Source organism: Saccostrea cucullata, unplaced genomic scaffold (genome assembly GCF_032062105.1).
Source record: "Saccostrea cucullata isolate Sc308-1 unplaced genomic scaffold, CSIRO_AGI_Scuc_v1 ctg173, whole genome shotgun sequence".
In the NCBI taxonomy this organism is placed as follows: domain Eukaryota; kingdom Metazoa; phylum Mollusca; class Bivalvia; order Ostreida; family Ostreidae; genus Saccostrea; species Saccostrea cuccullata.
In genome coordinates, this window is record NW_026932155.1 from 368794 (window position 1) to 506291 (window position 137498).

General features: G+C 32.6%; 4 protein-coding genes and 1 long non-coding RNA gene across 9 annotated transcripts; 2 read left to right on the forward strand and 3 right to left on the reverse strand.

Annotated features, from left to right (window-relative positions):
* Positions 1–16962: 16962 nt before the first annotated feature.
* LOC134234527 (allantoicase-like) lies at positions 16963–29948 on the reverse strand. Its single transcript, XM_062716607.1, has 16 exons — positions 29859–29948; positions 28598–28674; positions 28131–28206; positions 26566–26628; positions 26028–26142; positions 25144–25242; positions 24712–24803; positions 24306–24426; positions 23932–24002; positions 23530–23664; positions 23075–23129; positions 22483–22532; positions 21324–21381; positions 20567–20787; positions 19094–19163; positions 16963–17617 (listed from the first exon to the last, which is right to left on the reverse strand). Exons 1-16 carry the CDS (start codon positions 29946–29948, stop codon positions 17574–17576), a joined length of 1437 nt encoding a protein of 478 aa, XP_062572591.1. The 3' UTR covers positions 16963–17573.
* Positions 29949–31178: 1230 nt separating this feature from the next.
* LOC134234541 (uncharacterized) lies at positions 31179–33550 on the reverse strand. Its single transcript, XM_062716630.1, has 3 exons — positions 33318–33550; positions 32395–32540; positions 31179–31573 (listed from the first exon to the last, which is right to left on the reverse strand). The coding sequence occupies exons 1-3, from the start codon at positions 33512–33514 to the stop codon at positions 31311–31313; spliced, it is 606 nt and encodes a 201-aa protein (XP_062572614.1). The 5' UTR covers positions 33515–33550; the 3' UTR covers positions 31179–31310.
* Positions 33551–44142: 10592 nt separating this feature from the next.
* On the reverse strand, positions 44143–61199 carry LOC134234535 (uncharacterized). 4 transcript variants are annotated; one of them, XM_062716622.1, is made up of 10 exons: positions 61062–61199; positions 52852–52968; positions 50255–50475; positions 50073–50133; positions 49506–49944; positions 46400–47956; positions 45657–45852; positions 45063–45306; positions 44692–44862; positions 44143–44331 (listed from the first exon to the last, which is right to left on the reverse strand). In XM_062716622.1, the coding sequence occupies exons 2-10, from the start codon at positions 52948–52950 to the stop codon at positions 44203–44205; spliced, it is 3117 nt and encodes a 1038-aa protein (XP_062572606.1). In that variant the 5' UTR covers positions 52951–52968; positions 61062–61199; the 3' UTR covers positions 44143–44202. The 4 variants fall into 4 exon arrangements, with proteins under 4 accessions (XP_062572606.1, XP_062572608.1, XP_062572607.1 ...); XM_062716624.1 differs by lacking the exon at positions 61062–61199 and adding an exon at positions 55594–55896 and having other exon boundaries at positions 49734–49944; XM_062716623.1 differs by lacking the exon at positions 61062–61199 and adding an exon at positions 55594–55896 and having other exon boundaries at positions 44716–44862.
* A 1006-nt stretch (positions 61200–62205) lies between these two features.
* On the forward strand, positions 62206–100176 carry LOC134234536 (pseudouridylate synthase 1 homolog). The gene is made up of 17 exons (XM_062716625.1): positions 62206–62387; positions 63685–63744; positions 63873–63967; positions 64434–64527; positions 64787–64855; positions 65206–65275; positions 73404–73504; positions 74546–74573; positions 76352–76430; positions 76581–76626; positions 81659–81752; positions 82151–82221; positions 90552–90596; positions 92185–92259; positions 98750–98820; positions 99370–99445; positions 99620–100176. The coding sequence occupies exons 1-17, from the start codon at positions 62313–62315 to the stop codon at positions 99995–99997; spliced, it is 1527 nt and encodes a 508-aa protein (XP_062572609.1). The 5' UTR covers positions 62206–62312; the 3' UTR covers positions 99998–100176.
* A 151-nt stretch (positions 100177–100327) lies between these two features.
* On the forward strand, positions 100328–104708 carry LOC134234542 (uncharacterized). Of its 2 annotated transcripts, none has more exons than XR_009985197.1 (3): positions 100328–100722; positions 104232–104423; positions 104557–104706. It is a non-coding gene; the product is annotated as an uncharacterized LOC134234542 (long non-coding RNA). The 2 variants fall into 2 exon arrangements; XR_009985198.1 differs by lacking the exon at positions 100328–100722 and adding an exon at positions 100973–101055 and having other exon boundaries at positions 104557–104708.
* Positions 104709–137498: the final 32790 nt, after the last annotated feature.

Here is a 137498-nt window from a genome sequence, read left to right on the forward strand (position 1 = left end):
CAAACAAACTTCAAATTCAATTGACATAGCTTGAAACATCTTAATTGAAAATGATAATAAAACGTTGACAAATATAACTTGAAGCATTAGTATTATTTGAAAACATGAACATAAAATAGATAGGGAAAATATTTCTTCTTTGTATTTGTTGCCTCTTGCATCTAATGTGATAATATAGATAAGAATGAGAGTTTAAAAACAAATTCAAAGACATTCAGAGAAATGGATTTCATAAGTACATTCATTGACATTAAATATTAATGAAAATAACATCTTCAAGGCGTGTTTACGAGGAAAATATATTGAAGCACTGAAGAAATTTCCGATCAATTTCAATAATTGTTAAAAGGCAGACAATGAAAGGCATTTTTTTCCAAAGTTAAGTAAAATATAAAAAAAAAAATACATCCCATTTGTCCCTGTTTTATTTTGATTTAGCTTTTGTTGAGTATCTGAGGTTTGACTTGTCCTAGAGCAAGAGTCACTGAAAACATATACTGTAAATTTTCGGATGATGGGATAAACAGAATAAGTCGTAGATAATTAAATGTGAAAATAATGGCCTTATAATTTCTATGAAAAGCTTCAGTCTTAAACTTACAGTTAATAATTATTGCATAAAGGTTGTTGTATTGACCATAAAACATGTAAAATGTTTTTCTAATAGTTTTCTGAAAGTCTGACTTTTAAACTACTTTTAAAGAAATATATAAACAGTCTGCAGCTGGTCACATCAGTATTATCAAGTAAGTGACTTACGAAACAAACTGGTACGAGTTAAGTTTGAGGCTAACACATTAGAACTCTATTATACATAGTAATTAAAATAGCTTTTTCAACAAAAAAATAATTCAAACAAATTCTTTTATGAATGTATCATTTAGCATCGTTTATTTGAAAATCGATATCTCATTGCTTTGCAAAGACAATTAACAACACACATTGGCGTTAATTACGTCGAGTAAACTATAGGTCTTTACCATTGTTGATATATATTCATACATATATAACAACTTATACTTTCTCATGTATTTAAAAGTGCATGTTTTCATATCGGATAAATATATGACAGATAAAACCGTTTCTGCACTTTAACGGTAAATATAAATGTTTCAAACCATATATGCCATATCATACCTTTTGATTTACTTCCTTGGAAAACTGCTGTCATGGAACTCGTATCAAAAGTAAAGACTATATTTTTATTCGGATGATTTTAATTATTCAAGTAGGAGATTAAACAGCATTTAGTATCAAAATTTTCATTTGAAGTAAATTATGGACGATTTCATCTGCAAAGAAAAGACATCAACAGTTCATGTATAATTAACACGACTTACTCCAATCTTCAATATAAAGTGGCATCCTCATAGAAGATTGTGAAAATTTAACCAACATAAATGGTTATACATTAATTGAAAACTCATTACGTATACTTCAAGAATTAATACATAATGTATTTATTACTTTGTATCCCTGGTTATCAAATGCATAAAAAGAGGAAATTGATTTCTTTGTGGTAAAACAAAAAATCCAAGCTCTCAAATTGATAGGTATGAAGATGCCATCCCTTATCTTTATTAGTTAACATATATTGATATCTGGTGTTATAAGTCTGTTATTGTGTGAAGTTTTGCCACTTTTTTAACTTTCTTTTTTATTTTATTTTTCTTTATTTGAAGAAGACTGAATTTTATTCAACGTACAATGTATGTACATGTACTGATTTTGAGTTTATTTATCCATTTTGAAAAACAATCTTACTTGTTATGTTTATTTTATTAAGTTTGATATCAATATGAATAAGGCTATGCACAATTTATCCTCAATGTTACTGATTAATGAATCAAAACATCCAGAAAACATCTATTATAACAATGAACAACGTTTTTATATTGATTGTAACTCACAATGATTTTTAAAATTAAATGAAGAGATGAAAATGATATATCCAGTATATGGTCTAACAAGCATCTTTCTTTACCCTTTGCTGAGATATTAATAGTAGTGGAAGAATCTTCAGAATTAGTTTAAAACAATATAATTGAAAAGTTATGTAAATAAGATGTGAATACTCAGCAATTCCAAGGAACCTCCTGAAAAATTTCAAGTCACAAAATTTTACCAAAATCAACAACATATAATCTTTTCAACCGATCATTTTCCACGATAAGTTAAACTTTTTGATATGACTGACAGCTTTTTTTTCAATAAATTGGAACATGTAAATTTATTTACCTTGTCATTGGCCAATTACAAAATTATTTTGTCAAAAACATTCTAACTGTAAACACAAATACTCTGAAGTTGAAATTATGCTTCATTTTCTGATTGATAATATCAATGCAGTTTTTTGAGACCACGTTTTCCAATAACCTGTTGGAAATACCATAGGTACCAATTAAGCCCTGTTATAAGCAGACCTATTTTTATATTCATGTGAAGCAGAATTTATCCAAAATCTTATACGTGAAAAGAAAAAAAAACATTTACTGTGGCTTTCAACGTGACATTCAGAATTATTACAAATGGTTATTTTCATTCTTATGTTGATATGATGTATTCCGGTGAACTTGAAATAAAAGATACCACAGAATCTGAGGTACACTGATACATATGTATCATAGTTAGATGTTTAACTTCAAAAAGACGTTAATGATAATCTAACAATCAAGCTTTATGATAAACGTGTTGATTTAACTTTTCAGGCGTCAACTTCCCCCATAGTTATGTAGCAATATACTTTCATCACCTTTATACAGGGTTTATACTAGTATCTCTCACTTGATTCGAAACGCAAGAAAATGCTGTACGTATATACAATTTCTAAAACGAGGTTGGTTATTGATAGGCAAGTTGATGAAACAAGATTATCAGCAGTCTCATTTGTAGTCACCATTTCCAAAGTTCTATGGTCGATAAAATGACTTTTTCAGCAAATACATTTTATCACTGAGTTAAATGCTGACTGTCGTTTTTCCTACTAATTGTTAGGCCATTATTTACATACTGAATCGTCGACGGATTTTCTGTTATTTCCCGAAAATGACAAGGAGCACGATTACTGATGTGACCGATCGACAGGGGATGTTCAGTCCTCAACGTCAACTGTTCCCACATCTGACTTTTTGGAGGTCTGTGTTTGTCCTGTTCCAAGTTTATATCGTTATATGGACTTTTGAGCTTGAATACTGTTCGTTTTCTCCAAATATATCATCAAATAGATATTGAAATTTCGTTTTTAAAAACTTTAAAATGTACTGATAATTTATAATTTAAAAATATAACATATTTGATGGAGAAAATTTACTTCATGATTAAAAACATTGATCAAAATTAAATTTAGAAATTTAAGAAGACTTCGATCATTTTGAATCATCTTGATTTTCTTTTTGTCAGAAGTTGTCATTGAAATTCATAGTGATACGAACACAACTGGTGAGTGCAGGTTCTCAAAAGGAGGGAACAGAGTGTATGAATATATGTAGGCATGGTAAAGAAACATTGATTATTCCATATCAGAGGAATATTCTATTCTTGTGTTTTCTTGGGTAAAAAGTTAAGTTTTGTGACCTTCCTTTGTGCAACGTAATAACAAAAAAAAATCAAAGAAGTACGGAATATAATTTCTAAAAAGGGAAAAATTGGTTTATATCTATTTAATGGACTGCTCAAGAAATCAATCATTGCGAATAAAATTTCTCTTTCAAACAGGATTCTCAAAGATTTTAAACTATGAAGTGCAATTAGAGTTTTTGTTGTCACCAGCGTGATGGGGCATTCAGATAGGACAACATTACCTGCTTGTAGGACAAAAAACAGTTTAATCTCAGACTCGCCTAAGTGGCTAGACTGCAGCAATCATTTTATACATAAGCGCATAATATTCCTTCATTCATCATATAGCCAATTATATGAATATTACTCGGATAATAAATACGTAACCCTACTGGTAAACTCTACAATATTTTCATAAATCAATTATCTGCTAAATGAATTCTACTGTGGCTAATGATTCAAAAAGCATTTAGTTCTCAAAAAAATAACCTTAAGTAGATACATTTCTTCATGTTTAAACGTCGTAATTGAGGTGGCGTTTATATTCCCTCTACGACGCTTTCGATGCTATCTGAGATGTTTGTACTTCTCCCAAGACATCGAGACTGTAAACTCAGGATTTCAAAGGAACAAAAAGAAAGGGAAAGATCAGAGAAAGAAAAGAATTAAATAAATTCAGAAGAATCAGTTAAATTTGTGAAATAAATAAAGCTTTAATCTTTGATTACACCCAGCTTTCTTTGAAATTTCTGTAATAAAAAAGTAGCAACTTTGGTATGATACCTTGTGTGTCTTTTATATCCATATATTAAAATTCTTAATAAACATGTTATCAAAAATATTTTGACATATGGTAGAGATTTAAAAACATTGTACAAACAAACTTTGTTTCCAAATACAGAAAAATGGATGCTTATTTCTTCATGGCACCTCATCCTCACCTCTGATTTTTCAGAGGTCCTTGTTTGCCCTGTTCCTTTATTTGTTTAGTTTAATGGACGTTTGAGCTTGAATAACATATGTCATCTCAATTTATTTAATGATTTATGTCTAGATTTAATAAATATATGTAAATACATATACAAAGCTAAAAATATAACCATATCGGTCATTCTAAAACTGATTAACTATGCTAATTTTCTTTCCTTTGTTCAAAATATTTTGTCATGATCTGTCAAAACATTTTGATTTAGATAGGGAGTGTTTTCAATTATTGCCATTGTCACAAAATGAATAAAATGTCTTTGGATATGGATAAGATATAAGATATCAAATTCATTAAGGCTTTAAAACGGTGAAAGGAAAAGCAATCTCATTTCTCTCAAATGAGAAATTTGGGGAAAATAATCAAAATTATATACTAGTATTATATATGTATTGAGAAAAAGTATATGATTAAAGTAATTGATAATTTAACTAAATCTCACACGTGTATAGTAAGATGCCATGATATATTAGGACAAATCTTTGTTATTTCAAGATGAATTCGTAAATTATATTTTCATAAAAAATGAATAAAGTAGACCGGGCAGCAGACATGTGCATAGCCTATTTAAGATTTTATTCACATATAAACTTAGCTCAAATTATCCTCGACAGATTGCAAAGTATTTGTATTTTTCCTTCATGCGGAGACAACGAGTTATTTTCAGAAAATAAGAAGGTTAACTATAAAACGTATTTCATTGTCATATTTACTACCAAAAGTTTTCATATCAGACTTTACCAATTATAGCATACAGAGTATACTTGCAAAATGCTTATGTTTCATCATTATTTTATATGGTACTTTTTTGTTTATCTCTTAATGTTGTGCACTTTATTTTCTTCATATATTGTATTTTTATTTTGTAAGTTTGTGTTTAAAGTGGCATACAGGCCAGATGGACCGGGTGCTAACTGTTATTTTAAACAGTTTATATAGGTACATATGTAACTTAAAATAAATAAATTACTTACTTATAAAATGAAAGGAGATCACTATAATTATAATTGTTGTTTATATTACAAGGAAATATTTTTATAAGTTGTAGGAAGTTGTAACCAACCCTTTTGTATGAATTCTGCAATAAATACAATGTATGTCGAAAACAATCAAAACAAAGGGAAAACTTGGATATGTCAAATCTATATAAAAAAAAATCTTGGATATATCAAGAAAATAACAAAAAAAGAAACATTGAAATAAAAAATCCACTCAAAATGAATTCTGTACGTTATTTGCATTTCTAGCGTCATGTTAACAAGTATCAGAATGTTTTTTAAATACATCAAAAGGTAAGGTTCATGATAAAATAATTTTTCTTTTTAAGATAAATTTTCTTTAAGAATCTTTGAAGAAATGTATATTACTAATAAATAAAAATTAACATGGATAATAAAAAGAATGTGAAATTCATGAAAGAATAATGTACAAAATCTAAAAAATAAAATGAGAATTTAATTTTTTATTTTATCTAATAATTTACGCATTTTTTTTATCTCCATGTAAATGCAATGGTAAATCGAGCAATATATAAAATATGAAGCTCTTATAAGTCCACTCAAACAATACAAAACGCGAGCAGAGCAAACACGGACCTCTAAAACATCAGAGGTAAGATCAGGTGCCATGGTAGAATAGAAATTGGAGGAATGCTTTATTAATGAGCTATCTCAATTAGTGATATACAGAAGATGAACGAGCTTATTTATAAGTAATTAGCTCTTTGAAACATTTTAATTGATAACAAATCTTATCTGATATAGGCCTTTTGATGTTTTCGACATCACATTTTTCTTACCGTTTGCCAAGTCAAAGAAGAATATTGTTGCAAGTACTGTGATGGTAATTTTTTCAGACGTGACCTCAAACATTAATGCCATTAAAACCAACAACTATTTCCTATTTAGATCTTTTAAATATTAAAAGAACTTAAAAGGCAATGAACCATTATGTATTCAGGGTATCACAAAGTGTCATTTTCTTTCCACACTGCATTAAGATCTGATCAAAACAAATTTACTAAAAGTTTAAATATTTTTTTCTATTTTACTGAGTTATTTCCTGGATGAGTGCAACTAATTCCATATTAAATATGTAAGAGCTACTACAATTAATAATTGATACATAAGATGGGGAATTCCACTCAAAAGCATTGTATCTCTGAAATTATCTAATTTAGTTTTACTTACTCTTTTTGAAAGCGTATGTCAATATATTTTATTGGATAAATGAAATCAAATAACTTTAAAATCGAAGATTTTAAATCCAGACTTTTTAATGTTAACATTAAAATCACTTTGGGAAATATTTATCGATTTAGTTATTTTATCCAGTTTGGAATTGGATGAATGAAACAATTTTCATGCAGAGAAATTTGAAGATAATTTTACTTTTTACTTCATAATTGTAAGTGACAGGACACCGCTGTATCATAAAAATAATTAATTTATTAATTTTTAACATTCCTGTGGTCAAAAGCACTAATGAAAATTTAGAAAATGATACTAGTATGTAAAATTTCAATGCAAAATTTTGTCTGCATGCCAATAGATTTTACACTTTGATATTAGACTGAAGTTGTAATTTCAAGCAAACTAATTGTTTCATCCTTCTGACTAACTAGAAATATTGAGTCCATAATTCCCCGAGTCTTTTGGTCTGTTCTTCTGTAGCCTATCTTCCTCTATATCCTTAAAGAAATGTGTGGTTCAATGAATTATAAATTAGTTAAATATTTCTACGGTTTAAACAGCTGGTTATGCTATAGTTGGCTATGCCAAAACAAATGATACTAAGGGATCAACGATTTCACAAGGAGGCTTTAAACGAGGTGGTTCTTCCTTTGAACCTTCCAATTTATGGCCGATGTATCAGAGCCTAGCAATCGATGGAGTCCGTATTATCATGACAGCTTACACGATAAATGACTGGGAGATACAGACAACTTACTAACAACCCTAAGATTACCACCCCAATTATCTTCCAAATATTTGATTCATGTAGCAAATTGGTAGCAATTGCCGCCAAATGAACTACACGTATCAAAATCTAGTGATCGAGGAAGGTGATGATTTCAAGCTGTTAGGGGATTTTAATAAAAAGGTAAAAGGATTCTATAACAGTTACTAATTTTGGATTTTAGAAAAAATTGATTTGGTCCCACTTCCATGAAGAACTCCAACCCCAAATAGGAAGTAATGAGCTTCTCTGTATCACTTCTTGTAAGAACGATGTTAAAGATGATTTCCAGATTATATTTGTGTGGGAAAATCTTAGTTTGTGGAGTCTGAAAGCGCAAATATGGTGAAAATGAAATCTTACTGTTTACTTTTTTGTAGATAAATATCAAATTGTTTCATTTTATACATTTGCTTAACATCTATGAGAGATTTTTTATTTAAAATTCAGGTAAATATAAGATTTTATTTATTTTACATTGGACTAAAAATAGATTAGGAAAAAACAAATTCATACAAATATTTTACTTGCATCCGACTTCCACTCAGGTAAACCCATAAGATTCAAGCATGCAGAATCTGGGATGATCGAGGTCTGGGGATGAGGAGGTGCCAGGGAATGCCTTTTTTTCGACACTTATTTTTTCCCTGATTTAGTGCAAAATGTCGATTGATCCGCCCCTCCCCCTTCGTTAATGGACCTTAACACATCCTCATAAATAAATATTTCATTTATTTTGGTTAACAGTGACATATAGATCCGATGGCCCGGGTTTTTGATTGATTGATTGATTGTATATTTTTTCCTTCTCGAGAACACATTTTTTTCTTTAATTTAGTATTATATGTGCGACACGGGGCCTTGTTTTCAACATCCGAAGGACCCGCAACTTTCACTTCAAAGTGCCGAGCGCATGGCGAAGGAACAGTTGCTACCCATTTTTTATCGACTTAGGTCAGTCGCGGCCGAGATTCGAACTCACGACCTCCCTTTCACGAAGCGAGCGCTCTACCGACTGAGCTACCGGGTTTTTGAAAATTAATTACTGTATTAAATTTTTCTCATGGTATTGTATTATAATACATACCACTATAATAAATGATTTACTTACTTTACTTACTTACATAAAATATGGAAAATTTTCCAACGCGAGGAGGACTATTAAAGATTATTCTCCTTTTTTACTTATAATACCTAACATATTCCTACCCATTGCAAATATGAAATGGTATAATAAAATGAGATATAAAAATATAAAAAATAAAATAATATAATTTAACATATAATTTTATATATTATTATAAAACATATTTTTAAAAGATTGTAAAACAAAATATGTATCAACATTCGCTTATGCTTTTTTCCCTCACACCATACATAAAAACAAGGCGTATTTCGTTTTGGTAGATTTGATCACTTTTCAGCCATTCATAAATGTGTACAAGTTATATTTTAGAATTACTTTTATTTGCATACTCGACATTTTGACTGATTTATAACAAATATTTGTGCAGTATACTTTAAATCCACGTAAAGATTTGTTGTTGTAAAACTTCAAAGGTTAACATTCAGTGTGTTTATTGAACACCTCTACCCATCCCTAACAAAAAATTACTATAGTTAAGTATAGTTTACATTAAGTAACTATAGTTAATTCTATTATTCTTTGATTTACTATGAAACTTAACTTGTTGAAGATTTAGAGCCTTTAAAATATTTCTTAAATCAAATTACAGTGATATAATGTTATGAAAAAATATATAGAATTAATGTAGATGAAGTAGTTCTTTTAAACATCAGAAAATTATTTGTGAGAATTTAAAAAAATATTTATCTGAGATCCTTAGTAAAAATACTTTGTTTTACTATAATGAAAGTGTAACTATAGTAAATTGAAAGTATAAAACAATACAAATAGAAGCTGAGCAAACATGGACCTCCAAAATATCAGACATGGAAAATTTTGCTCTCCATCGGCAAGTTGTGGCGTCTCCAAATGATTGAAAAATTCTCGAGAGGGGCGTTAAACAACATACATTTGTACAAACAAACAAAATATAGTGAAAACTTTGATTTACTACAGTTAACTTTTCTGTTAGGACTATGTCGACCTTTTATGATATATAAATCAAGTTTAAAATAATTTCTTAGTCATAAAATTAAGTGACTATATATTAACAAGCTAAAAAATAATGACTATAAATATCCTTTTAAAAATTTTACTATAGATCACTATAGTTTAAATATATTGACTATAGTTAATACTTTGATTCTTCGATATATTATGAAACTTTAAAACTTTTTTCTAAGATTTTGATGAAACAATTTCAATTCAATAACAATGTGTATAAAAAAGTTAGAAATAATATACAAGATACACCCCCATTTAATATTTAAAATGTGCATTCCTATAGACTTTGATTTACTGTAGTAAGAACTTTGATTCTATATTATAAACTTTCGTTTACTATTGTAATTTTTTGTTAGGGAAGATTATATAATAAAATGGAGTAGTTGAATTAATTCAACAAATTACGGATGGAAAAAAATTATCTTGTTTTATTATAGTATGTTGGATCTTGTGTCAACCCATTTTAACATCAAAATAAATTTTTAAAAAGATAAATAATTATATCTACAGTTGTGACTGAATTATTATAAAAATTTCTCTATTATTATTTTCAACCAATGAAGAGAATAATTTTTCAAAACCTCAAGTTGAAGGTGTTGAACGCGTTGTGAATTCTTATGGCATCATGGGAAATTGCGATGATTATGGTCATTTGATGAACATGTTTATAGATAGTAGTAAATACACTATTGTCTTTGGGAAAATTTTAATGTAAAACGTGTATTGTTAATGATTAAAAAAATCATATTTTAATATTCTCTATGAATTTTTTAAAATTGGAACTAGTGACAATACTGAAAGCAAGTAAAAATTGAACATTTGACGAATTTAAAATATTTTTTCATTGAAAATGTAATAATTATCCCATGATTTACAGACTGTGCGTTGCTTACTACTTTTTTTTGAAATATTAAATATATGTGGACTGGTAGGCAGGGGATGCTTACTCCTTCATGGTGCCTGATCCCACCTCTGATATTTTAGAGGTCTATGTTTGTTCTGCTCCTATTTTGTGTTGTTTGATAGACTTTTCAGCTTCGGTATTTCCTGATATTTCAAAGATTATAAAGGTTATCTTCATGATAAATGTTCTGAATTTAAAATCATTATATACTCAAAATAACAAGGCTTACTAATCGAGAATGGCATAAGAACTAATTTTATACTTGATATCATTCATAATGTCTTTACCATTCACAACTTTAAAGTGCATAACAGAGGACTAGAAATTAGATGACAATTTAGATAATGTCAACATGAAGTTGTTACATGTTCTTATTATTTTTATAGAACACGCCTTTCTGACTATCCAAGTATGAAATTGTTCCTTTTTTCTGGGTCAATTCCCGAATAAAGCACATTTAACAAATCTGCAACAAATATTTCCGGACATCTGCATAAACACGTGCGAGAAATTCACGAATCGCAAGTCGAACACGCGCCGTCAATATTATCGTTAGCCGCCGACAAATTGATATGTACGAGAACAAATAGGTCCGATCAATATGCAACGCCTCTGAAGAAAGGCAACACAAATTGATAAAGTATGAAGTCTGCACTTGAAACGAAATATTCAAATTAACGTCAGTAGGAGTCAAACACTCAGAACGTTAATTAGAGTCAATCAACGAAATACACTGTCGTGTCAAAAACTGAAAGGCAGAAATTACAGAATGATGGTGAGCTTGTGGCATCATTTGTATTTTAATTAAATCCTTTTAAAAGTTATGTTATCTTGATTTTTTAGAAGGAATAAATATTGTTAGGAAAAAGAGTGTTATAATGCGGTAAAAATACTTGGATTTAAGAACACTATTAAGAAGAAATAATATTTTTGGGAAATAGAGGGTTACAATGTGGTAAAAAACTTGCTGGATTTAGGAATACTATTTGAATTTTCTTCCCGTCTTGCTTGGTTAGATACAGTATTTTGCTAAAAATAAATACAAATGTATATGAAACAAATAATAGCTCAGTATTATAACTCTTTTAGACAAAATGAAATGTATTATTTTCAATAAAAAAATGTTTCAATTGACTGTTTATACTGAAAATAAATTATCATTGCTTCATTAAACATACTCAGTACTTTCTATGCAAGAAGGATATGGAGATGACGAACAGTATTCAATATCAAAGTCCATAAAACAATACAAAATAGGAACAGAGCAAACACAGACCTCCGAAACATCAGAGGTCGGATCAGATGGCATGGAGGAGTGAGCATCCCCTGCTGACCGGTCACACCCGCCGTGTGCTCCTTGTCATGATCGGGAAATAAAGGAAAAATCCGTCGTCAATTCAAAGTATAATAATGGACTAACAATTAGTATGAAAAACGTCAGTCAGCATTTGACTTAATGATAAATTGTATTTGCTGACAAGGTCATTGTATCAACTATAGAACTTACAAAATGATTACTTTAAACGAGACTGCTGATATTCTTGTTTCTTCAACTTGCTTGTCAATAATTTACCTCGTTTAAGAAATTGTTCATACGTAAAGCATGCTCTTGCGTATCAAATCAATGAGATATATAAACTCCGTATATATGAAGGTATTTACATAAGTAAGGAAAGTTGACGATAGAAAAGTTAAAGTCATCATGTTTATCAAATAGCGTGGTTGTTAGGTTACCATTAACGTCTCTTTCAAGCTTTCAAGTAAAATATCCAAGTATGAAACAGATGTGCCAGACTCTGTGGTATGCAAGTAAAATATAATTTAATATATTTTTAAAACTTTGATAACATTGATGAATATTCATACATGTATGTTATATAAAATGTCAATTTCAACCAGATAAAAGAGATAGTCATGAATACTTTTATCGAAAATCATGGTGTAGCATTTCTTTTCAAATGAATTAAACATTTATTATTTTTGCAAAGACTATTTTTCGGATTTGAAGACAATAAAGAATTTTATCACAAAAAGGCAACGATTGAACAGCCCTGGACACAAAGGAGAAATAATGTTGTTTAGAGCGGGACAATAAACTTGGAATATTTCGTATAAGTAGTAAAAAAAATGTATGAAGTAATATCATGTTAATGCATATAAACTGAAAATATGACGTGAAAATCTAAAGTGCAAAAACAAGTTCCAAAAACGATTAAGGTCAAGATCTAGTAAATGACTTTAGAAAAACGTTTCACTGCTAAATCCATTATGACGTCATAATCAATTTCAACTTTCTTTTTCCCGTACTTTACGGCTCTAATAGAATTATGTAGAAAATAAGGTATTTTCACGAAATTCAATTTGAAATCACATGAAAAGTAGTAGATACCTATCTTAAATTTAACATTATATTAAAGTAGAGACTAAGAACATACAAATAACCGTTTTCTGAGAAACTGTAGGCAATCTGGATACATTTTCTTTGTAGAATATGAAAAAACTCCCAAATTCAGGACTGGTTTCTTAATTTTTCATTGAAAATTACAGTTTAAAATATGGTTTTTCATCTTGTTTTTCTACGAAATATGCCCCGAAACACCTATTTTGACTAAGGTAATGTTATAAAGCATCATTAAAGGAATTAATTTCTTAAATTTGAAAAATCTGTAGGCACCTTCCATTTACTAGATCTTGACCTTAACCCTTCGCAAACATAAAAACATTAGTTACGTCGTAGTCCAGGGGGAAAACTTTGATTTATATACATCAAAGTATTTTTAAAAATAATTTTACATGATAACTATTGGAGAAATATATCTTGTTAGCAAACAAGACGGGATTCTTCAATTTATATGTGATTTTTATGAATTACATATATTCATTTTTACGTATATTAAATTTAAACCATATAAAATGCAACATATTAGTTTGAGAGATTAAATATTATCTAAGTAAATGAGAAATAATATTAAAGCAAAATATTTTACATCGTCAATTAAGACAAACAAGTAAGGATTGATTCACGGACTTTTGAGCTTGAATATTTTTCGTTATCTCCATATACAGGTATTTCATCAGCCATAATCATGATAATGAAATGCCATTACACTATAAAAGGTACCATAGTAACTACACTTCATTGAAAAAAAGTTGTGCAAAGAAAACTTAATAATAAAAAAAAAAGATAGACACAAGCTGTATACTGGCTGTCGCGAATTAATTTTCTTGTGAAGCTGATTACCAAGTTTCTGAAATCTTTAAGATCTACCTTTTTGAATTTTTGTCCAAAAAATGCTCGATTCGATACCATTTTGTTGTCAATAAAATAAATTTGCCTGTATAAAATTTAAATCTGCTTTTTTCTTTCCAGCCTTTTTAACAGGTCAACATTGGAAAAATCCGATATTTACTTAAATCAGAAACCAGTTGTAGAGTATCTTGTTAGAATTAAATAATATATCATTTTGTGAATGATAAAAGTTGTTGAATAAAATTTAAAAAAAAAAAAAAAAAAAAGGAGAAACAAAGCTAATGCAATCAAAATTAATGTACATACATGCAAATGTATCTTACCAAAGATACTAAAACATTATATTTATCAAGTAAATTTGTACAATATCGAATATGATACATTGGTTGTAAACTGTGTAGGATAAAAATCATTTATATAGCAATTTTAGGTTTAACACTGTTTACAATATATTGCTTTCATTGAATGCATTTTTTTAAATTGAAGTCTATAAGCAATATAATTTTTTCTTTGTTTTGATAGAAAACTATGTACATGAAACTTTGCATTGTTTGAAAACTATAAATAGGTTATCAAATATAATAGTGATTGAATACTACTAGTGTGTACAAAATGACTAAATTGAATTAAGTTGTGACAATTGTAAAAGAATGTTTGGAAAAGATTGTTCAACATTTTTCAGGTCCTTCAGTCAAAGAAAAATATTGAAAAGAAGTTGTATATCAGGACATAAATATGTAAGAAAATAAAAATTTAGAAAAAAACAAAACTTGTATCACGTAGGATCCAAAAATGTTGTTAGTATCTTGCAAGATACCTGCTGCATACCAGAAATTTGTATAACAGAGAATCAATTAATACCAATACTTAATTAAATATGTTGGATTTAAAAAAAAAATTGATAGAAAAAAATGTAAAATCCTTGAAAATAAAAGAAAATAGAATGAGAATGAAATACAGCAAAGAATGAAGATTTCAATAAATAAAGTGTCTGCATTATTAGAGAATTTTCACGACATCCAGTAGGAAAAGAAACATGAATGTCATGGTTTTAATCACTTGTTGTCTGTGTTAGGCAGCCAAACAAAGATGTCCAGAAATTCTTCCAATAACAGTCCAGGAGCAATACATCATGTGGCTGTTACATGGCACGTAGCAGAACCAATGAATTGTCGGGCTTGTCCTCAAATGATTAGACAGGAAAGAGACAAAAATGTAGCTGGCGTTACAAATTGGATGCAAAAGACACGCTCGTTTTGGTGCGTATTACATTTTAGCACAGAGACGTGTCATTAGAAGGGGTTCATGTCCTCCGAAGAAACACAATCGTTCTGTCTGCCACAGGGACTGTATTGCACTTAGTGCAGACTCGGGATCCGTTTTTCCCAATGAAAGGCAATATGTAATCTCTTTTCTATTAATTCATTATTTGAAAATTTTATTCTTTTAATGTACGGAGGAATGCATTTGTAAAATCAGAAAATCAAAAATATTTTTTTAAATAACACCTCATACTATATATACTCAAAGAAGATGGAACAGCCACATAAAGTTTCCATCAATGTGTCATCAAACCTACTCCACAGGAGTATTGTTAGAGCAAGTGTCATCGTTCAATATGTACATGTGATAACATTAATTATACAGTAGGCCTATAGTCCTAGTATTTGAACAAAATTTACTTTATCATTTTACAATAAGCGTTTTCTTAAATTATTTTGCTTAAAGACTTTTTTTACTTGAAAGAAGATGATAAATCTTACAGATTTTAGAAAACCTATTTTAACATAACAATTAAAGTTCAAAATTATTTTTATCTTGGCTCTGAATTTATAATTTATGCACGGTTTAAAGCACATTAATTTAAATGAGACAAACGTTTGGTCTTACATTAATTATCAACAATAGAATTCCCTAAAGGAATAAACTCTCTGCATGTAAATATTGAAATATAAGCAATGTTCTTATGGTAATATGGCTAAATGTATCATACTTGATGGGCAAACTTTGTTTAAACAATTAGGGAAATTTTTGCTGTTCGCATGCGTCATTAAGAAACACAAATTCGACGGAAACCGTTTCCCATAATGTTGTTTGTTCGCGCCAAACCCTGGAAACAGCAATCAATCATCAGTTGCTATGGTTATAACTAATCAGTTGTCTTATCTCCGTCATAAAATTCCCTCTTCAATACATATCTATCTGTAGATGTTTTAAAATAAGAACAAAAATTACAAATCAAGTGTCGGATGCCAGTCCCGGGCAGGTGCTTGGAACATCTAAACGACCCTAAGAATGATAAAGCCAGACTTGGCAGAACCTAGGCTCTATTAGACGGGGTCAAAAGCAGTCAGGAAAGAAACACGGGCTGTTTATCGCAAAATGATATCTCAATATAATAAATACCCACGCTGTTTATTACTGCAAAATAAATTGCATGTTGAATGAAGAAATAAACAGATATTAGTTGCATGATTGCGAATGTGATTACAGAAAGCAATGTAATGCCGTGACGGAGACTTTTTTCGCTTGTAGATCGCTTTTCGGTGATTTAGTGTTTTGCTTTAACAAGCAAATGCCAAACACAGGAGTGATCAAAGGGTAAAAGCCGTCGTATTTACCAACATTTACAAAACGTTTTAACAAATGGTAATTCTCAGATCATCTGAGCTACAGAATGCAAAGAAAACCTTATCTATAGGGCAAGAAACTGTTACTGTAAAATCTGTATCGTTAGAATTGTTGTACTTTAACATATTGCAAAGACATAAGTATTAAGGACTTTTTCAACGAATAGCATTTAATTGAGAAAAATTAACCCCATGTATGCAAATGATGAAGACTGCATGTTATACCCTTGTTTATCTACTTTGACAATAGCTTGCTTTGTTTCAGCAATTACATGTTCCTGTGTATCGAATTATATTTAAAACTGTCTATGAAGTAGACTTTTGAAGAAATTTTTTCCAAGGTATTTCCTATGGATTCCTTCGTCAAACTTAAAAACTTTTGTTTTGCCTACCATGCTTTTTGCATTGTACAACTTTAAAGCCGTAGCATGTAAATAGAGATAACTATTTAAATTTTCGTATTTATTTGATTGTTTAAATGACAAATAATAATATGTAAACAGCATTAAGTTTTCGAACTTTTTTCTATTAAAAAAAAACTATCAACAGGTTAATCTGATTAATGAGGTATTTATTTCATATTAAAAATCATATTATTATAATAGTATATATTTTCAAGCTTTAATCATACTATAATATCTTAAAATGTTACAGTTCATCAAAATAAAGCATAAAAACCCAGATTACATCCAACAGGAAGTAGATTACCCGAGATCAATAATACAGGCAGCGCCATCAGAAAACTGATTAATTAATCTAGATACATTAATATAGCACACCATATAAGTAAAATATGTCAAATTATAAAACAACATATACATATACAATGTACGTACGTATGTGGTAAAAAATTCTTATTTTCGTTCAAGAACAAAACATGCCAAAAGAAACCATGGAAAATATAACAGGTTTATGGCAGTGGCAGGGAATGCATTTCAAACATCATTTAATGATGAATGCCGACTTATAAAATAATATAAAAGATATATGATTGTGTCACATAAAAACTGTATAAAAATAATTTCTGTAACAAATTAATACTATGTATACTTCGTTGATTGGAGATCTTTACTATATGGCAGAGCAAAACAATCTCTAATACTGGAAATATTGACCGGAAGTGTAAACCGCCATGCGAGTGTTATCTCGAACACCTCCTACTTGGTCGTTTTTCTTCTCTTCTTTGGAGATTCTTCTTTTTCTGAAGAAAGTATACATCATATACTAGTAATTCTTATTTAACAGAAATTAAAAATATATATATAATTTTTTTTTTCTGACCTTTGTTTTCAATAACAAAAACCATGATATTGGAATTATGACAATTATTTTATGATAAATCTTTTTTCAGTTCTGCAGCTAAGCCTGTGATAGCTATATGCAAAACGTGATAAAAAAGTTCCATGGGTTGTGGTTCTTCACAACACATCTGTTTCTGTATAATATTTAAAAACCTTCTGAAGCTTTTACATTGAAAATGAGTAATAAAAATTTCTATTACTCAAAGAAAAGCTGTTAGATTTTTCATTACAAAAGCTCAAAGATAAAACCATCGATATATATATAGAAACCATTATATACAATACTAGCTTTACTTAATCACTAGGAATTTCTTACCTATGTCCTTTTGAACTCAAAATCTAATAGCTCTTTTTTGAGTACTAGTAATAGAAATTTTTATTATTCATTTTCAATGTAAAAGCTTCAGAGGTTTTTTAAATATTATACAGAAACAAATGTGTTGTGAGATGACATAAACATAACTTCTGGATAAAAATCATAAGGTAGTAACATCTACTCGTAAAGAAAAAGAAAGATGTATCATACTAAATCATTGATCAAACAATTCCAAATTCGAAAAATAAATGAGTATTATTTATACATTAGTCTTTGATAATATAATGCTAAAGATCCCGTAATGCAAATTTGGTGCAATTTATAGCACAAGATTTTCTGCGCATGCTTTAGAAAAAAAAATATTTTTCAGTATTATTTTATAACCCATCTGTATATTTTATCCCCTCTTTACCCTTTAATGTCTTCTCTACAAACCAATAATTGTATGATGGCAGAAATTTTACATCAAGCTCTATGATAAACATGATGACTACATGTAATAACTTTTCTACCGTCAACTTCCCTTATTCATGCAGCAATTATATACCTTCATCACTTCATGACCTGCATAAGGAGTTTATATCTCTCAGTTAATTTGATATGCAGGAGCATTCTCTACGTATGTACAATTTCTAAAACGAGTTAAATTATTGACAAACAAGTTGATGAAACAAGAATAACAGCAGTCTCCTTAAAAGTCATCATTTCAAAAATTCTATTGTCGATACGATGACCGTGTGAGCAAATACAATTTATCATCGAGCATGCTGGAAAGCAGCAAAATACAACCCCAACTTTGCGCAGAAAATATTGCACCATATTTGCATTACAGGATCTGCAGTGTTATGGTGAAAGACTAAGATATACTAAGTACCTGTAAAACCATAAGACTGCATTTCTGCAGCTATCACGTTTTACACTGCTAATATTTGAATCAACTTGATTTTAATTGATACATACTTTGTATAAGGAGGGAAATACTATTTTAGACATTATTTTACAAAGGGCTACTCTGTAAGGTAGCAAGGGAGTAATAAGGTTGCAAGGGAGTAATCCCTACCCGGAGTGTCCTCAGTGGCCTCATTCTCCGTTAGTCCATCACTGATGACCATTGATCCTTCAGGATCATCCTAAAACAGATGGATCCGCCATGAAAGGGAGGGGTCATTGTAGACTAACATATCACACAAAGGGAGATAACCACAAAAACCACACAGGTGTCACAAAAGAGGAGCAACAGTGAGGAGAATGTCAAATGTGTGAAAAATCTTCACTGAAAAGTAACACTTAATTGTCCAGGTCTTATTTACCAGAAACAACAGAGAACACAACGCAAATACAGGGTTATAAAATTTTAATCTCTTCATTTTGGAGACATAAGTAAGAGATTCAAGATTTTTCACACATCTGCATCATGCAATAACAAAACAATAAATGTAATCATACATATTCATATACAAAATATGAAAATATAAAAAATATTATGACAAGCTCTGTGAACTTCGAGGATGACAGAGAAAATTCATATTTTCCACTGGATTTCTGGTCAAGTCAGAAAACCTGACTATACAAGAAAATCTTGCATAAAGCTAAAAGAAAATTCCACCAGGAAGTTTAACATCCTCAACATTCACAGAAACTGATTTTTAAAATTAAAACATCTGAACTACAAAGATCTATCATAAAATCAAAGATTAATTCACTTGTATAATACTGTATCTTATATGCTTACAGAAATAAAATAATGTATAACAAATCAATTTCATACATTGAACATTAAAATAAAATACTGTGTATAAAAACTTCAGAAACTGATATTTTATTACTGAAACTATCCCCTATTTCTTTCTTTTATCAGATCAAATTGTAAACTTATAAAATACATGTACATTACACATAACATACAATGTATTTTAAATTCTTTTTTTTTATTCATACCATAAACAGTTTTCTAAAAATCATATATTTTTTTAAATGATCACTCCTGAAATCATATTCACTACTTGAAAGGTTACTAAGAAAATCAATAATTAATGAAATCATTCAACAAGACTTGGTGATAAGGGAAAGCTGGTGAAGTTATATGTCTCCACAGATTAATATATCACACAGGCACCTCTGATGTTACCTTGTTTTTCCTAGCAAAAATCTGTCAACCCCCCCCCCCCCCCTCTTCCCATCCTGTCATAACTTTACATAAAAAGTGCAATTTAGAAACCAAAAGAGAATATCAAAACAGCCTCCCCCCCCCATAATGCTTTCATAACCATAATAAACTTGGCTTGAAGTTTAATACATACAAAGTTTTAAAATCATAAAACATAAAGTACTTAACATGTACTTTAAAAGAGGTAGATGGTTTAAACTTCTTTTGACAGCATAAATTATATAACCTTAACAGTGAAAAAGTTTCACTTTAGCTCTACTATAATATTCGAATTAATCTAGCCCATTACACCAAATACTTTGGAAACTCCCTGCACCTAAGAGTTTTACATGACCTATAAAAGTAACATCAAAGCTTGGATTTTACCGGATCCTGGATATACCCAAACAGCCTCATCCGACTGATGCCGCCATCCGGAGCCATGGTCAGCCGCACGTGGTTCACCACGCCACAGTTATGAATGCTGTGGCGACCAAACTCGTGTTCCTGATGGGCGTACAATTTTTTGGGGGGTAGAAGGGTTTTCCAGGGCCCCCCATTCCTCTCTCTTATCGCTCCTTCCTCTTCTTCCTCTGTGATGTTACAAGCTTAAGAAAAAAATTTAACAGAATTGTCAGTAATAGGGTGATGTGAATCAAGTCTTTGTTATAACATCCTCCATCCTCTGTCTCTTTACATCTTGCTACAATAAATGTGGATTTTGCAGTTGTTTCTCTTTATCTTGAACTTGGACAAGATGATACTTAGAAACATCCAAGAAATCGAGATAACAATTAAGGTTTATAAACATAAGAAATTATTGGGAGTGCTTCAGTATATTCCAGTATTCAATATTCCATATCTCCCCGCCCCCACCCCATCCCCCGAATTTCATTTTTTTTTTTTTGTTAAGACTATCATTTTCGAAAAGATATACTTTGTTTTAAAAATCCAACTGAGCTTTTAATATTATCCTTTTTATAATTTAGATCATTCTTCCTTTTTAAATCTACACCTTTTACCAAAACATCATAATTTTATGGGATTATTTGTACACATGACTACAAATGTACAATTTCCTTTCAGACACACTGATGGAGGTAACAAAATATTGTAACAAGCCCTTATCAAAAAGATATCTTACCTTCAATCCTGCAAGAGTCAGGATAATTTCCCTTGAAATGGTTTGTGTCTATGATAACCTATAAAGTAAAATGTAAATTAAAATAAATTTTAATATCTACATATGTACATTACATGTATCAAAAGTTATATTATAAACATAGGTCTAACTTGAGGTTTTATTCCTAAAAAAGATATACATGTTTATGACAATAGGATGTTGAAAATACTATATAAACTTCAAATATTATGAGTAAATCAAGTTTTAACTTACTAATAAGGGACATTTAAATCAGTAGCTATAAGCTTGAATTCAAAGTGTTATCATCTATCATTTCACTGTAACAGTTTCTTAAAATAAAACAAAAGCTTGTCACTGCACACTGCTGAACCTAGTTTCCTCTGCATAAATGTGTTGAAGTTCTGAATGCAATCTCTTTATCTACGGATGTGAATTAATTATTAGACCTGTGAATTCAATATCTATTTTCCATACTCTCCCTAATGGGTTTGGATCATCTGATGTAAAGAAACAGCTTTATCAATATTTTTTATGACAGAAAATTGCTTTTTATTTATTACTGAAATATTGATCATTTATCAAGAAAGTAATCTTGGTGAATCATAAGCCAATAATGCAATAACAAACTGATATACATACAGCTTGTGTGACTAAACAGGAAAACTGAATTGTTGAACTATCTTAATTCCAAGTGAAGTGTCATTTGTGTGTTTAAGATTGGGAAAAAATTGTCAATTCGAAAACAAAATATTTTTTTGCTCAAATTTTTTTTAAAAATTGAATCCTTTAGGCTTTTTACACTGATCAGCTTAGAACAGCATATGTGGCCTCCTCTTTGTGTTTTCTTAACTTGTACCATTAATGCATGGAATCAATTTAGGAAGCAATGGGTTTAAAAAATCTCAAATTGATAAATTGAATTATGAACCTTTAAAATACACTGTATGTTCAACTTGTGTATAAAGTACTCATTGAAATTAAACCAAAACTCCAAGGAAGAAGTCCTTTGAAAATTGATCACAAAACAGACAGACAGACAGCTAAATAGTTTTCAACCAGTAGATCTAAACATTAAAGTGTTTCAGAACAATTCAACTATTAGTTTCCAAATTTACAAGTCTTTGTACACCAAATTGTAGAGAAGCTGAAGCCACTTTACCTTAGTGATAATCCCTGGATGTCCCAGCCGGAAAACACACCAGTCATCTCCTACAACCAATAGGTAGGAAACAAAGTTAATCAGAGTTCTAGCCATTAACATCTACAGGGCTGTAGATTAATTTAGTCTCTATGGCTTTAAGTTTTGAAAGAAAACAACAAAATGTAGAGTGTACTGACAGAAAGCAATGTTAGCCTACTTTCTACACTTTCATTGTAGTGTGGATTTGAGACAATTCAAGTAAAATGCTAAATCCCAAGTTTAAACATGGTCATAAAGTAGCCATTTCATGATATCAACTACATTTACACTCTGATATCTCAAACACCAGGGATATGCTGAAATGAATTTTGAAGTCCCCATCATTTATTATATACTTGCATGTATTATATCCTACATAGCTTGAATCATTGGTTATCTAACAGTTTTTCTCAGTCCCATTGACTTCAAGATAAGGTTTGACAATATTTCAAAAGCTTTTAGCTAAAATCTGGTCCACATGAATTCTTAGCCATTAAACCTATATCTTACAAAAAGTATTTCTTTTATCTCTTCTACATGTTTCAGTATTTCTACTTTGTGATCAAAATACCTGGTACTTGTAGAATTCCCTCTTCATCTGCTTCTAGAATGGCTGGTCTGTCAGGCTGCAAACCAAGACAAAGTATCAGTATATTATAACGTATAAGCAGAATTTTTAGCAAAGATCTAATTTTGGCATTATAAGTGAGAGTGTTGAGATCACTAAAATTGAATATCTCTAAAGATTAATTGCTTTTTCTTTGAAATAAGTTCTTAAGTGAACATTTTAAATTGCTAAAATTACATCTTACTAAAAATAAAAATATACCAAATGATTTTTTAAGGACAAACCAGTAAGTTTGCCTCTCAATAAAATCCACAAATATGATATATAACTCAAAAGCAAATTGACAAGGATTTTTATATTTGTGCAAAATGATTTTTAAAAATTCATTTTCAACTAAAAATTAAAGAGAATTCATTGGTATTAAAAATTTGTTAGGAACATTGGTAATGTTAAAGTACCTTGCGAGCAGTCTCCCAACCATCAGCCATTGTTTCTGCCCTACCAGGCTGAATCAAGTTACGGGCGTGACCAAAGTGGACATTGCTGTACCCAATACATGTCCCTCCGTTCTCCATAGCCGCTAGATCTATAATCTGAAACAGTAGAGAGGAGACAACTCTGGAAAAAAATTACAGTCACCGTAAAACCGACATCTAGGTTCACTGGAGAAAGGGAGATAACCTCCACAAAACATCTTGCATTGCTCAAATGTAAGGTCCAGCTTGTAATGTTTGCATTTTCATTTAATTTTTTAGGTAAAATTATAACAGAACTGAAAACTTCAAATGTTAGTCACATCCATAATAAAATAAGTACACAGTTTATTCCTCTGGATGTTATGCTATTTTCAGAAAGCTTACTGCATTCTTAGAGACTTTTGACCAGTCAGGTACTGATCGCCCATACACTCTCAACCTTGCAATGCCACCATCTGAAAAACAAATATACTCAGGGCATGAAAAACAACTATTAGTACATGTATCTCATAAAAGATTTCTGAACAGTTAAGAATGGTAATTTTAAGATAAATATAACTCTAGCGAAGCAGATATTGCAAAATAAAAAGAGATGTACATTTGAAAGGTGTAATTTGCGGCTATTATATCAGCACTCTTAAATCTTCATATATTTCTCTGACCAAACTTGTCACCCAGAAGAGTTGTAATAAATGGGAAAATTACTAAACAACAATATAAAGCTATAAACATTATTCATTCTGCAGTGGTACACATACCTGGATACATATTCAATCTAATATGGGTCCACCTTTCATTACTGTTAACTTCAAAGAAGTTGTGACAGGAAGTTTTATAGCCAGGCTTCAGGGGAGTCCGGGGAACCAGTTCCTGCCATTCCTAAAAATAAAATGAGGAAATAGTGTATCTGTTAATACAAACAATTAAGTGCAAAAAAAATGTTCCTCAGCATAACTTTCATGAGTATGAACCTTAAGGTTAACTCTGGCTATTATCTATATTTTTCGCTCGTATTAGAGATGTGGCTTAATCAGATTGATGCTGGAAATTTGGCTTAATACCTTGATATTTCAAATTTCATCCTGTTGCAAAATGAGTAAGCTTATAAAATGCATTTTTTAACACTAAATTAAGCTTCAATTTTAATGAGACAGTGTCAGTTACCTCCGATTTCAGCTTCTTGATCTGATCTGACATCACCATCGTGGTCGCTGTCCCCATCTTACTCTTCCTCTTGGGAATACTCTCAACAGCAACTATACCAAGGATCAGAAAATATTTACTGCGACTTTATTGAAGATCACAGAATACTTACAGCATGGCTCAGAAAATATTTATAGCAACTATACTGAGGATCACAAAATATTTACAGCAACTATATTAAGGATAGGATAAAAACATGTATTCAGCAACTATGGATAGTTTTCGATTGGCCTGAATTTAGCAAGAGTGATTTCCTGTTGGCTGAGGTTCTGAGTGAATTTTTTCTCACTGAACAACCAATTTCAATCTTGTATAGGTAGAAATATATAACCCTGATTAAAATTATAACACAGATATTAAACTCTGTAATTTGATGTTTAACTGAAGGTTTACCTCCAGAAAGGACAGCTGCCTGGATAGAGACTTGTGGGGAGTAGTTCCCCGTGAAGAAGGAGGTGTCCACATCTACCCCGCTTATAATACCGGGCACACCTGTAAAGACAGTGATGAAAAGTAAACAAACCTGAGGAGAGGTCTTATTTCATTTCAAACTGTGACTTTTTCTTTACAAAAATATATTTCACACATCTGTTAAAAAAAAAAAATTAAAAGAATAGGAATTGACCAAATTTACATGTATTTGTATTTATATGTTTTATACTTGTTTAAAATTTGACCATATTCTGGAGTTCATGACCTAGTTCTAATATCACCAGTCATATATCAGTGACTTAGTTCTATGATACAACAATCATGTGTCATTGGCCTAAAAACAAAAAAAAATTAAATCATGTGCCACTGAATAATCTATGATACCAATGTTGTGTCACTAGCTATTCATATAATAAAATCATGTGTCACTTATATTCAACATGGAATCATGTGTCACTGACCTAGTTCGAGAGTACATCAAAGAAATGTGACACTGACCTAGTTCTATAATACACCAATCATGTGTCACTGACCATAATTTAAACATCAATCAAGTGACACTGACCAAATGCTAGAGCACATTTATCATGAAAAATGACCTAGTTCTGAAAAGGAAAGAAAAAAACCAATCATGTACAATTTCTAAGCACATCAATCAAGTGACACTGACCTAGTTCTAGAGCACATCAATCATGTGACACTGACCTAGTTCTATAATACACCAATCATGTGTCACTGACCTAGTTCTAGAGCACATCAATCAAGTGACACTGACCTAGTTCTAGAGCACATCAATCAAGTGACACTGACCTAGTTCTAGAGCACATCAATCATGTGACACTGACCTAGTTCTATGATACACCAATCATGCCCTGGTATCCTTTTCCTTCTGGTTTCCCATCCATCCATCCACTTCCCATACTTTGTAAAAACTCCAGCTTTAAACACAGGCTCTTCCGCCTTATAAATGAAAAAAAAATAAATTCATGTATACATTAAATAACACGATGTCCACTGTTTAGTATGCCTATTCATTTGAATAAAATTCAATATGATTATATTCAACATGGAATGCTTTGTGCAAGTTTGGTTTCAGTGTTTCTGGTGAAGAAATTAAGAGGTTTTGAAAAGTTTATTTACTAAATTTAGAACAGTCAGTTGAAGGACAGACATATGCTAAACATTTTTTTATCAGAAAAATTTACTAGTTTGAAAATGAAAGAAAAGAGTAATAATACAATTTCTAACTTTCTGATCAATTTACAAATGAAGTACAAGCAATATGTAATTTATTTCTTTGAGGAATGGCCACATTCACTTAATTAACAGCAGTTTTCACTCAAGTTATTGAAGTATTCTGACTTAATAAAGAGTTCTTGTTACCTTCAGCAGGTTTTCAGCCACAGCAAACCAATCATCTGTTGCATAAAGGATTTTCCCTCCAACCTACAAGGAAGATTTAAACATGATATAACAGGATTACATCACAACAAAATAGTGACCATATAACAATATACCTCTTCTGATCTTAAAACCAACATGTATGACCATTGGACAATCATTCTTTAAAAAAAAAATGCTGTCATATCTTTAACAAGGGACTGCTGTTAAAAGTACCTGACATATATTTTGGGTAGACTTTAGTTTACCAGGCCCCAGATCCGCAAGATCCTCGCGCTCATTGGACTATGACGTAACAACTACGTCACTCAACTGAAATGGGTTAAATTTGCACACTATTCGACTGATTAGGGTTAGTCCCCACCTGAGAGATTAAAATATAGTCCTTGCACTAGTAATCAATTTGATTAGGTGTTTGTGTGCATCCATCCGAGAGATTAGGGTTAGTCCTCGCACATTATTCAACTGATTAAGGTTAGTCTAGAGAATCTACATGGGAGTTTTCGTCTAAACGTCTTAGTCCTTGCATACCATCAGATGGATTAGGGTTAGTGACTCGTTCTTTTAGATAAGTTAAGAATTTCAGTTGTTCCTGTACTTTTTCTAAGATCATAAATCAGCTTCAAAGGCATTTTGTTTGTTTGTTTACATGGAAGAATGGCTAAGTCTAGCTGCAGTTCTGTAGCTCTCCAAAAAAAGTTATTGATAGACCGGAGAGCTACAGTGCCACCCATTGAAAAAACTGTATATTTATTGCGCACAAAAAAGTGTGCTCAATTCTTGATTAATTCTTCCAAATTCTTACCTCAATTGCAAAAAATGGAAGATTTCAAAAAATTCCTCTTTCCTCTATCGAGTACTCTCGTAGTTGACATCTGAACGAAGCATATTGGACCGAATTATCTTTGAAACCAAAATGGCAGTATAAATAAGCGAAATGTCCAATGATTGCAATATCAGGGCCAGGAGGACTATTAACAACAATTATGAGGAATGTACTATTAACAACAATTATGAGGAATGTTTTGTTGTGGAAAGAGTCAAAGAATATGTTAGGAACACACGGTTAGTAATATTTTGAGACTACAGCCTTAAAAACATGGAGAAATAAATCGAGAACCGAGCGCATTTTTTTGTGCGCAATAAATATACAATTTTAAATATAAAATTTTTTCGGAGAGCTACAGAACTGCAGCTAGGCTAAGTCCGACAGAAATGGCACTAAGCATGCGCTGCACGCACTTTGATCAGAACTATTCTTTGTCAATTTTTTCCATGAATAAACAATATTTATTAATTTTTTCTGAGAACGGGGTTAAAAACTATGTTTAAAAACCGAAGTTTTAAACTAAAATTTTAACCGTAGAATTCGATTTTGGGGTCAAAAGGCCGAAAAACCTCATATTTTAATTTTTTTCTTTTCGATCGCTCACGCGATCTCGTATATAGTGAAGTTGCCTTCGATGACACTACATTTTAGCGTGTTTTTCTGGGGACCGGTAAAGTAAAGTCGTTCCATTATTTTTAAAAAATGTTCCCAATGTTACCTTTTCATTTACAAGATCATTCAGCTCTGTAAATTTAGGAAATGCTTGTAATGTTGAACTTGGTGGTTCTGCCATTCTGAAAAAAAATATTGAAAGTTATGGGATTTTCTGACACTGGGTGCTTAAGTTTTATAATTCATTTTAGAGTTTAAAGCAAAATCTACCCCCTGTCAACTGGTTTAATAAAACACGTGCAATAAACCCAGTTTCAAATAAACATTTGCATTTGACCGAGATAAAGCAAAACTCTCTACTGCGCCATACTTTTTGTATAATAGATAACAAACATTATTTTTCTTTAAAAGCTCAAATTCTGTTTGCACTGTTTTAGTACCTCCTGCTACATGTAAAAATGTTCGAACAATATTTGGGAAAACGTAAAACAAAATTTATAATATGTCTATATATCTGGAACTTTAAAAATTCAAATGCATTACCTGCACAAATACAACTTTACAGGACCTCACCTTTCGGCAGAATATAGGTCACTAACTTTGTCATATAACACGTCGAGTTGAATCTCGCTAATGTTTTGATTTTGTAACTTTAATTAGCCGACAAAAACTTCCAGCATGAATCAATTACATTAGTTTATTTCTTTTAAATTATTTCACTAAAATCATTTTAGACTTGCGGAGTGAGGTGTTCATATTTTGTGTCCAAAATAAACATAACATTTAATAAATCAATTTTTTGTTTGAGATACAAGCAATATATATATATATATAAATTTTGTTCTTTTTCAATATATCTGATGAATAGCATACACCTTAAAATTAATGTATGTGTTTTGTGCGAAAGCAACATAATTTACTCTAGTGGTTTTTTTTACACCCCCCGAAATACACATAATATATCAAGCTTATTTGCTTTATTGATGACATTACGCAAAGGCAGGAAGCTTTTGAAAAAAAAATGTAATTGCTTCTAATAGACACTTAACCGCAAAAACCCTTACAGAATCGATATCTAGGTACGTACAGCTTGTTTTTTTTTGTTTTTTTCAATCATCTGCAATTCAATTAAACAAACACTTATACTTTTTTAACCATTATCTTTGTGTGAAAAACAGATGCTCTTTTCTCATGTACAAACGTTGTTCGGAGAGAGAGAAAAAAGATTCCGATTTAATCTCTACAAGTGAGTGATGAGGTATATCATTCACGCACTTGTCATTTTGTTTTTGTTGTTGTTTTTGTTTTTTTTGTTTTTTGTTTTGTTTTTGTTTTTGTTTTTTTGTTTTTTGTTTTTTTTTTTTTTTTTTTTTTTTTTTTTTTTTATTCTGGAGTCCAAAACCAGCTATTATTCTTCACACGTTCCAATTAATGCAAATAATTGATAACAAATTTTATTTATTTATATACTGATCTATCTATGTATTTTTTCCTCATTAAAATGATATTTTTAAAGCGTTAAACCTCCAAAATCTTTTTTTTTAAATTGCCATTTAGTACAACTGTAAAATATGTTTCATTCATTGATGATTAAAATTCTGATTACATATAGGGAAAATAATTTATCATAAAAATCATCACAAAAATGGTATTATTTTTTTAAAATCAGAAATTTTTTTTAACATATTCTAAATTGCTCCCTATAAATATTATAAAGGTGAATAAAAAGAATACATCTTAATATCTGCGATAAATCGAAGTAAGAAGATAATATATGAACTTTATTTAAAGTAAAAAAGCCATTAAAATAATAAAAATTAGGAGCAGAGCAAACCTCTAAATCATCAGAGTTTGGATCAGTTACCATGAAGAGGTAAGCATTCTCCGCTAACGGATGACATGCGCCATATGTGCTACTTGTCATGATCAAGCATAAACGGGGAAAATCCAATAACAATCTGTCCAGTATATATATAAATAATGGCCCAACAATTTGTATGAAAAACGTCATTGACAAGGTCATTGTATCGACATATAGAAATTGCGTATAGCCCATTTGGAACTAGATTGTTGGTATTCGTGTTTAATCAACTTGTTTGCCAGAAACTTCCCTTGGAGCAGTACAAAAAGGAATCTCCAAAACATCATAGGTGGGATCAGGTGCCACGGAGGAATGAGCATCCCTTGCCGACCGGTCACACGGCAGTGTACTTCTTGCCATGATCGGGAAATACGGGGAAATCCGTCCACGATGTAGTGTGTAAATAATGCCTTAACAATATAATATGAAAAACTTCAATCAGCATTTGATTAAATGTCAGATTTTATTTGCTGACGAGGTTATTGTATCGACCATAGAAATGATGACTCTAGGCGAGACTGCTTATATTTTTGTTTCATCAACTTGTTTGTCAATAACTTACCTCGTTTTAGAAATTCATCATACGTATATACAGCATACTCTCAAATAAATAAAGATATAAACACCGTATGCAGGTGAGCAGGTGATAAAGGTATATTGTTCCATAAGTAAGTACGGGAAGTTGACGATTGAAAAGTTAAAATCATCACGTTTATTATAATGCTTTGTTGTTGGATTACTATGAACGTCTTTTTCTAGTAAAATATCAAAATATAAAACAGATGTGTCAGACCCGTATTTTATTTTAGGGCCATTTGCGTTAGCGCGACATCGCGTATATATCTCTAGCACACAACGCGCCGTCGCGCTAAAGCTTAACGCAACTTTGCACAACGCACCGTCGCGCAAACACACAACGCGCTGTCGCGCTAACATAACTTTGCACAACGCGCCGTCGCGCTAACACAACTTTGCACAACACGCTGTCGCGCTAACACAACTTTGCACAACGCGCCGTCGCGCTAACACACAACGCACCGTCACGCTTACACAACACCGTCGCGTTAACACAACTTTGCACAACACGCCGTCGCGCTAACACAACTTTGCACAACACCCTTTCGCGCTGACACAACTTTGCACAACACGCCATCGCGATAGCGCAACTTTGAAACTTGCTTGTTGTGTGTTAACAAACGGCGTGTTGTGTGTTAGCGCGAGGTGTTGGATTGTCCGTGTTGTGTGTTAGGCGAATGTACAATGCAGATCACATTACCCAGAATTATAACTTGATATTATTTACAGCACATAGACGTGTGTAAATAAAGTTTAAAATAGAAAACATAAAATATTGAAAATCAGAATCCATTTATTTCGCTCAAACCATACAAAATGGTACACGATGAACATAAAACCAGCTCACATTCACTCCCGACTAAATACTCGGGCTTCAGGACTCGGTATTTTGATTTCAGTGTTACTTATTATTCGGTTGTATCCGTGACAAATGTTATTAGAGGTCCACACCACAGCCTTACACTCGATCCTGACCTGACAGTAGATGATGCAGTTCTCTAAAGATCTGATATGTTGACTGAACATTACATCTGAAAACACATACCCATCCAAAGAGATATTTCGGTGAAAGTACCGCTCATCAAAGCCTCGTCTCTTCGTACTTCCCAACTCTATTAAAAGTAAAAATCTAAAATTGTGGGTTAAATTGGAATTGGTTTTGGTTCAATAAAAATGGAACCTTGTAAATTTACTTACCTTGCCATTAGTCATTTATAGAATTATTTTATTAAAAAGCATTCTGACTGTACACACAAGTAGTACGTACTCGTACTCTGAAGTTGATATTAAAAGACGCCTGAGTTTCTGATTGACAATATCTAAGTGGTTTTTGGAGACAGGGTCTTCCAACAATCTGTTGGAATTCCCATGGGTACCCATGGCAACCCGTTATTAGCAGACATATTTCTGTATTCAAATGAAGCAGAATTTGTCAAAAATCTTATACCCCGGTACATGAAAAAAAGAAAACATAAGCTGTGGTCTTCAACTCGACATTTATAGATGTATCGACGACGTATCGTCAATTTAACAGTGGTTATTACCATTCTTATGTCGATACGATACACGTATATCCCGGTGAGCTTGAGAAAAAAGATACCACATTTTTTGTCGGAGAGATTCAGATCTGCAGCTAACCGTTTAAATGCATATAATTTTGGATAAACAAACAATTCAAAACCATTTATTGGGCTTGGCTTGTCATACATGTATTTAAAGTTGGTCTTAATTCAATAAGTGTTTATTACATCTTTTAATTAAATAAAAATCGTTTTTCATGTAGATGTTTGCATTTAGTCATATTAGTATAATGACCAGGGGCGTTCAAATTCATTTCCCATGGTAAAGTATCAATACTCTGTGTTGAGTTTAGTTGGTCGTATCTAAAATCTCAACATTTATCAAATATTGACATTTAAAGTACCAGACGCACCTTTGAATTGAGTTTTACAAACTACTCCTCTGGCGATCTTTTCGTCACAGTCCCTCTCCTCCCAAAAGTGTGAGCTAGTGTCCATGGCGACACAGTCAGTGGTGTTCTTATTGAGAGCTTCTAACCAGATATAATCTGTAATGTTTCTGTAAAAAAACATTCTACACTTACATTGTGCTATTTAAAACGTTGAGTCAAATAATAAAGAAACACATTTAAAAATGGAAATTTTTAGCCAACAGTAGTATCAAATAATCATTGCTAAACTCCATATGAGAGAAATTTTATAAAGAGGGACGTTAAACAACATACAATCAATCAATCACTTGGTAATTGATTTTCATAGCGTTCATATAGTCAAGAAATTCCAATACTAGTATGTTCCAAAATTATCGGATATATATTAAATGAAAATATGGAGATCTCTAACAGTACCATTAATCTTGTACCATTAATCTATTTGTCAATAGCTTATCTCTTTAAGAACCTGTTCAGTTTGTTATAACATGCGTGAACATGTAAAAATATTAAAATAATAATCTCAAGAATTTTGTTCGATTGCAACATGAGAGTATTTGTCAAGAAACATGTTTTCAGCAAACATATTTTGCAATTGACGAAAAAAATTGTATATTTCCTATTTCCATTTTTGAAAATGCGATTGTCCTTGAACATTTCGATGTCAAAAATAATTGCTTTTATTCACCGCGGGAGAATGATTGAAATTCAAGTGTTGAAAAATGCATGTTTTGATACAATTGCACTTTGTTATAATGTTGCGTTTTCAAATTTCTAAAAGTTTCTTGGATATTTTAACTATATTCACTTATCACATTGAATAAAAATCTATATTTAGCTCTATTTGGCGGGAAATACAACAAAAGTTTAAAATCACATGACCAGTTTGATGAAAAGCTTCTCACCCTCCCTTCCAGTGAGATATGGGGGTAAAGATCAGAAGTTCCATGTCGTAGTCGCTGAACAAGGTTTGGAGAGATCCCCCGTACATAGAACACGTAGATGACGCATCGCCAAAATCCATCATGACGTCACTATTTGCGTAAAAGACGCATCCCCGAAAAATCCCTCCTGTCTGAAGACTGACATTATGACACTGCATACCTATATATCATAAAACTATGTTTATATAATTTTTTATTAATCTTTGAATTATTGATCATAAAGTACACGTAGAAATTTTTAAACCAAGAAACTCTTCAAAATCGTACTATTTATAAACAATAATATATTAAGTGTACTTACCGAAAGAAGTCCATAAAACTGAAACTAGAATGTAAGCTTTATGTTAATCTTAAGTAAATACATGAATTATTTGTATAAAACACTTTCTGGTAAAAGTGACATGGAAATTGTGTGTGTGTTTTTTTTTAATTTGCTGAGAACAGTATTAATATGTAGAATAAAACTTACACGATATTATAACAGAAAACACAATCATTCCAAAATAAATGTTTCAGTGGCCTTATTGCATGGAAATAATTATTTATTTATTCTGCATGGTGAATGGACCTAACTTTATCTCTAAGAATCCAATTAGTTAGTTGAACTATATCGAAGGCAATAATGCTTGAGAATATTTTTAATTATCCACATTTGAGCCTGCTCCATTACCAATAATCACTTGTTCTTGAGAATAAAATACAATTTTATTTGGAGAGAACAATGCTAATTACTTTTCAATTTTCTGTACTCTGAGAAACAAGACCCCCTTTTGTTTAGTGTGACTAAACAGATGTTATATTTCCATTACCCCAAAGGACTTGTTTCTACGTTTTAAAAACCTTTAAATCTAGCTCTTTCTCTCTTTAAAAAAAATGGAGCAACTTTTCGCAATTACCAATCATCCAAGTATACTTTTCATTCATATTGAGATGTCACCTTTTCCTGTCTGCAAAAAAAGCTCATTTACAAGGCGAGGAGAACTCCCACCCCATCCCCACTGTAGAACAATACCGGTATTTTTCTCAGTTTTTAAAGTAATATACGCCGTATGGATGCCGATTTGTATGTGAAACAAAATGATTAAATGATTTGAAACACAGAAAGTGTAATGAAAAAATAATATTTCCACAAACTTTAACTATAAAACTCGTTGTAATAACAGAACAATAAAGCAATATCTGCAATCAAGAATTCAGTCTTTTCATGAATATTGGTAAAGGAAGTGCGTAAACAGTAGGTCTAAATATAGACACGTATGTCCACGGGAAATTATAGACAACTAGGCACGTTGCATTTTGACAACGATTATTAATAAAAGGTTAATATGCGTCATAACAGAGTATAGATTTTTGATAATTACATTTAAAGATAAGTTATATTAATAGTAACACGCCATCCATGTCAAAAGTGAGTTGTATCTCAAAGGGCTTACCTCGTTTTCTTGTGTGCCGTGTTTGTTTATCAATCTAAAAGTAGCGACGGCGTCACGTGGTGGATTTACTTAAAAATAGACATTATTTCCTTGCAGGATAATAAATAATTATAATTTGATAACTTTATAACGAATTTTATTTAAATGGTGTAATTTACAGCATTTTCGTAACTTTTATTGGTAAACAAAATATATAAATTTCCAGCCGTATTTTAAAATGGCGCACGTTATGGCGTATATTACTTTAAAGTTTACAGGAAAGTTATATTATTTCGAAACTTATATTGTCAGAAAAACATACTTTGTGGAAAATTGGTTTATTGAAGCCTTAAAAATTGATTTTTGAAGTGTTCATTTACATTTCAATGACGGAAAAGTGCAGGTAAATCTATTTTACGTTTCAAAAAAAAAAATGGAATCTGAAACCATTTCACACATAAAATTCAAACATTTCGAGAAAAAAGTTCAAATAAAAAAATTTAAAAAGAAGACGTTTCTAGAGTAGTGGTTAACGCGTTCGAACTACTGTCTTATCCATAAGTCACTTAAAACAAGGGCAATGCAATACTATGATGTGCATCCCCTTGCAAAGATCATATCTATAATTTAGGCAGCATTTGACATGATCCCGAGGCAAATTACGCCACTTCCTTTCACACAAAGAACAAATTCACTCAAACACACACACAAAGGACAAACTAATTAATCCAACTACACACACAAAGGACAATCTAATTCACTCAACCACACACACACAAAGAACAGGCTGATTCACTCAACTACACACAAAGGAAAACTAATTCACTCAACCACACACACAAAGAACAAACTAATTAAACCAACCACACACACAAAGGACAAACTAATTCACTCAACCACACACACAAAGGACAAAACTAATTAAACCAACCACACACACAAAGGACTAACTAATTCACTATACCACACACACAAAGGACAAAACTAATTAAACCAACCACACACACAAAGGACTAACTAATTCACTTAACCACACACACAAAGGACAAACTAATTAAACCAACCTTACACACAAGGGACATACTAATTAATCCAACTACACACACAAAGGACAATCTAATTCACTCAACCACACACACAAAGAACAGGCTGATTCACTAAACCACACACAAAGGGCAAACTAATTCACTCAACCACACACACAAAGAACAAACTAATTAAACCAACAACAAACACAAAGGACAAACTAATACACTCAACCACACACACAAAGGACAAACTAATTAAACCAACCACACACACAAAGGACAAACTAATTCACTCAACCATACACACAAAGGACAAACTAATTCACTCAACCACACACACAAAGGACAAACTAATTCACTCAACCACACTCACGAAGGACAAACTAATTAAACCAACCACACACACAAAGGACAAAGTAATTAAACCAACCATACACACAAAAGACAAAATAATTAAACCAACCACACACTCAAAGGACAAACTAATTAATCCAACCACACACACAAAGGACAAAGTAATTAAACCAACCACACACACAAAGGACAAAGTAATTAATCCAACCACACACAAAGGACAAACTAATTAAACCAACAACAAACACAAAGGACAAACTAATTCACTCAACAACAAACACAAAGGACAAAACTAATTAAACCAACCACACACACAAAGGACAAAACTAATTAAACCAACCACACACACAAAGGACAAACTAATTAAGCCAACCACACACAAAGGACAAACTAATTAAACCAACCACACACATGAAGGACAAACTAATTATTTCAACCACACACACAGAGGACAAAGTAAATAAGCCAACCACACACACAAACGACAAACTAATTCAACCAACCATACACAGAAGGGACAAACTAATTTACTCAACCACACACAAAGGACAATCTAATTCACTCAACCACACACACAAAGAACAGGCTGATTCACTCAACCACACACAAAGGGCAAACTAATTTACTCAACCACACACACAAAGAACAAACTAATCAAACCAACAACAAACACAAAGGACAAACTAATTCACTCAACCACACACACAAAGGACAAAACCAATTAAACCAACCACACACACAAAGGACTAACTAATTCACTATACCACACACACAAAGGACAAAACTAATTAAACCAACCACACACACAAAGGACTAACTAATTCACTTAACCACACACACAAAGGACAAACTAATTAAACCAACCACACACACAAACAACAAACTAATTCACTCAATCACACACACAAAGGACAAACTAATTCACTCAACCACACACACAAAGGATAAACTAATTTACTCAACCATACAAACTAATTAAATCAACCACACACACAAAGGACAAACTAATTAATCCAACCACACACACAAAGGACAAACTAATTAAACCAACCACACACACAAAGGACAAAGTAATTAAACCAACCACACACACAAAGGACAAACTAATTAAACCAACCACACACACAAAGGACAATCTAATTCACTCAACAACACACACAAAGAACAGGCTGATTCACTTAACCACACACACAAAGGGCAAACTAATTCATTCAACCACACACACGAAGAACAAACTAATTAAACCAGCAACAAACACAAAGGACAAACTAATGCACTCAACCACACAAACAAAGGACAAAACTAATTAAACCAACCACACACAGAAAGGACAAAACTAATTAAACCAACCACACACACAAAGGACTAATTAATTCACTCAACCACACACACAAAGGACAAAACTAATTAAACCAACCACACACACAAAGGACTAACTAATTCAATCAACACCACAAACAAAGGACAAAACTGATTAAACCAATCACACACACAAAGGACTAACTAATTCAATCAACACCACACACAAAGGGCAAACTAATTAATCCAACCACACACACACAAAGGACTAACTAATTAAACCAATCACACACTCAAAGGACTAACTAATTCACTCAACCACACACACAAAGGACTAACTAATTCAATCAACACCACAAACAAAGGACAAAACTAATTAAACCAACCACACACACAAAGGACAAACTCATTAAACAAACCACACACACAGAGGACAAACTAATTAATCCAACCACATACACAAAGGACTAACTAATACAACCAACCACACACTCAAAGGACTAACTAATTCACTCAACCACACACACAAAGGACAAACTAATTCACTCAACTACATATACAAAGGACAAATTAATTAATCCAACCACACACACAAAGGACAAACTAATCAAACCAACCACATACAAAGGACAAACTAATTAAATCAACCAAACACAAAAGAGAAACTAATTAAACCAACCACATACACACACAAAGAACAAACTAATTAATCCAACCACACACACAAAGGACAAACTAATTAAACCAACCACACAAACAACAGACAAACTAATTAATCCAACTACACACACAAAGGACAAACTCATTAAACCAACCACACACACAAAGGACAAACTAGTTAATCCAACCACACACACAAAAGACAAACTAGTTAATCCAACCACACACACAAATGACAAACTAATTCAACCAACCACACACTCAAAAGACAATCTAATTAAACCAACCACACACACAAAGGACAAAGTAAATATACCAACCACACACAAAAAGGACTAACTAATTAATCCAACCACACACACAAAGGACAAACTAATTAAACCAACCACAAAGGACAAACTAATTAAACCAACCATACACACAAAGGACAAACTAATTAATCCAACCACACACACAAAGGACAAATTAATTAAACCACCCACACACACTAATTAAACCAACCACACACAAAAAGGACAAACTAATTAAACCAACCACACACACAATGGACAATCTAATTAAACCAACCACAAATGACAAACTAATTCAACCAACCACACACACAAAAGACAATCTAATTAAACCAACCACACACACAAAGTAAATATACCAACCACACACAAAAAGGACTAACTAATTAATCCAACTACACACACAAAGGACAAACTAATTAAACTAACCACACACACAAAGGACAAACTAATTAAACCAACCACACACACAAAGGACTAACTAATTCAATCAACACCACACACAAAGGACAAACTAATTAATCCAACCACACACACAAAGGACTAACTAATAAAACCAACCACACACTCAAAGGACTAACTAATTCACTCAACCACACACACAAAGGACAAACTAATTCACTCAACTACATATACAAAGGACAAATTAATTAATCCAACCACACACACAAAGGAAAAACTAATTAAACCCAACACACACACAAAGGACTAACTAATCAAACCAACCACACACTCAAACGACTAACTAATTCACTCAACCGCACACACAAAGAACAAACTAATTCACTCAACTACATATACAAAGGACAAATTAATTAATTCAACTACACACACAAAGGATAAACTAATTAAATCAACCACACACAAAAGAGAAACTAATTAAACCAACCACACACACAAAGGACAGACTAATTAATCCAATCACACACACAAAGGACAAACTAATTAGACCAACCACACACACAAAGGACAAACCACACACACAAAGGACAGACTAATTAATCCAATCACACACACAAAGGACAAACTAATTAGACCAACCACACACACAAAGGACAAACTAATTAAACCAACCACACACACAAAGGACAAACTAATTAGATCAACAACACACACAAATTAAACCAACCACAAAGGACAAACTAATTAAATCAACCACACACACAAAAGACAAACTAATTAAACCAACCACACACACAAAAGACAAATTAATTAATCCAACCACACACACAAAGGACAAACTTATTAAACCAACCACACACACAAAGGATAAACTAATTAATCCAACCACACACACAAAAAACAAACTAATTAATCCAACCATACACACAAAGGACAAACTTATTAAACCAACTACACACACAAAGGACAAACTAATTAATCCAACCACACACACAAAAGACAAACCAATTAATCCAACCACACACACAAAGGACAAACTAATTAAACCAACCACACACACAAAGGACAAAACTAATTAAACCAACCACACACACAAAGGACAAACTAATTAAACCAACCACACACACAAAGAACAAACTAATTAAATCAACCACACACACAAAAGACAAACTAATTAAACCAACCACACACACAAAGGACAAACTAATTAAACCAACCACACACACAAAGGACAAACTAATTAAACCAACCACAAAGGACAAACTAATTAAACCAACCACACACACAAAGGACAAACTAATTAACCCAACAACACACAAAGGACAAACTAATTAAACCAACCACACACACAAAGGACAATCTAATTAAACCAACCACACACACAAAGGACAAACTAATTAAACCAACCACACACACAAAGGACAAACTAATTAAACCAACCACACACACAAAGGACAAACTAATTAAACCAACCACACACACAAAGGACAATCTAATTAAACCAACCACACACACAAAGGACTAACTAATTCACTCAACCACACACACAAAGGACTAACTAATTCACTCAACCACACACACAAAGGACAAACTAATTCACTCAACCACACACACAAAGGACAAACTAATTAAACCAACCACACACACAAACAACAAACTAATTAAACCAACCACACACACAAACAACAAACTAATTAAACCAACCACACACACAGGACAAAGTAAATAAACCAACCACACACACAAAGCACAAACTAATTCACCCAACCATAGACACAGTCGGGTTACTTAATCCCCTGAAACTGCTAGGGGATAAAAAAAGAGAGACTTCAAATTTGAATTTTTGGTCATTTCATTTGTTAAAATTCATTACATTGCTTATTTATTTTTCTAACTTGGTCTCTGAATAAAGACGATGAATAATTCTGTCAATAATTCTATTAATAACAAGAATGTGCATAACTGATCTCAACAGTCAACAAATACAACTGCAAATCTGTTGATCAATAAAAAAAAAAGGCCAGATGATTAAAAACATTTTAATGTTTGTCAATTAATATAAAATAACACTCTTTGAGGTACAGCCTCTAATGTCAGTCATTCATGCACTATTACAGTCTGTTGGGTTGATAAATTTTATCTAGAACATGTTTACAATTGGACTACTCTGGCTGCCTTACTGTACATCAAAAAGATAAACTTAAATAAGTTGTAGTGTGAAGAGTTCCGTTGTTTGATACTAATTTGTACATGTACCAATGTGTAAACTGTATTATTATAGTATATACTTTCAAACAAGCATGAAACCATTATTATTAATTTTAATAAACATAGTTAAATAACTTCAAGAATAAATGAATTGATTAAGTCTAAAATTAAGAATATTTGTGGATTTCAGATTTGCACACAGCGTCAACAAGAAACATTAGTTCATATATTAGTATCTCGATCATGCTTCACTGGCAGCCTCCACAGATATATATGAACAGTAAGAAGTTTCTCAAGACTGAAGTCAATAACATGTTTGTTTACTGTAACTTCGTAACTAATGTATACAGTGTATTCCTTTTTTATTCCAAATAAAAATTGATACATTATAGCTATTTCAAATTTTAGAAATAAGTGCTTTAATCATTGACTAGGGAGTTCTTACTATCACAGGAGAAAGATAACCTGACACGATTTCTTAAGCCTAAAAAACTAAAAAAAAATATTATAGATTATTATTTTAAGCACAAATGATATATAGCAGATCTTGATTTTTTTTTTTTTTTATAGATATTATCATACCTTTGAATTGGTGCTTTCCTGAATATTCTAAATGTAATATAACATTTAACTTTATATTTGATTCACTGGAAGCTCTTTTTTACCAAACAAGATACAATAGTAAACAGAATGCAGCCAAATGTAACATATTTACGGTATTTTGTAAGTATTTAGTGTCATCTCTTCATTACACTAAAGTGTGCACAGAATTCAAAAGACCTTCAAAGTATAATAGTTGCACACTGAAGCTAATATAGTAAACACAATGAATTCTGTTTGGTTTTACATTGCAAGCATTATTATTACCAATGTAGATTCATGTCAATTATTGATTGTGTCTTATGATGAAAGACAATGCAATTTCTATGCATACAAACCCTGTAAAACATTTTCAAAAGAAAATATTTCTTATATATATCTTAATTTGACATACATCCATTATATTAAGCTCTGAATATATGTATGTGCTAAAAGTACACCTGTATCAAATCTTAATTATTAAAAAAAAATGAATGATTTTAGTTTTTCATACATGTATACATTACACTGTCCTGCATTTCGTATCTCTCATTCTAATATCTTACATACAAAATATTAATATGAGACTTTACAATAAAAGGTCTTACTAATTTTGTATTGATAGTAGGCATATTGAAATGGCATGCAATTACATGCTTTATTATCATATTAATAATCAATATTCAAAAATTGCTCTTTTAAACAAGCACACAAAATGATTCATGACTTGAATCCATCAAATTGTTTGTGTATAAAAACCACCTCTATTTAATGCAATGCATTAGTCAGTAAATGACTGAAAACAAATGTCCCTGCTAGATGACCAGCATATAGCATATTAGTATTACAGGATGCCTATGCTTAGTACAGTTAGTGGATTATAACATGGCACAGTAATCTTCAATACATACATCTTTGTGTAAAAAATGAAACAGGTTAGAAGTTATAATACAAAAACAGGTGAAGTGATGTTACTGTGGGAATATGTAGGCATGATCAGGAAACCTTGAACTGTATAACATTAATTGCAATATTGATTGGCCTATTCACTGCATTCTCTGTCCAAGATGTAATGGCAAGCAAAAGAATGCATATTTTTTAAGGTGCAGAATTTTTAGTTTTATCAAATACTAATAGATTAAGATATCAATTTCAACTTTCATTTTTAGACTTTTTGAATGAATATTAATAAATTAGATAGATACCATTCCTAGCTTAGGATCAAATTATCTTGATACATGTTCCTTAAATTTATTTCATCAAAGCCCCAATAGTTTAAACCCTTTTAAGAAGATCTGAGTTGCAACTATAAACAAGATGTAGACTTAAATTTGTTCGTGAAGAAAAATTATCAACAGATAAATGTAGATTATTGTTTCCATTCATTATAATTGTCTCAAGGCAATGCATTCCATACACATAAGGGGCACGAGACCTCAATCCATGCATGTAAAAATGACAGTGTGAAGCATGCTGGTATTTATAAAGGAACAAGTAAAATAATGTACACCCAAACAACAGACATATGAAATCTTTAGGGACATACTCCTTTAGGATACAGACATCTGCATTCAGGTTATAAACTTTCAGCAGTAAAAAAGAGAAACCTGATAGGAAACAAGTATAGATACACATAAAAAATCAGCAGTTGATAGCATTTATTAAAACACAGGATAACTGTGTAATAGTGTTTCTACATTGATTGTTAACAACTCTTATTCAGAAGAAAAAAAAAACTTAAAAACAAATAAATAAAAACAACTGAGACAAAAAAAGCGCAGATCAGATCTCCTTCTTGGTCATATTCAACAACACATAAAATACTGATTTTCAACATATCTAAGCTGTGTATTATGGAGCACTTGATTACAAGAAATGTCATGATTGATCACAAACAAAAAATGAAAAAAATGTAGCTAAGAAATATTATGGCTGCATTACAATATAAATCAATATTAATTTTGTTAGACAAAAGACACATGTATAGCACCAATGGTTAACTTCAATAGAGACTCAATGGTAAATTTGTAGAGCTGCAAAATTATGGCTTAAATTCAACATTGTAGTTCACCTTGTCTTGAATCACGTTGTCTACCAGTAACTGGATTTTATTGTACACAGTATTATATAAATTTATAATATAAACTCACACAGAGGTGTCTCTATAGCATTCTTATGGTAAATCTTGAATCCTTTTTAAAAGACATAAACGTAAGCAAATGTACTTTATTTGCTACTTATAGTATTATCTTCCTTAACAATCAATTTAAAAGATATATACTACTTACTTATGCTATAAATAAGAATAAATGTGCACAAGCCATCTAAATCTCTATGGCCAATTCATCTACTCTATTACCAGTAAGTTTTTCTAATCTAATAACAAAAGTCCAAGCCATTTAAAAGCCATGATACATGCAAATAGTACAATAAAAAAATCTACATCACATGTTTTCCAGCACAGTATAGAATGAGAAAGCACAAAACATTTCATAAAAATTCCAATTCAGTAGCACTAATATTCTTAATTAATACAAACAGCCATATATTACTATGGAGAGCAATAGCAATTAACAGACAAGTATTGTCTTTGTAATTCAAATGTTCAGAAGACCTAATACTTCATTAATAGATCTTTGTAATTTTTAAGCTTCTTTAACTGCTTCTTTAATTCTTTGACAAAATCTTCCGGCTGGACAACGATGGAGATATCCCTTCCAACAGCATTCAACAGATGATCAATCTACAATTAATAGAAAGGATTCAACAGATGATCAATCTACAAGTAACAGAAAGGATTGTCATGTAATGTTAGGATAATTTAAATATTTATTTTTTCATTTGTGAAGTTTGTCTGATGCAAATTCAAACAATCATGCTTATAATGAAATATATCCTGAACTGCAATTTGTAATACAAAGCCAAACATGTACTAGGATATTCTCTTAGTTTCATCTATATTAACTATTATCTATCTTTATGCATTAATTTATTGAATTTAGTCTGATTCACAACATTTTAAAAATAACAGAATTGTTTTAAAGTGCATGCGTGCATTCCTTGCTTCTGATTTCATGCACTCTAAAAATCAAAATCAATTCACCATGCCCTCTCCCGATTGACAGACCTCATTCCCCTTAAAAGACAGGTCGAGGGGGCGGCTGTTGATCTCAGTCAGACACCAGTAGCAGAAATCACTGCCCACGAGCACCGAGCGTGCCCGCTGCTGGAGTCCATGGTGAGCTGCCAGACCATTAGGATCCACGTACACGATCTGATAAAGTCAATCTCGCAGTGAGTCTCAAAAGATTCTACTATGATTAGCTATTTACACAGTTCAAAACAAGAAGTAACAAAATCAAAACATTTATTAAAGGTTATTTGAGTAAATGATTTCAGAAAACTGCTTCTGATGTGTTTTGTATGTAAAGCTTTAATTGATGCCTAGATAGTTTGAACAATCCTATTGGTTACCTTTGATGTTCCGCCCTCCCTCTGGATTCCTATTGGTTGTTTGTTTTCCTGTCGGTGAATGGCTATAACCTGAGCGTACGGCAGTCTGTGTACCGTCATGGTGACAGTCTCCTCACCACTTTTGTACATTCTCTGAGCGTCCGCGCTGTTTTTGACTTTTTTGTCGTTAATTTTCAGTAATTGATCTCCGATGTGTAATTTGTCATTCAGTCGAGGACAAGTCTTCATATCCCATCCTGCCACCCTATTAATGAAAATTAGAAAAAATTATAAATCGGTATCTCCCTCATAAGAAAGCAACATAATGAATTCTGACTCGTTGTTAAATGTTAAATCTTAAATTAACTCAATTTCTGTTTAATCCATGGGTAGAAAATAGAAAAGCATTTTATCAAATTTTTTTGACCGCGTATATAGCGTAAATTAATCGGAAAAAAAATATAGAAAGAGAACAAAAATATCATTTTAATTTCAGAAACTTTGACATTATCAGGCTGTTAGTTTTTGGAATGATATTTTTGAAATTTCATATGATTCTATGAAAAATTGTAATTTCCAAAAAGTTTCATGAAAAAATTTTTTCCTAGTACCAACCACACTTTGTCGAAGCAGTCGACGAGCCCGATCTTGGTGCCCCAGGCCCGGTTGATGGTGATGTTGATGAAGGGGTGCCTCTGTTCCTGCTGTAGGAGCTCCACCTGACTCTGTTTGAGGGGGACCACGTTAATGACCCCCACTGTCTGACTGATCCTCTGTCTCTCCTGGAGGGACTGCTGTCTGACCACCGAACCTAGGGAGGAGGACACTGGTATATTACTTAGAATAAACGACACAAATAAAATTCTTAAACGACACTCATAAAATACCTAAATGACACTCATTAAATACTGATTAATTTCCATGAATAAACTGTGAATATATATTGCTTAATATTTATCCTTAAACCCCCTTTTGCATTGACTGAAGGTAACCAAATAAAACCAAAACCAAAATCAATGCCCTAAAATATTAAGCCTTGTGCATTCTTAAGTCTTTAAAGTTTATGGGATTTTTTGATTTATGTACATGATATATGATTAATTTCTTAGTCATATTTTGTCAATGTACATTTTTATCCTTAAAGTCTGTATAAATTTTGACAATTCAATTTTAAAATGCCAGATTCACAAGTTCAATTGGTATGCATTCCTTCTATAAAGTCTGTCATTTAAAATATTGAAGACTTTCAGAGATTAATCTACTGGTCAAAAAATGTCAGCAGTTTGACAAACAGACAGACAGACATGGATACTCCTCCCTACACTTTTTAATGTGAGTATAATAGAGCAAATACGTACTCTTTGGCCTTACTGGCATGTCATCTCGTACGACATTTGACCTCTCCTCTGACGTGTAACTCCTAGAATTCTTTAGGTTGGACCTCCGGGGTGGGGGTCTTGGGGGCTGACCATTCATCATGGTGGCATCCTCATACTCCTCATTGCTGTCGCTGTGGCTCTCTGAAGCCGGCTCTGAGAGGCCTGGTTTGAATTTAAATGCTTGTTGTGGTGGGGAATTTAGTCCTTTAACCACTGGACTGATGGAAGCTTGTCTGCGGGGAGGGGGCAGCTCGGGGATTGAGCCCCTGTCCTCAGGTTTTGGGGTCACGTATGCATAATCTGTTGGAGGAGGAACATTTCTCCGTTTCGGTGGAACAGGTTGTACAGAGTAAAAATTTCCTTTATCTGGATCATCTGGGCGAGAGAAATCTAACAGACCATGCGCAGGTTCTCCAGATCTGGGCGGGGGGACACTGCTAGGAGTTTTATCTGGCACTGGTATTTCTTGTGGAGGTTTTCTGCTTGGTATAGACTCCAGTGGAGGAGGAACAGGACTGGCCACACGTGCAGGGTCAGATTCCCGTGAGTTTCTGTTGGAGTGGGGGGGAGACACGACACTAGAACCTTTTTTGTGGCGTGGCGGTTTGTCTGGACTAGAACATTTAGGTGATTCAGTGCCACTAGTCCGTGGAGGGGGCACAGCTGGAATGTCTTCCATATTGACTGTGGAACTCTGGGAATCAACTGACACAGGGAATGGAGCATACAAATTGTCCTCTTTGGAAGAGGAATCTCTTGATCCTAAGAACACACTTCCACTCTCTTTACTTGTAGGTGTGCTTGCGTCACTAAGACCACTATGGCGTTTCTTTTCATCACAAGGGGGAAGGAACACTCTTAAATCCTTCATATCAGCAGACATATCTTCATAATCAACTAACTTAGATTCACCATCTTCAGTTCGTATCACTTGGTAACCATCGTCTAGCTGATGCACACCAGATGAAGGTTTGGTAAGAGTCCTGCTTCTATCTGCATCACACATGTCTAAATATGGATCACTAGGGGGTCTCTCGGGAGGTTTAAATTCCTCAGAAAATGGATTTCTTGCTAGTTCATAGTTATCTCCATCAGTGTCTGGTTTGGATGAAGTATCACCACTACAGAGCCTTGGTCGCCGGACAAAGCTGTAGTTGTTAGTATTTCTAATAAGTTGTTGAGTTGGGGGGATTTCCTGTTGAGTTGGGGGGATTTCTTTATTTCTGGCACCTCCGTGAAACTGATCCTGTAGACCAGGATCCAGCACGAAATCCAGATTTTCGTTTTCATAAATATTTTGTGATGGTGGATAGTTAATCATAGACACAGGGCGCACGGGTAATGGTGTGGGCCTTCTCTTTATACCCATTTCATCTCTAAATCGTCTATGCATGGCTGGAGATTTCTGTAGTTTTTTATTGTTAACAAAGAAATCTTCTGCCACAAAGTCTTCGTCTCCAGTCGTGTCCGGCTCACTACCACTGGAATCCGAATCAGTGCGATGTCTTCCTCTACGAATTTCCAAACCAACATTCTCTGTAAATCATAACACAACAGCTTCTCAATATCATTCCACTGACGATTTCAATGTAATATGATCTGAAGAACCATTCTCACCAAAATAATTGCCCATTGTGCATTCCATACATGAAGAAAATGTTTTTATAGCACAGGACTGTTTTTGTATGCTTTTTAAAACAAAGACAGGTATTCATAAGAAGCTTCGATTCAATAATTCAATTCATTTATGCGTAGAATACTGTAAACCAACTTTTAGCGACGAAATTTCGCGATTTACCCTGGTTCGCATTTTATTTTCCCAAGCCTTCCACCTGTTGTTAATAGACACATACACTTGGGTGAATTTAAATATGATGACGATGCTCTCATGCAATTTGCGAAAATTTCTCGCAAGGAATAAAATTTCTTAAACAGAAAGAACTTTGTCGGTAATAACCAATAGCCCCCCCCCCCCAAATCAAACTTTGATGGAAATATATTTAATCAAGTTCTTAAACTTAATATTTTTTTTTATAATTTATTGCATTTTCAAAAACAATTTCTTACACAGAAATGTGAAAAAATTTAAGATGGTGCAAGTGTTGAGAGAGAGAGAGAGAGAGAGACAGTACTTCTGGAATTTTGGATAGAAAATATACAGTGTAAATTGGGCATATTTTAATAACAAATACAATATTAAGTTTGCTGAAAGAAGGCCAGGGTTATTATAGTCTCTTCAAAGCTTAAATATCACTACAGCAGAGAGGCAAATATTTTGGTGAAAATGGTAATTTTAAAAGGTTTCTGATGCATAAAAAATTCACTTCGTGTCATATACAAGTAAACAATTAGAATATTGATATTTGCAAATTTCAATGTTTACTGGGTACATGCGAAAAGAAATTACTGTAAGTATTTTTTAAATCAAAATTTTTTAGAAGTATATTTGCTTGCATAATTAATATTCAGTGTATTATTTCTTTTTAAAATGTTAGCATCAAAATTCAAATCAACCATTTGTTAACAAATACAGAAACATTAGTACATTTATTATTTTTTTTCACAGGTAACAACCATTTTGTAAGTTATGTGTCAATATTTCATTGTCTTCTTTTATAAAGAAGTATTTCATGGGTCATTTGCTGAAATATCATCCAAACTTTATTACACATCTAATGTTTAGACTCCAATTAAAACTTAACATAGATGTGACCCAGTGACCTAATTTAACACAGAGTATGTGACATTAAGTAGCAGTCTACATTGATTCATTTCATTAATATCACTCAGATCACTAGCAATACAACTCTACAATCATGTAGAGGTGATAGAAGCTTGTTATCTTAATATGATCTTTTTACAGCCTATTTGTGGCTAGCATGAAATGTGACTATACTAATAGCAACAAGACCTCCAAAAAAATCCTAAATACTGCTGGCATCAGCATAGCACTGCTTAAAAAGACAAGATGAGATTACCAGTGATATATTATGAAGAAAACAGTAAGATTGTGATGTTTGAAGAAAGTGATTATAATGTTAGCCAATCTCTAGAAGAGGAGCTCTGAATTTAGTGTAAGATAAACCTTGGCTGGCATCTTCCGTGTCAAACTCAATGGTTCCCTTAGTCCATGCTGCATCGCTATACTCAGGATCGCTGTCTATATCTCCATCCGCCCCCTTATCCTCCCCCAAGGACGGACTGGAATCGTCCTCGGGGAGGGACCGACAGACCCCGTCGTCAGAATTGGACGAGTTACGCATAGCCAGGATAATAGATTCTCTCAGACCCGCTGAGGCGTTCTGTAAATTACCTGAGTTACGTAACGAATTCATCAAACTCGTCTGACTCTCGAATATCTCCTCCTTCTCACTCTCTACCCTAGTGCCATGGTTACTTGTGGGGAGAGGGGGAGCCTCAGCCCCCGGGGGTGGGGGAGACCCTGGGGGTGTTACAGGAAGGCTCTTTTTGGGGGGTCTTTTGATTGGGTAGGCACTGTATACATGTTCACTACTAGTTTTCCTCTGAAAATAAAAAAGAGATCAAAGATGAAATGATTGCTGAACTACTTTGTGTACAAACACCAATAAAGAAATCTGTACTGCTGTAGTAATTAAATTTTTTAATTCAATATTGTAAATATAAAGCTCACTAAGTTTCCAAAGGCATGAAGTGTTCTTTCTAAAATCCTGCACCATGCCAGCATACTATCCCTAAAAAGAAAGTATACCTCAATGTACTAGTAGTCCAGGTACATGTATCTCTGAGTGGATTTATTGAATTTCAGAGAAAATAATTGAAAAATAAGTCAATACAAAGAGCCACACTGTATACCTGGATTCTGCTGTGAGTTCCAGGATTCGGTCCTCTAAGAAGATACAGAACGTCCAGACCTTGTTGAGGCGTCCCATGGTGTATGTGATCCGTTTACAGTTAGCCATGCAGTAGGAGTGGATAGGCTCCCCTGAGAAGGCGCTCTCCTCTTTATCATAATATTCCAGGTGTGGGATTCCATTCTTCATTCCAAAAACATACCACCTCTGGGGCTCAAACAACTGCAAATAACAATTTGATAACTTTTGAAAAGTCAAAATTATTCATCCAATTTTAATTTTTTAACAATTGGAAAAACATTCAAGAATATAGGATTGAAATTTTTACCCATTCTCTTTACAATGACTTACAATAACCAAAGATGTATATTTTACAAAAGTGAATTTTAAAAAAGTTACTGTGGTTTCATCAATTTCAATGGCATCAATATCATAGATCATATCAAAAGATGTTTCCAAGGATACGTAATTTCGTTGACATAAGCATTGCCTATTCAAATGACTAACATATTAATTCAATGAACATGATGAACATTTAATTTTTAGGATCTGCTCAACAACAAAATCCTCAAAAATTGGTGCTCAACGAATATTGATGAAAGCACAGTATTTTTTGTGTTTATCTTGTGTAAATGTTTAAAAAGGCAAGACAAAACATTTATAAAAGCAATAAGTACAAAACTTACTACCGCTCTTTTGCGGGGGAGTCGAGAAAGGTTAATGGGGCACATGACATTGTTTACAGTAGTGACAATCAACTGATTCAACAATTTAATGCCGAAATCACAATGCCGGATATTGAACTCCAAATAGTACATTGTCATATAAGCTAGAATATTTTATCTGCTTAAAATGTGAGATTTTTGAAAATTAAAAGTGTTAAAAATGTAACAATAACCAAAAATTTATTAGGCTGGTTCTTCAAGTCAAGATTTTTTCCTGTCCTGTAAATGCTACATCGATCTTGCATTATATTTGCACATTTGCCCCCAAAAGTGTTTTTATCGCGAAAGAATAATTTAAGTAATCGTGATATCAAGTATTTTGGCTCCATTCCAGCCTCATTAACGTAATTAACTTATACTTAACAATTTTATTAAAAGTGAAAGCATAACCTTGCTTCAAGTCAAGATTTCATCAAGTACAACTCTTGTGAAAAGTGTTTTTAAATGTTTGCTCAAACTGCTCCATCAGTATGAAAATCCAGACCTCATTACGTGGTGTGAAACAGTTCATGTTATCATAATAAAGTATTGTAGGAGGAAGTGATTTACAAAGTATATATTTATAAACATCTTCAGGAAAACTGGTACATATCAAACATTGAACAAAATGTTACTGGTTAATAAATATAGTATAGAACTATATATAGCATACAAATCTAAATTTATCTTCAAAATAGCCCAGTATAGAACAGAACTGAGTCCACTTTTTCACACCCCACTACCATGAATGGACCCTGGACCCCTGATTTTGTGACGATGAAAAAAGGAAGTCTAAATGTGTCTTGTCATTTTTTATTTGAGATGAAGCAAGCTCAAGTTTCACCAGATTTGTTTACAGTGGGAGTGAAATGTGTGCATCTGCAAGTTAATGCATTAAAATGAGTCAGCAACACTCAAATCAGGGACGAAAGCAATGGCTGTGTATCCTTCCTGTTTCTCAGACAAGAGATTCATTGTCTTCTGAAAACCTCAAATGAAATATTTCCTGATGTTATCCTGTTGAGGCATGGATACAAAATGTACAAACTGCCATGTCTAACTCTGTCTAAGAAGTTAAGGTGACATTGTCTACTAATTTAATTGTCATATGCATCCATGTGCAGGAGATACCATTACACTTAAGGACATGAAATTTTAATATAATATTGATTTTTTTCTCTCTCTCTCTTTTGCTCTCTCAAAAATTTTAAGATGATCAAATTTTTGTATTTCCTGATCTTATCAAATTTTTAAATCAATGTTTATTTTATAGAAATTTTTAAAAAATAATTTCTGTATAATGCTTGAAATCTGAATTATGTAACATTTTCTGGATGATTTGGCTAGAGAAGTCAACTGACCTCCCTCATAGATTCAATAAATTTAGAAGATAATGAACAGTGACCAATATCATAAAAACATTAGACAAAATGAATCATGAACATGACAAAACACCTAAAAACACCAGAGAAAGAATTGAGTGACTTGGAGGTGAAAGTGCCCCCTGTGGACTTGTTGCACCTGCCTTGTCCCCTATATATCACATGCATCTCAGTTCATGTCGTCTATTATACTCAGGAAAAATAATGTCAGTGTGTATATGGTTCCTCACTACAGAGCTTTTCAAATAGATGTATTTCTAAAATTCATGAAAACAGTACAATTTGATGAGTGTCTGGGGTCTCTGTACTACATGTCAAGAGTTTCAGAGGTTTTTGTTTGAGTTATTTGTTTTATGCTGGTGACAAAACTAGCCAATGTTGAAGACAGTTTTGCAGGACATGCATGTGATAACATTGTAGTTACTAAACTGTGCAATATACCTGCTTTATGCTGGTAAAAGAGTTAGCTCAAACAAATGGGCATGCTTTAGAGAATGTCAGAGTTACTGTACCTGTTTTATGCTGGTGGCAAAACTAGCCCCTGTGGAAGATGGTGATGTGGGGTGAGCTTTCTTTAGGTACCCCTGCTTTATGATGTTATTCATACTCATGATGAATTAGAGATGGATCTGAAGGAAAAAAAATTGATAATGACAATTCATATTTTAGATGTATATGACAAAAAATCTATTGAACTGCAATTGGGCTTTTTTGTTTCTATACGCAGTTTACAGACTTTTTAGCAGTTCAAGAATATATGCTCATTTTCATCCGGTTAATTATTTAACTATATAAACATGATAATGTATGTTTAAAATAATGACTATAGTAATTGTCAGTTAATCATTTATGACCAATGAGCAACTGGAGTTGATCATGTTGATAGAAAACAACACCTGTTGTTTAAGATGAATTTTCTGAAACTTATTTCACCACACCACATTTAAATTTCAAAGGTCAAGTTTTTTAGCATGTTAAATAGGTTCTGAGCATAAGTGTACTTAAAATATGTACATATTTGACAAAATTACATATCATTCAAACATTACAAAAGTCATTCAAATCTGCATGATCTTGACCATTAAGTCATGTTTACCTGGAAGTACATGCATTAAAAACAACCCTAGAAAACATGAGAGCTAGTATAAATACAGGGACACTCTCTGTTCAATACTTTCTTATAAGAGAGACAGAGAGAGAGATGTATAATCATGATTATGTGATATACATATAAAGTACAAAGAAACTCTATCTACCTGGTACTGGTTTATGAAATATCTACTTGATTTAACTTTTTTTATCATCATAAAACTCAACAAATATGCCATCTTATTTAAAAAAAAAAACAGACTTTCTTTTACATCATGTACATGTATTTAGATCTTGTTTTGTTCACTACCTTTTATAATACAACTATTCTGTAATGGAGCGCAGCCTAGAACTTCATTTCACAAAAGAACTATATACAAATCAAAATTAATATTTAGCAACTGCTTTGTATTTAAAATACCGTTTGATTGGCTATTGCTCTGATGCCTGAGGCAGTAAAACAAAGCTTTTGTAAAATTATCATAAAGATAAAAAAAACATACTGTTATATGACATATTTCATATCGAAAAACTCAACAAAATAAAACGTAAACATCAAACAAGAAAAACATACTGTTATGTGCTACAGTTACTTCACAAACATACTCTGCTTACATAAGTTGTCTGTAAAACTTGGTTTGCAACCTTCAAATTAGCTCTAATTCATACTAAAGGGCTATTTTTGCACAAAAATAAAAATTGGTTTATAGCTAAAGTACATCATTTATTATTTAAGGTCAAGATCTAGTAAATGAAAGGTGAATTATCAAATTTGAAATAAATTCTCTTATTGATGCTTTACAACTTTAGCTTGGCCAAATAAGGTAATGTTGAGATAAACAAGATGAAAAACTGTACAAACTGTCATTTTCAATGAAAAATTTACCGGTAATGAATATGGGCGTTTTTTACTCAAATGGAATATATAGATACGTCTCTGAAAACGATAATTAGTATGTTCATGCCCTCTTCTTTCAATCAATATCAAATTCAATATAGGTATCCGGTTTACTTTTCATATGATTTCAAATTGAATGTCATGAAAATAGCTTATTTTCTACATAATTCTGCTAAAGCCGTAAATAAAAATTGAAATTGATTATGACGTCATAATGGATCTAGCACCAAAAAATTAGTAAAGTTATTTTAATAAAATAACTTTATTCAAGCATTATTTATCATAACTTTTTTGAGAGATGTGCGATATAAGGCATATTGCTGTAAAGCATTTTTTAATGAAAAAATGCAGGCATAAAAATTGATATAAAACCCCCAGTTCTTGGAACATTAGATATATGGTATCTCAGCTATTTGACTACCAGCAAACCTACCCAATTTTTATATTCACCACGGTTATCATGATTACATGACTTGATTACACTACTGATGATTGATCATGCTAAGGATAAAATTAACCCTGGGAAACTTCCATCCATGACTACCCGGCCATATCAAGGCATTGTTTGTAACAGAAAGGATGAAAATGCCACATTTCAGACCAGAATTAAAGGTGGGACACCAGAAGACTACAGATATACGTAAACACTCTAGCAATACAGCCTCCTGATCAAGCAAAGGAACTTGCAAGACCACCATTGCGATCATTTCACTGTTCATAGACACACAAAAAAAAATTATTAGTCAGCAGATGCGGGCCTCATGGCCCACATGTGTCACAGTCAATGGTTAAGTAATTTAACAATTATGTACATGTAAACCATTAATACAATGTTTTTGCCTTTTTAACACAAAGAAAAATTAAGTGATTAACGAATAAATAAATAATGGCAAATAAAGTTAAATTTCTATGATTATGAAAACTAATACATTTGCCCAAATATTTGACATTGCTAGGTCCCCTTACATGCTTATAATGATGACAACAGAAGCTATACATTGTTTAACACTTATATTGTATAATGGTCCCTCATGTTGCAGACAATACTGACTGGGGTATTACAGTTATACATGTTATGCAAGTCTATAAAATAATGTTCATATAATATTTAAGACCCAATTGTTTCCAATAGTTACAAGATATATAACAACTGGCTTGTTAACTTTTTTCAAATTCCTATCATGGCTATAATTATGTACACCATGATCTTTTCAGCTATATTGTATAGACAGAGAAAAAAAGCGTGAAACAGATTATGGTCTAATACCTCACACGCCGGTTACATAATGCCAGACAGTAATGGACGCCGCTCTTCGCGGACCCTGGTGTAAAATTTACTTCCTTTTCTCGAAAACTGCATAAATGACACTGCACTAAAAACAAGTCGCTGAATTCTCATCTCTTCATCATTTACTTATAATGCAAAGTCTGTTTGTGAAGCAGATGAAATTACATGATTCAAATCTGCTTTGTGCGAAGTATTTTTGTGTCGCAAAATATGTGTAATTTCATTATCATAACATTTCAGCATTTGCAAAATGCAAGTAGCACTTTACTTCCGCAATAAGGAAAGCGCCACCTGTAAATATTGCATCCAAGGTATGTAACTCCCGATTCATTTAGATGCTTTTGCAGAGTTTTTTTTCAATCAAAATAAAACTTTAATCGGCCTTCAATCATAATAAAATTTCACCGTGTAAAATATAAATTCAAACTCTAAATGTATATTTAATTTTTATTTTAAGTGATAATTTATTTAAAATTATTGTGTTTTAAAATTTGCATTTTATTTTTTTCATGTTAAATTACTAATTCATTTAAACACATAAAATTTAACAACAATTTTTATGCCCAAACATTTTTCACTTTTATAATTAATTAATTTTGTTCTTTATGTCCATGCCATCAAAGTATTTCATTAATTGACACTGTATCACTTTTACTAATTGTCAACACCTGTCATTTTTAACTCATTGTACATTTTATAAAAACAATTGTCAAATTTTATAAAACTCGGAGGCCGGATATTATACCGGCCACACGTCCGACTCGTTCCCCCATCATGCTGTAATTATTTATACTTTTAACAGTTTGGAGGCTACGGCCATATCCGACTGGTTCTTGTTTATTGTTGTTCAATGAAAATTTCCATCGTTAAGACTTTACTACATAAATTCGGAAACCATACTTTTTCCTCATTTATGGCTTTTTATATGTGTCATCGGGAAGAGTCCTTGTGATTTTGAAGTCAAAAGGTCAACGAACGCCATAACTTCCCTTGCCAACATTCCCTTTGCCCGATCAACGACACATTTTCTAGAGAAACTACGCGGTCATAAATGAAATGTAATATCAACGCCCGGGGCTGCTGCATATATTTTGCAGGTCAAAAGGTCAAGGTCACAAAGCATTCATTCTGTGTTTGTTTTACAAACTTTCACAACCGTCAACGATGGCAAAAAGCTTTTGCCACAGCCATGGACAACTTGTTATACTAAAATTTCCGACCTTACTCCTGAAGACAAACCCGATTACATTTCCATATCAAGATTCCAAGACTTTTTCCAATTCTTACCATCAATAATTTTCTACGGTTATCAAGAACTTGTTTCAAAAATATTCCACTACTGTGTGTTCATATGTGAAGTATATGTTTTTTTAAAAAGGACGTGTTTTTCCCGGAGCGGTGGGAAACTATCACCGTGTGAAATTGACTGTTTGACTTCAAATTCATTTTGGACTCTAAATGTATATTTAATTTTTATTTTAATGTGATATTTGGTATTCTAAAATTATTGTGTCTTAAAATTTGCATTTTATATTTTTTCATGTTAAATTACTAAGTGTTCATTTAATTACTGAGTGACACTTGTCGGACACCAAAGGGGCAGAGTGTTTATGCCCAAGGACATTTTAATCACTTTTACAAACAACATGTAATTAATTAATTATCGGTGTTCTTTATGTCCATGCCATCAAAGTATTTCATTAATTGTTCACTGTATCACTTTTACTCATTGTCAAACCTGTCATTTTTAACTCATTGTCATTTTATAAAAACAATTGTCAAATTTTACTAAAAATTTTACACCGGCCACAACTCGTTCTATCATGCTGTAATTATTTATACTTTTAACAGTTTGGAGGCTACGGCCATATCCGAGGTTCTTGTTTATTGTTGTGTTAGCCATTTAAATGTGCATGTATAATAAATTCGGAAACCATACTTTTTTTTACTTTCTTTTTATATGTGTCAGAAGAGTCCTTGGAAACGGCTCGTTTTGAAAACGACGCCACTCACTTCCCTTGCCAACATTCCCTCTTGCCCGATCAACGACACATCTTCTAGACCCAAACTACGCGGTCATACATGTCAGAGAGGTGAAGTCATTGTGCAGTGATTCAGAAGCAGAGGCCACGCCTAAGACAGTCACTAAGGCCAATAATGATACTTAACTGAAAGACTGCTTCATCGGACTTTGTAATAGTATGGTTAGAACATTGGCTCTTGCCCATAAAGTACATTAAAAATATAAATAAACCGTTTTAAAGGATAATTTATTTAAAATAAATTTGTTGCATTATTTTCTTCATGAATAATTAAAACACAGGTAAAATTTAATAATAATTTTTATTTCAAATTTTCACAATTTAAATTTTGTTCAGGAAGCTTGTACAACGAGCGCTGATGACAACAGGATGCTTTTAAAAATCACTATGCTAGAATGACAACTCATAAATGTATAAAAAGAATTCATTTATCAATTAAGGGATATCATTTCGGTCTGTCCGTCCGTCTAGCTTTCCATCTTTCACACTCGTTTTCACGCTATATCTTGAAAACCAATTAAGGTTTTGCAACGAAATTTCTAATTTAAGATGCTACATAAAACTCCTTCATTTATGGCAGATCCCAGTGATTCTGAGCTCAAAAGGTCAATGTTGAAGGTCATCAATTCAGTCTGTTTTAAACTATCGTTTCCACGCTATCTATCTAGAGAAGCCTTTGAGCTTTTCAATGAAATGTACGTTATCATAGCTCCCGATGGCCGCTTTTGATTTTGAGGTCAAAAGGTCAAGGTCACAAAGTCATTCATTCTGTGTGTGTATTATTTAAACTTTCATTTCCTGACGATATCATAAAAAGTGCTTTTGTAAAAAAAAGTTCATAATTTGTTCTAAAAATATCCAAATTATTCATGAATTCCCAGAATTATCTTCTAGAATATATATATATATATATTTTTAAAACGAGTGCCCCGTAGATGCAAGAATTTAGACCCCCCCCCCCCGGGAGGTGGCGTATAAAAGCATATTTTTTCTACAAAATCTTGCTTCCCTGAATTTCTTTATATTTATTACTCTCATCCATTTATATCTAAGTATATTTTTTACTCTCATCCATTTTCAGTGTGTGATTTGGATTGTCCCTGTAGATGTGCAATAAGGTTATATATAGTTTTTAATACTGATAGGATGATTAGGGGTCATAACGACGTTGTTCTACAAATAATACGGTTCCCTCTTTTAGAAGGCGATTGCTGTTGTCATGTATAGAAGTACAATGAGGTTCCAGAAATTTTAATTTTATATTTTGGGGCGAAATAGGGGTTAAAATAATTTTATTTAATTATAAAACTGCTTTTTCCGAACTCATCTAACAGTTTTTCATAGTGGCCCAGTCAGAATTTGGAAGATCCCTTCGAGTGTCATAAAGATGTGCATATGAGTTCGACATTTCGATTTTTACTCTTTGGGTGATTCAGGGTTGAAAACTGACCGTTTTGAAAATCATACAATCATCGTGGTCCTTTTTCTTGTTACCCAATTTAAATATGAATGTGTGAGTATTTTTTGTGCGAGTTTACGACTGTCTTAAGATAGTGTCTAGATGTTCTGCGTCAGGAAAAGCATTTTTTTTCCTAAACTCCTTTTTAGAGTTAGAATTTACTTCATAATTATCTTTAATAGGCAAATGTTTATTATTTACCTCTGAAACACCAGAACAGGTTCAACTGCCATGGAGAAGAAAACAACCCTGCAGACCCGTGTGCGCTTTGTCATGCATGACCAAACGCCAAAAAAAATCCATAGACAATTGACAATTCGGTGTGAAAAAAAATGGATGATGATTAGTATGAATAAGCTAACACAGAGAATCTGTGTTCCTCGGGGGGGGGGGGGGGGGAGTGAAGTAGGCGGGCACTTTAAAAATTAAATAGGGATTTGTGGTCATCTTCGCTAGCCAAGGGTTTCTGATACGCTACTCTCCTCATGCTTATGTGGTTTGATTACAGATGAGATAAAGATGAAAAATTCTGAAATGAAGCTAACATAGTTTATAACAAAGTGTGCAAAAAAAAGTTTGTTTAATTTGTCTGAAAAATGAAACGTGATTGAATGTTAATTATTGCTATAAGTGTTGCGATTTAGAAGTCGATGTGGATTGGTCTTTTTCTACATTAATTTTGAATTTTAGTAATATTTCAAACATTTCCATACAGGAAATTGAACAACCCAATGCGATTTTTATACTTTCGAACCATCGTCTGAAAAGTTGTTCAATCCCACAGAGAAAAATGAGACTTTTTCTCAGTGTCAACTACCAATTCTAATACTACATTTTCGGTACATCACTAAAAGTGCGGGGGCCAACCAGGCTTTCAATTAACATTTCCTATAGTATAAGTAAGGTTGGGGGAAAAATTTTTTTGGAATCTTCCCCCCGGTTGCTACGCCCCTGTACATTAATTTTGAATCTAAGTAATATTTCGAACATTTCCATACAGGAAATCGAACAACCCAATGCGATTTTTATACTTTCGAACCATCGTCTGAAAAGTGTTCAATCCCACAGAGAAAAATGAGGACGTTTTTTGAAAGCGATCATGAAGGTGCGTTTTATTTTATTTTTTTTTTAGCTCACAAAAGATGACGCAGAATTCATAGGAAGGGCAATGCGTAATTTGGACATTGTGTTGCAGAAAACAGGAAATTTATTGACAACTAACTCCGAGTAACAGAGGTGATTTAAGATGTATACTAAATATAGTCTCGTCAAACCTTGGCAAACGGATAAAACAACACACTAGACATCCCTACCCTACCAACCTGTTTTAACACCCACCCCCCAATGAACCCTTCAGTTCTTTTGGAGCTTATCGATTATCTGGAACTTCTTTTTTAATTCCTTCTTAAATTCTACCAAAAATCACAGAATTACAGGGATATCTGTACGGACGCTACAAAAGACGACCACAAAGAATTCTAACTAGAAATATAATTCAGTTGATGGCATTCTATATAGTACTTGCTGATCAATATGTCTGTCTGTGCACACATGCAATCCAAAAAAACGTACTGCTTCTTGGCGCGAGTTCTTTAAATAATTAAAAGCGGGAGATAGGGTGTCATTTGTTTGTACTGATTGAAGTAATTATAAATTATGTAACCTAGGTAATGTTTTCTTATATCCTTACATATTGTATTCTTTGTACTTCTTCAAACTGCATTGCATAGGATAGCTAGCTAAATACAGTTGACTTTTTTCCTAGAATATTCTCATCCTTGTTTTTGACATTGTATAAATTCAGCAGGTTACTCTAAACAGTCAAAATAAATGTCAGTCTCAGTGTGAATTACCTTGTATCCTCTTATGGCGTTTTGCAAGGATATTAAAGAATATATGCAAGTTTTATATAACTATATATGTTTGCAAATTAAATTTTAACTTACCCGACATGGCGCTGAGTTTAACTGCCTTCTTTTTTATATATACTACTTGTATTATTCATTTATTATATCGTTCAATCATCGGATAGGCACTTTATAGCTAGGATGTTCCTATTTCGAGTTTGTTTTATTTTTAGAATTAAAAAGTCACGAATTTACAAAAAGCGGGATGAAGTTTGACTGCGATAAAACGCTATGTTCAAACAAGGATGTAATTTTAAAAGATCTTTAAATCACTCCATGACCGGTAACTCTGGAAATATAGCTATAAATATTATCCTTGCAATATTCATCATTTTCTTTCAATAGATGTTTCTTTATTTAAAAGATGAATTTCAAATAACTTTAAATCTGGAGGGAAAAAATACTGCCTCTTTATTGCGCATGAAACTTTGTTGGAGTGGAATTCAAACTGTACTTGTATTTTTTTTTAATATTAATTAATAATTACATAAAAAGTATGCAAATTGGGAATATCTTGTTTTATCGAAGAATAGGGATTGAAAGATTGAAAATTTGATGGAAAGCAAAATATTTCCTTTATTGCTAACATTAGGCGCGGGGGGAGGGGGGTCTTTCCCGTTCTTAGCATGTGTAAATTTTTATAAAGCGAATTTGATTCTGAACTACGTAGAAATAATACATTTTATAAAGAATCGCTTTCTCTCACACTTCTTTAGTGTTCTGACAAATTGACTTCGAGTGAAAATGGTAGGGAAAATGAAACCCGTCACATGCTTGGATAAAAAGAGAAAATGTGTAGAAGTTATAAAACAAAAATCAAACCAACTGTTTTATCAATCTTGAAAAAACTCTATCGAATTTCAATTTTAAAACAGGAAAAAAAATGAAATTGTCTGAAAATGAATGTGAAATAACTTATTTTACCATGAATGCATGTAACAAATGCAAAAAGAAGAGGGCTAAAATCATATAGAAAAAGAATGTTATATGTAATTTTTAAAAGTGCTAATTTTAATGAGTTTACACACATAATACCCAAAAATACATTCTTCCAATGCTTTCAACTAAAAATAAAAGGTGCGAGACTTTCTTACCGGATTTCTGAAGGTTTATCAAGAAAGTTTTAATTTTAGCGAGTAAGTACTGTTTCCTATATTTTTAATACAGCGTGAAAATTTGAAAATTTGTGGTGGTGACTCTAATTTTCATTTCAAAGGCAATTTAATCAATGTTCATTTATTATTTTATTATTGAGCGGCTTTACACATTGAATAGCATGAAGTGGCTGGTATGATAAGAAGATTTATCAAGAAACTGTGGAGTTCTATTCCAAAGATGAGTGAGACAGTGACTGCTCCCCACATGGTATGTTTATATCAGCATTATTCTCTTTAGAGAAGTGGACAGGCTTTCGCCTACATCTCTAAGGAGAATAACATCAACATTACTATGTGTATGTCTGTTACACAATGGTCATATCAAGGAATCTCTTCATATTTTAGGTTCATTATAAATATGCATAAGTACTCAACCACAAAAGGTTGAACGGAAATTGTAACCTCCCCTGCAAAAAATGTTTCACTCAAACTTTAAAAAGTTGAACACTGTTGAATATATTATAGCTGTGACTGCCCACTGAACCAGTAAGGTATGAGTAGCCTATGAGTATTTATTGGGATTTATAAACTTTTTTTTTTATCAACAAAGATCCAGAATTCAATTAATAAAACTTTACTTCCTACATGGTATTGTTAAATAACTGGAATTTTTTTCCAACTAGACCCCAAATTTTTTGGGGGGGATTGATTTAGGTTTGTTTGCAGTTGTCTATCGACCCACTAAGAATGCACCTAACTCGAAACTTTTTTCCAGCCTTTTTTTTGAAAAATTTTTTTGGGAACTTTCAAATTTTTAGGATATTGAAACTTGTTTGATTTTCCATTTTTTGATTTTTGTTTCCTTCAATCAGTGGCATAAAATAATGAGAACTTTATTTGCATTAAGTAACACTAAGAAAATCTCCTTGATTTGTAATCCATCAAAAACTTGATAACTAAAATCTATTTTTATAAAAAAATCACACCTACGTACCGACCCAATCTAAAAAAAATGTCAGTTGGCAACTGCAAACAAAAAAAAACTTTTAAAGCTTGGCCTTATCAAGAAATTCTGTCGTTATGGACATCTGTAGGTATTGCTTTTATGAAGTTCCACTGAAATATTTGGATTTGAATAAAAGAAGACCACTATTTTGTTAGTAAATACCGCCTCAAATATGAGCAGTTGACTACAAAACAGGTGGTAAAATCACCCTTTGGTGGTGTGTACCCAACCTGATTATTCTTATGATTGTGCAATGGCATCATTATATATGATCTACATTACCAACACTTCATTTCATGATTTGTTTAAATATAAAAATGGTAACATTTTAGGATTATTTCATTAAAAGAACTTAATTGTCAGTGGAAGATGAAATCTAGTAAATGATACCTCTTGAAATCTTTAAGAGTTACAGGGTTATGTGAGCTAGTAAACAGCCCACATAGATATTCTCAGCACCTACCTGGCACTGATTGTTGGAATTTTGAACCAACAAGGTGAAAGATACACAAGGAAAGATATTGAAATAATGATTGTAGCCATTTTTATTTGTTTGTAGAAAAGAAAAACTGAAGATGAATCAGAATCAATTCAAAAGAAAGTGAAAACCATTAAAAAGGTAAAATTATTGATTTTAAAGCATACAACATTAACCAGACTTCAATTTAATTTTTAAGTGCATATATGTAAACCATTTATGCATTCAATTCAGTCCAGTTTAACATGACAGATGTTATTTATCTGTAGGAACCTGTTCCACAAATGCAAGGTAATCCCAATGCAAAGAGGAAGGTGGCAGTTCTGATTGCTTATAATGGAAAGGGATATCACGGGATTCAGAGGTATTAAAGCTAGGGTTAGGAGTAGTTTTAATTATATTTAGATATTCATTAAAATTTTAGCTCACCTGAGCTGAAAGCTCTAGTGAGCTCTTCTAAACACATTTTACCTGTAGATTGTCCATCCATCCACCTGTAAACATAATACTGTAGATCACTAAATATTCGCGACACCTTATTTCCGCGATATAGTCATTGACTCTTGATTAGCGAGACAAAATTTTCGCGAATTGTAATTATTGCTCTATATAATCTTAAGGAATACTATTATACGCGAGAATTAAATTGTCTCGCGTAATTACGCGAAAGTAAAGTTCTCGCGAATATAAAGTGATTTACAGTACCCTAAAATATATAATCTTTTTATATTCTTATTATCTAATTAATATTATATGTTGTGTTAGCCAAAGTAAACCCCAAGGAACAATTAAGTTTGAACTCCTGAATATAGAGAGCCCTGTTTTTACAGAAATCCCCCCTACCCCTCTATAGAAGAGGAGTTACTGAAGGCTCTACTGAAGGTTGGAGCCATCACACAGGACCACTATGATAAACCAGGCACTGTAAGTGTATATAGTATAATAGTGATTCAATACAGGATTATAATAGACAGATTGTAATCATAAGTGGTATAAGTAGGACCTTTACTTTTGATTAATTTGTATGTTAAGGAAAATTGAACTCTTTATCAAACATTTTTATTGCAGTATTCTTTAAAAAAAAATAGCATTTTTTCTGTTGCTAAATTAGTAAATACAAAATTCTTAAATATTTAACTCTTACTAGACAGACATTGTATTGGTGCTGTGTGTAAATTTTTAGATACATTTCCAGCGAGCAGCGAGAACAGACAAAAATGTATCAGCAGCCAGTAATATCATCTCCCTCAAGATGAGTACTTAAATTAAATTCATGTAGTGGCAAGCTAAGAATCATTTTCATACTGAAAGTAAATACTGCTGTGCACTGAAAAGCTTTATGTGTGGATGTTTTCTATAAACCATAAAATACAACAAGTCATTCTAACTGGAGTTATTCCCCTTTCCATTCTGCTTTGTGCCTTTCAAAACAGTGCATTTCTTGCACTAATGCAGTGATTTATAGAAAAAGACTTGTTGACTTCACCTCATTGTTAATTCATAGAATTCATAGAATTCGCTTTTTAAATTTCTTACGGATGTTTCGAAGGAAAAATTATTTAAAAATATATTGATCTGTTTTTGTTTTTGTTTTTTTTTTACATGGTGACTAATGTAGAAAACTTTCTGGAAGTAGTAAACCAGGAATTGCCAAAGCAGATAAGAATATTTGGTAAGATTTTTAAATTAAGATTGGCAAACTTACTTGTACAGACAGAGAAAGATTTAGTTTAGCCTAATCACTACTTCTGATTAGATTTACATGGCTCGGGTTTACCTTGATCATTACTTGTTTTTATGTTAATCATCAGTCTGGCTCCCCTATAAGTTTACAGGGATACTTCTAATCTTGTAACTGTTGGTGTATTCCGCATCAAATATAACAAAGGTTATTGAACTTTTGGGCACCTGACCTGTGTGATGAATTTGATCAAGATTACAATTACCTGAATACATATACTAATACATATAGTTTGTAAAAACGTTTTTATGAATGTGACACAGTCAGGTGACCAATTGCTCTCTGTCTTTGTTTGTCGTCTTGCGACATGCAACAATTGTAAATGTTTGTAAATTTTCAGCTTTTTCTCTTGAACCCCTGAACCAATTTCAGCAATTCTAATTTAGCTGCAGTGGGTGAATGGGTACAAAAAAAATTGAATTTCATGGTCCCTTCACTCCTAGCCTGGGCCCAAAGAGGTGGGACTAAAAATCAAAATAAGTGCTATTCTTAAAAATCTTCTTCTTTGCTCTTGGCATCAAGCATCTTACTGTGGGATCATTTTAATTCTTGGAGGACAATGTTTGTGAAAAAACGAAACAAACATTGGTCCCCCACAAACTTTGATGAATCCACAGTAAATGTTGGCATGTTTGAATTAGACATTCAGTCCTAGGGCTGGACAAAAATATCGATATGAGAAACTTTTAAGCTAATCCTAAAGACAAATGTGACTTGTGACTATACAATTGGTCTAATAGGGCTGGGCAAAAAAAACTGATATTTCGGTATATTGCAATACAATGACAAAAATATCGTATCACAATACGTTTTTGTAATATCGATATACCAGCAAAATTCTTTGAGTATTCACTAAGGAATTTTATCATTAGATAAAAGAACAAATGTAAGAAAGGTTTGTAGTTAAGCCAAACAGAAAGACAGGAACTGTGTTATGGCTGTATTTCAGAGCATAAATTTAATAAGATATCAACAAGATTTTTTCTTTATTCTGCTTGTTTATCATAGCAATGTAGATTCTGCATGTAAATTAAATGTAATATAAAGGGAAAATGTCATTTTAATGATGTTAAAAGCCCAGCCCTATTCAGTCCTGTACCAGATGTATGAAATGAAAGGAGATCTTCAGTTAGGATGATGCTGTAATGAAAATAGTTGTAAAAATGCATAATAAAAAAAAGAAATTCTGCCTCCCTTTATAATACAAAAGCTTTAGAACTTGTTCAAATCAGTTAATGGTTCATGCGTGTTATTTTTGAAAAAATAAAGGAGACTACTTGGTTAATTAAAATAAAAAAATAATTCAAGGAAACTCAGGTAATTCAAACTATTTGAAGTATATTAACCCTTTGTGTGCTGACTTGTTTTACGTACGCTGTAACCTCAGGACTGAGTTGTTTTGTAATATCAACAAAATTATCACAATGGTGTACTAAAATGCAAATATCTAAAATTGTTGACAACCAATTTGCTTGAAATTTGGCAAATATATAGCAAATGTTGTGTTTTTTAATCTATACTATTTTTTTTTAAAAAATCTAATATTTTATGTTGCCATGGAAACCAAATTTTCAAAAAATTTATTTTAAAAATGACTTTTTAGCATTCTAACTATCTTGTTCAGAGAAAATATCGCACTTTGATGAAAAAAAATAAATCAATCGCTTTAAAAATTCAATTTTAGTTTAATTTTATGCAAAAATATTTTTTATTTAAACAATAACTCAGTGATAAAGTCAATGTTATATATACCGTTATGTTGTGAAAAGTCATTGTATATTTATCTGAGTAAGGGATATATTCATGTAGGTTTAAGTGACTTCTGATTAAAGTTAATGGATTTTTTTCAGATTTTAACTAAAAAGAGTATAATTGAAGATTCAATTAGCCTGTAAATATAAAACCAGTGATCATTTTAAGAAATATTGGCAATCATATAAGAAAGTATGATCCTCAAAGAATATGCAGTTTTCGAGGTTGGGAAATCTTGGAGCAAATTGGCACAACAATGAACTATTTGCTGTTACTAGTATTCATTTTCAAATTAAAGCAGTCAATATGTTAAATAAATTTTAAAAAAAATAAAATAACATTTACATTAAGTTTTAGAGGTCTTATTTTCTGATGACTGGTATCTAACAGCCCTAAATATACTCTAGTAATTCTCAAATCTTTTTTTTTTTATTTTGCTTTTATTGAAGAAAATGCATTTCTCCATGTTATTTGTAAAGTTTACATATTCATCAACTTTCCTCCCACAGTACTTCTCACTCTGTAAGAAATGTGGCATTTATTTTAGAAGTTTTATTCCTGGCTGGCAACAAAAATTGCCAGCAGGAAAACTAGTACTTTAAATTTTAGAAATTTAAGCACCTTTAACAGTCATTTATAATGTAATCAAAAATGACTTCGTTCAACGTGGTCACTGGTGAATAACAGTTTTGATTTTTTTCAATTGATTTTAGTTAATGATGGTTGACAGATATGTACCATAATATCAATCAATATATTATGAAATACTTTTAAGTTTATGCAAGTCTAATGGTATGGGTCATGGATATAGGCCAAGTAAGCTCAGTCAGTAGCGCATCTGACCGGTGATGCAGGGGCCCCTTCTTAGATTCACGGTCCAGCCGTGCATTTTCTCCTTCCTTGTTACATATTTGATGCTATTGACCCCTCTGGATTTACAAGTGAAAGTCCTGTCAAGGGCTAATATAGGTTGTGTCTGCAAGGATAAAGATAACTTTAAGGAGGGATATGTAATTGTTGTGCTATGGATATCAACCTAGGTAGCTCATTCGGTAGAGCACCTGACTAGTGAAGCAGGGTTCCTGTGTTCAATTCCTGGTACAACCATAGTTACCATACATTTTCTCCTTTCCTATTATACAAGTTTTAAATGTGCCTGAATTTTTACTTCAACAAAAAATATTATTCCTAATACTGTATACAGGGAAATTTTTGCCCCAGTGTTTTATTTTTGCCCCTTTCACCCTCTCCTTGATTGGACGAATTCAAATTACACCTCATAATTTCTTAAACAGAACTATGACTGGGTGAATTTAAAATGGGGCAAAATTGTTCACAAGTTCAAAAGGGCGAAAATAACACGGGTTGAAAATAACCCTGTATACAGTAATGAAATTTATATTTTATTTCCACTATGGGATTTCTTTGTATTCTTAGTAACTATTCATATTTTCATATTTAAAAATAAACATATCTTTGGAGACCAAAATGCAATCTTTGTTGATAAGTAATTGTACAGGAATTTGCATTTTTGAAAAAAAATAATTTTGACCATCATTAAAAAAAATTCTCACAGCAAATCTTAGCCTTTTTTCTGTATTCATTCAGGCATATATGATTATCTCTTACATCAAATGTACCTATCTTACTGTTACATATCTAGAAGGGATGGAATGTAGAAGCTTCTTGGGCCTTATAAATTTGTAAACTAGAGAACATATTACATATTAATAGGTAAAAACTTGTACAGTGTGTACTTTTGAGTTTGAGAAGTACAATTCCTACAGTAAAACTCGGTTATAACGAAGTCACTGGGACCTATGAAATTACTTCGCTATATCTGTAATTCGTTATAACTGTATAAGAAATCAATTAAATTTATTTAGCTGGGTATCCAAATTGACTTCGCTATATCTGTAAATTCGCAATATTCGTGTTCGTACTAAATGAGTTTTGCTGTATTACCCAGTTTTTATTGTAATTTATTGAACAGATGTACATGCAAGTCCATACGATTTACAAATTACTCATTCTAAAGACTCTGATCTCCTTCTTATGCCTACAAAAATGACAATTCATCTTAATTTTAAACTGTAGAGATACCATTTATTTAACCAGTGAATTTTATAATTTTGTGTGTGGATGTATAGGTTGGGGCAGTCTCACTGTTTTTGGTTTTTAATAAAATAAAAATAAAAAGTGGAGGAAACATGCAATTTAATCCACATGCTTTATTCTGGCAAAAGTCTATTTTAAAGAAAAAGAAAATTTCTCCCTGATACATGTTCTTAAACTTGGTTTAAAAAAATTCTGATACATGTAGTGCCAATTATTTTCACTTACTAATTAGGTCCCATATAAACTAGAGTATGTAAATGCCTTGAAGAAATCTAACTCTAAGATACCAAAGATCCCGGAACATATTTTGGTTTTGAAATTATTGAGAGTCTATATACCGTATATCCGGTTTTTTTCGCGGTGATCTATTTTTCGCATTTTTTGCGACCATTACTAATTCGCAAAATGTTAAACACGCAGAAATTATATCAGCTAAAATGTGACATAAAAACATTACCATTTTAAACAAAAAACCTTTAATCGTAAAAAATAACTTACGTAAAATAAAAACTGTACTAATCTACCCCCTTTTCGCAAAATTTCCAACACACGAAAAAAAACCGGATATACGGTAATCCTCATCAAGGAAATAAAAATGGTATTTTATTACTTACTCAATACTGAAATAAAACAAATACCACAATTTACACAAATGACAGTCATTTCAGGGAAAATCAGCACTTCAAATTTTTTTCATCACTTTTTACCATTTTCATGTATATGCACAATATATCAAATGCATCAATGCATCTTTTCTGATAACTAGCTTACATTTGAAGACACTATATAGAAAAAAATCAAGTTTATTTTAAATTTTTAATTGTGCTAAAATTTTTACAATTTATCATATACTGTTATAAGAAAATATTTGAAAGTTTTCCCAAATAGATGGAACATCAGACAGCTTTAAACCAGAATTTTTAGGTGTAATTAGGGCCACTTAATTGACTCAATGATTGTCAGTTATAAAATTCATATTGTGTATATTTCGAATACCTGTATCATGAATTAATTTTGCTTGATCACAAAAATATGTTGATGGATATATATTCTCTATATATCTCTTTTGCACTCACTTATTAATGCAATAACTCATTGGAAAATTTTCTACAATGTTCAAGGTCCTCCACATTTATTACTTTTATTAGGTGGAACCTTTTTTGTCTTTCATCATTTTTGAAATGGGTCTTTAGATTTAAAAAAAAATTATTTACTTATTTATTTGTTTATTTATTGTTAAAAAACAAATGCTTTTAATTAACAAGATGCTTCAAATTATTTTTTGCAAACCTTTATTTCAAAGCAAAGCTTGATTTACGTATGTAAACAACGTGCACGGCCACTGAGGAAGGGAAAAAGGTCTGTGACTTTCCAGGTTCAATTTCGCGCATTATTGTTTTCATTTAGACGATGTAATGTATGTCTACTTACAAAACACCAAATAAACAAATAATAACCACGGTATGTGCAAAGTATAGAACTTTGGCGACCATATATAAGCTCTCGATATGCTTCAGACTGAAGTTCAGTAGCATGTGCATCCTACTTTCGTTTTAACAGGAAGGGAAACTTCGCAAGGTTAAGGTCAAGTCAAGTTAACCAGAGTTTTTCTGCAAAAATATCGAAAATTTCTAAGTAATTTTAAGTCTACTAACACACATTTATTAGAATTATTGATATTTAACTATTTTTTGGATTTGTTTCTTTATTTTCCTTTATATTTGAGCAAGTTAGTAGATATTTATTACATGCGCGTTTTTTCCCTGTTTCCAAAAATAGCGGACTGACTTTCAATCGTAACAAACGCCAAACACCTTCACTTTATATCACAATTTCACAAATAATTCGCATATTTTCACATCTTAATTACCTATTTTTCAATGTGTTGTAGTTGTATAATACATTTTGATAGATTCTGAATAATTCACAGCTCATTTATACGTTTTATACGTTTTATGTGACGAAGCGCTAATTTCAGACTCAGACCCAACATATTGGGTTCCCGCACGCAAGCGTTTGTGACGTCAGACCCAATATATTGGGTTCCCGCACACAAAGGGTTAATAAATAAACTAGTAAGTAAGTAAATTTTATTCAATGTCAGCATTTTATGCATTGCATAACAAGAAAATTGAGAAAAAACTGCAAGTATGTGTTGCGCAACACAATGCTGGAGAATAATGATTATTGGATAATTATATTAACTTTCAATTTCTATTCTTCATGATCAGCCTGTGTTTTATTTGACACCCCTTAATTATCATAAACAGCTAATTAAAGAGAGTGGAATGTCCTTAAAATCAGGGTTATGTCTGCAAGTGACATACTGATTCTATATAGAATTATAGCTTGCCAGAGCCAAAGTCTTGGTGAGCTTATGCTGTGACCATATCGAGTTTCAGGTCACAGAGTACAAAAATATTGAGTACCGGTAATTAGCCATAACTTAAAAATAAGAAACTTTTAAGCTTATCCGAAAGACAAATGTGACTTGTGACTATACAATCGGCCTAATAGGGCTAGGCAAAAATACTGATATTTTCATATATTGCAATACAATGACAAAAATATCGTATCACAATACGTTTTTGTAATATCGATATACCATCAAATTCTTTGACTGAGGAATTTTATCATTAAATAAAAGAACAAATGTAAGAAATATTGTAGTTAAGCCAAACAGTAAGACAGGAACTGTGTTATGGCTGTATTTCAGAGCATAAATTTAATGAAGATATCAACAAGATTTTTTCTTTATTCTGCTTTTTTATCATAGCAATGTAGATTCTGCATGTAAATTAAATGTAATATAAAGAGAAAATGTCATTTTAATGATGTTAAAAGCCCAGCCCTATTCAGTCCTGTACCAGATGTATGAAATGAAAGGAGATCTTCAGTTAGGATGATGCTGTAATGAAAATAGTTGTAAAAATGCATAATACAAAAAAAAAAAAAGAAATTCTGCCTCCCTTTATAATCCAAAAGCTTTAGAACTTGTTCAAATCAGTTAATGGTTCATGCATGTTATTTTTGAAAACATAAAGGAGTCTACTTGGTTAATTAAAATAAATAAATAATTCAAGGAAACTCAGGTAATTCAAACTATTTGAAGTATATTAATAAATAAACTGCAAGTATGTGCTGCGCAACACAATGCTGGAGAATAATGACTATTGGATAATTATATTAACTTTCAATTTCTATTCTTCATGATCAGCCTGTGTTTCATTTGATGTCCCTTGTCATAAACAGCTAATTAAAGAGAGTGGAATGTCCTTAAAATCAGGGTTATGTCTGCAAGTGACAGACTGATTCTATATAGAATTATAGCTTGCCTGAGCCAAAGTCTTGGTGAGCTTATGCTGTGACCATATCGAGTTTCAGGTCACAGAGTACAAAAATGTTAAATAGTCAGCCATAACTTAAAAATAAGAAACTTTTCAGCATATCCCAAAGACAAATGTGACTCGTGACTACAATCAGCCTAATAGGGCTGGGCAAAAATACTGTAATTTAGGTATATTGCAATACAGTGACGAAAAATATTGTATCGCAATACGTTTTTGTAATATCGATATACCAGCAAAATTCTTTGACTGAGGAATTTTATCATTAAATAAAAGAACAAATGTAAGAAATATTGTAGTTAAGCCAAACAGTAAGACAGGAACTGTTTTAGGGGGGTATTTCAGAGTATAAATTTAATAAAAAATCAACAAGATTTTTTTAATTCTGCTTGTTTATCATAGCTATGTAGATTCTGCATGTAAATAAAAGTTAATATAAAGAGAAAATATCATTTTAATAATGTTAAAAGTACATATCGCAATACATTTAAAAATATCGCAATATATTGCAATACGAAATCTTTAGCCAATACCCAGCCCTATTGCCTAATATTCCTGATACTTGAAAAAATTCAATATTAAGTAATTGCATGTTACTTTTGAAATTTCAAATTTGGGTAATGTTTCAGTGTTTTTCCCTAGCAAATTGACAGCTTCAATTGACAAAAATGCTGCTTTGAAATATAAAAAATTAAAATTTAATTCACCATGTTGTTTATAAACCTCAGTCCCTATCCTGTTACAACTGATGGATTATGTATCCAAGCACTCCTCATTACATCAAAAGAATACTTGCTGATCTACATAAACCTTTAATACAAGTTTATTGATTTTTTTCTCAGGGTTCAAGAGAACAACAAAGGGGTTTGACTGTAAGACACAGTGTACAGGACGCACTTACATGTATGTCTTACCAACGTATGCCCTCGCTCCAGAAAAAATGGTGAGTACATTTAAATTTGACCCACCTTTGGCTCTATAATGAATGGTGAATACATGTATTGACTCAGGTGAGCAGTGTGGCCCATGGGCCTCAAGATATTACTTAAGGTCAGACGACACTTTCCTCAAACATATGTTTTGTATCTCCTGGTATTAAATGTATATAAAAATCATTAATAATTGTTGTCTTGCTTTTGTGATTTCTACATTGTTGTCAGTATATTCAGAAAAATAAATAAGTACACCCAAAATTTTGACCTTGGTCATTTAGAAGATTACCCATAAGGATTGTAAATTAAATACATGTATCACCCTCTGGTATCTTGCCCAACTGCCTAATAGTAACTTAAAGTATCATATTTTTTGTGAGGATTTTTTATGTGCCTGATAGATCCAGGGCATATATTGTTTTTGTCCCGACCTCTATGCTGAAATAGCTTTTTTTTAACTTTGTTGCCGCATGGCGTATAATGTTTCACAAACACATCTTGTTTTAAAATAGCAAAAATGTATTTCAATGTCACATTCTTGAGAAAAATTATTTATTTTTTAGGAATGTGTCATCTGTCCTTGAGTTGTTTTGAGAGTTAATCAGAGGATCTGTTAATAAAATGATTGTTAGAGTACAGATATTACTATTGATAAAAGTTATTATTAAGGCAAGTTTTACTGATACTCAATTTCACATTTGGAAAAATCACATTGCTTAAAGTTTATTTTTTTTTTTATATTATTCTTCAATTCAATTAAGAAATAATTAATATGTTTTATATTAGTTGTCTACATCTTTGTTATGTTTTTTCTCAAGTTGAAATATGTTTTTCAAAAACTCATTAAAAAAAAGCAGTAAAAAATAACAAATAAATTGATAAAACAGAATTTTTCAAGCAAATAATTAACACAATTTTTTACTTTCATTCAAATTCAAACTGTGAATCAATGATAATTGACCATGGGAGAAATTACATATATAGCATGTACAAGAGAAATTTATTTTTTAAAAGATACAAACAAAAATATTTATGCTTTTTAATATTTACAGAAAATAACAGAAGAATACAGAACAACAGGTAATGCAATAACTATAAACTCTGTGTGTCTAACATACAACAATGTAACATCTGTGTGTCTAACATACAACAGTATAACATCCATTGTCTAACATACAACAGTATAACATCATACAACAGTATAACATCTATTCTAACATACAACAGTGTAACATCTGTGTGTCTAACATACAACAGTATAACATCTATGTGTCTAACATACAATAGTGTAACACATGTGTGTTTAACATACACTAGTGTAACATATGTGTGTCTAACAAACACTATGTAACATCTGTGTGTCTAACATACACTAGTGTAACATCTGTGTGTCTAACAAACACTAGTGTAACATCTGTGTGTCTAACATTTAAGAAATAAACCACGTTATTTAGTGAACATGGCGTTATGAATAGCAATTGCTCTGCTGGCATATTCCATGATGCTCGCTAACGCATCATGGAAAATATGCCAGCAGAGCTATTTGCTATTCATAATGCCATGTTCACTGAATAATCGTTGTTTATTACTTATATTTGCATTCTTTGATTTTTTTCTTGTCTTCAGTAAAGAAAAACATAACGTTACGGCTTTAAAATCAGTAAACCTGATTAATGCTCCTTTTCTCTAATTAATCACAAACATATTTATAAACTATTTCCCTTTCAAACACAGTTATCTGGATACAAGCAGCGCCATCATCACATTTTTGTTTTGTTGCAGTTGTGACGTCATTGATCAACGTTATTAAAACCCGCTGACGAAAATCAATAATTTAAAACTATGATGAAAAAAGAGAATGCTTTTATAACGATTATTATTCAAGAATGCTTTTCTATATTTTTTTTTAGTTTTTCTATTTATTTTTAATAGCTGAAATCATTTTTGAAATATGCTAGTTAAAGATTTTTTTTTTTCCTGAATGTTATTACCCAAGTGTGAAGAGTTATCGTTCTTTGTTCAAATATGCATGATACAAAAAATAAAAATTTGGCAGTTCTCTACAATTTTTAAAAAGTTTTATTTTACAATTAAATGCATTGACCAAAATTGAAATTTTAAAGATATAAATCAGCAATTTTAAATATTCTGAATTTCTTTTTTTTCAAAGAATATTATTAAAAACTTATTTTTATTCCTCTTATGAAACATTTCGTATATATACTTCTCAACACAGTATGTAAGTGTAGTAGAAATTGTTCTACACGAACATGCTATCTAGCAATTGCACTCATAGTAGAAGCAATTGCGTCTATAGTACTATGAATGCAATTGATGATTACATGTTCATAGTGGGAGAGTGCAGTGGATATGCAAATATACACTAGTGTAACATATGTGTGTTTAACATACACTAGTGTAACATCTGTGTGTCTAACATAAACTAGTGTAACATATGTGTGTCTAACATACACTAGTATAAAATATGTGTGTCTAACATACAATAGTGTAACACAATAATCCATCTAAGTACATCAAGACCAAAGTCATTGTAAGAAAAAATAGAAAGTCTTTGGGCTTATAAGGACCATCATTGCACAGCATACTTCAGACTCCAAACTTCACAATGTGGCTTGAGATTATGAACCAGGACCAAACTTTCATGGATAAGTCAGCAAGAAATGGTGTATAATTGTCCTTGTTTCTCGCCAATAAATGATCAACTTTAATCAACGCTAAATATTTTCTGAATCATTTTATTTTTAAATTTGAATTTGACAGCTTACTTACCTATAGATTAATTCATTAAGATGAATTTTACAGTCTTTAATTACCTTCGTATTGTTTTATACACACAGATGAAATTCTGGCACGTGCAAATGATGTTCTGAAATTATACACAGGAACTCACAACTTCCACAATTTTACCTCAGGAATGTAAGTATGACATTTTTAAGGGGGAAAAATATCAAAATTTCATTTATAGGCATTTTTATTATCTGTTTTTGACTATATACACTTAGACAGTTGCATATAAAAAAAATCAGCTTGTAAGAAATAGTTTATTTCAGTGATTTATTTTTGCAGAAAGCCCACGGAACAGAAAGCTAAGCGGTACATTATATCGTTTGAGGTCAGTAAATACGAGATGCATATGTTTTGGGGATATGAACTTCTACTGAACACATTTTAGGAAAAACACACTCTGTGAAATAGTTTCTAAACTTTCTATGAACATGTATTATAGGGTTATTGAACTTATATTGGTGAATATTGGCACAAGTTGGCTGTATGTATGTTGGTACAAATGCACGAGCTTGCGAGTTCAATAAATCCTTTATTATATAGCTAAAACATTTCCACACAATTTATCATAATAATTCCAACTAACAAAAACCTCAAATTAATGATTTTTTAGTATCGTAATTCAAATTAAGATCTGTCCTGTAAGTGTCCAATATCACATCATTCCGATGACCCTACCAAGTGATATGATTTGCTTATTTAGGTTTTAATGAGTCAAATACGTACTAAATTTTTCATAATTCATTTCATTTTGTGTGAAAAATAAACACATTTTACCTATAGATGCCACTTCCTTTCTTCAATTTAGCTCTGAGAATTTGACTAGACGACTTTTTTTGTTTACAACGGGACGTTCGATATTGAACGCTCGTATTCGGAATGTTTTGGGCATACTCGTATACGTAATGCGAACTTAGCGTTCAATAAAACTTCTAGATATTGAACGCTAAAATTCTCTAGATTTTTGATAGTATTTTATTAGGGACTATTTATTAGCTATATAATAATAAATAATTTTGATAGAACTGTTCAGTACTTTGTCAATTTAAAAGCCCAAAAATATAAGGATTGAATATTGAATTCATTAATGCAGACTAATACATAAATTGCCAGTCTGAGCTGTTATTGTGAAAATGAAACCAAATTTCTACCTGAAATACCATCAAAATTGATATCAAATTTTTATTAAAAAAAAAAAAATAGAATGTGTCAGTTACATATGACTGTATAAGTACTTGTATAAAGCACTAATTTTCAAGTGGTTGTTACACAAGTCAGGTAAGGAGTATCTTAGTCAGTGTTTAGCTCACCTGATCAAAATACTGAGGCAAGACTTTCTGGTTTTATTTGACTGTCTCTCTGCCCAAGTGTCCTCAGTATTAAAATTTTTATACTTGGGTCAAAACTACATGAAAAACATTGTTTATACAAATATTGAAGATTAATGTTTATCCTAATCATTATCTCTAAAAACTTGGATAGGGCCACAGTAGGTGTTCAACTTTTTCACAGGAAAAAAAATCTTGAAAGACTGTTATAAACAGTATACAGTTATGGAGTGGGTTTGAGGGAAATAGCAAATTTATGGTTCCCAAAGGGAAGAAAATATTTCCCGAGACACGAATTTGCATGTTACATCTATTTGCTGTATTATGGGTTTACCTCAAGAAATACATTTTCATGATTTTAATTGTATATCACAAGAAAGGTTTTATTATACACACAAACACTGTTTGTGTGTATCTGTTTGTCAAACAGATATATTTCATATGTCAGTGCATGAAACCCCCCCCCCCATGTTAGGTTATACTGGTGTGATTGAGGATGAAATACATTTTCTTTTTCAATGTAATTCTTACTCTAAGCTAAGAAACACATTCTTTAGTAATATTTATAACATAACAAAGAAAAATAATAATTTTAGCAATGAGAAATATATGTTACAATTATATGGAAAAAGTAATATACAAAAAGTCTTGAAAGTTACTGTTAAATTTATCAGAGACTGTTTTGAACTTAGAAGTCAATTACTTGACAATTTTTGAAAAATATGTAAACATTTAATGATGTTCAGTGGGCCTTTGCCAATTATTGTAATTGTGTTTGTGCCAATAAAGTATTTGTATTTGTATGAAGGTTTTGTTTTTGTTAAATTAATCTGCTGATGTAAAGTGTTTAAGAGACAGAGAGTGTCAGACATGATAATTTCTTATCAATTAAAATTATGACAAATTTAAGGTCACAATGAATCATACAGGTGACTTTTTTAATTTGTTTTGATCCAAACCTGAACATTTGCCTGTATAAAAAACAGTGCCTATGCCAATGTCCCTTTTTTAAAGGCATATCAACAATACTAAGAGAAAATAGTAGCTTTAGACCAGTTCTAGATCCATAAGACTAGAATTACAAAAAAACAAAACTTATTTAACGTAGAACCTACATCGTACATATGTATGACATCATAACTAGTGAATGTGTGTAGCCTGTGCTAGATCCATTATGATGTCATAATTATACCCTGTTCAAACGACGAGTTTAATTCGCAGTAAATTAATGCGAAGTAAACTAATGCGAATCAAACTAATGCGAATTAAATTGCGTTCACACGACAGCTAATGTGAAGTAAACTAATGCGAACTAAAAATCTTCTTCTAAACAGATAAACACATTTTAGTGATTATCACAATTTTCCTTAGTTTTTCGCTCAAAAATAGCACAAATACTTCAAGCTGACCACAGACATGTGGCATTTGACCTAATTTTTCCATTACGCATGTCTCAAAAATTAATTCGAATTAGCTTCACTTAGCGTTCACACGGAGCTAATGCGAAGTAATTTAATGCGTAGTAAACTAATTCGATTTAAACTAATTTGCATTAAATTCTCCATGTGAACGCTAAGCGAAGCTAATTCGCAGTAACTTTACGTTTAATTCGAGTTAAACTCTCCTTGTGAACAGGGCATTAATTCAATTTCAATCATTTTGTAATCATTTTGGTATGTTCTTCATCATAATAAAGATTGAAAACATTGTGACAAAGGCTTCTGAAAAATATTTACAACTGTAGGGTGGAAAATTGATTAAAAAAATAGAGTTCGTTTGCCTATTTTTTTTTTTGAAATGTGGACTTATCTTTTATGTCAGTTGAATTAAAAAGAAATTATTCTTAAGAAATATTGCTTAATATTGTGCAGTTAATAAAGTCTATAAACGAAGATGTTTGGAGAAGTATTTTTGTGATTTTTCATATTCTCTTCTTGACAAGAACACCTAAAAATAACTGAAAATGTGTAGTCGCAGTATGTAATTACCATTCCAAGTTTCACAGGCTGTACTACATTTAAAAACAAGGAAACATATCATGAGCTTTTAACTGATTGACATTATTTATTACATTGACTGTATAGATTCAGTTTCATGAAATATCCATATGGTTGGCTTACAATGAGAAGTTCAGTATGTTCAGGCCACAATAAGTATTGGAACAATCTGTAACACAGAAATAAAAAAAAAAAAACATGTCAAATTTAAGGCTATGATTTTGTAAGACAAATGCATAAGAATCTCCTTATTGTTAAAAAAAAGTTCTTAATAAAAAGAAAGATTTTTATACAAGACAAGAAGATTGAGCATTTCACAAGGAGATAGGATATTTGAAAAATGAATTTTTTTAGCACTCTGATGACCTTAAAATTCCAATATCTGTATAATATGGAAAATTAATAAATCAATAAGGGAAATTTTTTTTTAAAAAGCTATGCCATCAAACATTAATATGAATACTCCCGGTGTAGCATAATATTTTAATACCGCGATATATTGAACCCGGGTTCGAAATATCGCATAATATTTTGAAACCGGGTTCACTTTTTCGCTGCGATATATTGAACCCCCTTATAAAATATTGAACCCCTACCTTTTTCATTTAAGAGGTAGGGGGTTCAAAATATTATGGCCATAATATACCGAGTCCCCCTGCCCATTTAATTTTACAGGGAGGGGGGTTCAAAATATTATGGTCATAAAATATTGAACCCCCCCTGTCCTTTTTAATTTTAGAGGGAGGGGGGTTCAAAATATTATGGCCATAAAATATTGAATCCTCTGCCTTTTTGATTTAAGAGGGAGGGGGGTTCAAAATATTATGGCCATAAAAAATTGAGTCCCCCTGCCCTTTTAATTCAAGAGGAAGTGGGGTTCAAAATATTATGGCCATAAAATATCGAGTCCCCTACCCATTTAAATTTACAGGGAGAGGGGTTCAAAATATTATGGCCATAAAATATTGAGTCCCCTGTCAATTAATATTTACAAGGAGAGGGGTTCAAAATATAATGGCCATGAAATATTGAGTCCCCCTGCCCTTTTAATTCAAGACCAATTGGGGTTCAAAATATTATGGCCATAAAATATTGAGTCCCCTACCCATTTAAATTTACAGGGAGGGGGTTCAAAATATTATGGCCATAAAAAAGTGAGTCCCCATGCTCTTTTAATTGATGAAGGAGGGGGTTCAAAATATTATGGCCATAAAATATTGACCCCCCCTGTCCTTTTTAATTTTAGAGGGAGGGGGGTTCAAAATATTATGGCCATAAAATATTGAACCCTCTGCCTTTTTGATTTAAGAGGGAGGGGGGTTCAAAATATTATGGCCATAAAAAATTGAGTCCCCCTACCCTTTTAATTTTACAGGGAGGGGGGTTCAAAATATTATGTCCATAAAAAAGTGAGTCCCCATGCCCTTTTAATTGATGAAGGAGGGGGTTCAAAATATTATGGCCTCCCTCTTAAATTAAAAGGGCAGGGGGACTCAATATTTTATGGCCATAATATTTTGAACCCCCCTCCCTCTTTAATTAAATGGGTTGGGGACACGATATTTTATAGCCATAATATTTTGAACCCCCTCCATGTAAAATTAAATGGGCAGGGGGATTCAATATTTTATGGCCATTAAATATTGAACCCCCTCCCTCTTAAATTGAAAGGGCAGGGGACACGATATTTTATAGCCATAATATTTTGAACCCCCTCCCTCATCAATTAAAAGGGCAGGGGGATTCAATATTTTATGGCCATAATATTTTGAACCCCCTCCCTGTAAAATTAAATGGGCAGGGGGATTCAATATTTTATGGCCATAATATTTTGAACCCCTTCCCTGTAAAATTAAAAGGGCAGGGGACTCAATATTTTATGGCCATAATATTTTGAACCCTGGGTTCAATATTTTATAGGGGGGTTCAATATTTCGCAGCGATATTTTGAACCCGGGTTCAAAATATCGCGGGGTTCAATATATTATATGACACCGGTACAAATAAATGTTTAAAATAAACCTTGTACTTTCAGTGTGGAAAGCCTTACATCAGAGAGGGAGTAGAGTTTGTCACGTGTAAAGTCCGAGGCCAAAGCTTCATGCTGCATCACATCAGAAAAATGATAGGTAGCTAATTAAATATTATAATATTGAAGAATTCGAATATATGTTTTCAGCAAAGCCTTGTGTAACTGTCCTGTTTGTAATGGGCTTTTCTATCAATAAAGAAATACCAGAAGTTTTACATGTAAGGGACGCAGCTTGTACAATAAAGCTTCTGTTTTTAGGACTGATGATTGCCATAGTAAAGGGTTATAGAATTGTACAATGTAATCATACAGACTTTGTACATTAGAGCTTCTGTTTTTAGGACTGATGATTGCCTTAGTAAAGGGTTATAGACATTGTACAATGTAATTAGACCCAGCTTGTACAATAAGGCTTCTGTTTTTAGGAAGGGTTATAGAATTGTACAATGTAATCAGACACACCTACATATAGTACTATTAAGCTTCTGTTTTTAGGACTGATGATTGCCATAGTGAAGGGCTGCTGTAAGGAAGATGTGTTACAGTTAGCTTGGGGACCAGAAAAGGTGAGACTTACATCAGTCTGATGTCAGGAATAGTGTCGTACATCATGTGCCTGTTTTGTATTTGTGTTATTGAAATTTTTTCCTGTTAACAAGAGAAGTAAGTGAACTTTTTCTGATTAAAGTTTGTCCATTAGTAATTTGTCTACAGCTTTTTCGAGCTGTTCCATTCAAGTCTTCAAGCCATCTTTAAAATATTTGCCCTCTCCCAACTGACTGGCTAAAAATGGCCAATTTCTTAACTTTTTTTGTACATTCCCATATTTTTTTCTTTTATTTTTATAATCCTTTCAACAAATATGTTGAAATTTTCTGGAAAAAAAGATTACAATTGCAACCTACCCACTGACCCAAAGATTTTACCCTGAGTCGGAAGAGGGCAAACAAACAATTTAACATTTTGCAAAGCATACCTTGGTGAATCTCATTATTTACCTGAAAAACCCCTTCAAACGGGAGAAAATCAGGGAAATAGTAATACTATGGTTATTGGGCTTAGCCTAGTGATTGGTCATGGCATACAGAGATAATAGCTGAAATTTAAAAAGTCGCAGCGCCACACAAGCATTATCACAATCTTATATAGAATGCAATGCAAAACATGGAAGAGATTATCTCTAACATGCATTCATAAAAAATTACACACTTTTTGCACTGCTTGCAATTGTTACTCTCAACTGTGCAAGGTATAACATTTGTCAAAAAAATCATCCATCTTATGTAAATGAAGCAAATGTTATTAGATGTAACCTTTAGAAGGACCTTGCTGCTTATTCCCGGTTATGTTTATTTACGGCATACGAAGAAATTAACCTACACCTCTATGAAGAACAAGCCAAGATGGTAGCATTTCGAACAAAACGGGAACGTGTATTCGCCTGGATTAGAGCTCTACAAATTATATACTTAGAAAAGCTGAAAATGTGTAACTCTGTAGAAGTCAAATGGTATAACAATCCAGAAAAGTGGGATATTACCAACAATACCCTAACAAACCATTCTATTTGCATAGACATTGGGGATGATACTAGTCTACACTACAAGATAACATTTTTTGTGTCAACCGGCACTATTCAGGTCCAGGGAAATGGAAAAGATGCATTCGTGACCAAAATCTTCCCACTGCTGAAAGAATTAGTGAATAGAATTACTGCGTCGACCGAAGGAGAGGAAACCACCCTTAAATCTGTAACTGAAAGTCCGCAAAGCCAGAACTCTGTGAGTTATTTGAACCAGGAACAATTGCTAAATGGTGAACATAGCCAAATTGTTTCAGTTTCCGTGCATGACCTGGATAGATTTCAAGAAAGTATGGTCCTAGCTTTAGAAGAAATGAGCAAATCTCACACTGGACTCACGAAAACCTTAGAAACAAGATTCTTAAAAGGTTTGGAATCACTTCAAAGTACAGTTAGTACTCTTTCTTTAGCCGTTGAAAACTTGAGCAGCCAGTACAGTAAAATGTCAACAACACCAAATAAATCAAGAAGTCCTGAAAATGAAATTAACTCAATAAAAAACAAGCTTAAGAAATCAGATGAAATCAAGAATGAACTTCAAGTTAAAATCGCAAATCAACAACTTGAATTAGAAACTAAAGAAGCCCAACTGAAGAATGAAAAAATCATGCACAATACATGCAAACACCAACTCCTTGACTTGTTGGAAGCAAACAAATCAGAAAGCTCAACATTAGTGGAAAAACTAAAAACAAAAAATGAAGAGTTACTCAACATGGAAAATGAAAACAAAATCCTCAAAGAAAAAAACGAGGCACTTTTTAAAGAGATTCTTGGTTTGAAAATGCATGTTTCGAGTATGGAATCTAACAGTGAGAAATTTACATGTGTAGGAGAAAAGAAAGTTGAAGAAAATCACTCTTCACCAAATGAGCCTCATAAGGGATATAAGACTTCTCCCAAGACAAACCCCCTAAACCCAAAGTCCTGTTAGTGGGGACATCTAACACTAAGAAGATTAATCCAGACATTCTTAGTTCATCATTCATAACAACAAAGAAACTTACATACACAATTGATGAAACCAAGGATACCATAGTAAGATATGAGGATGCAGCACCAGATGTTGTCGTTCTTCATCACCTCACCAATGATGTAAAGGCAAAAAGTCCTGAGACTTGTGTTAACGAGACGGAAGAATTCATCAACATCATCACTCAAAAATGGTCAGCCAAAGTGGTTCTGTCACTATGTACTCCTCGTAAAGACGACGAATTACACAGTGCAAATAGTGCTCTAATCAACGCCCTACTAAAGAAGAAATACAAAAGTGACTCAGTCGTTTATATCAGTGAAAACATAAACATGTCTAATAGGCCTGCCAAGGTCCTTGAAAGGGACAATGTTCATCTTACACAAGATGGTGTTGCCATGTTAGCATCCAATATCAAAAGATCAATCCTTCTAGCTTTAGGAATTGAGCAGGCTCCATTGCAGATGGGAAAAGACCAAGACCCTGACTATCACCGTGCTTCACCAAATAAGTTGTACAAATACCAGCGAAAGTGGCGAAACTACCAGTACGCACCATCCGAACCATGGGAAGGGAGACCTTACCATCCTGCCAGCTATGGCTTTAACTACAATTACTAAATTTTCTTTTTTATCATCATATCAGATGTTACTTATCAATTACACTGATGATATATATAAACAATGCCATTCTTTTAACGGGTATTTCAATGTATGAATTTCATTCACGAATATTGTACCACTTCCACTTATCGTTGCACCTGTACTCATGAATGTCATGTTTATTTGCAACTGATTTATTATTTTTTTCTTCTCACATATTGTTACTACTAGATTATACATTGTATTAGATGTTTTGAAGGATGTTGTACCTTTTCTCTTGATTTGGGTTTGAAAATTTGGTATTTTTTCTTAGAATGTATCAGATGTACAGAAAAACAAATGTTAAATGTGCTTTTTGGAATATTGGAGGATTGATATCAAAAGGTATGAACAAAATGGATGACGAGCTTTTTCTATCAAAAATTATAGATAAAGATTTAGTATTTCTTGTGGAAACACACATTGGACCAGGTACAGTTGTATTACATGATGATTTTTACTGCCACACAATTTGTAGAAATATATCTAAAAATGGCAGATACTTTGGAGGGATATCAATATTAATTAAGCATGAGATTAAAGATCATGTTTCTGTAATTAAAAATACATGTAGTGAGTATCAATGGATCAAATTAGAAAAAACTTTTTTTAATTTTGATAAAGATTTGTATATATGTACTGTTTACAACCCCCCTGAGGGATCACCTGCAATAACACGAAATAATGTTAATATTCTGGAACTCGTACAGAAGGATATTAATCAATATAAAGATTTAGGAAATATAATGCTTTGTGGAGATTTTAATGCTAGAACAGGAAATGCAACTGATTATATACTAGATGATAACAACCAATATTTACCCTTATTTGAAACATATAAAATTGATAATGATATTTTCAAAAGAGTTAATAGAGACACTTGTGTGGATAAGAGAGGAAAAGAACTAATAGATTTTTGTATTGGAAACCAACTTCGTATTATGAACGGAAGATGTTTTGGTGACATTTTTGGAAATTTCACTTGCCATAATTATCATGGAAGTAGTGTTGTTGATTATCTTTTAACTGATGAAGAAATTGTACAACGTATTTTGTTTTTTGAAGTATCAGATTTTATTTCCACATTATCTGACTGCCACTGTATGTTATCATGGAATATTTTTTCTCAACATGATTCTTCTAATAGAGAAAATAGTATAGATAATGATAATTACAAGAACCATTCATCCTTTAAGTGGGGGGAAGACTCTGCTATTAAATTTATAGAGGCATTACAATCCCCCAAAATAAAATGCAATCTTGATAACACCATGAGCATCAATGACATAGAATCTATAGAATCGACAATAAATAGATTAAAAGATTCCCTGGAAGCTGCAGCCATTATGTCATTAAAACCAAACTTACCTAAAAATAAAACATGTAAAAGTAATAAAAGCTCTGCTAAACATAAAAAGAAATGGTTTGATAACGAGTTGATAAATATGCGCTCAAAACTAGTTAGGAAGGGAACTTTATTTGGCCACTACCCCAGAGATATCAATATTAAGAATCAATATTACAAAGCATATAGAATATATAACAAACTACGAAAACAAAAATTTAGAACATACCATTCTAATATTATCAACAACCTAAATGCTTTAAATTCAACTGATCCAAAAAAATATTGGAAACTTATAGGCGAATTAAGAACTGGAAATACAAAGACAATTGATACATCAATCTCTAATAATGAGTGGTTAAACCACTTCAAAAAATTGAATAAAACTCATGAGGATTTCCTCGATTGAGATCAGTTTCTTAAAGACCAACTAAAACAAGCTGAGAAAACATCAACGCCCATATTTAATGAACTTGACTACAAAATATCTTTCAATGAAATAAGTAAAGCAATAGGTAAACTAAAAAATGGTAAGGCAGCTGGTACTGATAGAATATGCAATGAAATGCTTAAACATGGTCAAACGGTCTTGGTACCAATATTACTGAAAATCTTTAATGGTTGCTTAACTCATGGATATTATCCTTCTTCATGGTGTGAAGGATACATTACTCCAGTATACAAATCTAACAACACTAATGATCCCAACAATTATAGAGGAATCACAATAACCAGCTCAATTGGCAAACTCTTTAACTATATTCTTAACTCAAGATTAGATAAATATTTAAAATGCAATGATAAAATCAATCCTTGTCAAATAGGATTTACAAAACAAGCTAGAACTTCAGATCATGTTTTTGTCTTGAAAACACTTGTTGAAAAATACTGCAAATCAAAACAAGGGAAGCTATATGCTTGCTTTGTTGACTTTCATAAGGCCTTCGATAGTATAAACCATGCTGGTCTGAAGCTTAAACTACTAAAAGCTGGTATTAGCACTAAATTTTACTCAATTGTTAAGGATATGTATTCTAAAAGCTATTCTTCTATTAAACTGGGTAACAAATTAATTGGTCACTTCCGTACTTACAATGGGGTTAGACAAGGTGATAACATGAGCCCAAACCTATTCAAGATTTATCTCAATGATCTATCAAATTATCTGTCAAATTCTAAGAGTTTTGTAAAATTAAACAATGATTCATCTATGTCCATTCATTGCCTAATGTATGCTGATGACATGGTACTTCTCTCCCCAACTGCTGAAGGTCTACAAGAAAAACTCGATATACTAAGTACATACTGTAAGGACTGGTGTCTCAAAGTTAATACAAAGAAAACAAAAATTATAGTCTTCAATTCATCTGGTAAACACGTTAAAATTCCCTTCCATCTGGATAACAACAATATTGAATGTGTTAAACAATACAAGTATCTGGGTCTGACTGTTAATGCATCTGGAACACTAAGTAATGCTAAAAATGATTGTTGTAACAAAGCCAAAAAAGCCTATTTCAAACTTCAAAAAGACTTTCTCACATTTAATCCATCAATTAGAACTGCTTTAAATGTATTTGACCACACTATTAAACCCATTATCCTGTATGGTTCAGAGTTATGGGTTTTTTTTGACCCAACAACCTCTAAATTTAAGAGAAATCCAAATATAACACTAGACAAAATATACCAAAGCTTAGAAGGCGAAATTCTAAATCTTAAATTTTATAAACATTTACTAATGGTTCATGGTAAAAGCAGCAATTTTGCTGTAAGATCTGAGCTAGGACGTTTGAATTTACATTTTGATGTCATTAAAAATATGTTGTTATACTGGCATAGATTAGAGAATCTAGATGGTGAATTTCCCTTGCTTAGTGAGGCTTTTAACTGCTCTAAAACACTACACCAAAATGGTTTTACTTCATGGTATCCTTGTGTTAACTTCTTACTTAACCATATTGATATTAAAATTAGTGATTTCCTAGGTATGTCAACCCCACAATTTAAAATCAATTTGAAAAGAATATTACTGAATTTCTATAAATTAACATGGGAAAAAGACAGGAATTTACATAAAGATGGCAAATTGTCTACCTTTACCAGCATAAAGACTAAATTTTGTTTTGAACCTTATCTAGATATTCTTACAAACAATCAACATAGATCAGTTTTAACAAAGTTAAGAATATCGGCTCACAGGCTTAAAATTGAAATTGGACGTTATCAAAAAATACCTAGAGAGGAACGAATTTGTTCACTTTGTCATCACAACGAGATTCAGGATGAAATTCATTTTCTCCTTGTATGTCCTCATCTTAATGTACAAAGACTTGAACTCATAAATATTTGTAAAATTAAATGTAAAAATTTTCAGTCTCTATCTTATGATAATCAATTTTATTGGCTCATGACTAATGAAGACCCAGACATCCTTAGATCACTTGCTGGATTCCTTAGTAATTTACCTTAATTGAAGATATTGTGATAAGCATAAAAAAAAAAAATTATATACCTTTTTCCCAGTTTCTTGCCTTTAACTATATATATATATGTATAAATTATATATATTTGTATGTAACTTACAATACGATACATGTATGTATATTCAGTATATCTCTTATATACTTTTTTTGGGTTTTTTTTTTAACAATTGCTCTTTATTTGTAATATCATCATCATGCTTGTTCTATCATTTGGATCCTCCTCCTTCTATTTGTAAATCTTTTTGCTCCTCCGGGGGCCCAAATTGGATTAATAAAATCTTGTATCTTGTATCTTGTATCTTTACTTCATACATCATGACTAAACTTTGACTGCTTTGGAAATTTAACATGTTTTTGCAAATTTAGTCACAAAAAGGAGGGAATATGGGCATGTTATGGTAATTTCATCTCGAAAACAGAGGTTTCTTTCAATAATTAAGGTCTTCCGTTTCCAACGGAAGACCTTCTACTGATTCTGATGATTAAGATTATTCTTATTATTCTTTTTTTTTTCCTTTTCCTAGACGCCAACTTTGAGGCCTCATATTTCACTCATTTCTCAATGGATTTTGCTCATTGACAAATTTTCAGAGTTTATAGACATTACTAAACTCTATCAGAATTTTGTCTAGCATTCCAAAATTTCAGCTCCGGTTTTGAGTTATTTCCCTTTAAACGAAAATTTATAGGCTTTCATTTCCAGACAAAGGCTCGGAGATGGCAAAAGCTGGAGCAGAAATTTTACTGATTTTACACAATAGAAGGATTGAAGTTGTGCATGGAGGTTTTTGTTTTTCGATTTCTCTATTCAAAATGGTGCTATATAGGGGTCAAAAATTAGAACGCCTAAAAGAGCGAAAATTTACACATAATTTGTTTTTTTATCTTCTAAACTAAAAATATTTTCTTAAAACATATAGAACAAAATTTGTGCAGAATTACAAGATCTTTGAAATGAAATCTCGAAAAAAGGGCTGACCCCTAAATTAAGGGATCTAGAGGGGCCAAAACTTTTTTCCAGATATCTCAAAAAGTATTGAGAATTTGTAATACGTCTAAGAAGCAAAGTTGTTCAAAATGTCAAGCTTAATCTATTGAAGTTGTCAAAATGCGTCCGGCGACGTCACTTCCGGTTAAACCGGAATGCATCAAAAAATGCATATTTTTGCCGTTCTTGACAAGTTTTTGGGTAACATATGTCACTGCATGCATAAAACTTAATTTTCCGTCCGTCGACATCACTTCCGGTCAAACCGGAAATAGCCAAAAATAGCTTATTTTTTAAGGTTTTGATGCAAAATTGAAATTATAAAGTGACTGGAGACGACTTAGCTCATTGTTTTCTTTTGTTGACATCACTTCCGGTCAAAACAGGACAGAAGACCTACTCGTTGCTTTGCAACGAGCTTTGCTCTAGTTATGTTTCCTTATTTGATGTAACAGTAACTGTTAGATGATGTAGATATTTCCTGTCAGCAGGGCGTATTGATTTCAATATCAGTACAAGATCATGAAGATGTTGTATAAGTTACAAACAAACTGATGAAAATAATATCCTGATTTTTGTTTAACTTGGCACTGATAATTAAAGTGATAATGAACAGAATACAATTCTATTGTGTGTTAAGTATTGACAGAATATGAACACCTGACATTTCCCTTACATGACCTTAAAAATTTTCTTAATTTAATGATATTAAGGCAAGTGAATTTAAAAAAAAATAAATATTAAGAATAAAAGATATTTGCATATACACATGTATATGAAATCTGTTCAGATGTGTGATATATACACTGTTTAGTACAGTTCAAATTATTAAAACTAGCAGTATGATATCCTGATTTAATTACTTTTCTTTTTTTTAAAAGGTAGATGTTCCAAAGGCTCCAGGATTGGGTTTGCTGCTAGATGAGGTACCAGATTCAAAATCTCAAAATTCTATATGTCAATTCAATATCAATCAGAAACAGAGATTAGAATATCCCAATTCAGTGCCGCTTACATGGGTTATATCGATATCTTTTCTGCAACAGCTGCGACATTAATCCCCATACTAACAATCAAAGAAAGACATTTTATTATTTATTAATAATTTAGAGTTGTGTTGTCTGAATTGAAGTGTGTAATTTAAAATTAAAGGATTTTTTTTTGTGACAAAAAATTGCTTTAGCTTTGTATTTGACACCATGAATATCTTGTTTTAAAAGGTTGATGATCACATTTTGTCCGGCGTCCGTCTGTCCGTCTGTCTAGCTGTCTGTAAACTTTTCACATTTTCGACGTCTTCTCAAGAACCGCTGGGCCAAATTTGACCAAACTTGCCACAAAGTATCCTTGGGTGAAAGGGATTCAAGTTTGTTCAAATAAAGGGCCACGCCCTCATTCAAGGGGAGATAATTGAGAATTAGTGAAAATTTGGTGGTATGTTTTAAAAATCTTCTTCTCAAGAAGCACTGTGCCAGGAAAGATGAAACTTATGGGGAAACATCCTCAGGTAGTGTAGATTTAATTTTCTTCATATCATGTCCCCCGGGGGTAGGGCGGGGCCACAATGGCCGACCAAAGTTTTACATAGAAATATATAGGAAAATTCTTTAAAAATCTTCTTCTCAAGAACAGAAAAGCTTTAATTGCTAATATTTATATTGAAGCATCCCCAGGTAGTGTAGATTTAAGTTTGTTCAAATCATGACCCCCTGGGGTAGGGCGGGGCCACAATGGCCGACCAAAGTTTTATATAGAAATATATAGGAAAATTCTTTAAAAATCTTCTTCTCAAGAACAGCAAAGTCATAATTTCTCATATTTATATGGAAGCATCCTCAGGTAGTGTAGATTCAAGTTTGTTCAAATCATGACCCCCTGGGGTAGGGCGGGGCCACAATGGCCGACCAAAGTTTTATATGGAAATATATAGGAAAACTCTTTCAAAATCTTCTTCTCAAGAATAGCAAAGCCATAATTGCTCATATTTATATGGATGCATCCTCAGGTAGTGTAGATTCAAGTTTGTTCAAATCATGACCCCCGGGGGTAGGGCGGGGCCAAACTTTTGGATTTAAACTTTTCAATAGTAAACCAATTACTACTTTTTCCTAGCCACAATGCTCGGGTGAGCGATGTGGCCCATGGGCCTCTTGTTAGAGTTTTGTTTTTAAGGACCCCACTGTCTTTTTTAAGCCTGGAAAAAAAAGTGGCTTCAATATTAGGAACATTTGGATATTTGATCCACAGGCAACTGACGTTACTTATTTTTCTTTTGATAAAAAAATATACCCCTTACCTAATTAGATAGGGGGTATTTTTTTAATTAAAAGAAAAATAAGTAATGTCAGGTGCCTGTGATTTGATCACATGTACATGATTTTAATAGGAGACATTTTTTAATTTAGCATTACAAAACCATAGTAATAATGAATGATTTGAACCAAATATTAATGAATGTAAATGGTATATACATTTATTGTGTCAGTTTTCCTACACTGAGTTTAATCATTTCAGTTGTATTTTGATGGCTACAACAAGAAGTGGGGGAGAGATGGACTACACGAGCCTGTAGAATGGTCTCAGTATGAGGTAGGTCAATGGAAGGAAAAAATAATCAGATGCGAAATCTTTTTCTTAACGTATATGGAGATAAAAATGAAATTGAGACAAATATTATAAAAGACATCAGACTATCTCCAAGATTTTATGCAGGGGATACTTACTCCTCCTTGGCACCTGGTCCCATCTATGGAGTTCTCAGAGGTTCATTTATTGATGCCATCTGTACAGATTTGTATTGTCCATGCATTTTTTTTAGATCAATCACTTTTCGTTATTTTCATTTTTCATTCCATTCCCTTGATCATTCATGATCATAATATACTGCGCATGCATTAAGATGAACAGGCAGGGTTTTTTACCCTGAAGATTTGGTGCAGAAAAAACTTTTGTATTGTGAGTATTATTTGAGTTTTTTGACAAACAGTGTGCTATTTATGGTTCATGTAAAAAGAAAATGGCAGAAGTATCGGAAAGGGAAAGGCGTAGGCTTTCGTCAGACGGGCAAACTGAAAAGCCCCCTAGCAAAATGCTCAAAATGGCGGGTGGAAAGGAGGAATCGAATGTCAAAGATTTTGAAACGAAAATAATTGATCAGATGACTGTTATAGCAGACGCGGTGAGCAGCCTTCAGAAAGGTCAAAAAGAACTAAGGTCGTCGTTTGATAGCAAATTAGACAAATTTCGTAACGAGTTTATGGCAAGCATTGACGACAAATTCAAAGCAATGAAATTAGATTTTGACCTTGAACTTGGGAGACATCAGGGACAAATCGACTCGCTGTCACGGTCTGTTGACACGCTTATTGAAAGAATACAAAAGGTTGAGAATCTAGAACGACCTGAATACGAACAAGAATCGGCTAATGGTACAAACAAGAAAAATCATGCGAACACGCTTTATGATCCTGAGCTCACAATAATCGCCAATAACGTTAGGCAGTGTGAGGATGAGAACATTTTTGAGATTGCTAACAATATGATTAGTCAACTAAGTGATTCTGTCAAAGTAGTTACGGCGGCACGACTAAAGAGCAGAGGTTTCGGTAAACCCGGTTTAGTCAAAATTAGTTTCCGCTCAGTTGACGAGAAAATAGAAGTTCTACGACGGAAACGGGATTTACAGAATGTTGAAGCATATAAATCGGTCTTCCTTAGATCCTCAAAATCACACACTGAGAGACTGATAGAGCTTAACGCAAAAACTATCCTGAATCAGATTCCAAACGGCAACCAATTTCGCATAACTTCCAATGGAAGAATCGTGAAAAAAACTCAAAATTCACAACAAAACAGCTCACCCGACTTTCATGATCAAGATCGCGAGAACCACTAGGGACTTTCCCGGCCTATTGACACTCTAAAATTAGGTCACTTAAATGTCTGCGGTTGGACAAAAGAAAATGGTGAACTTAGAAATCAAATTATTTGTGCACTAAATTATGACATAATTGCCGTTAGTGAAACACACTTAAAAGAAGAAAATGCTATTGAAATTCCAGGTTATAGATGGTTTGGTTTTAATAGAAGAGATATACATGTAAATGCACCGAAACCTTCGGGTGGCGTCGGAATTTTGATAAAAGAATGGTTAACTGATCAGTTTGAGATAATAGTGATTGACAGAAAATTTGATGGTATCCTTGGAATAAAACTGAAAAACTGTAGCTCGGATTTTGAATTCATTGTGTTTGCATGTTACTTACCACCCGAATATTCTAACAGAGGACGAGATGCTCAAGGTTTCTATACACATCTTTTAACACAGATTTATTTAAATTGTGAAAGTGACACTATTTTTGTGATGGGTGACCTAAATTCTAGAATTGGCAATTCGAATGACATACTTCAAGACATTGATCATATTCCTAATCGTAGAGCTATAGACAACACGGTTAATCAACACGGTCATGAATTAATTGACTTTCTCAATGAAGCAAATTTCTGTGTATTGAATGGAAGATTCCCAGATGATAACTTCACATGTATTTCAAGGAAGGGAAAATCTGTGGTAGATTATATATGCATACCAATAGATGTATTTAGACGAATCAAGAACTTTACGGTATTAACTATACAGAATATTGTAGCGGAATTTGAACTATTGAAGTTTGTCGGGGAAAAATCAAAACTTCCTGATCATTCCGTCATCATGTGTGAATTTAATTTATCCGATTGTTGTTTAGTTTCTAGTACCCCAAAAAGTGAACACTGTCAAAATCGTTTTCAATTCAATAGGATCCCAAATGATTTTATGTCAAGCGAATTGAGAAGGTCTGCATTGATAGCAACAATTGATCTGATTGAAAACAGCCGAAAAACACAAGAAAGTATTGACGAGATCTATGAACAATTATGTGAAATAATATATAATGAAATGGAATCCAAACTTCCAAAGGTTAAGCCAAGAAGTAATAAGAAATGTTTTAAAAATAGCAAACCATATTGGACTGACCAATTAACAGAACTATGGAACGCGACACGGGAAACAGAAAATAATTTCATACGATATAAGGGGGAAAGACAAGTCAAATCTGCTCTTAGACGGGAATATATTGAAGCACGAGATTTATTTGATAAAACTCTCAGACGCACTGAACGCAACTACAAGAAATCATTTGCTAATGTTATAGAAGATATGAGTTCAACAAATCCAAATGAATCCTGGAATAAAATTCGAAAACTTGGCCCTAGAAATAAACACAACATACCAATGGAGGTTTTGGATGATGAAGGAAATGTTATATCCAACGAACGGGAAATCTTGGAACGATGGAGAGTCGATTTTGAAAATCTGTACAACGGGTGTGGAAGTACCGAATTTGATAACGTCCACTACAACGATTCAAAAAAAGATAAAGATATTAGAGAACGTCGGATGGAAGAAGAATTTTATCAGACGTGTAACGATGAAATTAATTATGATGTATTGTTTCAGGAAATTTCTGATATAGTGATGCGTGCAAAATCCAATTCCGCTTGTGGATTCGATGAAATTCCTTACCGTAACAGTGTTCTGAAATATCCAGTAGTCATCAATACAATATGTCGTCTTTTTCAACATATTTTCAACACAAGCATGATCCCCTCGGTGTGGAGGAAAGCAATAATATGCCCTATTCTTAAGGATCCCTCTGCAGACAAACGAGTCCCAATGAACTACCGTGGTGTGAGTCTGTTGCCATGTATTAGCAAACTGTACAGTTCCTTTATAAATAAAAGAATTATGAGTTATCTAGAGAATAACGATATTTTAGCAGATGAACAAAATGGTTTTAGAAAGGATAGATCGTGTGAAGATCATTTATTTACATTGAATAGTTTAGTCCAAAACAATAAAAATCTCTATGTTGCATTTATTGACCTCCAAAAATGTTTTGATCGATAGGGATATGATGCTTTACAAACTTTTGTTACATAACATAATGTTAAACAGGGAGATAATTTATCTCCTACCTTATTTTCAATTTTCATAAATGATCTGGTACAGGATATTAATAATCTTAATTTAGGCATAGAACTAGTTGATCGAAAATTGTCCATCTTATTATACGCAGATGATATCGCTTTAATAGCCAAGTCCCCAGAAGATTTACAAAGTATGTTAAATAAACTACATAGCTGGTGTAGACGTTGGAGAGTTCTTATAAACACCAATAAATCTAAGTGTGTACATTTTAATAAAACTAGGTCAAGGGCAGCCAATTTTGAATTTACTATTGGACTTAATAAGTTAGATACAGTTGAAGATTATAAGTATTTAGGTATAACATTTAAGCACACTGGTAATTTCATGAAAAATGCAGAAAATCTTGCTAAAGCAGGGGGACGTGCACTAGGGAAAATTATATCTTCGATTCATAGTAATAAAGATTTCAGGTTTAATGCTTATGAAAAACTATTTTACTCTTGTGTCATACCTGTTTTGGATTATGCATCCAGTGTCTGGGGTTACAAAAAATTCCAACCTATAGATAATATTCAGAACAGAGCTATTCGGTATTTTATTGGGGTTCACCGTTTTGCTCCTACATTGGGGGTTTATGGAGACACTGGATGGATTCCAAGTCAATATAGATGTTGGATAAATATAATCAGATATTGGAATAGAGTCTTATCCTTTGGCAATGATCGAATTACAAGAATTGTTTTTGAAGTTGATTACAATAAGTGTAGGAATAACTGGTGCAGTGATTTGAAAGATATATTACACCAACTAGAGCTGGATTACTATTTTGAGTCAAAGCTTATGGTAGATATAAATATGGGTCAATCAAAACTACACAACTATTACTCAAACCTTTGGAGCAATGAAATTTTAAGCATTCCAAAACTGCGGACTTATGTTAATTTTAAAACAAGGTTTGGTAGAGAAAATTATGTAGTACTTGATATGCCTAAATATTTACGTTCAATTTTAGCACAATTTAGATGTGGCATTTTACCTTTACGAATAGAAACCGGTAGATATCATGGTGAATCTGTTGAGAATCGAATTTGCACTTTTTGTTCTAGAAATAATGTGGAAGACGAAATTCATTTTTTACTGCATTGTCCTTTTTACTCTGAATATCGATCAAAACTTTTTGAAAACACTGGCATTAATCAAAGGGGGTGGTCAGATATGGATTTACTATGTTTACTTATCTCAAATTATCCTAGACAGGTTGCAAAATACTTGTATTTTTCATTTACGCGAAGACAGTCCTTTATGTTCAAAAAATAAAATAATATTTCAATGTCATTTTCATCTAACAATAATCTTTATAATAGACACTACCAATCTTAGCATACAAAATGCATATAAAATATATATATTTATTACAATTATGTTTATTTTTCATGCACTTTTTTGTTATTCTCTTAACGTTGTGCTCTTTATTTTCTTTATATATTGCATTTCAATTTTGTGTTTAAAGTGGCATATAGGCCCGATGGGCCGGGTGTTGATTGTTGTTTTATACAGTCTGTAAACAAATGAATTTAATTATGTACACATGTCACTATAAATAAATAAATTACTTACTTACTTACTTACTTACTTATACTCAGGCAACAGATAGCTAAAGACCATAGGACTCTGTTCTCTATTTTCTTTATCATGATTTTTCATAATTGTTTTACAAATTACTGATGCATTCTTTTAATTTAAAGTGATCATTGTTTTTGTTAAAAATGTACTTTCTCCAATAATTGTATACAATAGAAAATCACAGGGGGTGGTATTTTAAAACAATTTTTATAAAAACTGCTATCAATGACACTATCATTGTTTATTGTTAATAAATTTGTACTTAGTTTCTTTTTTATTTATATATATATAGAATATTTGGTTTTCCACAGATTTTTCTTTTATAATAATCTAATACTTTTTTTAATTTCAATAATTATCCCAAGGGTTTATTTTACAGACAGATGTTGCTACATGTACTTATAAAATGTCCACATATTGTAGACACACATGTTGATTTAACATATTTATTATATATTTTAGTATTTTTTAATTCCAATAATTATCCCAAGAGTTTAGATTTCATACAGATGTCACCACTTGTAAAACATCCACGTAATGTAACCACATATGTGGGTTTAACATATTTATAAATTTGTATGTGTTAATATATTGATATAAAGAATTGTAATTTCTTCTTGGCTCCATGTGTATGCACATGTGAATAAAGTAATCACCTAAAGCAATTGTGACACAAGATCTATACATTAAAAGTCATAAAGACTAACAGCATTATAAATTCAAGACATTGTTGAACAAGATGTGTAAGTGAAACACAAGCTTCCATATGACAGCTCACAGTGGTGAAGGTTAAAGTTTAAAACTTCAAGGTCAAGTGTTAAAAAAATAATATACATGCACTCAAAGAAAGGTCTTGTCATGGAAAATTCCTTGAAATATGAGATTCCTATCACTAATAATTCACAAATTATGGCCAAGGTTACTTTTTTCAGATAGGCCAAGGTCAGGACCATTGGTTCAGAATGGTTTGTCCTGGCACAAGTACCGGTATACAGTTGTGAAAAATAAATCCCTGAGAATGAAGTAGATATACCCTGTGATCAGATTCTAAAAATTAAAAACAAGAGCATATGACTTTTTATTGAAGATTTTCTATTATAATAATATTATGTAGACTGTAATTTGTACAACTGTATACCTGCTGTTCTGATATGTTCTACAAAGGTGTATATCCAGAAAGGTGTATTAGTTTAAATAATACTGAGTGCATAGTATGTAGCAATCCCCAATCCTCATTTTCATCTTCATCATTTGATATTTTTTATAGGCAAATTCAAATGATGTGCACTTTCTGATTGGGTAAAAAATGTTTTTAGATATTTATCATGGAGTGAAAATACCAGATTATTTTAAAAGTAGCATTTACAAAACAGGTTCAGTTTTGAACTTAGAACAATAAAGATTTTATTATTTGTTTTTAATGGCTTGTTTGAAATTTTCATGCTGAAAAATAACATTAATTTTAATTATATACTTTTATACTTTCAGGAGGAACTGGAGAAATTTAAAGAGGAATACATATTGCCAGAGATTTATAAAGGAGAGAAAAATGATAAAGTGTATCCTTGTTTTTTAATTAAATCTGAAATCATCTTTTACAGATTTTCATCAATGTTACACAGTGTATGCTTGAGGCCTTTTGAAGGTTTACAATTAACTGGTATTGGGCCCCATTTACAATTTGAAAAAGGTTTTCCTAAGAAATTTATTAGTTTTGGAATACTCAGTATCTCCTTAAGTATAGAAAAAAAGTTTGATATATATTCTAAATATATTCTAAATATATTCTAAATATAATTGCTTCTAATGTTTCTGCATATTGTGAAAGAGAAATTTGATTGAAAACTAATTAGAATAATCAAATATGGGGAGTTTTGATCTATTATGATTTTTCCAAAATTTCAAAAGAGTTTCTGGCCCTATAGTCCCCAAAATTGGTGTCCTCTTTAGTACAAAGATTACAAAATAGTCAACATTCAATTGAGAGGTAAAAATAACACACAAAATGACGTTAAAAAAATAGTTTGTGGACATAATGCAGTGAGAACAAAATAGTCTGTTGACATAATACAGTGAATATAATTGTTTTTCTCCTGACTTTGGTGAAGTATGTGGGATTGGCTGAAGACTCTACACATGCACAGCTTTGATGTGGAAAGTAACAACCGAAGACACAGGAACCAGGTGGGCCATTAACATTGATATCAGTGTAGTGATGAAAAGTCACAAATCCTATCTATTAAGCAAACTTCGCAATGTGTATTTTTAAAAAATAAAAAAGAAATTCAGATTATTTTTAAAAATCTCGGAAAAACCGATGCATCATACATGTCTTGTAAATGTTAAATTTTAAAATAGGATCCAGATTCCTTAAGCAGTACTAATGACGCAGACAGTTTACTTAAAAAAGAAGTGACAAATACAGTCAAAACTGAAATGTCAGGAGAGGATCAGAAAATTGTGGTAGATGAAAACACTGAACATTGTGAAGAACCAAACTCACAGAACCCTACAGAGAAAGACTCAGATGTTGACATTAAAATGGAACAGGATAATGACTCAGAAGTTGACATTAAAAAGGAACAGGATAATGACTCAGAAGTTGACATTAAAATGGAACAGGATAATGACTCAGAAGTTGACGTTAAAAAGGAACAGGAGAATGACTCAGAAGTTGACATTAAAAAGGAACAGGGCGTGGAACCAACAGAAGGAGACAAAATAGTGTTACAGTAGCTTTCAATGCTAATAAAAGTTTTACAAATATACGGTTCTTCATTTTGATCTTTTAAACTTTCTCCTTGTATTTACTATTTTGTAGAAGTCATATACGATATAACAGCCTTGGTAGCAAATACAACCTGACAAAAGTGTGTTGACTGACTTGATGCATACTTTATAGGCCTCTGTTTTTATACTGCTTATAACTACATAATGTTCCCTTTATTTGATCAATAAAGAAGGGAATGCTTACTCCTCCTAAGTACCTGATCCCAACTCTGAATCTACAGGGGTGTAGGTTTTTAGCTCAAGTGAGCTTTTCTGATCACATTTTATCCGTTGTCCGTCCGTCTGTCTAGCTGTTCTTACGAGAGGTACATTGTGGGGTAAAATTAACGTATTTTCCAGCAGTGTGGGGTTTTTTGGGTACTGTGGGGTTAACCCCATAATGAAGAGGTCTAATTACGTTCAAAATTACTCTATGAGGTCGAAAAACCTAAAATTAGATTTAACCTCACAAAGACTTTGTCCAAATTTTGGACATGTCCTTAGCCCAAAATGCTCAGACATTCAGAAATCTGCTGTTTAGAGGAGTTCGGTAATTGAATCGAGGAGTTCCGAATACCTGAGCATGCGCATATATTTAAAACTAACTGCGCATGCGCAGAATACGGAAGTAGCTGTGTTTGGACATTTTGTATTAGCAGTGAGGAAATTCGGAAACACAAAAAGCAAATGCAGTAAGTCTTACTATTTTGTTGCACCACATTGAAAAAAAGCTTTGTAAGTTGTTTGATATGATTCATACGTACATTATGCAGTTGTAGAATTTATTTAAAGTCAAGGAAAGGACACTTGTAGTCCACATAAACACATACCGATTGAAAACGGGCTTTTGTGAAAAAAATTATAATGAATGCACTGATAGTTCTTTTTTTAATCAGAGGTCTGCAATGAAAATCGACCGATACCCGGGGGTCGGGCAAGTGGTTTTCTGCAAGAGGGTCGCCCCGTTGGCCAGTAAAAAAAGATAATATTATTTATACACGTGCAATACATGCAAAGCACACCTGGTACGAATTTTCACTCGTTTTTTGCAACAAAAATCCAAACCATTTAAATTTTCCATATAACATGCTCCAACTGTCAATAAATCTCCATAATTTAATCCGTGTTGGAGTACTACTTGGCTTATTTACTTCAAAAAACGATCGTGTTTTTTTCTTAATTCGAATTTTCTCTATATCTATGGTAATTACATGCAGATATCTCATAACATAAATACATGTGATTCTTCCGATGGGAGACAAAATCTCTGGATTTTTCACGCCTCTTCCGCCCCTTCCGATTAATTTTTAAATCATCCGTGTTTAAATTTTTTTCAAATTGAATATTTTTGGCTTTAATTTTATCCTGTTTCGTAGTATAATTGCTCTCTCTCTCTCTCTCTCTCTCTCTCTCTCTCTCAATTCATTCTAGATACGTACCAATTGTTTATCTACTCTTCACACATTTGTTTACATGTACTTGTAATCGTACCTTAATCTATAGAGAAAAAATCAGAATGGAAAAATGGAATTAATGTCACTGCAATAAATTTTCGCAGCAAGTAGGAATCGTAGGAATCAACATGGGGTTGTATAATTAGGTTGTAAAATTTAGTGGTATATCAATTTGATAAATGACAATCAATGTTTATAAATGAGTGTAGGACATTTTAATCAGTTGTTAAAATACCCAATATGTCACATTGCTTACACAGTCGCTTGTGTAATTATGTGCCGGATAAAAAAATTCACCTATTAAAGAAATTAAACAAATTACCTTTAGATACGTATATATAACTCTCTTTGTGTTAATGGAAAAAATATAATTGTCCTGTAAGATCAATTTGTACTTATTTTTCAAGATCGACCATTGAAAATTTAAAAGAATTAAATCACAATTAATAGTTTTTCTATAGCTAAACTTAAAGAAATTCAAGCTTAAAGCTTCATTTTGTAATTTACAATATTAATTCATCATTACTTTGAATATTTACAGTGAGAGTATGTAACTTAGCTAATACAGGTCTATCAGTATTTTCACACCTGTTAGATTTTGATTCCGTGTAGAAGCTCTAATTGCAACTCTTGTCAAAACAAATGATTTGTATAGCATGATTATCTCGTGAATTTCACTATCAGGAGACGATCGATAGGGATTAGTTACGCTCTGGTGCACTTGACACCTGTGTTGTAGTAGAATGATTTTAAACTGCGTTAATACAAATCTTTGGTCAATTGAATAATTTTTTGTGTGTGTCTGTATGTTAGATAGAAATTCTGACAGCTTTATAAAAATAATATTAAAAATTTACCAGACTTTAAAAACTTCAGCAAAGTAGTTGATCGAGGATTAATTGAAAGGGGGGGGGGGGTTACACTGCTGATCATTACCTGAACATATTATAGTGAAGTTTTTAAATGAATTTTATTGACACTTACTGAAATAAATTTTCATACTTTATTTAATTCACCATTAAACTGTCTTTTAATTAAAGCTTTTATATTTTTTCTTATTAAAAAAATAGATAGTAGTAAGGCACATGTATTTCTTCTTGAATGATTTGAATGTTACAAAAGAACACTAACAGTTCCCGAAACTAGTCAAAAATATGTCGGACAATTGTCTTGTAAATATTCAAAATTCACCGGACAGTTGTAAAATTTACCGGACATTAATTTTTTGTATGTAAATTTAACATATTATAGGATTGGAAATTGTAACGATATAATAAATGATATGTGTAAATAAAAAGATGGCAGATTTAAAAAAAAAAATATTGAAATATTTTGTATATGGCCTTTGTATGCAGGATTTGACGTTGCCGAAGGCGTGTGATGACCAACGCTTAATTCATGTATAAATTTATTATGTCCTTTCTGACAGATTTTTAAAATGTTTTTAAAAATAAAATCTGCAACATGACAACTCTTGGTTGATTGTTTTGAAAATATGTTGTTTTCCAGGCTTTTTTCTTTTGGATTTTTGTATTTTATGTGCCAGGAAAAATATTACGTAAAATATCAAACTCGTTTTAAAAAGCCTGGTAAAACGTCCGATATTTCTGACTAGTTAAAATTTATTATACAACCTCCATACAGTTAAAAATACTAATGATATAAAGATATGCAAATTTATCATGAAAATGATGATTTTAAGTGAATTTGTTGTCGTTTTACTACATTCAAGTCAATCCGCTATTTTTAGAAAGGGGGAAAAACGCGCTTGTATTTTAAATGCTATCAAATACATTTTAAAAAATCCAGAAGTTGGTATAATATTATCATGCTAATAGATTAAATTATATAGAAAATAATAAATGGTAACAAATTGTCTGTAATCAAGCAGAAATAGCAGGCACTCTTGCAACCCTGCAAATTCGTCCTTCAAAACGAAAGTAGATTGTCACATTTTTTTTTACTGTCAGAACTACAGAGTGCATATATTTATCATGGAAAATATTTGTTGACAGGGTTTTTAAAACTGTTTTTCCTCCCAGACTTATGGAAATTATTATTTTAATATGTAGCTTTTTATAGTAGACAATCAACGTCTACATTTTATTTAAACAAGATCTGGCGATGCCCTGACGTTTTTTTTTTTTTCATTCCTTTAGTTTTGCATTTGTTTATTGTCAGGACAATTGAATTAAATGATTTTGTTAAGATTATATGTAAAGGTTATACAGTCTGTAAAAAAAAAAAAACCATCGGACATTTTGACCAATAAAATTAAGATTTTACCGGTCCCATTCAAAGTTCACCTGGGATCCCCGGTGGACCGGTGCGTTTCTGGAACTCTGAACACTTATGAACAAAACCTTAAAAATTTAATTTGGAATTCTTTAATTTCATATTTTTTAAATAGGCATGGATTAATATATATATACACACATACAAAGGTTTTGTGAAATTGACATGTTTAATTAAATCAACTGTAGTGGTTATTGCTGTTTATTTATTGACTGACTGGCTACTTCTTGGGCAAACTGGAATAAGAGGCCACCTGTCTTAAGTGGCTAGTTTCTGGACTTCCCAAAGCTTAAAACAAGTTTGACTGTACTTTTTCACCTTTTACCAATATAAGAAAGTAGTTCACAGTACATGACAACTATGCTTTAAATAAATTTCGATGAATTTTAATTAGTAACTCGGAATTTTTGTATGTGATATAAATAAACATTTGCTTCTGTATTCCTTTGTAGAGTTCAGATACTGAAAGTGAACATCAGTGGAACTTTGATGATCTAGGCCGCTCTATTTTTGCAGCAACACCAGCATGCGTCGGACATTCATAAAGTTGAAAGAACAAACCTATGACTTGAACACACAATTTGTGATCTGAATATAGTTCACAAATTTAAGGAAAGCAACTATCAAAGACATCCAGATTGATGGTTAGTACATGTTATAAGTGCCCATAAAATCAAGACAACAATATTATTTTACAATAAATTAAAACATAACCTGTTAAAAAAAAATTGAACATTATCATTTATAAATATATTTTACTGTATTTTTTTTTGACAGGTATACATGAAGTATGAATGAAAGACTTTTCAGAAGAACAAGCACAATCCCGATTCATTCTTGCCATTGTCTTCTCCAGACGGTGACATTTAGGACCTGACTTACTTTTCAGAAAAAGAAGATGAATCGATTTTTGATAGTTGATCTTAAAAAGCTAACATTTTCAGGGGTCGTGGATTGAATGACATTTTCTTGCAATCTCCCATGCAGAGTTGTCGTTCGTTCCTCTCTCAGACACCTCTGCAATGGGCTCACGTCAAGATTTTTGACATAACGTATAAAACTTGATATTTGAAGAGTTGTTTCAATTCAAATCAATAGTTCTGGATTGATTTAGTAAATATCTATCTAAAAATTCAGACATAAACATAGAAATTGAATTGTAATGAATTAAAACAAATGCACTATTTCTCGTGTTTAAAACTGTGTATACGCGAGCCAACGACAGAGGTGAATGTATGAGCCGATGGTAGAGAGTGATTTTCTTGATGGGCAACTAGTTTCAAGTATGTGGATGTCTATTCTCAAGTTACTGCAAACCTTAAATTAACTTCTTGATTATTAGTTAAATGTGAGACCGTTTCTTACTTGAAGTAATCATTTTTTGAATTGAGCTATGTAATCTCTGATTACTTATGTTTATGAGTAGTGTTCAGCTTTAAGACAAAAGGATCTTTTATGAACATTGCATTCGTCATGGTGAATTTCTATACATTAAGTAACAGTCATAGTTTTCGTCTTTTTTAATTAGCGATCTCATTTTAGATGTGAGAAATAATTATTAAACTGAAATGTACATTTATGTTGTTTGATTTTTATTTTTTTGAAAATTGTAAATCAATTGCATGTTGTTGTTTTTTTTTTCATTTTATTTTAGGGGATGGGAGTGGGGGTGCAGCTGTAAGTTTGAGTATATTTTCCAAAAGGATGTACATCGTTATTTTTGTTTAAATATCAATTTTAAAATGCAAAATGATGAGATATTAGACTACACATTTTTTCTTAAAACTTCATTTAAATTAATATATTTTGTTTAAAATAAGTAGCAACACCATGCAAGTTTTAGAGTTATTTGACAACTCACTATATACTTGTTTTTTTTTTACATTAATTTATGAAGATTGTCTCAAATTTTGAGGGTTTTTTTCTGTGTTTTACATTTATTGACATGTTTCTTATCTGTGTTCATCTTGTCGAGTAAATGAAAAGTTTGATTAAATTTTTTTTTAAAAATCAGGATCATCTCTTTTATTTCTTATTATTAATTCACAATGAAATTATGTATGCTTTTGATGCATAATGTACACTTCAAATTCATGCACCAGCAGATTCAAAGGAAAAATTCTCGTTAGAAATAAGCAGTTAAGATAAAGAGATTATCCAATGAAAAATAGTTTGAAAAATATTTAAAACAAATTTTCAAGTATGTTATCAAAATAGGAAAAAGTATTATGAATATAGTTTGGTATTTTTAATAGTAAAAAAAAGAGGATATGACGTACTGGCAATTGCATCATCTCACTCAGGGTCTTTCCGTCAGAGTTCGGAAAAACAACCTCGAATGTATTAACATCACCTGATGTTAAAGGTTATGCTTTTCTTGTTTTTTTTTCAAATATAGGATAGAGGAAGTAAGAAGTCCCTTTTATAGTAAGTTTTATGTAATATCATAGCATTGAATAAAATTAAACTCCATATTCCACAGATAAAAGGTCTTCATGCATTTATTTCGAAGATCATGAAAAGGGGGGGTTGTTGCCATGGCGTCTAACTAATACATTCGAGGTCATTTGTCAGCTAGTCAGAAAGGCTCGAGAAGTTGTGATTGAACATAGTGGGGGTTCTTGTTCTTTTATTACCAGTCCCTGGTAGAGTTTTTTGATATTAGAACATACTGGGGTTTTCAAACACTTAAATTCATATGGTTACTGGTATCTGTTACATGAGAATACAGCGGGGTTGTTTGTTTAACACTCTGAGGTTACTAAGATGTCTAATATTTTCTTTCAGAACATATTGTGGTTCTTGTCTAACACTTTGTGGGGTTAATGTTATCTTTTATCTATATAAGAACATAATGGGGTTGTTACACATTATGGGGTTAGTGTTGTCTATTATCTTTATAAGAGTACTTAGTGGGGTTGTTGTCCTAACACTTTATGGGGTTAGTGTTGTCTATTATCTTTATGAGAGTACATAGTGGGGTTGCTGTCCAAACACTTTATGGGGTTAGTGTTGTCTTTTATCTTAATAACAGTACATAGTGGGATTACTGACCAAACACTTTATGGGGTTAGTGTTGTCTATTATCTTTATGAGAGTACATAGTGGGGTTGCTGTCCAAACACTTTATGGGGTTTATGTTGTCTATTATCTTTATGAAAGTACATAGTGGGGTTGCTGTCCAAACACTTTATGGGGTTAGTGTTGTCTCTTATCTTTATGAGAGTACATAGTGGGGTTGCTGTCCAAACACTTTATGGGGTTAGTGTTGTCTATTATCTTTATGAAAGTACATAGTGGGGTTGCTGTCCAAACACTTTATGGGGTAAGTGTTGTGTATTATCTTTATGAGAGTACATAGTGGGGTTGCTGTCCAAACACTTTATGGGGTTAGTGTTGTCTATTATCTTTATGAGAGTACATAGTGGGGTTGCTGTCCAAACACTTTATGGGGTTAGTGTTGTCTATTATCTTTATGAGAGTACATAGTGGGGTTGCTGTCCAAACACTTTATGGGGTTAGTGTTGTCTATTATCTTTATGAGAGTACATAGTGGGGTTGTTGTCCAAACACTTTATGGGGTTAGTGTTGTCTATTATCTTTATGAGTGTACATAGTGGGGTTGCTGTCCAAACACTTAATGGGGTTAGTGTTGTCTATTATCTATATAAGAACATAGTGGGGTTGCTGTCCAAACACTTTAAGGGGTTAGTGTTGTCTATTATCTTTATGCGAGTACATAGTGGGGTGGTTGTCCGAACTCTTTATGGGGTAAGTGTTGTCTATTATCTTTATGATAGTACATAGTGGGGTTGCTGTCCAAACACTTTATGGGGTTAGTGTTGTCTATTATCTTTATGAGAGTACATAGTGGGGTTGCTGTCCAAACACTTTATGGGGTTAGTGTTGTCTATTATCTTTATAAGAATACATAGTGGGGTTGTTGTCCAAACACTTTATGGGGTTAGTGTTGTCTATTATCTTTATAAGAGTACACACTGGGGTTGTTTGTCTTATAATTTATGGGGTTAGTGTTGTCTGTTATTTCTATATAGCATAGTGGGGTTGTTTGTTTAACACTCTCTGGAATATTCTTGTCTATCATCTTTATGTGAAAACATGATGGGTTAATTTACTTTGATGCAACAGTTATCCTCAAATAAAAACATTTTTTTGCATTGTTATTGCTAGGCAGTAGTTGAAAAATGTTATTGCTATATCCGTTCTAAGTTCTTCAGATAAACAGTAACAATTTTAAGTACTTATAATTAGTTGCCCGTAAAGTTGACTTGATATTAAATAATTTATTTTTAACCCCACAAATATAGATCTTTAACCCCACAAATATAGATCTTTAACCCCACAAATATAGACCTTTAACCCCACAATATACCATTTGTTTGAATTCCTAATGATACCTCTCAAGTCACCACTGTACTATTAATAACCCCACAAAGCAAAATTATAACCCCGCACCTTCCGTAAAATGCACAATGTACCTCTCAACTGTATAGCTGTCCATCCGTCTGTCCGTCTGTAAAATTTTCACATTTTTGACTTTTTCTCAAGAACCACTGGGCCAATTATAACCAAATTTGGTACAAAGTATCCTTGAGTGAAGGGGAATTTAAATTGTAAAAATGAGGGCCAGGTCCTCTCACAAGGGGAGATAATCAAGAAAAAACAAAAATACGGTGGGGTCATTAAAAAATCTTCTTCTCAAGAACCACTGGGCCAGAAAAGCTGAAACTTATGAGGAAGCATCCAGGGGTAGTGCAGATTCTAAATTCTTCAAATCATGACCCCCTGGGGTTGGGTGGGGCCACAACAGGAAATCAAAGTTTTACATAGAAATATATAGGAAAAGTCTTTTAAAGTCTTCTACTCAAGAACCACTGGGCCAGAAAAGCTGAAACTTATGTGGAAGCATCCAAGGATAGTGTAGATTCTGAATTGTTCAAATTTGACCTGTGGGGTAAGATGGGGTCACAAAAGGTATTACATGTAAAATGGGGAAATCTGGTTAAGAATAGCATGATCAAAGCTTCTCAGGTGAGTGATGTGGCCCATGGGCCTCTTGTATGTCCTTGTCACAGATTTGTATTTTAAGTAGATTTTTATTTAGATTGATCATTTTCCTTTAACTTCATCAAAATGAACAAAAGGGACAAAATTAACAATACATTAAAAAACAAGAGGCCCATGGGCCTTATAGGTCACCTGAGCATTATGCAACAACTTTCCAGTGATTAAATTTGATTCATGTTTTAAGCCAGATGCTATGACATTCACAATTTTGAAAGAGGCACCATTGATCATCATAACTATACACTTAGCGGTTGCTTAGTTTGGTTACTTAATACCCATAGGCAGGGTAGGGGAACAAAAAATGCATTTCAGCTAATCAGTAACTTTCAGCAATAATCAGTAGTGTCCCTACCACGCATGAACCCCTGACCCTTAGGCCTAGATCCACACATTGCACAATTTTTGAAAAGGCATCCTTGCTTTTCAAAATTATTTGATTAATACCAAGGAGCAGATTTCAAACAATTCATTCATTTTCAGTATATAAGTACAGCTCCCCCTCCATGGTACCCCTGACCCTGGGGCCTTGAAATTCACAATTCTGGAAGATTAGGGCCCTTGCTCATCATAACTATATAGGTAGTTCATCTGCTCAATACCTAGGAGCAGAGAAGAAGATTTTCAAAGAATTCATGTATTTTCACTATATAATCAATAGAGCCCCCCCTTCACAATTTTGGTAAGGCACTCTTGCTCATTATAACTATGCATTTAGTTTCTTGATTTAATACCTAGGAGCAGAGAAGAAGATTTTCAAAGAATTCATGTATTTTCACTATATTATAATCAATAGAGCCCCGCCCTAACACCTGAACCCCTGACCCTGGGGCCATAAAATTCACAATTTTGATAGCGGCACTCTTGCTCATAAATATGCACTAAGTTAGTTTATTTAATACCTAGGAGCAGAGAAGAAGATTTTCAAAGAATTCATGTATTTTCACTATATAATGAATAGAGACCCGCCCTAACACCAGAACCCCTGACCCTGGGGCCATGAAATTTACAATTTTGGTAGAGGCACTCTTGCTCATCATAACTATGCACTTAGTTAGTTTATTTAATACCTAGGAGCAGAGATGAAGATTTACAAAGAATTCATATATTTTCACTATATAATCAATAGAGCCCTGCCCTAATACCAGAACCCCTGACCCTGGGGACATAAAATTCACAATTTTGGTAGAGGCACTCTTGCTAATCATAAATATGTACTAAGTTAGTTTATTTAATGACTAGGAGCAGAGAAGAAGATTTTCAAAGAATTCATGTATTTTCTCACTATATAATCAATAGAGCCCCACCCTAACACCAGAACCCCTGACCCTGGGGCCATAAAATTCACAATTTTGGTAGAGGCACTCTTGCTCATCATAACTATACACTTAGTCAGTTTATTTAATACCTAGGAGCAGAGAAGAAGATTTTCAAAAAATTCATGTATTTTCACTATATAATGAATAGAGCCCCGCCCTAACACCAGAACCCCTGACCCTGGGGCCATGAAATTCACAAATTTGGTATAGGCACTCTTGCTCATCATAACTACGTACTTAGTTAGTTTATTTAAAACCCAGGAGCAGAGAAGAAGATTTTCAAAGAAATAATGCATTTTCACTATATACTTATTTAGCCCCGCCCTAGCACTAGAACCCCTGACCCCAGGGCGATGAATTTCACAATTTTGGTAGAGGACTCAATGCTGATTATAATCATGCAAACAGTTTGACTGCTTGATGTCCAGGAGTAAAGAAGAAGATTTTTACAGATTTCATTAATTTTAGAGGTTTTGGTCCCACCCCTCAAGCCCCCAGGGGGGCAGGGACCATTAAATTCACAATTTTTGTCCCCCTTCATCCATAGATGCTGTATACCAAATTTGGTTGAAATTGGTTCAGTGGTTTCAGAGAAGAAGCTGAAAATGTTCAAATGTTAACACACGATGGACGACGCACGACGACAGACGAAAACGGATTGCAATAGGTCACCTGAGTGACTCAGGTGACCCAAAAACCATGAAACTCAAATCATCAATAAAAAGGAATTTACAAAAATTAATATTTAGAAAAGTTTTCAAACCCGTAAATGAAAATGTTTGTACACTTCTATAAAAACCGTCTCTGTATTACAGAGCATAGGTTCAACGGCATCTCATCCTATAATCTTGATGAGAAGAGAATTATCTTGGCTGACGCATTAAGTTCGATGCAATGATTAAACGTTTTACTTTTAAACTTCATTCAAATGCTGAGTGACGTTTTTAATACTTATTGTTGGTCCATGATTTATACACTGAATTGACGATGGATTTTTCCGTTGTTTCCCGATCATGACAAGGAGCACACCGCTGGTATGACCGGTGGACAGGGGATGCTCACTCCTCCATGGCACTTGATCTCACCTTTGATGTTTTGGAGGACCGTGTTGTTTTATGGAAACTAAACTATTTACTATATACAAAAACTATAAAAGTTTTGAAATATTGCCAATCTTTAAAATAATTTTTGAACTTGCTTTGAATAGCAGTACATTGTTAATCTTAAATGAGGGCAATGAAGCCATCCTATCTAAGGAGATCTCCTTATCTTAGTCCTAATTTAAGACGACCACTAGCTTATCCTAAGTCATCTCTTAGCTGATTCTAAGAGGTTCTGGCGCTGGGAAAGCACCTTAGATTTATTAGATTAACATTGTTTATGTAATAAAATCACTTCTTTAAAATTTACGAATTCATTAATTTAGGTTTAAAAAACAATAACACATTTAATGGTCAAAAGTTTCTGAAGTAAAAGTTTTTCAACACTTATGAAATAAATATAAAAACACAAGTATTTTTTTTTTATTGGAGAGGATAGGAGGATGCAATCACGTGTAGAGGCACTACATGCTTATAGAAGAGAGAAAGAGAGAGAGAGAGAGTTAATCAGCTCGGAACAAAATTCGAAAAGTACGAGTATTCATGTTTTGAAAACATCTGTTGCTTACTAATCCATGCAATCATCATTGGTCTCTACATTTGGATGACTTTATATAAAACATTGGGTTAAATATTATTACTTTTTCCAGAAAGGAATACATGTACATCACAACATAAGGGGGGGGGGGGGGGGGTTCCACTAAAAACGTTTGACTCCGAAACGTTTTGACAAATAAGGGAAAAACCTTGTAAAGAATATAGAAATAAGTAATAATGCTGCTGTACGTAAAAATAATAATGATAAAGAAAAAAATAAAGGGAATGCTTAACCAAATGGGAACAGAAGATATTCCTAAGACAGATGCTTACGTTTTACACCCTATAAGACCTATCCATAGATATTCCTTATAGATATATTTGGAAATTTTCATAAGCATGCACTGCTACAACTACCGATTCTTTTAATAATAAGACACTGTTGACCGGTCATTAATTCTTGGAGTAGGAAGAGAGCATGTGATTAATATTGACAGATCAGTGATTTTCAGAGTACCAGGATATTTAAGTCTCTTTGGAGATGCATATAATTTACGATTGTATAATTCCTACGTTAATTAACAGAAAATCGGTCCATCACGTGAAACTGTAACCACGTGTCTAAAGGACGATGTCTTTGTATTCAGTCTGTCGACCGACATTTAAAAATATTATGGAAAGTAAAAACAAACATACAATACATTTAAAAGTGTAAGGGAAAGTAAAAAAAATCAATATACATTTTTAAGTGTTAGGGATAGTTAAAAAAAAACATTTAATACATGTATACATTTAAGAGTGTAAGGTGAAGACTCACTGAAGTTTAAAAAAATAACCCATTCAATACGAAATACGTGGAAATAACGAACAGCAGTCTAGCTCAAAAGTCCATTATACATTACAAAATAGGAACGGAGCAAAAGCGGACCTTCAAAACATCAGAGGTGAGATCAGGTGCCATGGAGGAGTGAGCATCCCCTTCCGACCGGTCACATCCGCCGTGTGATCCTTGTCATGTTTAGAAATAAAAACTGAAAAATCCATAGACAACTCGGTGTGTAAATGTTTTTTACATTTAAATTTACATTTAAAAGAGTAAAGTAATGACATGTTTGGAGATAACGAACAGTATTCAAGCTAAAAGTTCATTAAACAATATAAATAGGAGCAGAGCAAACGCGGACCTCCAAAACATCAGAGGTGGGATCAGGTGCCATGGAGGGGTTAGCATCCCCTGCCGACCGGTACCACCCGCCATGTGCTCCTTCTCATGATGAAAATCCCTCAACAACTCAGTTGGTAAATAATGGCCTCACAATTGGTATGAAAAACATCAGTCAGCACTTGACTCAATGATAAATTATATTTGCCAATAAGGTCATTGTATCGACCATAGAACTTATGAAATTATGACTTATTTTGTGATGTACATTTAAAAATGGTCATTTTATGTACACTGTATTGTCGAAGGATTTTCCCCATTAATCCCGATCATGACAAGGAGCACACGGCGGGTGTGACCGGTCGGCAGGGGATGCTAACCCCTCCATGGCACCTGATCCCACCTCTGATTTTTTGGAGGTCCGCTTTTGCTCCGTTCCTATTTTGTAATGTATAATGGACTTTTGAGCTAGACTGCTGTTCGTTATCTCCACATATTTCGTATTGAATGGGTTATCTTTTTAACTTCACCTTATACTTTTGAATATCGGGATGATTTTCGATACTTTCGAATGTAGTATAAGTTATGGAATGGGTAGGAGGGAAATATGGTTCTCTGAGGGAGAAAAGTACTTGAAGTATTTCCCGAGGCTTCGCAGAGGGAAATAGTTTCTGCCGAAAGGAACCGTAAATTTACTACTTCCCGAGTTTCCATTCCATAACTGTTTTATTATACCGAAACAATCATAGGCGATTTATTATTTTTTTTTACCTCGGCAGTAAACTATTTCCCTCGGGACGTTTTTCATACTAATTGTTAGTCCATTATTTATACACTGAATTGACGACGGATTTTCCGTTATTTCCAGATCATGACAAGGAGCACACGGCGGGTGTAACTGGTCGACAGGGGATGCTAATCACTCCTACAAGGTTCCTGATCACACCTCTGATGTTTTGGAGGTTCGTGTTTGCTCTGCTCCTGTGTTGTATAGGCTTTTGAGCTTGAATACTGTACATTATCTCCATATATTTCACCTTAAATCTTAAGACTTGAACTCTTATTTGTCTTTATCTAACAATCTACTCTAGCACTTCAAAATCTGGCTCACCCGGAAAACAATTAGCACGGGAATAAACATAAAGAACAAAACTAAATCAAGGAATGAAGCTTATTTTAAGCTACCTTATACGATATAGCATAACTTGGGTTTGCTTACACTTTATAAACTTTCCCAAGTTATGCTATATCGTATCATATAGGTGAAAATAAGCTTAATTCTTTATAATTTTATTTTAGTGAAGACAATGAGACATTTTTTCCTCTAAAAATGGCTTCAAATTGAGCATATATCAAAATTAACGTCAAGCGGGTGTCATGTTTTTTTACTCAATCAAATGACGTGTTACAACTAAAATTAAATTATTAGAAATTGAAAACAAGTCACTCGTGTCAAAATGTCTAATAATGTAAGTCATGAATAACAAAAACAATTGCGGTTCGTGTTTTTATAAGCATACATCATTTTCCATATTTTAAATTGAAATACTAGTAAATTAACACATATACAAAAGAATAACATTCTACATTTTGTTTGTCTACTGAATATATATGATAATGTTGTATTTTGATAACGATGACTTTGCCTGCGCATTAATTCTGTGTTACATTAGATATTTAGCTGGAAAAATCCTTATTTTGCCTGAGCAGAATGTCGTTATGACCATTTTATTTTCTCTTCCTTGTTGTATAAATGACAACGTGGGTTTATTGCCGTAGTTGCTTTCATCGTTAAATCAATGTACACTAATTATTCTATCACGGCACTACCCCAAGTCATTTTTAAGGTAACGCAATGAAAAAGAAGCAACCTTTGCAGAAAATAAACAATCTATTTTGTTTAAGAATAATATGCCTTTAGGGAGATGGTTTGAGACTTCTCAGAAGTCTCTTTAGAAGAAAACTGGTAAATGAAGGTTATGGAGATAACGATCAGTATTCAATATCAAAGTCCATAAAACAATGCAAAATAGGAGCAGAGGAAACACGGACCTCCAAAACATCAGAGGTAGGATCAGGTGTCATGGAGGAGTGAGCATGCCTTGTCGACTGGCCACAACCGCCGTGTGCTCCTTGTCCTGATCGGTAAATAACGGAAAAATCCGTCGTCAATTCAGTGTATAAATAATGGACTAACAATTAGTATGAAAAACGTCATTTAGTCAGTAAATTAAATTTATTACTGTACTCTGTAGAATTTCTGGAATTGAAATTACCGAGGTCTACAAATTCAATTAACCATAAACCAACTATCAAATGAAAAATTTATAATTATTCAACTAGTGAGGACTCTTCTACATTTTCTGACCGCTCAGTAAACAATAATTTGATAAACAAATGAAATAAAGAACAGTGTAAATAAACAAATTGAGGACATCCCAGATCTTAAACGAACATTGCCCCCTGCATGCCCTGACTAGATTTAAATCTTTGTAGTTTCTGTGATATTTGGATTAAGGTAAGCTAATTACAATGATGTATCGCACCATTGACATTCATACGTATTAATGGTCATAAACTATGAGATGAAAACTCAAAATCTCTCACTGTTCTCTGAAACAGATTCCTGATAAACTTGAATAGCAGCAGTGTCATCGTCTCTCTAGCAGCGTGCAGAAATAGCTAAACAAATTTATGTTTACAAAACACGGTATGGAGAAAGCTGTCATTTAACGCCAAGTACAATAAGGGAAATGGTATCAGTCATTCATTTTTTGTACTTTGATACTCATTACTTCATTATAAATGGGGATAATTTATAATGGCCTTAAGCTCTTGACATGAGCTTCAATTGCGCACATTAACAAGGTGCACAATGGCACTATGTAACGAAGTTCTGTAAAAAGTCTCATTAAAGAACATAATAAATTTCAAACTTTGAGTGGTATATTTAATTAAGTTCTTAAACAGGTATAGTTCAAAGCAGCATAAAAGATGTACGTAATGACGTCACAAACATGACGTAAATTTCAGTGTACAGAAAAATGTACTCCAAAGTGTAACATGTGTGACGGATCAATATTTTAATATAATGTGTAGAATGATAATATCAATGAAATATGTAAATATTAATCCTGAACAAACATGCGCTCTATAAATTTAAAAGCTAAAATACCCTCCTGAAAAAATTTCTAAAATTGGACTTTTCATAAAAACAAAAATTGTGAATAAACTGCTTTGAAACTATAATATGTTCTGTTAATTTATATTTCTCATACAATTTATTGAAACATAAAAGTTTTCAAAATGTAACTTTTGTATAATGAAATACTTAAGGTTCAGCCATGACTATCAGTAAAAACTATATACCCTCCCACTTTTACACCAAACAATTATTTTCTTTCGCCTGAGTATCAGTAAAAACTATAATTACACCAAACAGTTATTTTCTTTGTCTAAATGTTGAGGATTTAGTACGAATGCGTGAGGACATAATTAGTTTCCGCTCTGTAATTAATGGACACATTACCATAAAACCAATTTAACCGTTAAAGGATACTCAAGAACAAAATATGAAAATCAGTTACTAGAAATCAATATGACGCTACGCTTTTGTCGTAAAAAATCACAGATGAATACAATTTACACAAGATGCATAAAAGTAACACCGATGAGTGATGTTTTCTGACGAAATGGTCTGAGAAAAGTAGGATATTAAGTGCGTTAGTCAAAACTTTAAACGCTATCCTGGACCAGAAATATGGAATAGTTGCTTCAGCTTTGATGTATAATTTGATGATTATGATAAAAGAAATGTAAACTGTTCCAAAAAGATATTAACAAAGCATCATTTTAAGGTCTGTCTTAAAAAAGTTGTAAAATTATGAATGATATAAAAGAATATTATATCAATATTTCTAGGAATAAAAAAAAAATATCAGGCAAACGTCAGGTTGTTGAAAATAAGTAATCAATCTGACTGATGTTTTTCATAATAATTGTTTGTCATTTATTTATACACTGAATTGACGACGGATTTTTTTGTTATTTCCCAATCATGACAAGGAGCACACGCCGGGCGGATGCAGGCACGTAGCAATAGGGGGGGGGGGGGGGCAGGGGGGGGGGGGATGTGACCGAAAGTCAGTTCCCCCCCCCCCACACTTTATAGTACACTAAGTTAATATCAAGGGAAATGTAGGATGCTCATTGAAAAAAGTTGACTCCTCCGAAATAGGATGGTGGGCAATTTCCTTTTTTTTTTGCTTTTCAACTTTTTCCAAAAAAAAATCTCTGATGTTTTCAAAAACGTTGCTACGTGGCTGGGATGTGACCGGTCAGCAGGGAATATCTCTGCTCCTATTTTGTATTGTTTTATTGACTTTCGATCTTGAATACCTTTCTTTATCGTCATAATTATTCAATTTCCATTTTCTTATTTACATCATTTACATTATAGATATTAAATCTGCGTTAATTATTTTTTGTCTTTCACATTAAAATTTTAAAAATTGGCCAATATTGACTCCTTTCTTCAACAAACAAACTGGTGATTGACAATATTCAAAGGCGTGTCATTAATCCTGTAACTTGTTAATAAATTAGTAAATTGTTAATAAAGAATTCCCAGACTTCTGTTCGATGCCAATCCTTATGTCAGAATAAAGGCCTATTCTTCCTGTATGTATCATGATGATAAGGCAAACAAATTGTAGGTAAAGGTTGAAAACCGGACTCATCATATGGCTGAAAACAACACTGTATAGGTAAATTATTTACATGACAAAAGTGAAGATAACTTACATTGATCAGTTTTAAAACTCAAGCAAAGAACACGAACACTGAAAAAGGCAAAATCAGAGACTTTTGAGCAAACCCTAGGTAGAATAAAGTGCCTAGGAGGAGTAGGTTTAAAGATGAATAATAACACACCCACCCCACCCCCGAAAAAAGTAATTTGACGTCGAAAATTTCCCTCTTTACTGTAAAAAAAAAAAAGCATTTTATTTCGATGATTTATGGAGATAACGAACCGTATAGAAGTTCAAAGTGAAATATATGGAGATAAAAACACTATTCAAGCTCAAAGTCAATTTAAACTATATAAAATCTGAAGCAGAGAAAAGAGGGCCTCTAAAAATCAGATTTGCGACCTAGTGCCATTAAGGAATGAGCATCCCCTGTCGCACCCGCCGTTTGCCTATTGTCATGATCGTGGCATTACAGGAAAATCCGTAGACAGTTGTGGGTGTAAATAATGACCTTACCATTAGTATTAAAAAACGTAACAGTCAGTATTCAACTTATGAATAGACCCTATTTTCTGACATGGTCACCGTATCGATCATAGTTGATCAGTTTGCAGAATGATGACTTTAAAAGAAAATATTGATGTTCTTATTGATTATCGAATCAACTGAGAAATGTTAACCCCGTGTGCAGCTGATAAGGATATATTGCTACATATATAAGGGAAATTGACGATTTAGAAGTTGAAGTCATCACGACAGTCATAAAGCTTTGTTGTTAGATTACCATTAGCATATTTTTACAGTAAAATATACGAATATGAAACAGATTTGTCATAATTAATATCAGAAGTATTTTTAAAAGTCATCATTTTGCAAGTTCTATTATCAACACAAGACCTTGACAGCAAAATTTATTAATACAATCTATCATTAAGTCAAATACTGACAGAACATTTTTCATACTCATTGTTAAGCCATTATTTATACACACTAAATTTCTTTTGATATTTTCGCTCTTTCACAATTAAGACACTGAGTACGCGGTCGGCAGGGGATTCTTACTCCTATGTGGCACCTGATCCAATCTCTGATATTTTAGAGGTCTATGTTTGTTTTCTTGGACTTTGGGGAGGGAGTAGTCCATGGAATATGTGGAGATTTACGAACAGTATTCGAGCTCAAAAGTTCATTAAAATTTACAAAATAGGAGTGGAGCAAACACGGGCCTCCAAAACATAAGCGGTGGAATCAGGTGTCATGGAAAAGTGAGCATCCCCTGCCGACCGGTCACAACCGCCGTCGTGTCATAATCGGGAAATAATGGGGAAAAAATCCTGGACAGCTCAGTGTGTAAATAATGGCCTAATAATCAGTATGAAAAAATCACTCACCATTTGACTTAATGTTGAATTTTATTTGCTGACAAGGTCATATTGTATCGACCATAGAACTTACGAAATGATGTCATTAATCGAGACTGCTGATATTGTTTCATCAACTTATTTGTCAATAACCTACCTCGTTTTAGATATTTCATCATGCAAGATTTAAACAGATATTACATGTATTTCCGTTGTTCTTGTAGGCTGCACATATCTCTTTCTCTTTTTGTGTTCAAGAATGTCACTGAGATTTATTTTCTACTCGAACGTGTTGCAATCAGCGTTGGCCGGTAGCTGCATGAACAACAAAAATCAAACACTTGTAAAGAGAGTTCACTTAGGCTTTTGTGAAGGTTTACTTGATTCTGAATATAAAGTGTACCGATTGAAAAAATAAAAATAATAATGAAAAAGGAAAATGTAAATGAGCCTGGTTTTCAAAATGAAACGTATGAAGATAATAAACAGTATTCAAGATCAAAAATCCATAAAACAATAAAAAATAGGAGCAGAGCAAACATGGACCACCAAAACATCGGAGGTGGGATCAGTTGCCATAGAGGAGTGAGCATCCCCTGCTGTAATTTTAAAACTGCATTTAAAAAATAGAGGAATTTGTAAGGAGGATGATTTGGTTAAATACGAATTTAAGCGAGGCAGAAATTTTGTGATTTGTCATCAGAAAATGGTATTTAAGTCTTAGCGAGATGTTATTTTAGCAAAACGGATTTGTGATTTACTTGTTGTCTTTGTTGCATTATTAGTTACATTTGCCGATAATGTATTTTTTTGTATTAAGCATAGAAAAAAAAAAGGCAGCCTAAAATGTAACATTTAAAATAATTTTGTATTCCTCCCGTACAAACTGATCTAGCCTAAACACCTTCAGTGTATATACATGTATAATTAATCTCCATGGATATTTTTGGACTGGTTTGCTATATCTGGTCTGGAGTAGTCCATCCAAACCTTAATGTGAGCATCGCTCTTCTTAATTGCCATCTTAAGTGTGTTCTACCTTAGACGTTTGGGAAAACAGCGGGTAATAAATAGATAAATGTTAGTTTTCTTAACTTCTACACAGAGTTCTTAACATGGTTAAATATTATAGCTATGATCCCTGATTTTTTTTTGTCTGTCCTATGTTGCTATGAAAATACATACTTTTACGTTTATTAATTACGATACAAATACTAGGACATACTGAGAAAGTCAACTATCATAAAACGTGCGTCAAATTATTCAAGTTTAGAGACTCTGTAACATCCAACAATCTGTAAGCTGTAATGACTTTCTAAATACATGTATGTCACCCCTACTAATGTGTTCGGAACCTTTTATTTTTCGGTGTTCTGCAAATTATAAAACCCGATGAGTTCAGAGTAGCTCTGGCAGTGGTTCTGGCGAGAGTTAGGGAGACTTCAGCGAGATAGGGTAAATTATTCACGGAAATGTGGCTAGGAAGTGACTTGCACGTGGAGGCATGGTAAACAGAAAAGTTATGTTGCGTTTCAGTTTTCACCACCCTAGAATCAGCTGATAATGTCTGTAGAAATGTACTTCAATCAATCGATCTCTCTTACATTCATTCAAACTTAAATAAGAACTCTCTATAATGCAATTTTCTGCAGACATGAATTAAAATTTCTTTTTGGACAAAAATTTTTGCATGAGAACCGGGACTATATTTTTTGGCGTCAGATTAGCAAATGAGGCACCAGCGTGATTTTAACTGACCAATCAGCTGAATGAGTATTGCATTATGGGTTACTACGAATACTACAGGAATTTTACGCTTTAAAAAAAGGAAAATCTTATGGTAAAACTAAATGAAAAGCATTTTTAAAAATATCATTTTCATGCTCATAATGACAAATAATTCATTTGTTAAATAAACGGCGGAAGTCTAGGTTTCTGAAAGTCATACTGCAAAAGGGATTTGCGTCTGTATTAATTCCTTTGTTGTACTATCGGTGAATGCAATTGCCAGGTGAATTCCCTGGCTGAACACGTGATCACGGACGTAAACAAAGTTTTGTCCATTTAAATGCAGATGCTGCTCATTTTCCTTACCCTTGAAGCGCTGGAGTTCTGAACTGGACACAAACTACATTTTATTAAACATTTTTCCCCCCATTAAACAACAAATTAAAAACGCCCGTAACATCTTTCATAGTTTCTTATCTTTGTATTTTGTTCGTAGGAACATTTTTTGTTATTTTGCAGTCCATTTACTTGATCTTAGATTGACCTGAACTACGTGTTCGAAGTAAAATGTAAACATGTATTTGGCGTAAACGTTGCTATTCATAATCATTCAACGATTGGTCAGTTGCTCGTGGTAAGATCCCCTGTGCGCATTTATAACAATAGCCATATAAGGCAAACAAAGGTTTGTCAGTGTAGATGATAATGCACATTTTTTACCAGCGAATCGGTCACTAGTGAGCGAAAAGTATAAGATATAAAATTGTTAATTTAACATCCCCTCCTTTAGCCACCCTTTTTCTGTTGAACATCATGAAAGTCTTTCAGAAAAGTCTGGAAACATTAATTACAGGACATGTTTTCACAAGAAACAGGCTATAGCAATATCATGTTTACTGCCAATTTTATTTATAAAACCGGTTCTACCCTATAACCTTTGAATAGATCAACCTAAACCACGTGTCTTGAATTTAAATCACAATAACATTAGTAGGGGTGTATGTGAGTACTTAAAAAACACAAATTATATAAAAAATATGTTACACGAAATACACTCAACATATTCTGAACTTGAAATCAGAGCGAGTTTTGAAGTGTACGCAATCTTTGAGTTATAAAAATCATTAATTCAATTTTTTGACTTGAGTTTGTGACGGTGAACTTAAAGTAGGTCAGCTTTGTGATAAATATACCAGATAATGCTGTAATAAATTCTGACTTTGTCAGCCTAAATGGTACAGTACTTGTCATTGATAAATTTCTGATGTCGCTGCCGTGTATTGATTTTAGCAACAGGAAAACAATAGATAGAACAGCGGTAGATCTTTTCATCAGAGATCCTTGTTCGTCTCGTTAGATCTTTACCATCCAGCGACTCATCAGGATTCAGATGCCGTGATTCATTCAGACGGATGTTATCAGGTAGATCCAATCGAACACGTCTGTACATCGAACTCACGTGAGATAAAGTAAGCTTTTTAAAAATATTTGCGTGATTGAGACCAAAAACGAATATTTGAGAAGTTGTAAATACTTTGCTTTTCTTTTTGCAATTAAAATTAGATTGCTCATATTTTTGAAGGTAGTTTTATCACATCAAAATTCATTTCAGGCGATATAATCAGGAAAATTTTAGATCCTCTTTACTTCACACATTTTCTCTCCAAAAGAATTTAAGCTAAGAAAGCTTAAATGGAATATGCGTCAGTAATTTTAAATGAGCCTTTTAAAAAATACAGGTTCTTGTAAGGAGGATACGTGCATTTATATGTTCGATTTCAATTCACTTCTTTTGAATTTAAGCAGGTTGTTCAAAATTATCCTATATATTCAGAAAAAAATATACAAAAGTGAGGGTTTTTGATGTTAATTTTTAGATATTACTAAAGAGGTGTTAATTTTCTGTTAAAATAATATCTATTTTTTCCTGGACCTTTATGATATGTTTGCTATATTTGTCATAATATAATGAAAGAATTCACAAGAAATAACTTAATATATAGAAAACTTGTATTTTCCTTTTAAACTAAGAAAAATATGAGACCAGAATATTTGAATGTATTTAGCTTTGTAAGCCCAGTTACCTATAGGACAACAAGCAGTAGTGTTAATAGCCTTTTGTATGTTCCGAAAGCACAAGCTGACTATTAAAGTTTCAATTTCAATTTTATGGAATCAATTGCCTGACTCTGTTAGAACCTGTAAACGAGCATATTTGCAGCATTATGATTTAAATAAGTGAAGTAATTTTTAATTTTAGCTCACCTCAACGAAGTTGGGGGAGCTTATGTAATACCCTCGGCGTCGGTGTCGGCGTCCCGGGTTAAGGTTAAGTTTTTTTGGGATCAGTTTTCTTTTTTAAAAGTACTTCTATGTCCTATATTGATTAGACATGCATGGAAGATGTTTCTAGTGTGTTTCATTATACCAGTCAAAGTTTCAGATGCTGCAATTTCAGCAAAGGAATGACCAGGTTAATGTTTTTGGAGCAGGTTAACATTTTTGGTGCAGTTTTTGGTGTAGGTCTCATTTCTGAGTAACTATAAGCCCTATGTTGACCAAACTTGCATGGATGGTACATCTTAGGATGCACACTACCATGCTTGCTTCGGATGCTGAATCTGACCTACATTTTCCGCATGAATGAACAGGTTAAAGTTTTTGGTGCAGGTTTCATTTCCAACTTACTATGAGCCCAATAATGACCAACCTTGCATGGATGGTACATCTTAGGATGCACACTACCATGCTTGCTTCGGATGCTGAATCTGACCTACATTTTCCGCATGAGTGAACAGGTTAAAGTTTTTGGTGCAGGTTTCATTTCCAAGTTACTATGAGCCCAATAATGACCAACCTTGCATGGATGGTACATCTTAGGATGCATACTATCAGACTTGCTTCGGATGCTGAATCTGACCTACATTTTCCGCATGAGTGAACAGGTTAAAGTTTTTGGTGCAGGTTTCATTTCCAAGGTACTATGAGCCCTATAATGACTAAACTTGCATGGATGATACATCTTAGGATGCATACTACTAGACTTGCTTCGGATGCTGAATCTGACCTACATTTTCTGGACGAGTGAACAGGGTTAAGTTTTTGGTGCGGAATTCATTTCCAAGTAACTTTGAGCCCTATAATGACCAAACTTGCATGGATGGTACATCTAAGGGTGCATTCTTCCAGGCTGGCTTCAGATGCTGAATCTGACCTACATTTTCTGGATTAGTGAAAAGGTTAGTTTTTTATACAGGTTTCATTTCCAAATAACTTTGAGCTCTATGTTGAGCAAACTTGCATGGATGATACATCTTAGGATGCATACTAATGGACTTGCTTCAGATGCTGAATTCTACATACATTTTCCAGATAATGGACCTCGTAAAAGTTATGGGTGCAGATCTATTACCAAGAAACTATAAGGCTCATATAAACCAAACTTGCACAAATGATGCATCAAGGGATGAAAACTCTCAAACTTGCTTCAGATGCTGGATTTTACATTATTATGATGAAGAACTAGTTTGAAGTTTTTATATAGGTCTATTCCAAAGTATCAAATCAAAATTGCATAAATTTTGCATTTTTGGATGTACACTTTTTGTTGGTTAATTGTGTGACTTTGCCTTACTTAAAGACAACATTTGTTGAGGTGAGCTCTGTAATCTCTGATTACCTATGTTTTTTATATGAAATGTATGGAGATAACAAACCGTTTTAAAGCTCAAAAGTCCATAAAACAATACAAAATAGGAACAGAGCAAACACGGACCTCCAAAACATCAGAGGTGGGATACATCTGTTTTAAAGCCCTATGTTATTTTAACTATAGCTCTCAGTTGATTTGATACGCAAGAGCATGCTCTACGTATGTACAGTTTCTAAAACGAGGTAAATTATTGACAAACAAGTTGATGAAAAAGAATATAAACAGTCTGTATAAAATCATCATTTCGTAGGTTCTTTGTCGATACAATGACCTTCATTTTATCATTGGGTCAAATGATGACTGGCGTTTTTGATACTAATTGTTAGGCCATTATTTACACACTGAATTGACGACGGATATTTTCCGATCATGACAAGAAGCACACGGTGGTTCTGGCTTGTCGGCAGGGGGCACTTACTCATCCATGGCACCTGATCCCATCTCTGATGTTTTGAAGGCCAGGTTTTGCTCTGCTCCTGTTTTGTATTGTTTTATGGACTATTGAGCTTGACTACTGTTCGTTATTTCCATATATTCCATTGGTTTAGGTATTTCACACAAATTTTCATGCCGTTATTTACAATCTGAATTCTAGACAATCTGCTGCTTATTAGACAATGACAAAGGGCAAAAGGCGGGTGTGAGAGGTCAGGTGCAGATGTGTACTCCTGCAATGGATCCTATCCTTTGATGTTTTCAGACTCCAGTTTGTTTTACTCACAATATATATTATATTTGATTAGACGTTTGAGCATGATTTTTTTTTCATCGTGCTCACATATTTTTTAAACAGAAAATTGCAATAAGCAAGGAGAAAAAAAGGGAAATGAATGAACGGCTTTGTATTCATTTTTTTAAAAAATGGTTGCAATTATAAATATATACATAACGGTAATGTGACTTTCTGGTAGAGGAATTTTTGATTTTTATTATAAGTTTCAATGAGAGATGTGGATTCAAGGTAGATATAGTTTTAGGGGGATGGAGAGTTCAATATTCAATGTGGAAAGACGATAAATAAGGTTTAATGTTAAATGTGGATAGAGCATTTGCTGTGGTGTAAAAGACAGTAGCTATGGTTCAATATTCATTGTAATAGAAGGTTGGTATGGTTCTCAATTCGATAGACGGTATGTTTTTATATTTAATGTTGATGAATGATAGGTATGTTTCTACTAATTCAATGCTGATAAACGTTAGGATCAGTAATCAAATTAAAGTCCATTCGGGCACTACAAATTGTGAGCAGAGAAAATACAGACCTAAAAAAAAATCAGAAGTGGATCTGGTGCCACGGAGGAGTAAGCATCCCCCGTTGACCGTTAACATCTGCCTTGCTCCTCTTTGATTTGGTAAACGGAAAAAAATCGTACACAATTCAATGTGAAAATAAAACCTTTAAATTTGTATGAAAAAAACATTTAATTTAATCATGGTGTCAGGAGTAATACTCTGATATGCGTTGAAAGAGGCATTCGGTAGACCAGAAAATTAATGACAAACTGAAAATGCCTGGAAATGCCTGGAGCAGGATGTAAAGTTTAGAGTTTATATAATGATCACATATGGGAAATCATATTTTTAAAATGATAATATTGTTATTGATTCCCTGATCTATTTTACTCATGGATAACTGTGGATTAAAGAAAGTCAAATGCAGGATTTATACTTGAAGTTTTAAAGACGCGCGATTTCTGAACTAGTCCACAAGGGCCACCAACAACCGATGCGCCACAAAATAATTTAGGGAAAGAAAAGAAATTAGTTTTTGAAGAAATAATAATTTTCTTAAGTGGGAAAAAGACATAAAATATCTGTAAAACTGAAAGATATTTTGACTGTGAAAAAAATTTGACAGTTTTGGAATTAGGTTGTCACATCACTGATGTCAACAAACTTGAAGAGGTTGCTCCGTGAATCCCATGACTTCAATTTAAAAATCATTGCATATTTCTAAAATTTTAGTAGAATCCGGTCCTTCGGATGAGTTCTTATTACCGGAAATGAACTGAAAATGAATCAAAAAAGTATTTATCTAGTCTCAGTTACGAAGTAGCCTCACTTGAAAGTAGAATTATTATTACGTATACTAGTACTAGTATTCATAAATTTCAAACATATTCAATCCCCTTGCAAATAATGAGAAGATGAAACTTAAGCCGTCTTTAAGATTATGGTTTTTTTTTCCCTCTCCCGACTCAAGGTAAAATTACTGGGTCGGTAAGTAAGGGTGAAAATCTTTTTTGCAGAAAATGTTCATGCAACATATTTGTTTACGAGATAAAAGGAATGAAAAGAAAAAAATCATGTCCTGGAATGTAAAACAAAAGTTTTGAATCGGGCCATTTTTAATCAGTCGGTCGGTCGGGCGAGGGCAACCAAAAATTTTCTTTAAAATGGATTTAGCTTTTCAATTTATATTTAAGTCAACTTTTGAAAAAAATGTTTTTCCTAGCACCTCAGACTTGTAAGTAAGAATGTGTAGGATTAAAGACATACCAATTTACTGTATAAGTCAGAACTGCAATGGATTATCATAAGTTGTTCTGGTACTGAAAAACAAAGTTCTCTGACGACGAAGATATATATTATATTTGTTTATTCACCAATCAAGGGCCCTCTGGGGGCATATACAATTAAGAGACAAACAATATAATCATTATAACAATGCAAAATTGATATGATCCTCACTTGTAAAAGTTCTCAGATTTGAAATACTGATATACAGGGTAGTTCACAATGAAATATTAGCATTACATATAATATAATAATAATAAAATATGAAGATAAAAAAATAATAATAATAAAATACCAAGCTCCTTTATACTGCAATGACCAGGCGGATAATAGCAAACAAGTGCATGTAATCAAATTATTATTAATAATAATCATATTATTACAAAAAGTATATATATTTTGTTGGCCTGGCAGCATAAGGCACCAAGGGGCGATGCCTATTGAGCAGTCTGGCAAAAATAAAAAACCAGGTTGCTCGTTCTTGTACCTCAAGCAACCAAGACAGCTTGTAGGATGAAAACTTAATTTGTTGGCCTGAGTACTTGGGGCACCAAAGGACGGTGCCTATTGAACAGTATGACAATACAGACTGTCAGTCTTGTACCCCAAGTAGCCAGGACAGCTTGGGGGTATAGAGGATCCTAGTATATAACTTGAAATGTAATGCATATATTTAAGATACAATTCTTCAGAAATCAGATTCCATTGTTCTGAATCATTTTACCAATTTGAGTAAGAATTTCAACATTTTCATTGGTCATTAACCATATTAGTTTTTGGTCATTGTCCATCTTATCAAAATTCTTACAATATTTTTCTATTATCTTATACAAAATAGCCCTTTCTTCCTTTACATGGCTACATATGAATAAAAAATGTTTTTCATCATCAACTAAATTGTTGTTACATCTCTGACAAAATCTTTCATATCGAGGAATCTTTTGATATCGCCCCCTTTCAATTTGGAGTCTATGGGCTGATATTCGAAAGCGAATTTATGCCCTGTTCACACGATGAGTTTAATTCGCAGTAAATTAATGCGAAGTAAACTAATGCGAATCAAAATAATGCGAATTAAATTGCGTTCACACGACAGCTAATGCGAAGTAAACTTATGCGAATTAAAATTCTACTTCTACGACCAGGCGTCAGTAAGTCTATTATGACGTTATTCGCAAATCACGTCACCTTATGCAGGAGCAGATGCATTTGACATAATGTTACACTGTCTGTACACACATTTTGGTGATTAACACAATTTTCCTTAGTTTTTCACTCAAAAATAGCACAAATACTTCACGCTGACCATGGACATGTGGCATTTGACCTAATTTTGCCATTACGCATGCCTCAAAATTTAATTCGAATTAGCTTCGCTTAGCGTTCACACGGAGTAATGCGAAGTAATTTAATGCGCAGTAAACTAATTAAATTCTCCGTGTGAACGCTAAGCGAAGCTAATTCCCAGTAACTTTACGTTTAATTCGAATTAAACTCTCCGTGTTAACAGGGCATAAATTTCTTCTATGTTCAAAGTTTTTAATTGATCTTATGCCCTGTTCACACGGAGAGTTTAATTCGAATTAAACGTAAAGTTACTGCAAATTAGCTTCGCTTAGCGTTCACATGGAGAATTTAAAGCGAATTAGTTTAATTCGATTTAGTTTACTGCGCATTAAATTACTTCGCATTAACTCCGTGTGAATGCTAAGCGAAGCTAATTTAAATTAAATTTTGACGCATGCATAAGGCCATAATTAAGTCACAGGACACGTGTTGGTGGTTATATATAGGTATTTATGCTAAATTTGGTTCAAAAATTGAGGGAAAGTATGTTAATCACTAAAATCAATGAATACCTGTAGCCACTACATGATGTATCAAAGGATGACTCTGCATACATGACGTGATTTACAAATGACGTCATAATAGACTTACGGACGCTTGACTGTAGAATGAAAATTTTAATTCGCATTAGTTTACTTCGCATTAGCTGTCGTGTGAACGCAATTTATGCCCTGTTCACACGGAGAGTTTAATTCGAATTAAACGTAAGTTTACTGCGAATTAGCTTCGCTTAGCGTTCACACGGAGAATTTAATGCGAATTAGTTTACTTCGCATTAGTTTACTGCGCATTAAATTACTTCGCATTAGCTCCGTGTGAACGCTAAGCGAAGCTAATTCGAATTAAATTTTGGGGCATGCGTAATGGCAAAATTAAGTCAAATGCGTCATGTCGGTGGTCAGCTTTAAGTATTTGTGCTATTTTTGAGTGAAAAACTAAGAAAAAATGTGTTAATCACTAAAATATGTCTCCAGACACTGTGACATTATGTCAAATGCATCTGCTTCTGCATAAGGTGACGTGATTTGCAAATGACGTCATAATAGCCTTCCTCACGCCTGACTGTCGAAGTAAAATTTTAATTCGCATAAGTTTACTTCGCATTAGCTGTCGTGTGAACGCAATTTAATTCGCATTAGTTTGATTCGCATTAGTTTACTTCGCATTAATTTACTGCGAATTAAACTCTCCGTGTGAACAGGGCATTACTTCGCATTAATTTGATTCGCATTAGTTTACTTCGCATTAATTTACTGCGAATTAATCTTGTCGTGTGAACAGGGCATTAAATAATTCTCAAAGCCAAAATTTTGTTTGAAGATGCAGTAGTTTCTTAACTTTTTGTCAGAGTTAAGTCCGAGATGAAGATGCCATTCTTTAATGTAGTGTTTAAATAAACTGTTTCTAATGACAGTTTTAATTTTATATGTTTGTACTGAAGACAAATCTTTAATTCCCATGATATTAGAAATAAAAAAAGTTGATTGAGCCATAGCATGAAGATGTGTTTTGCTTAAAAAGTAAATTCGATTCATAGAATGCATTATGCAATAAAGTAAATGATTGGCAAGATTTTCTTGTCTGTGCCAGTAACTTAGCATGCTTTTTATGCCCTGTTCAATTCGAATTAAACGTAAAGTTACTGCGAATTAGCTTCGCTTAGCGTTCACACGGAGAATTTAATGCGAATTAGTTTAATTCGAATTAGTTTGCTGCGCATTAAATTACTTCGCATTAGCTCCGTGTGAACGCTAAGCGAAGCTAATTCGAATTAAATTTTGACGCATGCGTAATGGCATAATTTAGTCAAATGCCACTTGTAGGTGGTCAGCTATAGGTACTTTTGCTATTTTTAAGTGAAAAAAAACTGAGAAAATTTTTAATCATTAAAATGTGTATACAGACACTTTGCTAGTATGTCAGATGGATCTGCTTCTGCATAAGGTGACGTGATTTGCAAATGACGTCATAATAGCCGTGCTGACGCCAGCCTGCAGAAGTAAAATTTTTAAAATTCGCATTAGTTTACTTCGCATTAGCTGTCGTTTGAACGCAATTTAATTCGCATTAGTTTGATTCGCGTTAGTTTACTTCGCATTAATTTACTGCGAATTAAACTCTCCGTGTGAACAGGGCAATAATATGTCAAAATGCAAGGGAAACCTTCCCAATTCAGACAATACAGCAAAATTTGTTGTGGATTTATGTACACCAAGAATTGATTTACAGAATTTAAGATGGAGTTTTTCACATAATAAATTTGAATATACTCTGATATAGATTTTAGATGGTAAGGCCATCTTTAAAATATTATTTGATTGTCATCCCCCGAACGAGTACCACTAGTTTTTACTAAATTGACCACTGCTCATTCCTCTTACTTGATCATATATCCTTACCTGAAATATATGGAGATAACGAACAGCATTGATCCTCAAGTTCATTAAACAATACAAATTCTAAAGCAGAGTAAACGTCTAAAACATAAGAGGTGGGATACCCTGCCGACCGGTCACACCCGCTGCATGCTCAATGTGCCTCGATAGGGAAATAACGTATCGTCCATAGAACTTACGGAATGATGACTTTAAACGAGACTGTTGACGGCGGGTGTCATCTGTCGACAAAAGATGTCTACTTCTCCTAGGCACCTCATCCAACTTCTGTTAATTTCAGAAGCCCACGTTATTTCCAGGTTCTTTTGAGATTAGTTACTGCATAACACCTTCTATTTTTCATTTTTTAATCTTTGACGTCATCTATTTCTTATTGTTTTTGCAAAAGAGTCAACACTCTTCATTGTCATTTAGACTGGACAGGAGAGGTGTAGTGTGAAAAATGTTAATTTGTTCCACTGTCTGTGTTTAGACATTTAAGCCCGCACACTGGAAATTTTCCATACCTACGCCAATCTCAATATATGAAATGAAATAATTTATTCTACTGTCTGCGTTTAGACATTTAGCCCGCGCACTGGAAATCTTCCATACCTACGCCAATCTCAATATATGAAATGAAATGATTTGTTCTACTGTGTGCGTTTAGTCATTTAGCCCGCGCACTGGAAATCTTCCATACCTACGCCAAACTCAATATATGAAATGAAATAGCTGGAGAACCAACAGTATTCAATCTCAGAAGTCCATTTAAATATTCATACAAATCAGGAGCAGAGCAAACACGGACGTCCGAAACCAGGTGCCAGGAAGTCCTAAGTTCTCGTATTTAAGGGCATCAACTGAACTTTGATTGTGAGAAAACGAATCTATAAAACATTAATAATTTTAAATCCTAGGTAATTTACACTGACTTTAATGGACATGCAAAATATAGGGAAAATCAGAGTATTTTTTGGAACTGTCTCAAAGTACTTAATGAATTAAATAGCTACCTAAGTATGTTATACTGTATAACCTGGGTTGGGACAGTTTAAAAAAAGCGTAAACTGTTAAACTAAGGTTATAGTAGTAAACTTAGTTTACTTTTTAATTCGATCCTTATAATTATAGTTTCAGTCATTGAGAATAGAAAACGAGACAATTTCTCCCTTCAACCGTCTTCAAATTGATGATGTTTTAAACGTAACGTCAAGTGGATTGATACTTTTTGACGTAAGCCATTGTGAAGTAGACAACCCAGATTATACAATTTAGATTAATTTTTTATCCAATCAAATGACTCATTACAACAAAAATTAAATTATTTAGAATATTAACGGTAGGATTATATAAGAAAGTGCTTGTTTTTAAATTTGCACTTCGAAGTGAATTTTACTACTACAATTGAACAGCATTTTTTTTGTTCACGATAAAACATATGAAAAATTATACATGTATATTGATAAACAAGTTGATGAAACAAGAATATCAGCAGTCTCGTTTAAAGTAATCATTATGTAAGTTCTATGGACGATATAATGACCTTGTCAGCAAATATAATTTATCATTGAGTCAAATGCTGACTGACGTTTTTCATACTAATTGTTAGGCCATTGTTTACACACACTGAACTGTCGACAGATTTTCCCGTTATTTCCCGATCATGACAATTAGCACACGACGGTTGTGACCGGTCGGCAGGGGATGCGCACTCCTCAGTGGCACCTGATCCCACCTCTGATGTATTGGAGGTCCGTGTTTGCTCTACTCCTATTTTGTATTGTTGTATGTACTTTGGACCCAGGTGCTGTTTGTTGTTTCCATATATCATCTTGTTTTCAGAGGAGACCTCGCAATACATAAAGAAATTGCGCACTTTTCCTATTTTTTAAAAAGTAATGAAAATATAACAGATGTTAATGAATGAAAAAAAATCTGAAAAAATATTTTAAAATTCTTTTCATCCTTCAAGAGCAAATATTATATACTTTTTTAAAATAAGATTTTACCCCTCTTAGATAAAGACATTTTATTATAACGTCACAAACACAATATAACGATTCCGTGTACAATCAGTTGGGAAAAGAGTTAAAATTCTGATTATTATTTTTTGACCCTTTATATCCTAAATATGTTTTAATTTGATAAATTAGGCGAAATACTTGCCCTAAAAGCAGTTGATTTTATTTGGTTGTGTGAAACGTTGCGACATGAAAAAAAACTCAACTCGGTCCTCGTAATTTTTTTTTTTTTGAATATTGATTATCTTGTACCTTAAAATCAGTATCTGAACATTTTCAATAAATCTTTTTGAGCGTTTTTATTTACTGTACTTTAACTAAAATTTAGATAAAATATTCTACACAACAATTATTTTCTTGCATTCAGAAAACCTACAGTTGCTTTTATCAAAGGAAACAATGTCTATGCATACATCTAAGTAGATTGTATTGAAGGAAATTAAATTACATTAAAGGTGCATAGACACGGATCTGAAGTAAAAAGAAAGAGGGTGTATAAGGCGTGTACAATCCCACGCTCTGAGACAAAATGTTTCTCAATTTTCAAAATTCACAGAAAATTTATATTTTTCTAAAATCATGTTCAAAACATTTTATCATTTTATTTCATTGAACGACTTATTATTTGATAATCTTTATTTCAAAGTTGACAGTTAAGCATATTTAGTGGAAAATGGGTTTACTAGAGCTATAAAAAATGAATTTTGAACATGAATGGGCCAAGTCTCCATTTTTCGTAAACTCTTAAATGATGGAAACGTAAATGTGAAATCTATTTCATTCGTCCAAAAAATGGAATCTGAACCCATTCTATATGAAAATCGAAAATTTCTGAAAAAATGTACGCTTCAACAAAACCGTTCATTTAAATCACACTGACAGACGTTGATAAAGCATATACATGTACTTCGTAGCGTAGTAGTTAAAGAGGTCGGTCTTGGACCAAACTCTGCGCTATGGAGAGAGTTCGAATCATACGTGAAGCTTTTTTTTTGTTTTCACATATCTTAAAAACATGAGTGAAAATTGAATTATTAATAAAATATTTAAACAATGAAATACAGAATTAAATGTGTTAAAGATGATATAAACAATTATAATTTTGAAAAATATAACTTTTAGAATTGAGAAATGTCTTTTCCCAGAGTGGGGGATTGTCCCCTTGTTGTACGCCTCCATTCTTTCTTGTTTAATATCACGACTTATATGTTGTAAAAGCATTTCACACGAAAATATATTAATTAAAAATCCTATTTCATCTAAAAGTTATTGAACCTTCAATTTTTTTAGATGGGTTTGATTGAAACATCATTGCACTTTCACAATTTTTAATTTTATTCTTAATACTTAGTGAAAGTGCAAGGATGTGTCAATCAAACCCGTCTAAAATTTTTAAGTTTCAATAACTTTTAGATGAAATAAGATTCTTAATATATTTTCGTGTGAAATGCTAATGCAATATATAAGTCGTGATATTATACAGAAAATGTCAGAAAATATTAACTTCAAATCTTTGTCTACGAGTAAGCACTAATGAATGATAAAGTATACATACAGTGTGAAAATTCCAACTAAGACGAGTTTGTTTTTGTTTGTTTCAATTATCTACTAAAAATTAAATGATAATTTTACGAATTATTTCAATCATATCACAAACCTCACTGCACTTTTGCATTACAGATGCAATTTTTTATTATATGGATGAATACAATGCAGATTTTGCACTGCACATTTGAATTTTTAGTTGATTTAAGATATTACTAATATAAAAAAGTCAAATGCAAAAACCTATCAATTTTCTCCTTAAATAGAAATATTTACGAGTATGCTTTAGATATTTGTTTATTTCAACTACAAAAGAGAAACGAAATTCGGGCCATGCTTGTAACAAAAACTTTATTATTTAGATATATTGATGACGTATTATCAATTGACAATAGTACGAGGGACGTTCAATAAATAATGTCATCGGAGCTCGGAAAGAAGCAAAATACGCTTTTCAATGAATAAGTCTTCATGATTTTACTTATTAATCTCTTTTGATTAAAACAGATAACCGTGAATTTTTTTATCTCATTTCTGATTGTATTTAGAACTCATTTTTGGGTTCGACCCTTAGTATACTGGAAAATGGCAGATCCAATGATTTTCTGGACTTGTTTCTTCTTTCTGAAAGGTGGCTTTTCAAGTTTGGAAATAGAAACAAGTCAAAAGGTCAAAAATCTGGCGAATATTGTTGATGAGAAAAAATATTAACTTTCTTTTTATCCCAAAAACCCCTTTACTCTTCAGGGGTGCGGGTTTGGACGCTGTCAAAAAGAAATTTAATGTAGTAAATTCCTGATTCTAGGTCCTTTCTCTAATAAATCTTTCGATTTTTTTGCAAAAAAATTGCTTTCTAGACTCCTCCAGAAATTAAACTGTCTCCCCGAATACAAAATTGAACAATAGTACCAATAATATTTAAGAAAATTGCATATAAATCTGTCTTTGTGCTCTTGCATACCTTTGCTCTAGTCAGACCATTGCTGTTTTTATTAAGTACATCTTATTGGAAATTTTGTATTGAGTGTTTTAAGCAATAGATTCATGTTCCATTATCTGTTTGAATATGAAACAAACGTGGATAACTTCAATTACTGATATTTTAAAATAATTGTTAAGACATTCCTACACGCTGTCGTTTTCGCTTATTTTTCAAAATAAAGGGTGATTTTTGAATACGAAGCTTTTTTACCGTCAAAGCTTCTTAGAAACATTGTAAACTACTCCCGATATGATATATATCAAATTTGCTATATGTCTTCAGTCAGTCATAGATCATCAGTTATTATTTGTTGAAATTGGGCAAATTGTACATAAGTTGTTATTATTTTTCTGGGAAGGAAGGTACAAATTTTTTATGCCCATTATATAATTTTTTATCAATGAAATCCACTTGCTTATTTGTCTATAAAACAGGCAATGACTGATGTAAATGTCAGATATTTCAGTGAAAATTTATTTCGGATTTTTAACAAGTTCTACAGCAGCTTTAATGAAGCTTTTATTTTCACTCTAGTTTACTGATTCTTGGCCATTCATTTATAATGCAGTGTCTCGAATAGCCCTTGATTCCCAGGTTCTCACGATGAAACTATGTGATGAAAAGTGGTCACATCAACTGTTATCAGTTCATTAAAGATTCAATAATGAGAAAAGTCTAAATTAATGTCAAATGATTTCTATGTTGTATGCCATCGAGCTAATGACATTATTTATTGAACGTCCCTCGTAAATTTCCATTCAAATGTCATGATATATCCCAGTGAGCTTGAAATTAAAAATAACACAGAGAGTCTTATCTATTTCATATTTGGAAATTTGTCTAGAAAAAAATCCTAACTTCAAATTCATCTTGAACATGATGACTTTTACTTTTTAATCGTCATCTTGCCTGATTAATGCAGTTATATACGTACACTTATCAGCTGTCAGCGGATTTTTTATCTCTCAGATGATTTGCTACGCAAGAGCATGCTCTACGTATAAACAATCTCTAATTTCTAAAACGAGACGAGTTATTCACAAACAAGTTGATGAAACAAAAACCTAAACGAATTTGTTTTAAAACACCATTTCGTAAGTGCTATGGTCGATACAATATGACCTTGTCAGCAAATACAATCTACCATTAAGTCAACCCTAAGTGACGTTTTTATACTACCTAGTTAAGCCTTTATTTATGCACTCATTTGTTGATGGGTTTTACCATTTTTCCCAATCATGACAAGGAGCATACGGCGTGTGTGACCAGTGGGCAGGGGGTCCTCACTCCTCCATGACACCCGATCCCACCTCTGATGTTTTTGAGATCCGTGTTTTCTCTATTTCTGATTGGTATTGATTAAGTGAACATTTGAGTTTGAGAACTGTTCGTTGTTTCCATCTTTTTCACTTTTGTATGTCAGTGATTTCAACAATATTATTTTTCCTGTAAATAGGTGATATAATCGGGCAGTGACTGTAATCAGCAGTGTTTTAATAACAACATAGGTGGAAAATTACAGAAACAGACAACATAGCCGTCGGAAGCAAATTGAAAGTGGGTGGGTGGGGGGCTAAACCAAAGAAAACAGGGAAATTCCAATTTTCAATGCCTATATTATGTATATATTTGCAAAAAATATTTGCTAAGCCCCCCCCCCTCCGGTTCCGACGCCTATGGGCAAGATGTGTTACTCTCTGATCAAGGGAGTAGTTTTCTATTCAAATATTATTTGATCTTGTAATCATCAGCTACACAACAAAGTAATATCAGTTATTAAACACTAGTAGGTGATATCTCGAATCCGCGGGAATTTTACTTACTCACATGAGATAAACTTTAATTTATTCTAAAAATGATAGCTGCATTAACTGCAATAATAATTTGTGGTATTTGTATCAATACTTTCAATATTTGTTTTTTGATATATTTATATCCCTTTTTTAAATAGAGAAAGTATATGGAGATAACGAACAGTATTCAAGATCAAAAATCCATAAAACAATACAAAATACAGAGACAGAGCAAACACGGACCTCCAAAATATAAGAGGTGGGATCAGGTGACATGGAGGAGTGAGCATCCCCTGCCGACCGGTCACACCCGCCATGTGCTCCTTGACATGATCGGGAAATAACGGAAAAATCTGTCGACAGTTCAGTGTACAAATAATG

What these genes read in the sequence shown, in the direction of transcription:
- LOC134234541 (XM_062716630.1), bottom strand. Translation starts at nt 33,514, where the DNA reads ATGCAGTGTCATAATGTCAGTCTTCAGACAGGAGGGATTTTTCGGGGA. An exon ending in ATATCTCACTGGAAGGGAGG is followed by an intron (nt 32,541 to 33,317) that starts GTGAGAAGCTTT and finishes GTTTTTTTACAG; the next exon opens with AAACATTACAGATTATATCT. An exon ending in TTGTAAAACTCAATTCAAAG is followed by an intron (nt 31,574 to 32,394) that starts GTGCGTCTGGTA and finishes TACTTTTAATAG; the next exon opens with AGTTGGGAAGTACGAAGAGA.
- LOC134234527 (XM_062716607.1), bottom strand. Translation starts at nt 29,948, where the DNA reads ATGACAAGTAGCACATATGGCGCATGTCATCCGTTAGCGGAGAATGCT. An exon ending in GGCAGCTGTCCTTTCTGGAG is followed by an intron (nt 24,804 to 25,143) that starts GTAAACCTTCAG and finishes TCCTTGGTATAG; the next exon opens with TTGCTGTTGAGAGTATTCCC. An exon ending in CAAAAGTCTCTAAGAATGCA is followed by an intron (nt 23,665 to 23,931) that starts GTAAGCTTTCTG and finishes CTACTGTTTCAG; the next exon opens with ATTATAGATCTAGCGGCTAT.
- LOC134234536 (XM_062716625.1), top strand. Translation starts at nt 62,313, where the DNA reads ATGATAAGAAGATTTATCAAGAAACTGTGGAGTTCTATTCCAAAGATG. An exon ending in TAGCTTGGGGACCAGAAAAG is followed by an intron (nt 82,222 to 90,551) that starts GTGAGACTTACA and finishes TTTTTTTAAAAG; the next exon opens with GTAGATGTTCCAAAGGCTCC. An exon ending in GGAGAGAAAAATGATAAAGT is followed by an intron (nt 98,821 to 99,369) that starts GTATCCTTGTTT and finishes ACTTTGGTGAAG; the next exon opens with TATGTGGGATTGGCTGAAGA.
- LOC134234535 (XM_062716622.1), bottom strand. Translation starts at nt 52,950, where the DNA reads ATGAGTATGAATAACATCATAAAGCAGGGGTACCTAAAGAAAGCTCAC. An exon ending in CACGGAAGATGCCAGCCAAG is followed by an intron (nt 47,957 to 49,505) that starts GTTTATCTTACA and finishes TATGATTTACAG; the next exon opens with AGAATGTTGGTTTGGAAATT. An exon ending in CATGCCAGTAAGGCCAAAGA is followed by an intron (nt 45,853 to 46,399) that starts GTACGTATTTGC and finishes CCTCCTCCCTAG; the next exon opens with GTTCGGTGGTCAGACAGCAG.